This window comes from Acanthochromis polyacanthus, chromosome 2 (genome assembly GCF_021347895.1).
Source record: "Acanthochromis polyacanthus isolate Apoly-LR-REF ecotype Palm Island chromosome 2, KAUST_Apoly_ChrSc, whole genome shotgun sequence".
NCBI classification, from domain to species: domain Eukaryota; kingdom Metazoa; phylum Chordata; class Actinopteri; family Pomacentridae; genus Acanthochromis; species Acanthochromis polyacanthus.
The window spans coordinates 11,640,136-11,781,857 of NC_067114.1; the positions used below are offsets into that span (position 1 = coordinate 11,640,136).

Genomic DNA, 141,722 nt, shown 5'->3' on the forward strand with positions numbered 1-141,722 from the left:
TTGCGGGTCTCCTGCACAAGCTAGCATACAAAGTATGACCCCACAGATTGGAGACTGTTCATTGATAGCAGTAAGTGATCCCTCAAATGTCCGTCCATCCATCCATCCATTCTCTATACATCGCTTTATCCTCATTAGGGTCGCGGGGGGTGCTGGAGTCTATCCCAGCTGACTTGAGCGCAGACAGGGGACACCCTGGACAGGTCACCAGTCTGTCACAGGGCTACATATACAGACACACAATCACACTCACACCTACGGACAATTTAGAGTAACCAATTAACCTCAGCATATTTTTGGACTGTGGGAGGAAGCCGGAGTACCCGGAGAAAACCCACGCATGCACAGGGAGAACATGCAAACTCCATGCAGAAAGATCCCAGGCCGGGATTTGAACCAGGGATCTTCTCGCTGCAAGGCAAAAGTGCTAACCACTACGCCGCTGTGCAGCCCTCACTCAAATGTGTATTTTGTAATAATAAAGCATTATTAGATAAGAAGTATTGGCATAACTCAGCCGTTAATTCCACAGAGGTGTATCTGATTTGGGCAAAAAATTAGATTTTCAACCAATCTGTATAGCTTCAAAACCTGACCTGATAGAGTAAAACGGATGTCATTTTTGGATTAAGCGCTACTTAATCCTCCTAAATCAGTTAAAAAACTCTAGCCAATTTTTCAAAAAATTTTTTTTGTTACCCAGTGTAATGCATCAATGACACAAATAGTTGTGTAATCTCTCAAAATAAAGCTACTATTAGACTCGCTGAAGTCCAGCTCCCAGCTCTGGTGGTTATTTTTAGAGTCAGATGTTGCATACAGATGGGAGGGGGGAGCTAAATAAGAAACAGCCCTCAGGCATATGGGCTCAATATAGCCTTACAAAACTCAAAACCAGTTCAAGTATGTTTTCCCCTTTTAGAGTCATTAAATTAAAGATTTGTGAGCAATATTTTTCATTTCAATCTCTACAGAATTATGCATTTCCCCTCTGAGTGAAGTATTCTCTAGAATACTGTGGCTGTTAATTAAAAACTCTGCAACAGGTTTATTAGTTGCAACGCGCAATCCTCTGGACATGTGATGCTATATATTTCTGGAGCGAAAGAAATTCACACATTGAGCTAAGACCGCAACACAATGAGAGAGGACTTTGCAGATAAATTTATTCAAGTAAACAGAGCTGTACTCAAAGAAAGTATACAACCAAAACATGACAAAAAAAGATAGGACCACAGGTAAACCAAGGTTCATAAGGAAGATTGTGAACACACTACAGTGCGGAAACACATCTTGGCACACACTTTTCTTTTCTTTTTCAAGGCAATATGAATACAAGAATTCAAAATCACACATACGCTCTCACTCACACACATAAACATACCTGACAATAGGCGTTAAAATTGTAGATGCATTTCCGAACTGTCCACATGTCATCATACTTATTCAGTGCTCCACTGTTTATCACTCAACTTAAAAGCATGCAGAGGTTACCTCTGTTACCTTTGCTGTTAGTAAGATGATCCATTTTTAATTTTAAAATGGCACAATTAGAAATCATTGACTTGTTTTGTTGTTTTTATGGTTGAGAAACTACTTTTTAGAGTGCACTCTGTGACAACCATCCAATATAAAACACACTGAGTAAGCAAGGCCAGGTAAATAGTGAAGATGAAATACTATGCAGTCTGTTTTAATGCTGATCAGTCGTCTGGACAGGGGAGTATATTTGAACAAATCGCAGATGAGGAGCAAAGCAGGGCTTGTCAAGTAAAACACAGTCAGCCTGCCTTTAAACACCAGTTTGCTGTAAAAATAATTCATCTTGAAGTCTTATGGCACTTTTGTTGTGAGGCACCAGCAAGTAAACAACTTTGGTCAGACAAGCAAAGCAGAGACTCCACAAACCTTGAACTGCAGTCTGAATTTCATGCTCAAGAAAATCCAGGATTTATGACTTCCTTTTGCTTTTACATATACTCGGCAAGATTTTGATGCCTCTTGAATCTTCCATTTGTCCTGTTTTACTTAAGTGTCAGTTTCTTTGTGAACTGACAATAAATGTAAAACAGTGTCGTGTTGGGCATTACCAAATGTAATTTAGTCAAGTTTTCAGTGTACAGTGCAGTTGGAAAATTAAGTCCTCAATCCAGTAACTTACTATAAAGGAGCTCTGGTGGCACCACAGGTTCCCCTTATGATCAGGTGAGGAGGATTTTTTAACTAGGTTAAACACCAACTGTCAGATTAAAAATATAGTTTTGTTTGTTCAATGTGAACTTCGCTTGAGGAAAGTATTTCAAGTATTAAACACTCACTTGTAGCTCAAAGGCACTGGTGATCCCATATAATTACAAGTTTGGCCACTGAGAATAAAATATCATGCAAATATCTACACAAACGCTTTTCTACATCTCCTGACTTACACATTACTGGTTGTAACACTATAATTCACTTACTTGGTCAAAAGCATCAAAACACTGGGGACATTTTCTCAAACTTATTTCAGGTGCTGAACTGCAAGACGTGAGAATTAAATTATACTTTTTCTGTTCTGCAAAATGTTTAGACATGTTAGTTTGCTGCTGTATATGGCACTTATGTGTGTTACTAAAACTATTTTCAAGGTTGCTAATCATAAAGAGACAGCTGGTCAGCAGGTTTAAATGCTTAATCAGTCTGTTGCTAATTGGGTAAACTGCTGGAAAATGAAATTAACTATAAAATTAACAACCCTATTGGCTAGCATTACATTACTTCATAGTACAGCAAAGACTATAACACTATTTTGAGGATGACTCTTCTATATGTCGCCTGGGTGACGAACAGGGTGTTATTCTTCATCATATTCTTCGAAGGGTGACAGACAAGAGGCACAAACATTTACTGTACATACATACGTTTATGCATACATGCACACAGCACATGCATACATACATACATACATACATACACACTTGTGTGCGGTTGCGTTCCTCTGCGGTGAATCTGTGCAGCCTGTCCAGTCTCTATGGGTGTTGCAGTGGGTTTTCTTGGGTCTAATGGATGAAAGGCATTCGCTCCTTGCTGTCGTTGTCTCCCTCAGGCTCCTCTTCTTCTTCTCCTGCTTCACTGGTCTCTGTGCTGTCGCTGGCCATCTAGTGGAAGAATATTATTCATCTATCAATATCTGTTTACTGTGAAAATCAAATCAGGTGATGCAGTAAATGTGTAGATGAGTCCTCTGCTGATGGGCTATTCAGAGCCTATATTTTCCCTAGCAGCTTGAGTTTTACTAGGTTTGATCACATCAACTGCTACAAAGGATGAGGAAATTCTATCACCAGTAAACACACAATAAGTCCGCTAGAATATTAGCAGTGTGGTAAATTAAGCAGAGAAGAGGAAAGGAAAGCTCTGTAGAAAATGTGCTCTACACAAGTAAAATAAGGGAGATTTTCTTTTGTTTTGTTTTTGTAATAACTTGATACAACTCATAAACTCACTTAGTACTGTGTGTTCTGTGTCAGTTTATTGCCGTCTTGACCCTGGATTATCAGTGATATATGGATTTTCTTAGTAAATTAATAACTTTATGAGCTTTTTTTGATTAATATTTATGCAATTTGGTATCTTATCAAATGACTAATTAGCCAAGCCAGTCAGATGCTGTACCTGTAAATCATACTTTCAGATTGCGTTCAGCGGAACATTTAAAGTATATAAAATATCTTTGGGGTCATGTTCAATTTGAAAATTTTATTTTATGTTGATGTTTTTTTCAACATTACAAGATGCCAGACAGACAGGTAACTTAGGCTAGTTACTTTAAAACCAACCGATCAGCCACCCTTATTGTGAACATGTAAAATGCTGTTGAATTAGCTGGTGTAAAAACTGTAAATCTTTGTAGAACTGAACCCTTCAACTCTTGAGATCAAGCCATATGAAGAAATTAAACTACTTAACAGGCCTTGTTGTATGTCTTATGAAAGCTTTTAGCTATATGGCAGTTAAGAAACGCTAAGAAATACACTTTAAAAATGCTTTTGTTACCAGAGGTGTGGGAGACTTCTCGACATCCAGAATGAGTTTTCCTATGTTGCCTCTGTCATGAATTCTCTGCATGGCCTCTTTTACCTGAGAATAAAACATAACATGGAGTCCTTTTTAAAAACCTGAAGAATTCCTGCTTTCAACCTGTAAAAATGACAATTATTTCCATTCTAACTATTTCCTGTAAGATGTTTTGGTTGAACGATTTTAGTTTAGCATCAAATGAATTTGTGGCCAGTGTAGATCATTTGAACCAATGGAAGGTCAGAAATTCTTGGAAAGCTTTTGCTGTGGAACAGTTTTAGACTGATACATCTATATTTGCTCCTGACTGTTAAGTAGACAAAAAAGAGCCCAGTGAAACCAAATTTATTTTCAGTGATGTGTAAAACCGGATTTGATGTGTAAAAAATGGTTCAAAATAGTATAATAACCAAGAATGTTTTGAGACTTTTGAATAGCGTAGAGCTCTTAACAATAAAAGATTTCCAACAGAGAGGCTGCCATTACTTAGGAGGGAAAAAAGGAAACAACTGCTGATAAAAAATCTTTTGCTGACTAAATCCACACAAAGACACTGTTAGAATAATTTCCCGGTTATTACAGACGCAGGGCCACGTTTTCAGAACAGCTATAATATAAGCTTCCTCTGTGAGGAGCGTTAACATCCTTAATGTTTACTAAACGATGCTGACTCACTCTGCTGGGCGACGTTTGACATCACAATCAACAACTCAGTGGCTGCAGCAAAGATGCAAGGAGGTTTTCATTAAGCACACAAGTACACTGCTTCACTCTGCTTGTGATTGTGAGAACAATACAGTCTGTAAATCAGAGATTTGATTAACCATCTCACAGAGTGGAGTGAGTGGGCTTGAGTAGTAAATAAATGATGTCAATAATCAACATTTCTGCAGCTTCCTAGAAGATATTTTATATCCTCATATGGGGTTAAAGTGAATCACATAGTGACAAATTAGATTATTTTAATATTTACATTCTGAAAAAAAACTTAAAGCAACATAACAAAGTCATGAGCTTTGAGAATATATTACATCATCTTGATGTTTTTTATTTTATTAGTATGAATAAAGTATAAAATAACTTTATAGTAGCTGTAGTATGGATGGTGATGTAAAAATGATGAACTTACTTTTCTTTATTAATAGATTTATTTCATTAATAGGTTCCACTTTTTAAAACTGATTTAGGCAGTGAGAGCTTTCACTGTCTGTGAGGGTAGAGAAATATAAATTCTAAAGAACTTAAATGGAATTCTATACAGCAAAGCAGATATTGTGTTTCTGTCAGTGATAAATAAAAATAAAACAATGGACCTTTATTACAGATCGAACCACTGCAGACTCAACCAGTCTATTAAACTGCTGTAGAACAGTATTTCTTGACACTTAACCTGCAAAAACATTTCACCATTAAAAAGAGTACAGCCAAAGTCTGCAGACAGGGCTATTAAACAGTCTGCCCACAAAAAGACCAGGCTTCTGCCATCAAGTTGTTTGTGGAAAAAACTGTTCACAACATATTTTCATAGAATCTGACATTTAGCCAAAGTCAACAAACCTACTGCTACCTACTCCTGAGAATGACAGTATGTCTGAATATTTTGAGTCTGTGTGATTTTTTTTTTTTTGTGGCTATCACTCAGGCACAACAATCACACTAGTCCAGCAATTTGCTGCCAACTGCCATTTCAAGAAAATGTGAGATTTGGTCCATATTGGAGTTCAACTGCAGTCTGATTTCTATGAGCAAGATGGTGGACGAATACAAACATGGAAACTGTAATCACCATCATGATTTTCTCCAACTCTACACGACATTCAGCCATCAAGCTGCAGTTGTGAACAGCAAACCAGTGATTACACCATGGTAGAAGAGAAGTGGAGTCTCCATGGTTTGCACTTGTACAAAAATAATGGATTTGCATGAAAACAATGAACACTCAATCCTCCAAAACCAAATTAAGCAGCTGCTCATGTTGGCAGCTCCAAATGGCATTGAGAGATTTGTGTTTCACATACTTTAAAAGCCACAGTTCATATCATAGCAACATTATGTTCACTGGCATTAATGAATCAAGCTTCATATCTCATTATTGTTCTATTTTTGAATACGTTTTCATGTCATAAACTAATATTTAAGCTTCACAGCAATGGACCACCTGTTGTCAACTATTCCCTGCATTTCTTATTGCTCTGTGTCGCCATCTAGTTGTCATGAGAATAATAAAAGTAAAGTTTGCTGTAGCGTGCCAAAATTCTTTTGCCTGCAACTGTGCCACTATTTGGATTCTTGTTTTAATACGACATGTCCAAAAAAAATTCCTACACCCAACAACATACACAGCAGGTCAAAAATGTACACAGTCAAACACTGGTGCAACTCATTAAAGGTTTTCTGACTGATAAAGTAAAGTTTACACACCACAAAAGATTACTCAGGATGCCATACTGCTTTCTCATTACAGTCCACACAGACTCAAGTGAATGTATGCCTCTTTGTCTGAAAGTGTCACAAGCATTCAATTGTGAAAAGAAATCAAGCCAAGTGCAAAATTAGGTCAGAAACTTGTTCGGCACTTTGCTGCTAGCCGGCACCTTTTAGAAGAGACAGCATAAGTTCCACTTAGATTTTGAGTAAATTAAGTCTTTCTATACAATAACCAATAATCACTGTGATAAATTAATGAAGTTTCATTTTTATTTTCAGTATACTCAGCAGCATTTACCTAAGAACCCAAAGTGATAAAGCCTAGTCAAAACCTCAAATTATTCATTCCCAGCCACATATATTTTCCAACGTTTCATTCCAGACAGAAAGGTTGCCATGGTCAACATGTAAACTAACACCTTATAAATTCTCCTTCCAGGCAAATAGATGAGTGAGGCAAGCTGTGCCCCTGGCACTACGGCCCACGCCATCCTCCCCTCTAATGAGATTCTTCATGGGCAATGGTTCCAGTGAATGGACTGAGCAATCTGCCAAAGTTTAATGACAACAGTACATGGGAAGTTTCCCATGAGAAATGAAAATCTGAAGACAGTAATGATTTCATTATTATATTGCTCTCTCTTTCTTTCGCCCTCCATAAATATCGGCACCTCTGGTTAAGATGTATTCTTTAACTTCTAATAAATTCAGCTTTTTTTCTAAATAATATAGGACCACAATGAAAAAAAGAGGAAAATCCAACCTTTAATTCAAGTACATTCATTCAGTGGGGAAAAAATCACACATTAAGAAATAATTCTTTACAACAAATTATGTGTGCCACAATCATTTTTTTAATTTTATTTTTTGCCTTTTTATTGTGATAGTCACAGTGAAGAGTGACAGGAAATGGGGAGAAGAGTAGGGGGAAGACATGCAGCAAAGGGGCAGGAATCGAACCCGAGCGGCTGCGTTGGAGACCAGCCCCTGTACATGGGTCGCCTGCTAAACCCTATGAGCTATACAGGCGCTGTGGGCCACAATTCTTAGCACAACTGATGTTAATACTTTGTACAACCCCCGTTTGTTAACAAAACAGCACCTACTCTTCTCCTATTATACATTTTTCAACAATTTTCAGTGTGAGAGTATGCTTCTGCAATAAAACTTGAATTTATTTTAAGGCTTTCAACACATCTTAACCAGGGGTGCCAATAATAATGGAGGGCGCTGTAAGTTCGGAATGACTCGTAGTCAGCTTCTACTGATGCATTACTTGCAATGCTTCATCTTTAGCCAAAAAAATGTAAGCATTTTTTGAAGTGAAACAAAGGCCAACAATAAACTTTCAATTAGTTACTTTATGAATTTGTATTACGTCTAAGCGGCATAATTGAAAGACTCTGCACACCCACATACATTTTTCACTTATTCATTCATAAATACATGAGGTCACCAAGCTTCCTAACCAATATTAATTCTATCCAGCTGTGGTGTACTGTCTGCTGAAGGCCCTGCAGGTACATGTGGCCCACGATGTGGGCAATCAAGGGAAAGAAATCATATATATAAAAAGATGCTGCTTCATTTACGAGGCCAACATGGGTCAAGCTCACGTTGATTAGACCTGCATCATGCATGGGTCTGCTGTATGAAAGTGGTATTTGAGTTTCCATCAGACACAGATACTACCCGTAGATTGTCCCATAGGTGTCTGAACAGCAGCTTTGAAGCTCATGGCATCTGATTCTACTTAACTTCTAGGAAAAACAAAAATGAGCAAAGACGCGAGTGTGGCCCAAAACTAGACATAGAAATCAAAATCGTTTTTTGTACCAGCCTGCAAACATGGGTATTTATTTGGTATTTTAAAGTTATTTGGTGCTGTAAAGTTGGAGAATTTAACACTGGTGTCTCTGCACACTGTTTCGCCTTTAGAGGAAGCCTCAAGTGGACATTTGAGGAACATTTGAGTTGTTCTCTGTTTTTTTTTCAGCCCCAAAGGTTGAGTTTGGTATCTACTGAGATGTGAAGAGCTAAGGGCCCACAAAAGTACCTCGGTATCTATAGAAAACTGACAGCCTCAACATGTTGGGGTCTCAGAGAAAATGCAAATAATGTACCAGTTAAATTCAAACAGTGTGTTCAAACATTTCCTACCAATACCGATCAGCGATGCCCACCTGAAGACGACTATTGAGTAAAGACCGCTAGACACAGTTATTTTCTCCACAGCGTCTTATAAAGAGGTCCAAAGCAAGTAATGCAAATATCGTGATTAGACGAGGTATCTCCTTTACCAAGATTTCCCAGAACTACTGACTGAAGGGAGACTTAAAGAGTCTGTAGCAATCAAAAGTGAAGTGATTGATGTATGGCCTGCTGGGCTTTGTGTGGGTGCGCAATAATTGTGGAACAGGAAGATGCAACCTACCCACCATCTGTGGAAAAATGTCCAAGAACAGCTGACAATGTCCCACAGAAAGCAGCAGTAGCAAACAACAGATTATATGCTGCCCAGGATATTTGCATAAAATCCTCTTAAATCAATCCTGGCATCTCTGATTATGTTACTACTGTAATCAGATCATTTTTAATTTGATCAGCATTGACCTCACTGTCTTCGCTCTCTTGTGGCTCCAGGCTCTTACCTCCTCCAGCGCCCACAAGGAGTCCACTACAGGCTTGATCTTCTTTTGGTCATAGAGACACAACAGTTTGTCCATCACTGATTTCACAAGGCTACATCTCCCTTGTTTGAAGAGGAGGTTGAGGAGCGAAAACCCAGCTATGACTTTGTTCTCCTCGTATAGTTTAATGGGATTCACCTTCTCCACCTGCCACCACTGGAGCAAAGCAAACAAGAGTGACACGTTGATCCCAAATGACTCATCTGTGTATGTTTCATTTGCCATGAACTTTAATTCACTGAGTAGATACGCAGTACTGTTTCCTTCAAATATTGATGACAGACTGAATCTCTGACTCACGGATTTTGCAAAGCTGAAGAAACTCTTTGTTTCCCCAGTCACCATGTTTGATGCGCCTGAAAAAACAAAAATAAAGGGATTGCTGTATGCTGGACAGAAGTGACATGTCAATAATAGGCAGCCATGAAGCATGAATGGTGAGGTGGGGGAGGATCAGTTGGCACCTTTAGACCCTTAGATCTCTGCAAGCATGCCTTTGCACATATTCAGTATAACTACAACTAATGAATTAATCTCTCTCTATTGCTGTTACTTGATTCATGAGGTTTGACAGGAACTGCAGTAATTAACAGAGATCAGACAGAAATGCGAGTAGCGGAGGAGGAACTCCAGAGTAAATCTCATTCAAATCAGCATTACTATTGTGCAACTGGTCCTGCTGTCAAAATATTAAATGAATGCAAGACTTTTATTTAAAGGAATTGCACAACACTACGGGAAATAAGCTTTTCTGATACCACTCTCACACCCGCATTCTAAAAATGAAGCTTTAGCCAGAAGACAGTTAGCTTAGCTTAGAATACAGAGCAGAAACAACTAGTCGGACTCTGTTCAAAGATAAAAGAATCTACAAGCACCTCTAAGGCTTGTTCAATCTGCATAAAAAACCTCAAGTACACAAACATCAGATTTTGCTTTAACAAAGTGTAATGTGCCAGATTATTTTTAGGACAGGAACTGAGACTTCAGAATGATTTTGATCTTCTCATCTGATCCCCAGTAAGAAGCATGTATGAGTATCTATCAAAATATGAAAATGATTTCTTTAGCAAAATGATCCTCCAAGTAAAAGCAAATTGGCAAAAAAAAATGTAACTAATGCAATGAAATGTAGTTATTTTCACTTGGAAAGTAATAAATGCAAATGCAAAGGCACAGCAAAGGTGTAAGTGTTTTGTCCTCACCATAGAGGATGTAAGTTCCCAGTGGCTTCAGCAGGCTCAGTCCTTTCCCTGTGTTCTCCCCACACAGGCAGTCGAGCACAACGTCCACTCCTTCTGGACAGATCCTAAAACATCAAGAACAAATCAGTGAAGTCCTCTCATAAACACGCTAAAGTACTGACAAAACATTGAAGTCCATTATAATAATACTATATATATATATATCACTGGAAAGAAAAGCATTTTTCTTCAATGAAGATAACATTAATTGGAAATACAGCCTAGACATTCTTAATGTGGTAAATGGCTATTCTAGCTGATGCCTGATTTTTAATGAAATACCTACACAGGGGTACAGAGGAACATTTCCAGCAATCATAACTCCTGTGTTCCAGTGCTACATAGTGTTAGCTAATGGTGTTGAAAGGCTCATTGATGACTAGAAAACCCTTGTGCAATTATGTTAGCACATGACACAAAAAGTGTGAAGTTGTCTGGGTGACCACCAAAGTTTTGAAAGGTAGTGTATATAGAAATATATAATCCAAAAATGTCCAGGCAGTTTCACAGAATCCAAGCTGATGTCTTCAAACGTCTTGCTTTAGGTTTACAATTACATTAAACAGAGTTCTAACACTGGAGAAACTCCAAATAGAGAGGGTTAGGGAGAGAATGGTTAGAGTTTTGATTCATTAAAAAAACATTTTAGCTGAAAACATTAGTCAGTAAAGTGATGCATCCAATGACAGGAAGTTTATTTGCAACAATTTTAAGCTCAAAACACATAATCACTTTTGTTTTTTGATTTTATTTTCAGCTTTTGACTAGACATCACTCTGAGCTTTAGGAAACTATCAACAGAATTTTTCACAAATTTCTAGCATTTTGTATCTTGAAAATAGCCAGAAGATCCATAATGAAAAACAACCACAACTTAATGTACTGAATACCCAACAATCAGTTAATCTATTAAGAGTTTCAGCTGTAAATATGCTGTGACAAGTTCATCTACAAAAATATAGTGTGAAATAAAACAACATTTGCGAAATATGGCTGCATCACCTTGTTTACGGCTGTGAGCAGTAAATATAAAAAGGAAAAACATATTCTATGAGTCCATATATTCAGCCTGTGATTCATACTCTGGCGCAGCTTCAGGTTTTGTCTAATCATGGATTCATAAGATATCAGCACTGATTCTCTGGAGTCTTACTCTGAGGAAAAGTTGCAGCTTGCAGCCCACATTTTTTTAGTTTGACTCTGCCTACAGTTTTCTTATACAGAGATTATTGATGTTTTGCAGTGCCCACATTACGCCTCATGGGTAACAAATTCTATATTTTGTTAAAAAAACATTGGTGGTCTGATCGCAGACAGAATCCATGAGAGAGAAAAAAGTCTGCCATAAATGAGACTCATTAAAGGAACGGATAAAGAAGAACTAAAGGCATGTCGGTATCAATGGGACCATAATTCCTTGCTTTCTGCCTTGTGGCCCTGAACACCTGCTTGGCTGAACTGCTTGGTGGTCTTGTGATTCCCATGGATTTTGCCTTTTGTAAAAACACTAATTTAATTGTACTTTGTACTTGATCCTGGGAGGAATGTGTGGGCCAGAGAGATGAAAGGCAAAATAATCCATTACCACTGCTGATATGTAGGCAGAAAGCATGAGACATCAATTTGTAATGACGCTATTTGAATCTCTATGTATCATACTGTGACAAATAAAGTTGTACAACATCCTTTGTATATATGGTGCAGCTACACTGGGTATAGAAAAGCCACAAATGATAGTAAATAACTGCTAAAGCTCTGTGATGCAACAGGCCATGTGGTGATGGAGTCATCGAAAGCTTAGCAACATCTTTAGAATGAAATTAATCAAACTTTACAGCAAAAAATGTAAACCTGTGGCTAACTGCATTCCATCTAACACAGTGTCTGCTGCAAGTGCATTTCTTTGTAGCCTAAACTGGCTTACAGCATGCTGTGTTGCCAATGGAATGTGTAGGGTATCGCTGCACAGGCCTAATTGGCTCAGTTGTTCCACATTGCCGGTGCAGACCTCCACCCTACACAATGCTGCTGCTCTCTGAGAGGAGCTGGGAGTTGCCATGGGGACCAGTGCCACGCAAGTCCAAATGAGGCAGCCTGTAACATCTGCATCCTTGCACAGACCTCTACCCTCAGCAAAGTCCACGTTATCACATTAGGTAGCATGTAGAAGTCCAGCAAGATGATGCTCTCAGTTTCAGTTTAATCTAATAAACCGCTACAGAGATATGTCACAAGAAATTAAATACAGACTCTTCAGCTTCAAATCAAGACAAACTTTGCATGCTTACTTTTTGACTTCTTGTATGTAGTCAACATTTCTGTCAAAGAGGTGAGTCACAGAGTCTCTGATGGCTGCGTGTTTGAAACATGAGGCGATCCCAAACACAGTAACATTAGGCACAGTGGAGCACAGCTGAGCCACAGCTTGACCCTGGAAATAATAACAGTTACAATTTATCAAAGCCTGAGAGCACAAATAATAACCGTAAATGGATCACAAAAGGAAACAAAATCCGCTATGACAGTAAAGATGCATCCAGGTAGAGTAGTGCTTAAAATCTAGGTTTCACTAATTGTAATTATGCTTTTTTAAACTAGTTATAAAACCTATGAATATGTTTTTTTTTTACTTTTTAAGTATGTTTAAGTCATTCCAAAACTTTAATTACTACAAAATGTTAAAGTTCTAGACAGAAATAATTTGAAATCCAGTATATATTTTCATTTTGCACTTTCACATTAACAACAGACATCAGCTATATTAAGAGTTTGATTGAATTGTTTTGTGTAATATACATACAAAACACAGACTTACTACACCACCTCCTGCTGAGTGAACCAACACTGACATCCCCTCCCGCAGACTGGCAACCTCAAAGAGCATCATATAAGCCGCCACAAAGTTCAGGGAGAACGCCGCAGCCTCAGCAAACGTCATTTCATCTGGCATCTTGTAGACAAAATCCACCGGTGTGCAAACCACCTCTGCCCAGGCATTGTAATTTACAAAAGCCATAACTCTGTCGCCTATCTGAAAGAAACATGGTAGAGCAGCAGGATAACAAGGAGGTACTGATGTGAAACAATCATGTGGCTCCAGAGCGGGGGCGTTATTTGTACAGTAGATTATGGATTAACGCTAATGTATTTCTCTTTGTTATTCTTACAGCACTTTTCCATCTGCATCACCTCTTAGTTTGCAGATTCTGCGCTTCTGGCTGCATTTAATCATAATAAATCACCACATTAGCAACCTGTAATTTCACTAACCTCAAATCCCTTTGTGTTTTCACCCAGTGACTCTACTATTCCAGAGCATTCAAATCCAGGGACAAGGGGGGGTTTTGGAGGATTATCAACAGTCCCCTGACGTACCATCAAATCCAGGAAATTCAAGCCACTGCAACAAGGAATAAGTAGCACTTCAGTGTTTATTGATAATAAATCAATTTTAATTTCATTTAATATTTCCATCAAAACCATGGCACTGAACTGTCTCTGACCCCTGACAGCCATTTAACACCAAATGTCCAGTATGAGCTGATTAAAAGATTTAGGGAGTACCCAGTTCTATTTATTTCATTATTATCAGCAGTGACTCACAGGCTGTTCCTCTGAGGACACAAGGATGGATTCACTGAACAAAACGGAATGCACTTTTAATTTCCCTAAACTGTGAGTTTGTAAAAATTGGCTGCAATCTGGGACGTACTAACCTGAATAATATTCTGTAAACTGATGGTTAATACCATAGAAATTGTGATCTCAAATGCCTGAATCTGACTGAGTGATGCTGGCATCAGTTTTTGCTTGTTTTGAACGGGCTTCAAGCAACCAACCCTCTTGTACTAGAAAAAGACCTGTGGCTTCATGACTGCGAATTTCACAGCAACATGTGCCCGTTCTGCGTTCATACTTGAGAAAAATACAGAGCAAGTGAGAGCAAAACGCCAGATCACAGCTCAGTAGCTAAGTACACACGATAGATATTACTGATATTGCCATATTTACCATGCTTTGACGCGGATCTTCACTTCACCATCCTGAGGCTCGGGCATTGCCTTCTTGGTTACCTTGAGTTTGTTTAGACCTCCAAAACCTGCCAGTATCACCGCTCGCATTTCTTTGGCGTTGCCGGACGATTCCACGTTTTCTAATTCTTTGCCCACGTTTTTGTCTATCATGAACTCGGTCTCCTCGGTCATATCAGCTCCTTCTTTTGCCATGTCGGAGACCAGCTGCTTTCTGCCTCTCGATCCGCTGCTTCTCGGTGCTGATGTGGTGTTTGCAGCCTGAACACAGACAGGCGCTGTATGGATCAACAGTGGAGACTACAGCCTTACCAACTGCTGTTTTATTCACTCCTGCAAAAAAAAACAAAAAAACAAAAACCTCAAGTCCTTAATAGCAGCCTATACACATGTGTTTTTTGTTATTAAAGTCACAGAGATGCTGATTATTGCAACAAAAGTTCGCTATTTCTACGATCAGGTAAATATTTCATCTTTGTGCATCACCTTTTCTCTTGCAGCATAAAGTGCACCATCTGCTGGTGAACTGTGTGCAAAGCTTTATTTATGTTAACGTATCAATGAAACTCATGCATATCTGTTTTAATGCACGTATTAAATTCTGCAGTCTTGCTTCCTGCTAAAACCCTACATCAGGTGTGATGCCTTCAGGTGCTGTCAAATTTGCAGAACAACCAATTAGTTGCTTAGATTTCCAGTGAATGGAGCAAATCACATCAAGAGATAAACTGTGATAAAGCTCAACTAATACACAAAACAGAAACAGGGAAGCAGACAAGAAATATTAAGGTGGTGTATTTAGTAATATTTGCTTTGGAAATTGCACAAGTTTGCGTAAGCGGAAGTGACCATAAACAAGAAATACCAAGTTGCACTGTGGGCTACAACATAATCCTGTTTTTACAGCCTATATTTTCTTACATTTTGTAAATTTCAGTACGCCAACTTTGTTAACAGCCAATTTTTGCTTTATACTAGAAGGTGTACGGATAATTCTTACTGAATTACTTTGATAGCTGAATAAATTTTAAAAATCTGGTTACTTTCAGGCATTTCTGAAAGGCCCCACTTCCTGCATTATTGTACGTTAGCTTCTTTTGAGATAGGAGCTCAGTCATAATTTCATGGAATGTCTCAATTTTTCTTACCAGACAGCACTAAAACTTGCGAAAACCTTTCAAATTACACATTTAGACACCACCACTTCATAGTTGTATTATTTTTTGCCAACAGTGGGCAGGAGAAATCAAGCTAGCAGCAACAGAACATTAGCCTTCGCAATTCATTACGTCATTAGCGTTGCTGTGACGTAAGTGATAGTAAACAGTTTACTTACTGCACTTTAACTCGAAGCTGAAGGACTTTAATAAGATGAAAATGACAGTAAGTACAAAAACCTTTCATACCTTACTTACAGCCGTTTACTTTTTTGTTGCGACTTTGTGTCCATTACATTGTAGAGTTTAAAACATGCTAAGCTAACGTTGCTAGCTTCATAACAAACCAAAACAAGCAAATGAAAAAGGCTTAGAAAGTGTATAGAATTGCAGATTTGGGTGATTATTTGTGGTCAAATGCTTTATTGCATTATTTTTGATTAGCATGAAATATTGATTACTGAAACTTTAAAGCATAATGCAAATCTAATAATCTATCTAATCTAGTTTTGTGGCACCACAGGCTTTAGAAATCAAATAATCATCAACTAAGATCTGTGTATGTTCAGCAAAACCTTGTCCATGTACTACATAGCATTATTATTTATGGATACATTTTAACAAGTATCCTATTTAGTTAGATTTTTATAGAATGTGAATATTTCCTAAGAAGAAAAAAAGCTTGTCAGTGTGGTGTCATTTTAAACAGGGTTGGGATTTGAATATTGCAGTTTCTGATATAAGCTGATATATTAAAGATTTAATGCTTAAAACACATTTTGAGGCTTTCTATTTGGTCAGCAACTTTCAAATTGTTCAACTCTTACACCAATGTTGGAAAAGGATGCAGGAAATATAACTTTTAGCAAGTGTCCCTCTTTCCAACATCCCTTTGACAACTGCAAATTATATTTTAGGTTTATACCTAAAGTATTTAAATGTATTGTGAGTTGTTTAGTTCTGAGTTAAATGGCCATAAAAATGAGGACAATTTTTGTAAAAACTTGCAAATGATTTTTTGATGCGATTGCTCAACTAAAGCTCAACACTTATTTCCAACTTACATTATCAGTGCAATACGAACACAAGATCCATTTACAATGCAGTGATAGCGATCACTTCAAAATCAATCACCTTTCATAGGACAGTAACAAATAAATTGTAGACACAATGTCAGTGACACAACAAACTAGTGCTCCATAGAAAGACTGTTTTATTCACATTTTCTAAAAGGGTCTGTAGTTGTTCTCCACTATCCGTCCTGACTGTATTCATTATTTTCTGGACAGCTTATTATTACACCAGCATTGCTACCAACCCTGAGAAGACCCCCAAATTGGGAAGAAACCTACAGGACTTGACATTTTACCAAGTCATTGTGTGCGTATCATAGCCTTTTTATACATTACCTCAGAGTTGAAGATATCTCACTAACTTAGTGTAATCTTACCTGCATCACACATTTTACACTGTCACTGTGTAACTGCCACAGATGATGTCCCTCTGCATTTCCGCCATTGGCATATGCAAAATTCTCATGAAATCCATTCATGACACAATATCCTCTTTACAACTGTACATTCATAATAGATAGTTTGAACAAAGGAAAAGGTCGTGTGATGACATTGGACAGATTTTCTCTAGTGTTTTGGGATTTCAGTAAATATTCGTAGTCCATGCATTCCTTGAATCTCATCCTTGAGTGCCTGTGAAACATGAAACACAACAACCAATGAATTAAATTGGGGTAATATAAATGTAAACATCTACAAGTGTTCACGGAGATAATCGACACAAAAACATGCTAAATTGGTTGTATAATTAGACTAGTACAACATAACATGCAGTCTTGGATTAGCTGGCATTTTTCTACCGCCACAAGTTAAATACTGGGCTGAGGATTTACCTGATTGACTAGTTGGTGTTGCTGAACAGTCCTTTTTCCTTTGAACTCACTGGACTCTATATGGATCTCGTACATGGCCCCACAACCACCTAAACGCAGCACAGGATCACAGACAACACTGTCATTTCCCCAAGTGTATGTTGTGACCATCTGATTTCAACTAGAGCTGCAACTACCAATTAGTTTTATGTTCAGTCAACTTTTTAATTACATTCTTCAGTAAGTGAGAAGTTGTTTTTGGCTATAAAATGGCAGAAAATGGTGAAAAATGTAACTCATTGTTTCCCAAAGCCATCCAGAAATTGTCATTTCATCCACAACCCAAAGATATTCAGTTTATTGTCAAATAGGAAGAAAGAAGCAGAAAACATTCCACTTTATGCAGCTGAAATCATAGAATTGTGACTTAAAAAGAAAAAAGAAATACTCAAATAGATTATTCAACTACCAAAACAGTTTGATGAAGAATAAAGTCAAGGAAAAGCTAAGACAAGCTTATACGAAATACAGTTTTATCAGGTTCACTCAAAGTAAAGCCCTAAGTGTGCGGTTTAAATCCTAGGATATATTAATAATTGTGGTATTTGATGTTATCACAAATAACCGCGATCATTTGAATCCAACCAGTCCATGTTAAACAAGTGTTTACCTGATATATCCACAACTTTGAGCGATGAGGCTGACGGGAACTTCTCCCTCAGTATCTTCGCGATGCGGACTTCTCCGTCCGTTTGGGTGGACAGACATCTCTGCAGCTGCCCAGAAACAACAACCTGAGGAGGAGCGATAAGTTAAAGGCAAGTTTAGCAAACTGCTGTTAGCATTAAGCTACATATCGACCCTGTGAACTGCAGCGCAACGACTGTTAAAAATGTATTTACTCGGTTACTGCGAATAACCCGGAGAGCAGAGATCATAGTGCTGGTCAAGCTCCGATTACAAGGAAACATTGTGAAAAATATTGCGTCAGATTAATCACTGGACGTTTATAAAACCAACATCGGTCGCTCAACAATTCATGTCCTCAGACCACTTCGTCCCTGGAATATGACGTCACACATCCGGGTACTAGAAGGGTCGTTTTTCAAAAAAACAATATTATAATAACATAATAACAACATAATAAAATATAATTGTTATTAACAAAACATAACGCTAATGTATAAACATACACATACATTATCAAAACATAGGCCTGTCCATGTAAATTCTGACAGAATTTACATTTAGAACTACAGTATTTCAGAATTACAGTATTTTCTTACTCCCGTCTTAGCTGGAAAACCATATTTAAGATTTCAGTAGTAATTCAAAATGATTAATTTGAAATTGATTAAATTTTAATCACTGGGGAAAAAAGAGCAAGGTTTAAAACAAGGGTATGCCTACCCATAGAGTGGTGATGACTTTTGCATTGTTGTCTTTTGTTGACTTTAGTACAGCACTGCTATTCTTTTCTAACTGTCTTGGTGTCACATTTGCTATGGTGTGTTTAAATTACACTAGATTTTATTGTGATGTTTGCTAAATCGGTTTAACACACATCACAATATCATTTTTTTTGTTCAGTGTTCATTTCAGGTAGATTTCTGAGAACAGTTGCTTCCATGTTTTTTATTTAAACATGGAAACAACTTGTAACTTTCCACATATAATGCCAATTTATAAACTAAGCTCTATGCACATCAGTGATATGGAAATTGGATTTACATCACCATCTGGCATGTCAAAGTACCAAACAATTACAACCTTGGCATGCTAAACTCAAAACACATTTCGTTTTATCAATGTTGGACAGCTCAAGAGTTGGCAAAAACGTTTTCAGTAGAAAATATGGATATTCTACCAATTTTTTTTGTTTTATTTATTTTTTTGCAAAACTTAGTACTGGGTTCAAATCTGAGATGATGGAGCAACATATTTCCTGACGTCTGTTTGTACTGACATAGACTGCATATAAGAAACAAATGACAAGTATATGCATATATATGTATGGAGAAAAAACATGATTAAAGCTTTATTTATGGAAGTAACTACTATACACACAGCATTATCCATGCATTATGATGTTATCATGTTTCATATAGTGTCAGTGTATGATTTTGACCTTTAAAGCCAATAACAAGAGTCACCATGTTTAAAAAATTAAAATTTTTCTACTCCATATGATCTCTGATTGTCATTGAAGGAAATCATACAGTATTAACTGATTAATAATATAAAAGAAAATAAAGTGTGGAATCTGATTGTAACTGCACATTCGCTGCACATGATGTGAACACAATAAGTATAAAAATTGTTATGCAAAGCAAACATATTGTTTAACATATATTATTCTACAAGGCCGTTTTTCATTTATAAAAAGTCATATAAGCAGGAAAAACACAGGTTGAGCTTTTATTATGGCTCTTGTTTATTTTAAGTGAAACTCTGAAGGCCACTTGTACTGAACCAGGCTGCATTTGTTGCTGAAGTTCTTCTCATTGATGACGTTTAAATTTAACGCAGAGCTTAAGGGGTTAATGTGCGAGGGAGTCATTCCAATGAGCAAGCACAATGAACTTGCACAGCAGAGCTTTGTCACAAGGACATTTTGTCACAAGAACATTTTGACATGTCACAGCAGGTGTTAATAAGGAAATGAATGATAGCTGAATTCCATTCTGCTGCTTTAGTGTCGTACTGTGCTCACTGACACGCTGTCATTACTGAGCTTCCGTCAATGTTGTTAGTTGAAAGTCAGAATGTCTGCCATGGTAGTGCTCTATTGATCTCCATCCAGGGTCATTCATTATTAAAACATTATAATGTCATTTTTATTCACAAATTTAAAATGAAATAAAATTAAAATATTTAAAGGTTTGATAGCAATCTTCTAACTTCGAATTTTTAATAGGTCTGAACAAGATCATGCCCGTGAAAAAGCTAAAGGCTTCTTTTTAAAGCTTGTATTGACATTTTCATGGTAGGAACAAGTCTGAATGAAAAGCCTTATCTCACTCTGCAGATTGTTGAGCCCAACAGTAATGGAGACAGAGGAGCAATCAAGGGCTGTTTACAGCCGGCTGTTCGCTCTTTTCACTACACGCCTGAGCTTTGTTTGTTTACCAGAATTATGGGCAGACACAAAGCTGGATAGCCATCGAGGAAGCCGTCACTATCAGCACCACTGACGTCAGCACCCTTTAAATGCAAGATGGTACCAGAGAGTCTGAGCAGTGCACAAGTTCAGGTATGAACAGAAACACTTTAACCACGCTCACTTTGATGGTTTTCTTTCTCAGCTGGAGCTGTTACGCTGAGGAGGATGCAGATGTTCTATCCTGTCCAGAAAACCAGGAGGGTTTTGATGGTTCTTGCTATGAGTTTGTGGCCCTGCAGCAATCCTTTCTTAATGCCGAGGGATGGTGTGAGCAAGGTGGAGGACACCTGGCCTTCATCCTCAATGATGAAATGCAGCAGTTCCTTCAGAAGCACCTGCAGCCGGAGATGGACTGGTGGCTCGGTTTGGCACCTGCAGCTCCAAACCTCACGCTCGAGTCTGCTCCCACTGAGGGTAAGAGAACTTGTGCACAATGTGTGACTTGAAATGACTTCATAAACTTTTTAGCCATGCAGTTGAGTGTTATGATGTAGACCAGCTAGAATAATAACTGTTGCAAGTACTTAATATTTTTCAGAATATTCAATACCTTCCCTGAAATGTAGCCTTGCCGTGCTAACATGTTAAATGCTTTCTTGTTTATATGAACAACAAATTTGAGATTTCTGTGATCTGTGAATATTTTAAAAATAACAGCTTAAGAAATGAAGACATTATCACCTCAGCTGCTATCTCATTAGGCAGCTTGCATGTGTGTTGTAAAGAGCTGTGATGTATTTGTTTACTGACATTTACAGGGACACTGTGGCACAATTGGATCCAGCAGCAGGTGTCATGAGAGATAACTCTCAATCTATTGAATTTTCAATAGGCAGTTGTCAAGATCCCTGATTTGCAACCATGTCTTTACTTCCCTCCACAGAGAATTAGTCTTTATTGCTTGTTCACTTTGTCTACCAGCTTAATCTATTGCTGTATTGTATGATGCCCAAATTTAAAACATGGAATTAACCTACCAGAAGTAGAAGACAATGGATTGAGCATCTTCTGCTGCACTTTGCTTGATGAGAAGAATTCCAAATAAATTTTAACCCGATGAATTGGTGTCATTTTGTCGTCCTTCACCAGGTTCCCTTGCGTGGTTGGATGGCTCAGATGTCAGCTATAACAACTGGGTGAACCCACCGGATGAACAAGCAGCCTGTGGACACATCCTGAGACATTCAGGCTTCCAGTGGGAAGCCACAGGAAACTGTAGCCAGGAACTTAACTTCATTTGCCAGTTTGGTATGCGCTCCTAAATGAATCATTCTATAGCATTAAATTTGTGCTGTGTTTTCTCTGCTTGTATAACTATTGATTTTTTCCTCAGATTCTGGGAGATCTATCGCGTGTGATAGACAAAGTGCCGCACTACAGTGCAGTTCTGGTCACGTTATAGAGATTGACGACAGCTTCTATGGTCGAAAAACAATTCACTACTGCCGATCCAAACTGACAGCCTCGCCCACACCCTCCCAGGAAGAGTGCAGCTGGATAGATGTGGTAGATTCAGTAACAGGTATTATGAATCATATGAACATTTCTGACATGTAGAGAACCAATGATTTTTTTTCTATTATATGCAACCTCAATAGCAGCTTTATTTCAATAGTAAGTTAGAATAAATGTAATTATAAATGTGGTTACTCCTCATTTACTTCACTAATTGTTTACTTAGCTTGCAACTCAATACTTTGATTGATGAAACATTTAGTTTAAATACATATTTGTGCTTGCAGTAAATGGTATGGGAGCATATTTGGCCTTGTCAAAGCCACTTTATTCAAGAGACAAGATAGAACATATTTCTGTGTCATTCCAGCTCATTGCCATGGACTGCAGGCTTGCCAGGCTCCAGTGGATCTCAGCGCTTTCGGTGAACCGTGTCCTGTGCTGGGAAGTTACCTTTCCGTAGAATACCGCTGCAAACTTGGTCAGATGCACAGTTTTTACTTATTATTTATATAAATTAGTGATGAGCAGCATGACCTCAGCCACATCAACTACTATTTATTGCTTTATTGCCTTGTGTAGCTTATCTATGTTGGGTGTGAGTAGATCACAGTTGCGGTTGATGCCGTCAACCTTAGATCATGTCCTGTATGTCTTGTGTTCCACTTCTTATCCTTGATCTAGTTTGCCAGCAGACTTCAGAACATATTCACCACCCTTCACTGGCTGTGTCACACCCATCAGTCTACATTCAATAAACCATAATAAAAAAGTGAAAACATGTTTTTTTTGTCTGTGAGACCTGAAGATGATGATTTTAGTGATGTAATTCCCTTTCAGGACTCCACCTGCTTTTAAGTAAGCTGGCAGCCGTCTTTGATAATGTGACCATCACTGTGAAGTGGCTCCTTCATCCATTTCAGGGAAACTTAACATGCACTCTGAATGCTGGAGATGGCCACACTATTGATCTGTACAGCCCAGAAGAGTGAGCAACACTTTGCATTTAGCCAGATACCGTTGAAGCATCTCAAACAGTCTTTATATAACAAACTTTTACTCTGTCTTTGTCACAGGATGGAGAGCTCGATTATACACAAGTTCACCCGTCCTGGTGTTTTTATGGTTGGAGTGGAGTGCAACACCAGCGATTGGCATGTGACAGCTCAGAAAGCAATAACCATTCAGGAACCAGTTGAAGAGTTTCTTGTGATCAAATGTTATAGCAGGAATATATCAACAGAGGGCACTAAATGCAATGCGTTTTATGGCACTCCTGTTCAGATCCAGCTTACCGTAGAGGCAGGTGAGTCGGTCTGACACTTTAAGAGATTCAACCCATTTCTCAAAAAATGCAAAATAATTTCATTTCCCTTTTCTATGTCAATAGGTACAAATGTTTCCTACACAATTCATCATGAAGCCAATTTGCTTGCAAACTTATCAGTGAAGAAAGGAAACGCCCCACACAACATTACACTGAATTCAAGTGTGGTGGAGAAGCTTGGACATGGCTGCCACAATCTGACTCTGGCTGCATCTAACAGAGTCACAACCCACACAGTGTCCTCTGATCTGGAGCTGTGTCTGCTGGAGCCTATTGAAGGCCTGCGGGCCTCTGTGATAGCAGAGAACGACGTCTGTCCAGACTCCGCTGATCTCATCATCGGTGTCTTGTTGGAGCAAGGAGCCCCTGCAGAGCTGCTCTTCACTCTCACTGGAGCCAAGGACACACTGTCTGAGACCAGAGACTTGCAAAATGATAGCTTACAGGCTTATACATTCTCCAGCCCACTTGAAGGTATTTTAAGCTTAGGTCATGCTGTTATTGAAACAAAACAAGTATATATAATGTACAACACATGTCCTCTTCTTCTCTTTTATATGAACTCTTTTGATAAAGGAACCTTGAAAGTGAATGTACGCGCTATGAATGCCTTTTCGTCCTTTGACGTGGATGTGGACTTAGGCAACATCCTTGAAGCTTGTCGGAATTACTCTGACTTTTCAACAGGCAGTGATGGAAATACAGTATGCAGAATATAAGTATTACTCTGAATACATACAGCTGTCTGTTTGTTGCTATTACAACGAAATTACTTTGCTTTCATCTACAGATGGGTAGCATGAGTGACAACGACTCCGGTAACTTGAAAATAATCTCCACTCCTGACACTTTGGTTGACTACAGTCAGAGTGTCACACTGACAGCAAACGGAACTGAATCATTACCCACCAAAGGACTTGCATTTGAATGGACATGTAGTAAGTACAACAGCAGTCCCTCACTACTCCCAAGTTTAAATGATTTATTGAAGGTAAAATCAATATTTTAGCCTTGCAGAGATTAATGCATTTACAGGATTCCAGACTATTTCATTCAGAAAGTCCATAAAACAGAGAAGCATGTGATATTTAGAATTTGTTAAGGATTATCTGGTTTTGATAAAATTCATTATATCAGGGGTGTCAAACTCATTTTGGTCCAAGGCCTAATTTGGTCTCAAAGGGGCCGGACCAGTAAACTTATAGCATAATTACCGAGAAGTAACAATAAGTCTAAGTTTTTCCGACGTTTTAGTGCAAAGGAGAACAAGTATATGAGAAAAATCTTTACATGTAATGAACTGTCCTTTTAAAAATTATATTAGAAACGACCAGAGATTAAAGTATCATGGAGAAACTGGCACACACGTGTCAAACTTGTGTCGAGTGCACTTAATGGTATGCGATTGTAATTGTTGTAATTGAAGGTGGTGCACTTTGTTGTGTAATTAATGATTCATTCTTTTTGTCTCCATACTATAGTAGCAATGTAATATTACATACATTACTGTGGTGCTGTGTTTGCATTCTGTTTCTGCTTCTGTCCTTACAGTTGGAGACTGCAAGTGTGCAAACAAAACAAATGAGGAAACTCATGTTATTGAAAAAGAATGTCTTCCAAACTCATTTGAAATGTTCAAATATGCATTAACTATGAGTAAAAGAACTTGGTTTAGGAAATGGCTTAACCTTGGTCCAGCTTCCAAGTGCATCACTGTTGTGCCTTCAACAGAATTAACACACATCACTATCAGGTAGAAGGGTTACATTTTGAATAATTACTCATATATCATTTAAATAATTTCACCAATTAATTCCCAAAAGGGATATGATACGTTTACTTTTATTCTTGCAGTTGCGATAATTGTGCTTCGATAAACGTAAAGGAAGATGTAAAGTTAAAACTGAGCTGTGTGACAACTTGCCCAGATGTAGTTTGGTATATTGAAGACCCCAAACCTTTGACAGTAAGTCTGAAACAACACCTAAGTAAATTTTAAAATGTGGAATAAGAGATTCATGTGTTAAACACACATTAACCGATAATCTTTCTCCAGGGTAACCTCAGCAAATGTTTCGCTGAAGCAGGAAGGAGGCAACCAATTAAGAAGCAAAATGGAGGCACTGAATATACAGTACACAGCCAACATCTAAAAGTTTCAAGGGACACATTGCACAACATCACTGTGATTGCTTATGGTGCGTTTTCATCCCCTGATCTGACATTTATTCAGAATAAATAAAGGTTGAATCAAGAATTTGAAAATCTACATGTTACATCTTTGAGTTTTCTGGTTTGTTCTTTTTAAAACAACATATGCGGATTTTTACAAATGGATGTTTTTGTTGATACAGGCAAGGAGGTCCCTGGTTTTGCCAAATACACTCTTCCAATACCAGGACCTGAGCCAACTGAACCACCTGCAAACTCAGCAACAGCAACAACTGATGCGCCCACAGACCCCACAGTCCCCTCATGTAGCATCTCTCCACTGTCGGGAACTGTGCTTGACGCTTTTGACATTAGCTGCAAAGAACACTCTTTCTGCTCTACAGGCTGTAATTACTGCTTCAAGACCAACACAGGTGACAGTGTGTTTCAGTGTCAACAAATAATACACATATCAATCATAAAGAGAGCTTATAAGTATATAAAGTCTGACTATAATAAGAAGGATAAAACGGCAGAACCACAGTCAGCTGATGAGTTGATGGGTTTTCTGGTGTTGGAAGCAAAGGGTTTGAGGTTCACATGGCAACAGGCTGATTTAACAGCTCATGCAAAAGTTGTTTGGATCCATTTTTAGGTCAGTGGCTTGAATGTCACACAAGTTACGAAAAATAAGAAACATTTCTTTTGTGGTTTGTGCCATTTTTATTTATTTATTTTTAGCTTTTTAAGAGTGGTACAGAAAACAAGCCTTTGGCATGCTCACAAAATCTAATTAACAAGTAAATATGTTGTGATTCTGTAAAAAGTATGACTACCTGTGATTGATATTAATGCTTGGAAAGAGTGCATGTATATAGATAATTGAGAATTAAGTATGATTTCACTAAACTACATCTTTTGTCTTCCAGGCAAACATCTGCGGTGCACTAACACAAATGAAGTGAAATCTGTCTTCCTGCCTCTTGGAGATAAAAAGAATAATTACAGTTTGTCTATTGTTGTGACGGTGAAAAACGAATATAAGGAAGAAACCACAACTCTCGTCACTCAGGTTTGTCATCTGCCAGTAGTTATGTATCTTGTAGAATAAAGGAGGATTAGAGAAATCAGTTCTCCCTATTAATTATTAATTAAATAATCAGCTTCATTGTATGTCTTCCTCAAGGTCCGGGAAAGTATCTCCAGTGCCTCCGTCCAAACTCTCCAGTCTGCAGTGGAGGATAGTGTGACTCAGTTAGAGCAGCAAGGTTTGCTGTCTGGTGAAGCAATTGGACAGATATTTACTTCAGTATCTGATATGCTGAATACAGAAGCTGACAAAGATCAGAAGGATGCGAGGTCAAAGGTAACAGAATGCAGCTAATGCTCCAACTGTACAAGGTAACATATTGCAGTGATAGCTGTGAGGGTGAAAAGCACCGTGACATTAATCAGCACTTCTTTTTTTTTTCCAGCTCAGAGAGCAGATGCTGACCAAAATGACTGCAGTACTGCTGCACTCCCCCAGCAACACAACTCAGGAAGTACAAGTGACAGCCAGAGCTGTGGCCGGACTCACACTGCGATCAGATGAGCTCAGCGCTGCTGCTCAAGTACATTACATCACTTCAACGCGATTAAAAATATCACCAATACTAAGTTAGATTTAAGAAAATCAACAAATGTCCATTTATTCTCGGAAAATGTGTGAGAAAATGCAGTACAGTCAGCCTTTGTAAATAAGCCATACCCAGTTTTTACTAATTTGCGGTAATAAAAATAAACAGAGTTAAATGTCTCCTATAGTCTGTTTTTAATTTTAGGCTAGGGTAGATTTGTATCTTTATTGTTTAGAACACCAGGTTTAAATAACTCCCAAAGCAATTGTTTGATTATTTTAAGCACCATTTTAAGTGGCTTCAGACTGAATTGAAGTCACAAAACAACAAGTCAAGAAAAAGTAATGCTTTACATACCTAGTTTTTTGAGTATGGACTTTCAAGAGTCCATATCCTGTGCAGAATGTCAGTTAATTAAATGTTGAATTTGACTTTGTAATAAGCACAATCAGCAGCAGCATGCACACCAGGCCGACTTATCACCAACTACCTGTTTCAATTTGAAACATTCATTCCTAAAATATGCTTAAATTTGCCACACTTAGTGTAGTATGTGTTCATCTGCTCTTTTGAAAGTTGCACACGGATTAACTGTTGTTTCAATTGCTGTGTTTCCTCTCCAGGAAGAAGCGGGTTCATTGTTGGTTGACCTCAGCTCCTCTCTGAACACTATCAGTGTTAATCAGTACAGCAAGGAAGATGAAGAAGTTGTGCAAGCAGCTGCACCAATAGTGGAAGCAGCCAGTAATATTTTGAATATTTCATCAAATGTGAGGACAGAACTATCACAAATATTGCTAAATTCCTTTTCTCAGTTCTCTAATGTGTTTATTAAACATTATGTAATGTGTTCCCCCCAGAAAAAAGTCTCAGATTTTCTTCTGACTGGAATAAACAATGTTCAGAGTGCTTTACTGAATAATAGAAAGCTGAATGGAGAGCCTGCCATTATTGACTCTGGACAGATTAGTGTGTATGTAAACAGGTAAGATGCACTCAAAAATAAAGTAAGGTTTTCTGAAACTGATGGGATAATCCTGATGCTGTCTTTTGCAGAATATCACCAAAAACCATGCAAAAGCAGGCTATAAATGTGCAGAAGAACAGCTCCTCCAGATTTTCTTTCCCTTCACTGCCTGCTGATATTGTCTCTCCAGAGGAGCCAGTGGACATCAGAGTAAGTATGTTCACATTAGAGGGATACTATTAAATTAATGTTTGTATTTAAAGATGCCAACACAGCCAGAGGGTCATTGTCATACTATACACACGTGGACAAAACTGTTGGTACCCCTCAGTTAAAGAAGGAAAAACCCACAATTCTCACTGAAATCACTTGAAACTCACAAAAGTAACAATAAATAAAAAATTATTGAAAATTAAATAATCAAAATCAGCCATTACTTTTGAATTGTTGATTAACATAATTATTTTAAAAAACAAACTAATGAAATAGGGCTGGACAAAAATGATGGTACCCATAACTTAATATTTTGTTGCACAACCTTTTGAGGCAATCACTGCAATTAAACGATTTCTGTATTTGTCAATGAGCGTTCTGCAGCTGTCAACAGGTATTTTGGCCCACTCCTCATGAGCAAACAGCTCCAGTTGTCTCAGGTTTGATGGGTGTCTTCTCCAAATGGCATGTTTCAGCTCCTTCCACATATGTTCAATGGGATTCAGATCTGGGCTCATAGAAGGCCACTTTAGAATAGTCCAACGCTTTTCTCTCAGCCATTCTTGGGTGTTTTTGGCTGTGTGTTTTGGATCGTTGTCCTATTGGAAGACCCATGACCTGCGACTGAGACCAAGCTTTCTGACACTAGGCAGCACATTTCTCTCCAGAATGCCTTGATAGTCTTCAGATTTCATCGTACCTTGCACACTTTCAAGACACCCTGTGCCAGATGCAGCAAAGCAGCCCCAAAACATTACTGAGCCTCCTCCATGTTTCACCGTAGGGACAGTGTTCTTTTCTTCGTATGCTTGGTTTTCGAGTCTATGAACATAGAGTTGATGTGCCTTACCAAAAAGCTCCAGTTTGGTCTCATCTGTCCAAAGGACATTCTCCCAGAAGCTTTGTGGCTTGTCAACATGCATTTTTGCAAATTCCAGTCTCGCTTTTTCATGAGTTTCTTTCAGCAGTGGTGTCCTCCTTGGTCGTCTCCCATGAAGTCCACTTTGGCTCAAACAACGACGAATGGTGCGATCTGACACTGATGTACCTTGGCCTTGGAGTTCACCTTTAATTTCTTTGGAGGTTGCTCTGGGCTCTTTGGATACAATTCGAACGCTCCGTCTCTTCAATTTGTCATCAATTTTCCTCTTGCGGCCACGTCCAGGGAGGTTGGCTACTGTCCCGTGGGTCTTGAACTTCTGAATAATATGAGCCACTGTTGTCACAGGAACTTCAAGCTGTTTAGAGATGGTCTTATAGCCTTTACCTTTAAGATGTTTGTCTATCATTTTTTTTCGGATGTCCTGGGACAATTCTCTCCTTCGCTTTCTGTTGTCCATGTTCAGTGTGGTACACACCTTTTCACCAAACAGCAGGGTGACTACTTGTCTCCCTTTAAATAGGCAGACTGACTGATTATGAGTTTGGAAACACCTGTGATGTCAATTAAATGACACACCTGAGTTAATCATGTCACTCTGGTCAAATAGTTTTCAATCTTTTATAGAGGTACCATCATTTTTGTCCAGGCCTGTTTCATTAGTTTGTTTTTTTAAATAATTATGTTAATCAACAATTCAAAAGTAATGGCTGTTTTTGATTATTTAATTTTCAATAAATTTTTATTTATTGTTACTTTTGTGAGTTTCAAGTGATTTCAGTGAGAATTGTGGGTTTTTCCTTCTTTAACTGAGGGGTACCAACAATTTTGTCCACGTGTGTATATAGGGTTGTTAGTGTTATAGTGCACTGAATTGTTCCAGTCAGTGTAGGATATGGTTGTTCTTTTACGATTTTAATAATAATAAAACAACAACAAACTTTTTCCACTCTTGTACATAACCAAATAGCCACACATATACCAGTTAATTACAAATAGGCCACTTAACCTTCAGTGTTTCCTCTCTTTTGCGTTCATGCATGTAATATTATTCATTTTCAATAGAATATGAAGGGAAGAAGCAACATTTCACCACCTCTGAAATCATCTGAGTCGCTATTTTACAGGCTTTATTGTTCTTAATATGTCATTGTGTTTTTACCTCTCAGATGATGAGTTTTGAGAAGAATCCATTTTCCTGGAGCAAAGGAAACATCACAGGAACTGTAGGGTCTGTGTCTCTCACCAGAGCCAATGGCAGTGTCATTACTGTTGAGAACTTACCTGAAGAGATAGAGGTAATATCACGTAAGAGAGGCTTTGTATTACTTAACTTTGAACAACATTTGTGGAATCTGAATAATGCCCTCTCTGGGTTTTCAGATTCTCCTACCAAGGCTCGACGTTGGGCAGGAGAACAGCACAGTCCTGGACTTTGCCAATTTCAGCACATTAATAATTGACATCCCTTCGCCGGATGTAACGCTGGTGCTGAAAATGGAGCCATCTGAAGACATTTCCTTCATGCTATTCCTGGGATATAAAGATTATCCAAATGATGAGAATTATGTAGCCAAGACTCAGATTCCTCTGGAGAACACAAAAGAAGGTCAATATTGAAGCAAGCAGATTAACTTTTGCAGAATTTAGAGTAGCTTTTCTAAACATTTCCTGGCACTTCAGGTAGTGTTCAGTTTTTCACAATAACTTACACCACCATCATCACAATCAATTGAAGTTGACTGTCAGTTTCTAACGAATTTCCTTTAAATTATGTATCTTTTTTGGGTGAAATGATGTTTGTCAGTGTGCATTACCGTGTATGTGCTTTCCACAAATGCAAGAAAATGTGCTCAAAGAAACAATAACACATATAATGTCAGCTTTTCATAGCTGACACACAAATAGCTTACCACATTACTGAAGGTCCCGTGTACGTTGTGACCAGTGTGTGGTTGTTGGTATAAACTGTCAAGTGTATTGATCCGCAATCACAACACTGGACAGCTGACACTAGTATCACGATGAGAGAATTAGATATATAGGTAATGTGAACACGTTTGTCATTCTAACGCAGAGGAGAAGTTTACCTGGGTGCTGAGTCCCAAAGACAGAACAGGAGATGTTGGGGTGCACTACCTTGTTTTGAAGCCCATCGTGGAGCCGGGCGTCAAATCCATCAACGCCACTCTCAAAGTTGTTTCCATTGCTGCCCAGTGCAAATACTGGAATGAAACGGATTCTTCGTGGAGTGAAGATGGCTGCAGGGTGGGTGAGAAAGTTACACACATCCACAGTGATTGCATTCATGTATTCTTCAAACATGAGCTGTGATTTTTTGATCTTTTTTTTTTTTTTTTTCGACAGGTTGGTCCACTCACCACTCATTTGGTCACTCAGTGCCTCTGTAACCACTTAACTTTCTTTGGCAGCTCATTCTTTGTCATGCCAAACTTGGTGGACGTGTCTCGCACTGCTGAGCTTTTTGCTACATTCACCAACAATCCTGTGGTGGTGTGTTTTGTGGGAGCCATTTTTACTGCTTATCTGCTTGTGGTTGTTTGGGCGCGTAGGAAAGACATCCAGGACTCAGCCAAGGTAATTCTCTGTAAAGACTTTCCCCACATAATGCAATTGTTTTTTTGTTTTTTTTGACAGTGTCATTCAGGTTTTCCTGCTCACACAAGTAGTAGCTCCACAACAGAAAACCCCATTAAAAACACATTAAGTGCACTCACTGCTACGTCTACATAAGCTGCCCTGTATCAACCCAACTGGTGATCTTTGTTTCAATTTTTAGTTGATAATTAAATCTTAAAAACTGACTTTGTGCCACTGAATGTACCAATTTAAAAATATTTCCTAAGGGTTTCTGTCTTTGTATTCCCTTGCAGGTCAAGATAACAGTTCTTCAGGACAATGACCCATTGGCTGAGTATCGTTATATGCTGAATATTAGCACAGGGCACCGTCATGGTGCATCCACTTCTTCTCAGGTCAGTGATGTCTTTTTAAACCCAAAGAGACTCAGAGACAAATGTCATCTGGTGTTTCTGTTGCAAAACATTTATGATGCTGACTCCATTTTTGTTTTAGGTGACCATAACTCTGCTGGGTACAGAAGGAGAAAGTGAGCCCCACCACTTGACAGACTCTGAGAAGCCTGTGTTTGAGAGGGGTGGAATGGACATGTTTCTGCTGACCACACACTTTTCTCTTGGAGATCTACAGAGCATAAGAATGTGGCATGACAACACCGGAGAACATCCTGCATGGTATGAGTTAGAGGGCAAAAGACCAAAGTTTGAGCCTCAGTCTGTCTCATTATTGTGAGCACAGTGGATAACAAAACAAAAGCACTCAGAGTGACAGTACTCCGCCAAGGCTGCTCAATCATATTATTTCCGATGGATGAAATCTTTAAACAATTTGTGGTCCACAGTGGTTGATTTGTAGTAGGACTGCAATCATGTGATCATCAGCAGGCAAATGATTAGTGTTCACTTGTTGTCATAGTTACAGTGACACCGTGCCGCTCTCTCGCAATGATACATAAATCTTTAACAAATCTGTGGATCCAGACTATAAGCCGCATCACTGCCAAAATCTGATCTCCTGCTCCTTGTGTCATTTCTGACCTTCCCTGAAAATGTAATCTAAATCTGTTTGTCTGTTTTTGAGCAATGTTGCAAACGAACAGATAGATGGACAGACAAACAGACAAACAGACCAACGCTGATCGTCACATACCTCTTCTGTGCTCGTTGGTGGAGTAATTATTCTTACGTCATATGCAGGTATGTCAACAAAGTGATTGTGCAGGATCTGGAGACTGGTCAGAAATGGCACTTTCTGTGTAACTCCTGGCTAGCTGTAGATGTGGCAGAGTGCACTCTGGACAAGGTGTTTCCAGTAGCAACAGAGACAGATTTGAAGAGATTCAGGTGAGATCTGCCATGGATACACATTAAAAGGAGTTTGAGATGACAGTCATTGCTGATTACTTTTTTGACACCAACTCGCTTTAACTGCTCTACTTCAAAACTTTTTAGCAATCTGTTCTTCATGAAGACAGCCAAGGATTTTCGTGATGGCCATATCTGGTTCTCTGTCATCAGTCGGCCTCCCTGCAGCACTTTCACACGTGTGCAGCGAGTGTCCTGTTGTTTTTCCCTGCTGCTGTGCACCATGTTGACCAGCATCATGTTTTGGGGAATTCCCACAGACCCCTCTGAGCAGACCATGGACCTGGGTAGGTGTCAAAATATGAATTCAATCAAAGGTTTTCAAAAACTGAAAATTTGACAGCAAGAGTGACTGAAAAAATACATGTAAAAACAGTACATTCAAGATGGAAGTGTTACTGCATCTACCTCCAATACAGTGTATAGCAGGTAACAAAGAGTTAAAGGTCTTATGTACCAATGTAATTATTGTGATTTAATGAAAATAAGTGTAGAAAATAATCAAATGCCACTTAGAAAATAGTAACCATCTTTAAATGGCAGGTATATAATAGAATATTACAGATTGTCTGGAAATTATTATCTGAAATCTGTAATTGAATGTCTTTAGTACAGAAATGGTTGTAAAATTACAATAAAATAATTTAAATAAATGTTTATAAGTTTTTGTACGATAAACATGTAATTTTATATTTTTTTATTTTATTTCACTAGTTATTTGTCATTCAACAAAACAGGGAAAATCTGTAAAACAGCTGTAAATTGTTAAAAAATAAATTAATTAAAAACTGCTTTTTATGGTGTATAGTAGTAGTACAAGTAGTTTAGGACATTAAGATAAAAAAATAAAATATTTTACTAGACAATAGAATAACTTTATTAGAAAAATACTTCTATCAGACTTTTATATTGATTTTGCCTGTCATAACTTGTGGCAGGTAAAGTTTAATTGTGTCAGTTGAGACTTGTGCTGAGAACCTGATGTATCTGTGGATGTGCAAAATATGTAAGTCTCTCAAAAAGATAAACTACAAAGGAGCTGTCCTTTCATTGCATGCATTTAAACTCAGATTTAAATTCAGACTTTCCTTTGCAGGTCACATCGAGTTTACCTGGCAACAAGTTATGATCGGAATCCAAAGTTCAATCATCATGTTTCCCGTCAATCTCCTTATTGTGAGCATCTTCAGAAACACTCGCCCTCGAGGGAAAACCAGCAAAACAGATACGTCGAAACAGGGGAAGACCGTTCGAGTTTCTCCCTCACAGACTTCATCTCCTCAGAAAGAACAGAAAGACATCACACCAGACACTGTGATCAAGGTGAAGTCGTAGGTATTCTTATTATAGCATGAAAGTAATAACTAGCGAGTCCTCCTTGTCTGAAGACCTTGATGTGGTTTCTTCTTTAGGACATTAAGAGAATTGCTCAGTCATTGTCGAAGGCCATGAAGAGTCCACTGCCACATCTGGAGCTTCATCCTGGTCAGCAGGCTGACATCAACACTCTGCTGTCTCTGGTGGAAGACATCATCAGACAGCAGAACCGAGCAGCTGGGGATTTCTACACCAACGCCTCCAAGAAGGACCGCTCTATGATCCTCAGTTTAGGTGCAGTGGATCTACAAGGTAAACGGCACAGTAACCTTTACAACCCTCTGCCTGACATCTGTGTCATACTTTTACTGAATTTATCTTAAAATATGTACATCATTTTAGCTTATTTCTGTCTGTTTGCCTGGACAGAGGACAGCATGTGGGGGAGCCCTGAGAAGATGTCCAACGAAGTTCAGAAGAAGAGCAACAACAGCCGCTACCTATACAGGCAGCTGCGTCACGTTGAGAAGGAGCTCAGTCTGCTGGGGCCCACCCGTTTTCCAAATCCAAACAGCTACAGCCGAGCTATGCAGCAGGTTCAAAGAATGAAGGGTCTCCTGGAGTACCACCTGCCCTCATCCAGCCTGGATGGAGACAGTCGCAGCGCCAGTCCTGATGAGAGCGTCGATGAAATCACCAACAAGAAGTGCTGTCAAGGAGGGCTACCGTGGTGGTTTGTGTTTGTTGGTTGGATACTGGTGATTGCAACCAGCGCTGTGTCAGGATACTTCACTATGATGTATGGGCTGACATACGGGAAGGACCGCTCTATAAGCTGGCTTATTTCCATGGTGGTCTCCTTCTTTGAGAGTCTCTTTATTACCCAACCTCTCAAGGTGAGAAACACAACACATAGCGTAGAAAGTGAGTTATTGTTTGAAATATATAGCTGGAATGTAGAGTGTTTCTTACCAGTATCCAGCTTTTGTGTTTGCTAAAACAATCAAATGAAAATACACTGATATATAATGTACTCATACAGACATACCAATGATATCTACGCTTCAAATACAAGAGACAGCCTTAAATTAGAGATTATTTGTATGCAAATTTTAGTCACACAAAGGCCCTAAAAAGCAAATTAAATGATAATATTTCATACTAATAATAAGATAGATAGATAGATAGATAGATAGATAGATAGATAGATAGATAGATAGATAGATAGATAGATAGATAGATAGATAGATAGATAGATAGATAGAAATTCTATACTTGATTTCAATGTCATTTGATTTAGCAACAAACATACTTTCAATTTAGAATAATGGTTATATGTAAGCATATCTTTTATTAATTCTAGTATTTCAATCAAATGTATTCATCAGTGCATTTCTTAATAAATATTTGCAATGCTTTCTAGCTCCTGTACAGATTTACTTCCCAGTACTTAAGTTTTGATTTATAATACAGTGAACATTATGCAGTTCTCTGGTACTGACACCTTTAAATCTTCTGTCACAGGTTCTTGGTTTTGCTACTTTTTTTGCTCTCGTTCTGAAGAAAGTCGACCAGGAGGAGTATGGAGAGCCTCAGATAGATGAGCATCTCAGAAATCCAGGCAGATTTCTTTCTCATCTCCATTTTTTTTGCATTGCTTTATGCAATGGAAATAAAAACCTAACATTGTAATACAAAATTCCTCCCTCAGATGACCCTGATGCAATGCGGGGAGCGAGAAGAGACAGCACATGCAGTTTCTATCAACCACCACCTCCTACTGACATCGAGAGGATGCGGAGCAACGTGGTTAAAGAGCAGAAGGTCTTTGCCCTCATAAGGGAGATTCTTGGTAGGAGAAATACTTTGAAACATTGGATGAATAAAAAGAAATGTAAAACAGTTGGAGATGCTAATGTAAGATCTGTTTGCTTGTGATGCAGCCTACATGGGATTTATGTGGATGTTGCTGCTGGTGGCTTATGGTCAAAGAGATCCCAACGCTTATTTTCTGACACAACACATTCGCCAGAGTTTCAGCAAAGGGATCTCAGACACCATGAGTATTCAGGATGTGTTCAGCTGGGCAAACACAACTCTGCTGAGCAACCTGTTCGGAGAATATCCAGGTGAGGTAGCAACAGAAGCACAGTGCAGCAATGCATGAATCTCCTTTAACATTTGTAATTTTTGTCAATGACAAAATGGAAAATAGATAACTTTAGAAATATTTAGCTATCCTGATTTGAATTTTATAGTTGATTTTGTAATTAAACAGGCAGTTAAAATCAACTTATTTTGGCTCCAGTTGCCTCAGGTTCTTGTATTTTCAAGTTCAAAATATTTGTTTTTTGAAAATACCATTTATTTTCCACTGAATTTAAACTAACAACAAATTCAGTTTCAAAACAATTTGCAAATTGGATCTTACACTGAAATAATAAGTACTAAAAGGGTGATATAATAAAGGATTTCTGAGAATTTCACCTTTAATTAATTACATGACAACATACTCCTATCACTCCAGCAAGTCTCTTTGTTTTGTACTTATTATACCCTTATTATGAATATCATTTCACTTTGCAGTTCCTCAAATTTAACTGACACTTGTACTACTACCTTTATTTGTGTAGTAAAGCATAAAATGCCATGATGATTTTCCTTTGAGCATTTCCTAATATTCAGCTGTCATGATGCAAAAAAGCCTAGCATTATTCAAAATATGTGAGTCATGATCAAAGCTGAATTAATTTGGACTGACTTTGACAAATGACATGTTTTATCTGCAAAATGTGGCTTTGACAGACACAAGTAATTTCTGCTTTTGACTGACCCTTTCTTCTTGGTGCCTGTTTTTGCTATCTGAAAATCTGCCACAGGATTTATCACAGATGGAAACTCAAAGCTGGTTGGTAACGCTCGTCTCCGCCAGGTGAGGGTCCAGAAAAACTCCTGCCGCGTCGCTCGCTCCATGCAGCGATCTGTGCCGGACTGCCACGCTCCATACTCCTGGGAGTTGGAGGACATGGGGTCCTACGGTCCAGGATGGAGTCGCCCTGTGGGTGATAATGCCTCAGTCAGCCATAACAGCCCCTGGACCTACAGGTCTCAGGGTAAACTGAGGGCCTACCCCATCTGGGGCAGTGTGAGGCTCTACAGAGGAGGAGGGTTTGTGGTGGATCTGGGGCCGGATTTGCAAAACTCCAGCAGGTAAAGATTTAAATTACCACAGAAATTAACTATGGTATGGATATGTTTAGTACTGAAAGAATTTAAAAGTGGATGTCAGCTGGGCTGACATGGGCTTCGACGCTCTACAAGATGAAGTGGCTAATCGCAGTAAGTTTTTGAGAAAAGGAAGTCATTTTGGTTTCTGTACTGGATCTTTGTTAACATCCCCTAGACTGTAAGAAATACTGATGGGGGTAGTTTGCTATTTTTAAATTTTTTTTGGACTAATTGATTATTTGATATGTTATTTCACAGAATAGCAGATCAAGAAATTATTGTTAGTTGCAACCAGTGGGCTCTATAGTTATGAATGAGAGTAATTCCATCGATGTGAAATGAAATGAATCTTAAGAGCAGAATTCTTTTGTTGTTCAGTTTATATTGTTCATTTTTTTAGGACACAGTAAATAATTAAAAGCCGTTTCCTTGGTGTTCAGTAAACAATATTTATCTTTATGTTCTGACATATTGTGAGAAATCAATTTATCGTAAACAAACAGATCAAACCAATAAAAATCCTATTTGGTTGGCAGCCTTGAAGATAATTGGAAGACTACATAAATGAATGAAGAATCAAAAATTTTATCTAAAACAATATTCGCGGGGTTAGATATCCTCTGTTTAGATTTGTAAACGTTTTATTTTATGCCTCATGTATTGTATTGCTATGGAGCTTTTGAAATCAGTAATGCTGATTCCTTATTTGTGTTTTCATGACTGTACAAAAGAAACTCTTGTCTTGATTTGTAATTAAGATAATCCCCGAGTAAAACAAAATAACATAACATAAACTATAAAAATGACATTCTCAAGAAGTTAACAATAGGACATTGCAAAGTTTGATAAATAAGTTATGGGTCTACGCATAAGTGTTGCAGCAAGTAAAGGTAGATGATCTTTGACAGACGCATAATATATAAATCATACTATGTCTTCCTGTCCCTGTAGAATCCTTCAGTACCTTTATGACAACACCTGGTTTGATGTGTACACCCAAGCAATATTCGTCGAGTTCACTGTGTACAACGCTAACGTCAACCTCTTCTGCATTGTCACACTCATGCTGGAGACCACAGCTATAGGTGAGTAGTTTGAGTATGGATGGTGAGTCAAAACCAAACAAAATCATGACTGTCGTGGGAGGAACTATGTCATCTGCCACACTGTTCTTTCAGGGGCTTTCCAGTTCCGCAGTGAGCTTCAGAGTGTTCGTTTTTACCAGTCGACTGGTGGCCTTCACATCTTTGTCATGGCTTCTGAGGCCATCTACTTCCTCTTTATCATTTATTACATGGTCATTCAGGTGCATAGTCATTGTCCTAAATTTACTACCGTTACAAGTAATGATCCGTCATAAAGTTGCTCCCTTGAACACATAGCATGGGCTCCTCTCATGTCTTAACAGGGGAAGCTGATGAGGAAACAAAAATGGTCTTACTTCAAGAGCAAGTGGAACCTGCTCGAGTTGGCCATCATCATTCTCAGTTGGAGCGCCTTGTCTGTCTTCATCAAAAGGACTTTGTTGGGGAAGAGAGACATGAACTATTACCAGAACAACAAAGACCAGTAAGCAATAAGAAAACATAACCCAAACAAGTATATAGCCAAGGATATTGTCTTTAGGTTGGTATGAACAACAACTTTCACTCAGTTACTGTGTGCATTCTCTGCATCATAGCCTTGTGCTTTAATAGATGCTCTCAGATTCACCAGTATGCAGTAGATATTATTATTTATTTTGTTCTAAAAAATAAAATCACTTATTAATATAAAACCTGGCTGATTTTGGTTGATATAGATTTACACAAGAATCAATGCAATGTGACATTTTCAACCTTGGAAAATGTTACTTTTGGAAATAAATGTGTTCACAGTCCATGTGCCATTTTTCATTAAATTTCAACTCATTTAATAGGAAAATGTGACCAGAGCAATAATTAAATCCCTAATCCATTCAAAATCTGCCCTATTTCTGTTAATAGGCTTACAGAAAAAAAACAGACTTTAAGATTGAGAATCTGTTTTCTGTTGGTATATCCATTTTCTGCTCATCACATCAATATCAGTATGATGTGACATTTTACATTTTGATTTAAATTTCTGTTTGTGTGAGTAGAAAATGCTGTAATGTACATAAACACATTTTTCAGTTGGATATTAAAACTAGGGTCTCTCCTCTCATGCTCTGTGTCCAGATACGCCAGTTTCCATGAGACAGCCAAGGCCGATGCAGTGCTCGGGTATCTGATTGCCTTCCTGGTACTGCTGGCTACAGTCAAACTGTGGCACCTGCTGAGACTCAACCCCAAGCTGCACATGATCACAGCCACGCTGCAGCGAGCCTGGACTGATATTTCAGGCTTCCTGGTGGTCATGACCATCATGTTCCTGGCTTATTCCATTGCTGTGAGGAGTTTCCCACACTTCATACCAACATGCCGTCCTCTTTTATCTATACTTTGTGACATAGAACTCATGGTTATTAACACAGACGTGAACTTCCTATGTTTCAGTCCAACTTGATGTATGGCTGGAAGCTCTACTCCTATCGTACCCTACTGGATGCTGCTCAGACCATGGTCAGCTTGCAGCTTGGTATTTTTAACTACGAAGAGGTCAGTATGGGGGTATTACAACTGTACTGAAGCAGGCTCTGACCGCTGACCCTTCCTCAGTGTGTTTCTTCCTCCTGATCTCTCAGGTTCTGAATTATAATCCAGTGCTCGGTGCATTCCTCATCGGCTCCTGCATCGTGTTCATGACCTTTGTGGTGCTGAACCTCTTCATTTCTGTCATTTTGGTGGCATTCAGTCAAGAGCAGATACATCACAAGGTAACTCATCCAAGCTAAATCTGAAATGTCAGAATGTTTACTGATATCAGTGTCTACTTATTATTGCAGCCAGCTGTCACTGCTATCTGAAAATGTATTGAACATATGCTGCAGAATCTTCAGCCTTGGCTGATTTAATTATTTTTGAGTTAAATCAAATGTTCACTGTTCTTACAGCCATCAGAAGAGGACGAGATTGTGGACCTGATGTTAATGAAACTCTGTAGTCTATTCGGGCTCAAATGTAAGAAAAAGGACGGCGACGTCCTAACAGAGAGGCCAGCTGTTTCATCTGCTCCAATAAACAGATTCTCTACTGTTTCTTCTGGGAATATTCATGAGGGATGAAATGTTACACTGCAGTCACATAGAGGCTTCAACATTATTAAGATCTACAGAATGCTTTGCTGCAGTCATTGCTTCCAATAGCTAGCTTCAGTTTGTTGCCATGTTATTGCTTTGTGACTGAATATTAGCCATTGTCTCTACTGCTGCAGATTTGTCACTGTTGTAGGATAAGCTGAAACTCTGGCAGATAGAAAACAACTGAGGATATCCCTTATATTATGCACCAAGGCACTGTTTTTAGGATGCAGTGAATTTAGCTAAATAAATGTGTTTCTGTGACTAAATCGTCCATAAAATAATTAGCAATGGTTACTGGTGAAATGTTGTATTCCTATCAGTCTGGTACACCTCATAAAAATGCTTTTGATTCAGCTGTAAAACATAAAATTTTATACATGTGTGTTATGTGTAATTTCCATCAGCTGTCAGCATGAATTTATACAGTAGTAGACAGCAACGTATTCGTTAACGTGGTGAACTTGGTTATATGTTATGATTATGCAAGAATGAAGAAATGGCCAAGTACTCTTCAGTTACAGTGATTATAGCATATGATTTATTACAGTTATTACATATTAAGGCCAAGGTTCCTCTAAGGGAATGATAATAAAATCTGAGAAAACAAACACAAGATCATTAAAGATTAAATACGACTGATAAAATCATGATGCTACTACGTGTCCGTGTTATAATTTTCAACAAGGTATCTTTTCACTGTATGTATACGGTCCAAATACATTGAAGAATGTTGCTCAATCTCACCTAAAACACTTCTCGGTTTGTCCAGACATTGCCACAACATGCTTCCTACGTAAGTCTTACGTGTTGCGTCACCGGAGGGGGGGCGTGGCTCCCCGAGTGAGCCGCTCGGGTCGTATGCTGACAACAAACATGCGCTGTAGGCGGACCGAGGGGCACCGAGCGGCGGCGGAGTGACAGCAGACAGTCCAGCAGCTCCATCGATAACGCTGAAGTTACTCTCCAGACGAGAGAAGAGAAGTTTTGGGGGTTTCCGTCCGTCACAGAGACAATCGAAAAGAGTTGAGCGACGCGCCGCTGTGTGACTGAGGGTGTCCGGTTTCCTCGGTCTGAGGGATTGCGATGCCCTCTGACTTTATCTCCCTTTTCAGCGGGGACCTCGACCTGAATTCTCCCAGATCCCTGTACTCTAAAGGTAACGACATTTCTCTTATTTAAATGTTGTTATTTTGTTTACAACTTTTGTTATCTGGTTTTGGCTTGTGTGTGTAACTTACCTGCTACCTTTTCTTGCGTATGTGGAGGCGTTCAGCCCCCTTAAGGTATCAGTCATACATGAACGTGGATAGTTAGAGTTTTAAACGTCACTCAGATGCTCTCTGTGTCCTTCAGTCTTGTCTCCTGAAACTGAAGGTGAAGTGTCCCCCCCCCCCCCCCCCCCTTTCTTCTTTTAACACTCTGGAGCCCTCGGCAGCTGCATGCACACCGGTCAGACCAGTTTACTATTTCCCTGGAAGCTGAAAAACACTGCTATCTATTTTCTGTGGGCTGTTTGAATAGGCCATGAATGCCCCCCGCCCCCCTGAGGCACCACACAGAAACTGCACTGCTGCCCCAAGAGAGGCGCTAGTGGACCCATTAACATAAACTGTGTGATTGTCATCAATCAGAGAGCCTCAGGCAACCTGTGGATAGGAGAACTGAACTGAACTCATAACACCAAGTAGAAGTGTGGAGAAAATGTATTCTCTTCTACTCTGGGTTTGCATACTTTCGTCATAGGGGATAGTGAGGAAATGTGTCCAGAATTATCTTCTTACTCAAATACAGTTTTTTTTTTAGCAGCAGTCTCTACCTTGGGTGCCAATTCATGCATCATGGCACTGTGCAAAGCCAATATCAATGTTTAAAATATTGTATATCAGCTGATTCCCTCCTTTAAAAAAACACTATAACTTGCATTGGTATAACTTCAGCTGTGTGATTAGGATGGGTTACATGACACTGTGATGTTTAAAAAAATAGGTTTTATTCACTAGATGACTTGAAAGCTTTATCTGGAAAGTGCGAGTAATTTTCACATAACTAACTACATCTGCATCCAGAAAAACCTGAAAAAGGCCTTCGGACTTTCTCATATGGTGCAACACCGTCGAAGGCATCCAAAATAGTTATATGCTTGGCTGCAGATGGCATTCGGATGTGACTTTGTGGTGCTGATTTAAAATGTAAAAAAAAAAATAAAACAATGAGTTGAGGTTCTCCGTGTAGTGGCAACTCCTCCAAGACTCTGCCGACAGAGCACCTGTTTTCGGTAAACATCATCCTTTTTAGTGCGAAAATAGTTAAAGAAGTCTGTATAATTTTTCAGCGTGTCTCACCTATTCCTTGCTCATGTTGTTGTGCACATGCGACGCTTGCAACTCGACATACTCTTACTCCCTTTAATTGGAGTAAAGTTTATTCTATCAGACGAAAATTAGGAAAAAATGAAGACTGTGCAAGTTTTCTTTTTGCATTAGGCAGATAAAAAAAGTTGTAACATGAGTATTTGAGTTCATTTGCCTTGCTTACTTCATGTTGCACTTCCTGTGATGAGCCCATTGATCATGTGCATTGCAGTGAAACACTATATTGTGCAGCTCCACTGAGAAACTGCATGATTTTTTAACCTTGACATTTATTGCGATTCCGCAGCTGTGGTCATACTCGTGGATCTATACTAAGCTGATTCCAATTTGTCCGTCAAGCTCTATGTCACACTGCGGTCAAGACTTTGGAAATTTTGTGTGTAACCACTGCTCTCAGCGGTTGTTCAGGAAAAGCACAGTCGGCCGTGTCCAGACAACTGATTCGTCTCAGTGCCTTGGCAGCCAGACTTTGTTGGAGCAAAGAGTGCAGAGAACCAGCTGAACCTACCTTAGTTTTTCTCCATCTGCCTGTAAAGTCAGGCCACTAAATGCAAGCTCCCAATAGATCACTTTTTATCATAAACACTGTAGTTTCAACTTAGAAGCATCGGTTTCCCTGCAGCCTTTAAAATGTGAATCAACTGAACTGAGGTTGAACAATTAGCTCAAATTGTTTTATGAGTTTTGGTCAAGATAAGCTCTCAATTGGACTCGACAACTGCTCAGTCACACTGACAAATGATACACACAGATTTGCGTTATCATTTTCTCAGTGTTCTTTCGACATGAAGAACTTATCCCTGCACTGGTACAGGTATCGTGTGACTTTAGCTGTGATTTTGTTAATTTATCAGTGTATAGAGGCAGGGATTTAATTCAATACTAACCTTTATTTTCACAGTTATGAACAGAAATAAATATTACTTCATTTAGCATGTAGTAAAGACACATTATTGCCAGCAAATGTGTTTGTTATCTTAAGTTAGTGAGTTGATTGAACTCAAGCTCATCACCTGATGTCTGGTGAACTCATTTTATTAGTTCTGAAGTTCCCTGACCATAAAACTAGAAATTATATGTTTAATTAACCTGAAATTTAAAAAAAAGACAAATGTTTCGACATTAAATCACTGAGAAATGATTTGTTGATTCCTCTACTTTACAGCATAATATGTGAGTTGCAATGATCAAAATGTCTTCCTGCCTTTACAGTATTAAATACTTTCAATCAGATTTGAATTTAGTCAAAAATTAAGAGACTCTTTATGTTATTCTTATACTAGTTAGTGATTGTTTTCAATCACTTATTCTTCTAAATTAATCCTGCTAACAGTAAAAACATCACATTTTCACGTTTCCTAAATAAAAAATACTGTTTCGGTCACCAACGATCTGAAATAAGAAGGGCAAAGTAAAGCTATTTGTTTTTATGAGGTTATCATTCATTTATGTATTCAGTTTTACTTTTGACTCTTAATAAAACCCTCTGATAATGTAGGCTGTCAATATTTGTGCACCAAATAATTCAGCCCCAACTCCTTTTAGATGTAGACCAGTGGTAACTCGCTCTTGAGGCTACATTGTTTGATTACTAATCACACTATTGTGTATTTGTGTCAGCAGAGTTGACTCGCCTGCGTGCGAGAGGAGAAGTTTGTTTTGCATCTTTCAGATAAGGCCAACTGTCTTCAGATTTACTCTTTTGTTTGACAGGAAAACTCCATTTGTCGCTTAATTCCTTAAATCCTCAGCGATACGATCAGTCATACCCCAAACCTGAATAAAAAGGAGCAGTTGTGGAAATAAATAACAGCAGATTGCAGCGGCTTTGTTGTATTTTGTTATTTCTAACTTCTTTGGATGGTGAATCATGATGAGGATGACATATTTTTAGCATGAAGACAGTCGAGGGAATACAAAGGAAAAACAGCCCACATTGTAACAATAGCACTCAGGACAGGAATGCTAGTCATACAACCTTTTCTGGTCAGTAAATGGCTGCAGGTTAATGGATGCAATAAAATGTCTTCCCAGCAGTTTCACATTAAAGTGAAGAATGTTATGGCTTTCAAGCATGTTCTATCAAACCTGGTTAACAATTGTAAGATCCTCAGATCTTGACATAGTTTTGTTTTTTTTATTGACACCCACCATAGCCTGGTCAATCATTGACCCTCTGGCTGCTCCGTGTATAAACCTGGGCTTAAATAGCACTCTATTAATATTGACTCTGCTGCGTTAAGCAAACTTCGCGCCATGCGCTTAAAAATACTTGACTGCCTTGAAAGCTTGTTGATATCTGACGATGAGAGAAAAACACCATGCAGGGAATACATCTGAGAAATAGGAAACATATGTAGATTTAGCATATCATCAGCTCTGAATGCCGCTATGCAAACTCAGATATGCATTTGGAATAGAAAGTCTAAAAATACATTTTCTTTCCATGATTTGAATCTTGTCATAGTAGACTCAACACTCTAACCTGTTCTATGCTTTAGGTTCTATGTCAATAAGCTGGTATAGTTTTGTTCTGTATGTTGTCAGGTGTTACATAAGGAGCAGCCTGTACTGATGCATGAAAAATGTTCCCTTCAGTGCATAATTTGCATAATGCACATTCGGTCATCTAATCCAGGATGAGACACCACTATGAGCAGTATAAGAAGTACCTGGTGAAGGATCTCACTTCTTGGAGAGTCCTTGATATTCACCATTTGCCTTTGGTTTCTGCCTGCTTCAAGCTTCTGTGTCATTTGCAAGTGCTTTATCTGGGTTTTGTTGAGCACTTTTTCAGCATTCTGTGTACACAGTGCCCCAGTATGGTGTGAGTCCCACTGTAAATTGTGTAGCTGAACTTTCTCTTCAAATTTAGGGCTCTAACCTTTATTTTAACTGAAGAAGTTCCAGTTTGGACTCCTGTGCCCACAAAGTTACTCGCAGGACTTTCTCATGGCCTGACAGCTAAAACTGTCTCATATTGATATTAGCATTTACTCAAAACGACATCTAACTTCTTCACAAATCTGAAGACGATCTAGATTAAAGAGCAGACTGATGATGGCTCCATTTAAATATCACATAATTATGGAACGTTTACCTCCTGATTAACTTACCAGAATAATGATAGCATTATCTTCAAAAGTAGAAGAAGCTTTCAATGCATAATTATGTTCCAGGTTTGTAATTCTTTCAAAACTATAGTGACAGAGCATATGTTAAAATTAAGGAGAAATCTAACTTATTAGGTTTAATAATGACTGATATATAAAGCATGAATGCTAGTAATTTCTGGTATGCTCATGATTAGGTTTAGCTGTTGAGGCGCTCATTCAGTGTTCAGGTGATGCAGTGATGCAAATCAGTCACATGTCTAAATGTGTTATGCATTTACTCACTTAGCTTCTTTTAAATCTCCTTGTTTAATCATTAACACTAACCAAACTTCAGTAAGAAGTCTAATCAGGGTCGGGTCAAAATATCACCTCTGGTATTTACTACACACTTATGTCTTTGTTTTGGCCACGGCAAATCAATGTATGAGTGGTTCAACCTGCTAAAGCACTTGAATCTAATACCGAAGTGTTCTTTTGGTGTCACTGTTGAAGTCTTGAGCAGTTACATACATTTTAAATTGGCCATACCTAGAGCAATCCTCACATTTGTTGTTGTGTTGTGCTCATCAGTTAGTATTTTGCTTTTGCACACAACAATTTTGGGATAAGTGGCACAAATGTGAAATAGCTCACAAAAATTATCAAAACAAATGAATATATATAAAACCATCAGCAACATGTCTGAACAAAAAATGTAAAAAAAATATTTTGAGATTTTTTTACAAAAAATAAAAAATATTAGTAGTAAAATATGAGGAAAAATATTGCATAACACTATAATGGCTTTTATCTCAAGAGATATTTGTACTGCTTGTTTGATAATAATAATATTACAGCATTTATTGCTGTCATACACTTTGTGTAGTGAAAAATCTCATTTAATGATACACATTTTGTTTTTAACCTGCATTGTTGTAATTTTGTACTTTATTTTGGGCACTTTTATAGTTTTATGATCTGCAGTAAAGTTGTCCAACTTGCACAACCTCCAAAGTATTAAAAGCATGTTGCCGTAGCGGTTTTTCCATTCTCACATTCTTTTTGAAACAAGAGAAGGAGACCTTTGTGTCTGGCCTGTTTTAGGTTAGCAGGTTAACTGTGTCAATGAAATAGAAGCAGATTTTTGCTTACAGCACATCAGCTTTTGAATGGAGATTGTTTTCTTGACAGATGCTCCTGTGGAGTAGGTCATTGCTTAGAAAAATGGAACAACATGGTGTATATCATCAGTTAATGCTTCAGTTTCAGTTCTGTGTCAGACAGGATTTTTCTTTTTCTCATCAAAGTCTTTCAGTGAGCCACTGTAATGGCCCTACCATGATGGCTTATTTACAGTCCAGCATCTGATTTCTAATAATTAATCGGTCAGTTAGATTCTCTTTAAAGGGCCAAATGCAAAAGAAGAGATGCATTTTCAGGCTTCGCTGGTCAAATGTTGACTGCCTCCTGTAAAGGAAGAGTCCCAGAGAGCTTCATGCTCAGTGCTTTTGCTTGCTCTCATCTTGTGCAGGATTTCTTACACTCTTTTGTGAAAAGCCCAAAGCACCTGTGAGATCTAACAGCCACCCCTCGTGTTTCTCTCCAGAGAAAGATGATTCTGAACTAAGACATTAAATATTAAGAGTGGCGAATCTTGGCTGGCTACAGTCTTTCCATTGGCAGATGAGATGCAGCAGTTAAGGTGTCGGAATCTCATAAATAGGCCGTACAGAGTGTGCTGGACACTGCCAAGATATTTGCTGGCTCCGAATAAGAGAAAGACAGCTCCTTAACCGTCTATTGAACTTTAATTTAGTCAAATGCTTTAGTAATTCTTTGTGAATTAAATGAAAGTGTAGGTCATGTCTAGTCAATCTGTCTTTGTTATCTATGTTTGAATAACAGTAAGCTAAACAATACTGTTAACCAACAAATAGTACAAAGAAGGTTTGTAGGCCAATTCATAGACCAATACCAGCCTGAAACCAATGTTTGTTTTACAGCACAGTGTTTATAATGTACACTGGAACACTAGAAACCAGAATACCTACTTCATGTAATCCAATACACCAGCCGTACAATAAACTCCCCATTGTGAAGTTTATCATATTCAGTTTTTGTTGAAATGGTGCCAGAGAACAGCTCATTCAACAGCTTTCAGAAGTTGTGTTGTCTTTTTGAAGGCTGATTGTTGTGATCTTTAACACCAGTACAGTAGATCTCTTCAATTTAATGATGTCTGTCCTTCTGCTGCACCTCATTGGCAATGTGTATTATGCTGTTAATGGGCGCCTCTAATTAGCTCATCAGTCATGATGCCATGTGGTCTTTTTATCTTGTGCAGCCCTGGAGTGTTTTTGCTGTTACAGTTGGTGGTGATCCGTTAATTGTGGTGTTCTTGAAATATGATTAATAGTTGCCAGTATGATCAGGATTTGGCACTGGCAGCACAAAACTTTTGTAAAGTGGGACACAAATTATCCAAAAATGGATGAGGACGGCAGATGAGCAAGTGGTTAGTTGACGAATGTGGCAGCACATACAGTTAGCATTCACTACTGTCCTATTTTACATGCATCGTACAGGCAGGTGATGAAGGAAAAACGAATGAGATCAAGTGTTTTAGGAAGGTCTTGGGGTCACCACGTGCTTCCAGAACAGCTTCAGCACACCTTGGCCTTGATTCTCCAAGTCTCTGGAGCTCTGTTGCACTGATGTAGCACCATCTTTCCAAACAGTAATCCCTCATTTGGTGTTGTGATGAGTGGTAATCTTACATCTAAGTCCAAAATCTGTCTTTGCTTTTTCATTGGGTTGACATGAAGTGACCAGGAAGGCCAAAGGATATGATTCGCCACATTTCTATTAAACCATTCATTGACCCTTCCTGTCCTATAAATGGAGGCATTATCATTGAGAAGAGACCATTCCCATCGAGACAGAAATGCCTCTTTATATGATAGATGTGATCACTTAGAACAACGACTTTGTACAACACGTGGACCAAACTATATCAGTGTAGTGCCCCATGCAGCATCACAGGATTGTAGAGGTCAAGTATTCAGGTTTTTCCTTAAATTTGTCACCTGTCTATAGGTCCCCAGCCAGGATTAAATTGTGTATATATTAGTTTTCTAAGCAGTCTCTTGCCTCCATGTGTTTTTGCTTTTTCACCAAGAATGCTTGTTAGTAGGTGGTGCGTTATGTTTTGCGCATTTCCCATCAGCCGTCTCTTCTTGTCAGTTTAAAATTGTTTCTGAGGGCTCTATTTTCCTGCTGGCAGAACACCAACGCTAAGGCAATTTTCCTCCAGCACCAGTCTGTTTATGTGCTTCTGTGCATGTTTGGTAATTTTCTGGCACCGAATGAACGTACTTTGTGCCAAGGTGGGAGGAGATGTGCAGTTGAGGTTGCATTTAAGCTAATTGGGTAATAGAGGGCAGTTTGGGTGCTCATTTAGGTCTACATGCCCGTTGAGCTTTGTTGAATTCCTTTGTATCTCACTACACCTCCAAGAGTAGGAAAAATGTTGCCAGGTCATGACCATTAAGATATTTGCACTTGGGTTTTTTCCCATTACTGTTTTGAGACAAGGTATGGCTGCCATCCCCTAATGGTTTCGAAAACATGGTCCAGGTTTGTGGTGCCTTCAAGGGATGAATCCGTCCTCAGTTACTTTGTTTGTGCCTTTTACACAGTTTGCCACATGACAAAGCTCCCTCGTGGAAGCTCATAGAGAAAACTATTTCATGACCTTCAGAAATGCTGAATGCCTTTGGCATAATGTAGTCAAGTAATCCATCCCATAGTTGTAGTATCTCAGTGTGGCATCCTGTGTTTTCATTTCTTTTTTCTGAGTCATCTGCTCCTTCCTCGGCAGACTGGCAGGGCTGTAATGAATTGTAGCATTGGTCCATCCGATTTCCTCCTGTATCCTGTCATTGTTTGTATTCTTTTTTCCTCTATAAACCTGGGCACCTCCAATGGTTACTAAGAAAAAGATACTGTCATAGAGAGCAGATAAGGCCCGAAACAACATGTTTTACATACTTCTCCGAGTGCCTTGAGGATGATGTCACGTCATAAATACTCTGCATTTCTCTGTACTATGAGCTTTTTGTTTGTTTGTTTATTTATTTTAAATCTACAAGGTACAAAGATGGCACTACTTTTTTATCTGTTGGTAATAAGTTGTTGAAAAGTTGGAACAGTCAGAGCGATCTGGATGTGTAAATCCTTTTTGTACTTTTTGGGCTCTGACTTTGTTTGCACTGTCCCAGCTCTCTTTCTTTGTCTGCAGCTGAGCACTATGTGTTTTTTTTCTTCAACTGTATTAATGCTCCCTATTGTTCCATCTAATTCCCAGAATCAAAGACAGATTTTATGCTTATCAAATTTTGAAACTATGTTTTAGTAATTTGGATAAAGGAATTTAATAAATGACTAATGTCAGTATCATAAGAATATCATGCTCTTAAACCATTAAATATACCGTTCTTTGTATATTTCAGAAGGATTGCTTATGAAAGTTGATTAAAAGTAGTTGTTTATGTTAATATCTAATCTAAAACATCTAGAGCATGACAGCGGTCACAAGATAGCTGACTGCATGATTTTTTTTAAAACATTCAGTAGCTGCTGAAAGTCAGCTTAGCCCCTGACAGCATTACAGTCTTTTTAACCTTGAGTGTAAAGTCACCCTGCTGTAGTTTAATTTATAATCAAAGGTCACGTTTGCCTTCAGCCTCCCCACACAGTGGAAGCGCTTGATTCAGTGCAAGTCAAGACAAGACAAGGCGAATTTGGACTCAACTGAATAGTTTTTGTTATCATTTCTTCAATCAAATCTCTGAATTCTGAGGCTGAGGTAAGCTTTCAGCATGGCTTGTTTGTTTGCCTGTCTGTCTGTCTGTCTGTCTGTCTGTCTGTCTGTCAGCAGTATTACGCAAAAACCACACGGCGAAATTTCATGAAACTTCACGAAGAGGTGGAGCATGGCCAAAGCAAGAACAACAACAACTCAGTTCTCTTGTGGATCTGTATAATTTCATTTTGAAATGTGTGGTTATTTAAAAGAGTCACAGTACACATCGAGACACCATATTAAAGTGATCCTCCCTTTACATTTTAAAATCCGTAGTCATTGTGTCGGTGATGATGACATTGTATTATGTCAGTATTATTGTGTCATGGTGGGTCTTCCTCCTGACACTCCTTTATGTATCAGCCTTTCAAGGGGATAATTTTTTGATGAGTTAAATGAGACTTACTCGGCAGAAATGACGATGTTCAGCTCTCACTGTCTCAACAAGCTGCAGCCTGTTCAAATAATGAGCAACAGTTCTACAGCTCTTTTTTTCTATTCATGCTTCTTCTAGATTTTATTGACTTAGTGGGTACTCCAGGTATATCCATAAACTGGTGTTCTAGATCAAAGCTGATGTATGGTTCACATTTTCAGACCATAGACTGGAACCTAAATTTAGAATCTCAGTCATATCTACTTGCGGTGACACAGAAAAATAACATCTTCCTGATTTTTCTTTGTTAGTAAAACAGTCTAACCAAGGCCAGAACAACTGTACGTGTTGATTTGTGATAGTGGTGTTTGCTGATTCTTGTAAACCCCTCCTTGTTCCCAGTCGTCTGTGGTTTTGCCTGACTAATCAGGAGACATTCCAATTCCTTAATTAGATCTTGCAATAAGTCTTCTTATGTAATTAATAGCTGAAGGTGTAGGCTTTGTCTAAACTCTAGAATCTGTTGGAACAAATTGTCAGAAGTCTGGAAAATGGAAAGTCTTAAAGAAACAAAGCCAGAATGCAAGAGCAGATCTGCTGGTCACTTATGTCTGAAACAGTGACTGTTTCGAAATGACAAGACATATTCCATACTTCTGACTTTCAGTTTCTAGTTTTCAGTTTTCTTGTGAATTTCCAGATGTTTCAACAGATATTTCCCGTGTGTGCTGCCCGTTGTTACTATGGAAAAGATTTTTATCTGTTTATTCCCTGTTTCTTATGAATAGTGTCGACAGCTTTTATCAGAAATCAGTTCACAAGGGTTCCAATAGTAGACCTATGTGACACTGCAGGCTAGTTTTAAATCATGTTTTACTGAGATTGTAGACTGCAGTGTGTAGTTTTACTGTGTGACAAAGATTGAGTCTATGAGTCTTTACCTACATCATCTTCTCAAAGATTTTAATTGTATTTAGTATTCATGTGCATTAGATGTTGGATGAGCAGCCACAGAGGAGTCTATTAATGGAGGGTGATGCATATCCAACAGTGGACCTCTCTCCTATAGTAAGTTTTTTTTACCCTTATTATATTATCTCGAGAAGACTGGTAAGCTACTGTTGCGAATTGTCTTCAGCTTTGTAAAAATTAACAAGCTAAAACACGCTAATTAGCAAGGATTAGGGGTGTTGGTATGTGGATTTTATTACCTTCACAGCCAGCAGTTTCACAGTGTGCTGCTGCTGCTGGGTGTGGCATCATATTTACTGTAAAGACATAAAAGTGTTGTTGATCTTTCCGTCAAACTGTGAAAAAGCACATTTCCCAAAATGTTGCGCAATTTCTCTACAAGTATTTTGATTTTTTTTTTCTCTCTCTTTGCTTTTCAGTGCACAGTGTATTGGAAATTTAGGATTGTTGTGGACATTAACATGGAAATAAAAGCTATTCTTGTGAATACAGTTTTTGCTGTGATTCTTAAATACGGTAGCACAACTGATTGAGCAGGCGACCCATATAAAAGAGGCTATAGTCCTCGATGCAGTGGTCATGGGTTCGAGTCCAGCCGATGGCCCTCTGCTGCAGGTCTTCTCCCTGCTTTCCTGTTTCTCTGCACTGTCCTATATATGAAAGGCCAAAAAATAGTGGTACAAAGAAATGTGGTTATGATAGCAGCTCGGTGACGCCCCTGTGAGTACGCATGCAGTGTTGCTAAACGCTCTTCCTGTTGCCTCAACACAGTTTGTCCTGTGAGATGGACAAAAATGCCTACATTGGCAAACACTTCCAACGTAGTGCTTGTGGTTAATATTTTTTGTGAATATGTGCGTGGCGTCCTCTGACTCCGATGCAGTCACTTGAAGAACTTCTCATCACCAGTTAGGTCTGATTTCACTTGAAGTGCTGTGTACACGTTTAGCACATTCCAGTATTTGTGTGTAAACATAGCATTTTTGGGTGGGTGTGCATGTATGTGAGCCTGTGTCTGTGCCGTCCTCTGTAAATAGTCCGTATTCCGCGGCTCTCTGAAGTCACGCTTTCATGTTAAGTGTCTGTTGCAATTTTTTCGTCCCGTAAAGGCACAGCACAGAGTTTAACTATAATTTTCCCATTAGTGTCCACTCCCACATAACATACAGTAACACTGACTCCATTGCACTGCTCTGAGGAGAATAAATACAACAACTGACCCGCTTTGTTTTCAAACATGACTTATAGCTGGGTGGTTTGGCCCTCACGGGAGTCGCAGTGGGCTATTTTGTAAAGTCAGGATGGTGGTAGGTGTTTGTTGAAAGCAAGTCGTGTAAACTGACGCCTGGAGGTCGTTCCTGGTTGCTTCAGGATTAGCTGTGCTGAGCGCTACATGCCACAAACTGAGCCTGGTGTGACTCGGCCTGTTTTAGAGCTTGAATGACTTTCACTTGTTCAGATGAGTGATTGGAAAGAATACAGCATAAGATTCTTTCATGTGTTTATGGTTATATGATTGATTGTAGGGATTGAGAGGCCGATTGCCAAAATAGAAGAAAAAACAAAGCATTTCTTTTTTCCATTATTATTCCTTTTTATTTGAGAGTAACCTGATTAAAAGTTGTAACTTTGCTGCGCTATCAGCATATGTTATGTCATCTACCGAATTCTTTGATTGTTTTTGGCCGCTTTTGGCTTCTGTGTTTCTCCACAGTGGATTGTAGGTTGACGTGTAACTTGGACCAGATCCATTATAAAGTGCAAGGATTTGACCTTTAACACAGCTAAGATCCCTGTGAAATGAAAATGCAAGTCAGGGAGTCTCAATTGATCTTGTCAGCAGTGGATTGTTTGTATGCTTTTGTTTGCGGCGATTCAGTGGATTCATTTATTTGAGGTATTCTTGTAAGATTCCAACCAGACTAAGCAGCTTTTAATGTTTGAATATTAAGATGAACACGAGGCGGTCATAGCTCAAGGTAGAAATGTTGGTTTATGGTCATTGTGATCTCTTGGTTACCTGCTTGTGCAGTTAACTGATTGAAAATGTGCAGTAATGTAGTTACTACTAAGATTTAGTGGATACAGGTGACAATAACCAGAAGGGGAAACATTAAAAAGATTGTATTCGACATTAAAAAAAAAGTCTTTGTGCAGATAATTCGATGTAAAATGCATCTTAAAAGAGCAACTCCTATTTCAGTGTCAGAAGTATTGCACAAATATTGATCAAACTGCCAAAAATGAACACTGTTTAAGGAGGTTATCTTTCACATTGTGGTTTCATTGACACCCCCAATTCCTCCTCATCTGACCCACAGCAAACCTACCCAGGAATTAGTCTGATGCATTTCCAACCCCATCTTCATTCCAAATCTGCACAGAAAGTGTAATTTCACTTATAATCTCTGATATGGTGTTGTAATTTGTGTGTCTTTTGTCATTCATCAGCGACATTTGGTCAGACACCGTGATGGTGCCATAGTCCTTCCTGAGCGCAATAACTGGTTGCATGCCTCCATGTATAAAGGCAGATGTTGTGCAGGCTGTCAAGTAACCACCATAGGCCTTTTTTTTTTTCCAAGATTTTTGAGTCATCACGTTTCATGCAATCCTTCAGCATATTAGTACCAGACTCTGCTGTCACAACGAAAGTTATGTGACCTGAATTTAATAAGCAGCGTTCTTACATTACTAGGTTATTTGTTTATTACTTTATGTGAAGCAAAAATGTAGATCACTGCTATCTGTGGAAGCATGCAGTGTGCTGTGAAGAGATTCCTGCTTACTACTTGTCTGCCACCTGCCTTTGTTATCTGTGTTTACCTAGAGTAAAATGATGAAAAGCCCGCTGCATTCACGTCTGATAATCGGATTTGAAAATGTGTCATAACTTCCGACAATGGCAGTAAATACATTTTACAGCACAAACAGCAATTAGTGACTCATCGTATTGACATGCATGAATCCATGTATGATGTGTCAAGAGCTGCTGAGGCTGTATATTAACACCTGATAAAGGTATGTTTGAGTGAATGCATTTTTAATTTATGGCCACTAAGTCAAGTCCAAATTTATTTGTTTAGCATGCTTAACACAAACATAGTTGGTCAAAGTGCTGCACAGCCTTCAAATACCAGGATCAACCAATGTAAAGCTAAATAAACAGATGCGAATAAAAGGAAACAATAAGAAAAATGGTTATAGCATATAAAAGATGGTGTCAAGCTGTACTTGAATCAAATGCCATTAGGAACAGGTGGGTCTTCAGCAGTGAGTTTGCAAAATTTGAACGATACTCATAAGAAAAGTCAAGCAGTTCCAGAAATTATGGGGCATCAACTTTGTTTTTGTACTTGGATCTTAGAACATTGAAGAGCGTCTGGTCAATCGACCTCAGTTCTGGGGTTTGACGATGCAGGAGATCTGCTACAAAAGGTGGCACAAACCCAATTTAAACCTTGAAAACAAGCATTAAAATCATAAAAATCAATCCTACAGCAGAAGAGAAAGCTGCTTGACGCAAAAGAGCGACTATAGTCAAAAGTAAAGATGCTCTCTCTAGATTCGTAAAGCGTCCAGTTATAGTGTCTCCAGTTTTAAATGTGTCCTCCACGTTCATCATTAGAATCACAGTTGAGTTGCAAACCAGGAAGAAAATTTGGGCGTTTTGGTTTGTGTTTTAACAAAATGCTGTTGCTGTAAGTAGTTTCTGAGTGCAGAACTCATACTGGCTGTTTTTAGTTACACATATGTTTGCCTGTCCATTCACACTTATACTGCATTAACATGTCAATTTTAGACTTCTTATATAAACTATATATATATATATATATATATATATATATATATATATATATATATATATATTTATATAAACTTCTTTGACAAGTTTATACAGCTTGTAAAAATAATCCAACAGTCAGACTGTTGGTTCAACTTTTTTAGTCATTTCTGAGCCTATAGTTTCTGCTTACGTTAATTTTTTATTGTATTATGCTGAAAAATGCTTCTAATTTTTACCCACCTGCCTTCACTTTTAGCGTAAATGTATACAAATGTTGATCTAATGGGATGACATTTTTAAGATGAGTGTACCTGATTTCAAGAAATATGCACACACATCTTCTTAATAAAAGTCAGTAGAAGGGCAGTTATGATGATTATCTCAAGGATGTTTTGCAGTTGACAAATAGACTAAAGATATTTCAATTATGTACAAATATTCGCCAGTTCCCAGCCAGCTACGTTAATGAATATGTGAACTCATTTACAACTTCATTATCCAACAAGTGTTAAGCAATTAATCTGTTGCACTCAGTAAAAAAAAACTAATTCTGAATTGATTATTTATTAATATTATGCTGTAGTTGTGATTTATCACCTAATCCTTAAGGAGCCGTGCTTTAGCTTTGCATTAACCTCACATGGACAGTATAATTTAGGGTATTGCTGCTGCTATTATCCAGTAAAAGCAAAACTTTGTGGGGACATTGTACAGAGGTGATTCACATCATTCCCACAATATAATGGTTTTCTTGTAATATCCTACATTCTTACCCAGTTCTTCATGTGAGTTTGGATAATACTGTTCTATTTTCACTTTGCTCACAAGGGACTCAAACGCTCAGAAGACTTGTCCCCTGATCTGTGTTGCTATGGAGTCCCTGGCAGCCTTCATGTAGGCTTGGCTGTAAACATTTCAGGGTTGTTGTACATGGTTTGCTGCAGGTGCCAGCCCCTCTGCTGTTTCTTTTATCTTCCCTGCTTGGAATAATCTCCAAAATGTGCCGACGAGGTGAGCTTAAGCCTGTCTTCCCCATCACGTTCTGTTAAGTCGTCACACACTGAGTTCAGTAATTTCACCTTGGGTGAATTGCAGCTTAAATTTTTCAGCACATGGGTTATACTACTGCTTTGTTTCTGCTTGACAGGATTCCACATGACAATACCACTAACCTGTTGAGCAAGATGCAGTACAGAAAAGGGTCCCGAGCACAGTAAACAAGACAGGGAGAGAGGTAGGTGGAGTGGAGGAGGGGGAGAGAATGGAGTTAAATCAGTCACTCAGCCAAAAACCAGTGCCACGCCCCAGGTGCCAGGGCTAGTAAGAGCAAGCAGCAGGAATGTGAGGGAAATGAATGGGAGTGTAAGTCCTGCCATTCACATGGTGAGTGCTTTCTTTTTTCACCTTTAGCCTGCGCTACTTACCATATAAACATATCACAAGGCATGGTGAGGGTATAAAGAGCAAAAATATTTGTGTTAGCTCCACAAAAGTCTAACTTTGTGAAGGATTTCTAATATGAAACTTAAACGTGTGTGTGGTTTGGTGTTTATCTGTAAGTGAGGGGAAAGTAATTTAGTTAAACAGCTCATAAAGGGGATCATTTTCTCTTCAACTGAACTGTAATCATGTCTTATTAGCACGAGCAGACCTGATCAAAACTAACCCCATGTTGTGTTCATGTGAGTGTTGTTGGTTAGGTTTTAATCTGTAATTATGATCATCATAGGCAGAAAGAAAATGAAAAGTTTTCTGTGTTGCCAGTGGTCTGCACAACATGTCGATAGTCTGAAGGTAAAATCAAAACATCACGTGGTGTGTGAGAGTCAGTACGGTTTATTTCCCAGCTAACGAGGCTGACCATTTTTATTTTTTAGTCTTTTCCCGTGTGAAAGGTACAGTGTTTTGTCACGTGTAAATAAAGAATTGCACTCTGTCTGCTGACAAAAAAACAAGTATGCAGCAAAATAAGATTTCTTTTTTCAGTCTTAAAAAACGTCAAAGGGACTGTGGAAACACTTTGAACAGGCCAGCCAGTGATTCGAGACCAGTGCTCTGAGAGAAGAGTACATATTTTCTGTCTGTGCGGTTGGCAATGTGTTTACTGGAAGGGCTGCTCACTCAGAGCACATGTTGCTGCATGTGCACTCAGTCAGTGAGCCCCAAGAAGACTGTGGAGTTAAAGCATAAATGCAGGGGCAGAAAAAGTGTTTTTGTGGCCGTAGTAGGGGGTGCTTGTGTGCATGTGCATGCATGTGTGTCTGTGATTTTGTTTGGAGAACTTAGCAAATAACCAGCAAAACCACACTAGAATCCTGTGTGTATGTGTGGTTCACTGTGGGTTATATGAGTTTGCCGAGTCCAGTTTTTAAGCTCCCTTTCTGGGAACCAGCATTCCCTGCTCGTCTAAAGCGAGCAGTAAGAGACTGGAGGGCTTTGGGAATGAAGAGGCATGGGCTGGTTTCAGTATGTCCCAGGTTTGTCTATTGTACACAGCGAGTGGTAACAATGGGAGGGTTAAGTATCTGATATACACACCGAACCCTGGGACTCAGCTGCAAGTAATTAAAGCTGGCAGTTGGCAGAGAAGAGAGTCAGGCGACTGTAATGGCCGCTCTAAGTTCATACCATAATATTTGGATGATGAATCAGCCTGCTAGTAAAAGTGTTGTCATGCTGTTGACCCAAGGCTTTCTCCCCTCTCCGTGTCCTGTTGGTGTTGAGGGAGGCACAGAGGGGGGAGAAAAAGTCTTTGTACGACTCTGTTTGTAATGAGATCTGCTGTTTGTTTGGTGTGCTACGGATTTCGCTTTGACCTCAATTGTCTCATCAATTTGTGCTTTTTACCATCTGGTTTGATCCCCTTCAAGATGTTTTTACAGCCCTGAGTAACTATTGCAGGTCATGGACAGTGATGTGAGGTGACCGCAACAGACCAAGGAGTTTATATATAATTTTACTGGGGTCCATGAAAACAAAATGTGTTTGAAGTTAACTTTTAACCTCCATGTTTAAAGAATATTTACTAAGATGAAAAAAAATGGTGCAACTGAGAATTTTCATCAGCAATTAATCTGTGGATTATTTTTTTTTCCAAGTCTTAAAAGACCTCATCAATTGTCTTTTCCTGCCCCCTCAAAATAGGAAAAACTAGCTCAAGCAATTACTCTATAGTCAAAATAGTTGAGAATTAATTAAAACGTTTTATTTGTTGCACCACTAATCCCAAGCGTCCTCCAGTTTTACACGAGTTTGACTGCGGTTCTCATTATACAGACCTTTGAGCATACTACTGCTTTTCTAAAGAAAAAAAATGTGTGTTAAGCCTTTGGTGACGCATAGGAAGCCGTGTGAAGTTTGCTGAATTGCCTCAAGTGATGTCATTTGCGGACTAGAAATTTCAATGTGAAAAAAAAAATCTAGGCGTGTGGAGTTAGAAGACCGTGAGCTTGCCAGACCTTTGTGGCCTACCTCTCATCTCTGATTAAGGCCAGCAGCTCGAGGCTACATTAGTCCTTAGTAGCACAACACGCCCAGATGTCTGGCTGGACTGCTGGTGGTGTGTTGTGTTATGGGTAGTGTAGGCAACAGGCTTCGGCAAACGAGATATCTCTGGTTCTGCTGCATTGATCTTCATACCATTTTTTTTGGCCGTTTATTGATAATTCAATCGTGATATCAGAGAGCAATGTACAACTGGTGAAGAACTCTGCGAAATGGCTATTATTGTTTCCACTAGTAAAGGTAGCTGTTTTGAATGAAGTTATATCATCATCAAGGTCACTTCACATTCATTTTGCTCTAATGTCAAGCCCCTTTCATTCATGCACTCATTTCCGTTAATCTCATGTAATCTGAGCGTGTCAACTGTATGTCTCAAAGAGCACTTTGGTCATTTTTCCTCAAAAGGCACAACAGCAATCTGACAAGGTCAAACCAGGCACCATTTAAGTATCAGTTTCAACACACGTCTGAAATCTCGTGCATACTGTGTTGTAAGATGGGACTCACTCCATCACTGTCATGTATGAATGAAGCCTTGAGGAACATTAACCTAAAAACAACCTATGTCTGAATGACACAGTGCCTTCATTTAACAGATTGAAGAAGTCAGCAATGTTCCTCATATCTGGAAAGGGCTTCAGTTTGAACAAGAGTTTTGGATTGTGCGCTTAATTTATTGCACATTTATAGAATTAGAGTTTCTTTAATCAGTCTTTCCCATAAAGGAGAGGACAGGTCAAGACAGGTCACATCGTCGGTATATTCTTACAGTTGTGTGGAAGTGGTCATATGCAATTCCTGCTAACTGTACTGTTACAAGAAAAGCCTAAAATTGTGTTTATGAGGAAAACAGGATTCTAACGAACAGTGTCATACAATTTTATTGTTCCCTGTCAGCAAATTGGTCATCAACTTGACAGATTTTAATCATAGTTTGTGTTTTTACCAGCAAAAGCTGTTGAGTCACTGTTAGTATGTCACCTTACCGTTGCTTTTGTTGGTTCCCCCTTCTTCTCACAACAGAGTCGGTATATGACCTTCTTCCCCAAGAGCTACAGTTGCCTTCCTCCACTCAACAGAACCCAAAAGTCATGAGTCAAACGAGCGGCGGAGAGGCAGGGCCTCTCCCTTCAGCTTCTCTAGCATCAGGTAGGATCTGGCTTCTCTCATCTCCGTTTCTCCTCTGCAGGCAAGACTGATCATGCCCCACTCCACAAAAACCCAACTGATGTGACAGTCTTTAGACAAACAGACGCCTGCATATGACAGGAAAGCCAGTTGGACAAACAGCCTGCTTCTCTGTGATTCTCACATGAGAAAAAATCAACTTGAGAAGGCAGCTAATGTCATTACAGTCCAATCAGCTGAACATGTCTGCTGCCTGAACCTGCTTATTGTGATCTGCTGTGTGTTGTCGTCCCTTGCAGCAACAACGTTTTTGATTGAAGATCATGTAGTGCAGGTTCAGATCATATTTAGACCCTCTAAGCCCTATTAAATATTAAAATTAGTGTGTGTAGTTCAACATGAACCAATAGTTGGACTCTACAGAGCAATAATAAGAGATCTAGGCAAAGATGGTATTACATACTCAGCACAACAGCCTAACCCTGCTTTCTCATTTTGGGGGAAATAAGAAGCTTTGAGTGGCTGTAATCACCTTATTGACCATTTTGTAGCTCCAAGATGGAGCTATTGTTCACAGAAGAAAATCATATTAGCAGATAAACATACAAGCCTGAAAACTAGATATAGTGCCAGATGTTTAATACTACACAATTCAAGCCGGGCTAGTTTTTTGGTTGCTAAACTCATTGACCTCTTCACATTTGAAAAAGGAATTCTTTTTTTTACATTTTACTTCTGGATCATCATGTTTGCAGTAAAAATGATTTGTTACATGTACAATTAACCACACTGTCTGGTTTAATGATGACATTGAACATGGGGAAAAAGATGAGTCCACTGTCACATATGTTTAAAGCTCATTTAAAGAATCTTTAAGTTTTAGAAATCTGAGTGTGCTTCTGTCAGAGAAATGTCAACCCTGCATCCCATTTCTTGCTGTTGCTGTTGTGCACTGGCACAGTCTCCTGACTGCTTAGCCGCTGTCCAGGTTGGTAAATAATTAAAGAAAAAATTTGAACAATAAGGCAATTGAAGTAAGGTGGCAAACTAAGGAAAGCAGGCAACTGACTACGGACTCAGAGTTAGTTACTTTGGTAATGTGCAACAATAAAGTACAGTAGTAGACGGCATGATGAAGACCTTATAGTAGCTCCAAATTCACTGCTGAATTTTAATTCATGTAGACCAAACACATCAACCGTGGACTGATTTCACTCAGAGCACTAATATATGTAATCATTGATTTTGTTGCAGCAAAGACAGGCAAGCTAGAGTCAGAGAGACATGATGGACGTCTTTCAGTATTTGTTCACAGCTGTGGGTTTCAATGATGTGTTTTTGGTTGTGCTCATATACAGTATGTCTTTGTGTTGTGATATTTTCTCGAAATGACACTACCTCCATGCGTTTTATGTGCCTCTTTTTTCTTTCCAACTGTGTGTTTTGCAAACTAATGAGTCACCGAGCAATCCAGAATGTCAACAGCAGTCTAACTCCTTCTTTACAAGCTGCAGCTTAACCACACTTTTCCCCACTCTTCATCTAGTTCCTTGTAACTATTTGAATGCTTTTGAAGTTACAGTGAATGTCAGCATGCTGGAGCAACATTTTTTGGCAAACAAAATGCCTAATGTTCTAATGATTTTTTTCAAAAAAATCTGAATATTTTTTTGCTGTTCAGCTTTTATTGCTCATTCGCTGTCTCATTTTTATATTCCAGGAAGTTCCCTCTGAAGCAGGGAGTGTCTGCATATAAAATGGTCTGCAGTTCTCTGCTTCATAGGTCAGAAGCTTGTTTATTTTGTCTCTGTGGCTACGTTCAGTCCCAAAAATGAACTTTTGTAGCAAAAAAATAAAAATGAAAACAAGGAAAAGCTCCAATAATTGGCATGCCTCATATTGTACATATTACTGTTTTGAACTTCCCTCTCCATTTCATCATTTTGGCATTCTTAGTCACTCAAACATGAACAAAATGCTAGAAATAATGATAAATCCATTGAGTCATTAGATTATTTTTTTTTGCAAATTATTTTAAATACAAATGAGGTGGACTGCTCACCTTTCATTTCATCTTTAGTCTCTTTGTAGCCACACCTTTACTGCGCTTCACATACTCTACATTCACAAATTCTCAAATGTCATCAGCACCACAGACACACACATTTAAGATCCAGTGAAAAGGGGGAAATTTTATTTGGATGAATACAAACGAAAAAAACCTAAAGCAAAAAAAAAAAGAAAAAAATCACGAACAAATTTTGCTGCTTAAAAGGGACTGCTAGCCAACGCTGTTTGAGATGCCTTTATTGACTGTCAAATTATTTGCACTGTAGATGCCATGTCCTCTTCTATGACCATGGAAGGCCCCCGCAGTGCTTTTTCCACCTCTTCCAGCTCCACCATGCATTCCAGTGCTTTAGTCGGTGACCAGAATCCAGCTCACGGCAGCAATGTCGATTCAGAGGACCCCAGGAGTAGCCGAGTGGTGCCAGAGGTCGTCGCAGCAGAAAGTGGGAACGGTAGCAGTGGCGGCGGCGGGAGCGGCAGGGGCAGCAGTGAGCATGGAGGAGGACGAGGTGCAACATCCCAGGAAGCCCAGCAGCATCACCAGATGACCCCATCGAAGCGCCGTACCATACTGAACATCTCTCCACCTCCGCAAGACCTGTTGGACGATAGTCGCATGTCCTGCCAGGATGAGGCATCCCTGGACTCGGAGCAGAGCAACAGCATCTGGATGGACGACTCTCTGTCCAACTTCAGTGTCATGAGCAGTGTCTCTTACAATGACAACACAGAGGTGCCACGAAAGTCCCGCAAGCGAACCCCTCGCCAAAGGCCCGGTCCAAAGACTGCCCCTGCACAGGAAGCCAGCATGGATGTGTTTGATGCAGACAGTGCCAAAGGTCCGCATTTTGTCCTCTCACAGCTTGGCCCTGACAGCAAGACAGGAGCTAAAGGAAGGTTTGTAGTTAGTCCAAATACTTAAACTGAAACCTGTTAGACTGTGATGACCAGAACTGATCTACATCTTGCCCATTTATGATTTCCGAATTTGTCAAAAGCACAGTAATGATGCACAAATGGATCTACAGAAAGTTTCTCATTGTGCTTCTCTTATTTCATTGGGTTTTTCCTGTAATTTATCACCAAAGAGTAAGCATTGCCAACTCAATAATTGATATTTCAGTTATTTAATATTCCATTGTTGGTAGTTACATCACTACATTCTTAAGTAGATGCTCAGTCTTTGTTTTATCTTACCATTGTTTTAAACACCCTCCTGGATAATCTCATTCAGCACTCATCCTGATTGTCAGAGTAGATATTATCAGGAAACGACACGCTGACACACACCACCAGATGGAAATCTTTAACAAACTACTCCGACTCTAAATTTCCCACCACACTTTGACTGAAGGAGAGCGGTTAGATCAGAGGGGAGGGAGGGGCAGGATACTGAAGTACAAACAATGGTCAGCCACAGTGAATCACAGAGCCTCTCTCAAAGACCTAGGATAAGCAGAGCAGATTAAATAAACAGATAACTCTGAACGTTTTAAGAGCTGGGGATAGAATATGCTTGGTTGATGGAGGGCCTCTTAACTCTGCATTGCTCAGAGCACCATGGCAACTTCAGAGCGTTTGCACTGTTGTGGCTATGAGAGCGATTTACTGCAGCAAGCCCCAGCCAGAGATATATACACCGATATTTATTATTGACGGGGGTTGTGCTGTGACTTGTCTTTCACTGAGCCTAAAGATGGTGCAATGAGTAGCAGTGATGATGTCTCTGTATAACAGAATAAGGGTAGGGTAATGTTTAGTCAAAGTACGTTGAGACATGCTTTTTAATGCATTTACAACAGTAGAAGTGTTTGAAAACGTTAGCGGTGATCATCTGGTGTCTTTGTCAAATTGGTTGTTCTGCAGCTCTGATGATCCTCAGACAACGAATCAGAAAGGAGGAACTCTTTCCATGCAATTCCCACAAAAAAGCGAGGGGAAGGAACTGAAGATCGTTGTCCAGCCGGAGACTCAGCATCGAGCTCGCTATCTGACTGAAGGCAGCAGAGGGTCAGTGAAGGACCGGACTCAGCAGAGCTTCCCTACTATTAAGGTAACTGTACAACCTCTGACAGAGTTTCTATGATGAACTCCCTACTCAGTGTTTTGACTTTACTCCTATAGTTTGCCTTTATTTAAGGTTAAGTTAATGATTGAATTCTTGCCAGAGGCTTTGAAATGCATATTAGGTGTCTAAGATTTGCTATTCTTAGAGTCATAACAGCAGCAGGGCAAAAAAATGTCAATATTGAAGTGGAAGAGTAGAGGTCATTGCGTGTCAAAAAGTGCAAAGAGTTTGCGCACAGAGGCTTCTATGCTTTCTTTGGATGTCCAAACGGAGTCTGTTGAAGCTGATTGCCTACCTTTGCCAGGTGTAATCCAGTGTTTGTTTTTGTATCTGCTCTGTACTGTCACTGTGGAACTGTTGAGGCAGCAAAGTTTGAACAGCCTTCAAACAGTCGCTCTCCTTTGCCAACATAAATACAAGGCTTCATATTTGGTGATGTGACTTGATTCGTCCTCTGTGGATCCTGAGTATCCACAGCAAAACTGATTAAAATCAGGCTACTGCATTCGAGTTATTTCGTACAAAGAAAGATTTACTTTAAGGCAACACTAAAGAAAAACTTATGACAACCGGCCCATTAGATTTATTTTAGATCTTGTGTTTAAGTGGATATCTACATGGTGGTGTGAGATAAAAGTCCAGAGATCAGCTTCTCCTTGCTATTTGAGGAGATAGTCAGCCACTCCAGACCATTACAAGGGAGCCCAACACTGATTTGAGATAAATTGTAAAAATATGGGTGCAAAATTATCTATGGTGCTGAAACTGTAAAGCAATCAAGGAGAGACATGGTATGGCGTTTGATTTTTAATTTGGCCAGTTTGTTTTTTCATTTCTGCCTTGGTTATATGAACATGGGAACAAAGCAGTCTGGATTTTGCTGGCTTACTCACTTTACTGGCACTCTTGTACTGTCAGAGGAGCAGGTGAATCCAGATACTGAAACCTGGCATGTTAACAGCAGAAGATAATAAACACAGACAGGCTTTTAAAGAATGATTACACATGAAGACAGGATGAAATGTGACTGGTTAACACGCAAAGACTAATCAAGGGAACCATTCTCAACAAGCAGAAAACATTAAGTTTAATAAAACAAGAGGCGAGAGAGATGAATAGACAAAATTCAGCTGTCTCACAGCTGTGACAGGATGTCATGAGATACAGCAGAAAATCACCTCATCATTCTTGTACGTTTGGAAAAATTAGTGATACATGAATTTCTCAGCTCAGTCTGTGTTTTCCTACCATGTATTCTTACTCACACAAAAATATTTACTGTCATCTGACTCCTCGCCTTTTTTCCTTTGTACAGCTGGAGGGTGTGAATGAGCCAGTGGTTTTGCAGGTGTTTGTAGGAAATGACGCTGGCCGTGTGAAGCCTCATGGATTCTACCAGGCTTGCAGGGTCACCGGTCGGAACACCACGGCCTGCAAGGAGGTCGACATCGACGGCACAACTGTCATCGAGGTGGCCCTTGACCCAAGCAGCAACATGACACTAGCGTACGTAGTTTTTTTAAAATTGAAATTGGATTGTTTCAGTGATAAATGAAGGATTTCACATAAATATGTTAAACAAAGTCCCTATTTTAGTCCAAGTGATGCCTTTATGTATGTGCTTTAAGTTGTTCTTCAAATAACTCAGATCAATTCATTACCAAAGCATTTGCATAATAGATACACGTGAGCTATAAGGTAGATAAATGCAGTACATAAATACTTCACTAAGCCCCTTATGGGGAATCACTCATTTCAGTGACGTGCTGACGTATTTAGCTTTATAAAGAGCTGCTAGTTTACTAAACACTGGGAAGTTTGTTGTTCAAACTGCAACTTGAAACAAGTCCAAGCTTGTCCAAGCTAACCTCGTCTCTCTCTCTCTGCAGGGTGGACTGCGTTGGGATCTTGAAGCTCCGTAACGCTGATGTCGAGGCTCGTATTGGTGTCGCTGGTTCCAAGAAGAAGAGCACTCGAGCTCGGCTGGTGTTTCGGGTTAACATCCCCCGTCCAGATGGATCAGTGCTCACACTACAGACTCCCTCATCTCCAATCCTGTGCAGTAAGTCAGTCTCCATATGTTTGTCTCTGTGGAAATGCTTATTTTGAACCTCTAATATTATAATGTGTTACTGTATAATTAGACTGTTGCATAGTTTACTGCTTAATATTGATGCCATTAAACCAACTATGCTAGAATTCAGCAGGCTAAATGGGGGAAACCTGATAGTTGACCTGCAACATACTTAGTTAATAATTGCCTTTATACTGTAAGCTGAGATATTTCTTACTTCCTCTTCAACAAGAGAGGTCCGGTTTCTAAACTTTAAGAAAGCCTGAGGTCAGGAGGCTGCTGTCTTTTGATGTCAGCATTTGGAGACAATGTGTAAAGATACCCCGTCCGATTCAGTTATTGAATAATGCGCACAGTGTGAGGGTGTGGTTGGTTTCATAAACAGGAAAGACGCTTAAGGCCATATGAAAATATCTGTGTAAGTGGATTTGGGAGAACTGCTTTGAGAGGGACAGGGGAGAAGGAGAGGGAAAGGACGAAACAATGGAGGTGTGTGGACTTCTATTGTTTACACAGCGCCAGCATGCAATCCAGGGAAATATCTTTCCACAAAATAAGAAAAAACAGTAATCCCTCTTGGCATCTGTGTGTGTGGTGCCCAGTAATGAAAAAGGTTTGAGAAGTCTGTTAGAGGGAAGCAGGCGTGGTCTTGTGCTTCAGCTTGTGCTTCAGGCCTTTTAGCATTTTAACAGCCTGTGAGAATAATACAAGTAATTGTTAAAACCCAAACTGAGCAATATTTAAGAGATCATTGAGTTTAAATATGATTGATTTAGCATTCATCCCAATGCAAGTGGCAGAAATATCCTTGTACAGGGTCCAAGAACATCTCTTGAGCATGTCAAAAGGTCTCATAACTGCTAGTAAAAGATAGCTGAGGTCATCTATTTATATTTAATACAGCAATTAGATTTGACCTTGTAGCTGAATGTTTCCAGCAAAGTTACTGAAGTTAGAAGACGTTTTTGAGACACACTGTGCTTTTGGCTTTAATAAAGTGCTGAAGATGTTAATTTTTACATATTATTAAAAACATATCTATTGAAATAAAAAAAACAACAGTACACTAGTCCAGTTGAATAAGCAATTGCTTATTGTGAGGTTTAATCAGTGACATGTACATTGTAGTCTGACTTTTCTAAATCACTGGGAGCTTTTTTTGTAGTCATTCCAAGAGGACCCAATTTATTGGTAAAACGTAATGAATTCCGTCTTCAAAAGGCAGCAAGCGGAAACTTTTGGACACACATCCAGATAAAATTGTGTGGGAAACAGTTGCCTCTATGCTGTCGGAGTCGTAAATGTCAAAAACTTAAATAAATGAAATCACTCATCACTACTCTGTGTATACCTACGCTCTGTTTTTAGCCCAGCCTGCAGGGGTGCCTGAAATCCTGAAGAAGTCACTGCACAGCTGTTCAGTGAGGGGAGGCGAGGAGGTCTTCATCATTGGCAAAAACTTCCTCAAAGACACCAAAGTCGTATTTCATGAAAATGTTTCTGGTGAGAAATCCACCCTTACAAATAAGTCTGGATATGGGCATTTTGGTCTCATATGTTTCTAATGAGGTATATTTCTAACGAAACATACAACTTCTTCTCTCCGGTCCAGATGAGAAATCGTGGAAGGCAGAGGCTGAAATTGATATGGAGCTGTTCCACCAGGTGAAATGTCTTTCTTTTTGTGTTGTTTCTGTACCCAAATGATTAATAGAAATTGCTAATGAGCTGAGTAGATAGACACAGCCATTTCAGATTTGTACGGGGCTTTAGATGTAATCATCTTAAATGGCTGCTGGTTCAAAGGTTTGAGTAGTCTCATTGTGTTCTGACCTAATTACACTCAGACTCAGAGGCCAACCTGAGTGTGTCTCAACAGTCGAGTTTGAACCTTTGCCCTTGTAAATTAAATGGCCATAAGTAGATGAACTGATGAGTCTGCAGTGTCTGGTATCTTGCAGTGTTTTAATTAGACTCTGGAGATTTCTTTTCGTTCTTCTGCTTGAAATGTATGATTGTGTCTTCAAGGCCTAACAAACATAATGACTGAAGTAACTCAGCTATTCTGCCTTTCTTAAAATGCTGTATGTTTTCAGAGAGTGTTTTTTGAAACCTGCGTTCTTGAAGCTGTAGCTAGTAGTCTCAATATTGAGGTTACACTATATTTCTCCAAAGATTTACCGCCACCAGCTGTTGGTCGGTGGAACTGTGTGAAACTGAGGGATAAAAACTATTGCCCCTCTCATTTAATAGATAAGATATTCCTTATCACTGAGTCACAATGTTTGACAGATATGAGTACCCTTATTACTATTATTATTACTGATAAAAAGTTTGAAAAGAATGATGCAACAGATAACAGCAGGACTCAAAGTTGTAATTTTAATGTTATAATGCAAGTCCTTGCACTATAAATGCATAATATTCATCTTGTAAATATAGTAGACTCATTCTATTGCAGATTGTAATTCAATGCACATTTGATTTACCTCCATGTGCAGTCAAGGAAAGGGAATCTGTAACTGTTCTCTATCTTTTTGCTAATATCTCATCAACTTACCCTGTTGAATTAAAAATTTCCTCACATTCATATGCTCAGATAGACTCACTATTGTATTCACCGTGTTTTTTGACTTTATTTTTTTATTTACAATCATTCCCAAGAATCACTTGATAGTGAAGGTTCCTCCGTACCAGAACCCAGCCGTCACGTCTTCAGTGTGTGTGGGAATCTACGTGGTGACAAACGCTGGGAGATCTCATGATGTTCAGCCGTTCACCTACACTCCAGATCCAGGTTTGTTGAAGTTAAATTTGCCTGTTTACACAAGTTCCTTTTGATTTGCCTATTTTTACAATCAGCTGATAAGAAGGTGACCATGAAAAGGTAATCAAGGCTCATGTTAGTTAACATCCGGATAACTAGGCCTTTATTTGCGGAGGGCTTATTAGATTTGCACGTAGGTACCACAACTGGGTCATTCTGTTGAAAAACAAGGTGTATGGTAGGTCAGTGTGATAGAGGAAAAGTTTATTTTTCTACTACAGAAACAGGGGCTGCTTCATTGCTTTCTTGAGTTTTAACCCATAAGGCCTTGTTCAGATCTGTTGTCATTGTCATTCAACACCTCCACCTACAGCTCAGTTAATTCACAGCAAGTATTAGCTTTCAAATGTACAGCACACAGCAAGGTTTTTAGCATGGCAGACTCCTTTCAGAGTTTTCATTCATTAGCACTTTTCTTAATTTCAAGGTTCTTTTGATACTTTGGGTAAAACCTTGAAAGATGTTTGTGTGTCCTTAGTGCCACATTTACCTTCTTTTCTACTAACAAATATATTTTATTTCTATGTGGACAACCTTGCAGCAAAAAATGAAGTTCCTGTGAAGAAAGAGGCACCTTCTCCGGTGAAGACTTGCTCTTTTGATGAGCAAATTAAAGGTTATTTTCTTTATTTTTTTTTACTATTACACACAAATCTTAATGTTTATGCTATGACTTCTCTGTTTCAGATGGAGAAATATTTGTAGAAGTAGACTGAGTATAGGAGTCACCCATTAGGCTCTGTTTGTCTCCCATTCAAAAGCTGCTAATTTCTTTATATCCATTACAATAAACTCAACTGCCTGCATATTTCACTGTCTGAAGAACTAAAAAGAATCATATAACCCTTACTTGTGTTCTACAGTTCTAGATGGTGCCTTGATGTCTTCAATGTTGCCTTTGGTGAAGAGAGAAGATGTCACTCCAATGGAGGTGACAAGCAACCTCCAATCTTCTGGAGTATTTAAGGTAAAGTGTTGATCTATGTGCTCATTAAATGCCTCATTAATAATTTTTGCATCATTAAAATACTCAGAGGTTTTGTGATATTGCAAATTAGGCTTTCAGTAAAATTCAGTCTATATCATACTTAATTTTCCTTAGGAGCTGCTTTCTTTGTGGATAGAAGTTTAATATTTAATAAAATAGCACAGTAATGATACAAAATACAAAACATCATTTTGTTTTCTGCTTTGTATGTTGCCAGCAGACTGGTGACTTGTGTCCAGCCCAGCAGAACTCGGACATGACGGCAGGACATCTAAATAAAAGCAGAGCATTCCCCAGCAACCTGGCTCAACCTGCAGCCGATCCTGATAAAGTCCAGAGTCCCGTTTTTACCAACACTGAGCCCTTAAGCACCATCCAGAAGCAGGACATTGCTACCAGCAGCTCGTTCTCTGTGCCTGCAGACTCTCTGCTTCAGCAAAGCTCACAGCAGTTTCTTCTGGAGCCCAGAGATGGCCTGAGGCAGGAGAGGCCAGGCAACACTTCTGGAGCTGTGTCGAGGTTGTGCGGGGAACCTGCATCTCAACAGCAGCAGCTCCCGATGTTCCCTCCAGACGAAGTAGCCCAGCTGGAGGAAGCTGTGAGACAACTTAAAGCCAAAGGGTTCTGTAACCTACCGCTTCAGTCTGACAACTCTATTACCAAACAGCAGCAGCAGCATATCCAGCACCAGCAACAGATCCAAAAACAGCAAATCCAACAGCAACAACAGCAACAAATCCAGCAACAGCAGTTTCAACAGCAGCAACAGCAGCAGGTTTTGGAGAATTTACAGCAGCAGCTGTTTCAGTCACAGATTCAGATGCAGTGCAGCATGTTTCAAGATGCTTCCCAGGGCAAGAATGCTGAACATCAGGGCTCATCACAAGGGGTGGTGCCAAATCAGGGGTCTCTTTTCCAGCCGACCCAACAGCGACAGCAGCAGCAGCAACAAGCAGCGCTTTTTCAACAGGCTAATGACCTTCTTTCTATTCAGACCAACTTCCTCCAGCAGCCAGCCTCTCACCCTTCACCACCCATGTTCCATAATCCCAGCTCGTTGGCTGAAACACAAGATCCACAGGGAGCTCTCTTTCAGAAACCCTCCCAAGAGCAGGTCCAGGCTGGGCTCTTCCAAAACACCATGACAGTGCTTCAGTCTCCAGAGCAACAGCCTTCAACCCCTGGACTTTTCCTCCCCCAGACCCCACTGCCCTCTCAGCTTTCAACCAGTGGCTCTCAACAGCAGCAGCAGCAGCAACAGCAGCTGGCCTTCCTCGGTGCTCTGCAATCTTCTTCCCCTGAACCACAATCAGTATTTCAGACCCAGACCCAGATCTCCCCCATCCAGCAGAGAAGCCCTCTGGAACAGCAGCAGCCCTCCCAGCCTCAGCCCCACCCACAGCCAGCCCAGCCGGCTTCCATGTTTCAGACCATCTCCCCACATCCATCTGCAAACACACTCTCTCCAGGCCAGCAGCAGCAACAGCAGGCCGGCCTCCTCTTTTGCAGCAATGCCATGTCCACACCAGAGCAGGCCTCCAGCCTCCTGTTCAACAGCCAGGGCCAGATGCCTCCCCTGACCAGCAGCAGTTTAGTTTCTCAAGAGCCCCAAAACCCCTCTATGCTCTTTTCCCAAGCCAGCATGGTGACAGTGGACCAGCAGGATCGCTCTGAGCCCATGGCCTTAGGAAACCCCACTGATCCACGACAACAAGTCTTGTTTCAGGAGCAACAGCCGATGCAGCTCGGTAACAGCAGCAGCACCCGGCAGGAACAGCCTGTGGGCCTGTTCATGCCTCAGTCCAATATGGCCTCTCTGCAAGGGGGACTGGCTGCTCAGGAGCTCGCACAGTCAGCCATGTTTGCCTCTCAAAATGGTGTGGCAAACCTCCAGACAACCACCTCCTCCCCTGTTCAACAGCCGGGAACTCTGTTTCAAACCGCTGTGAGTGGGAGCATCAATCAGCCCAGCCGGCCTCAAGAACCAGGCCTGTTCCTCTTCACTATTCAGAACGGTGAGACATGTATGACATGTATTGAGACAACAGAATCGACAACAAGAAAGATAAACGAGTTAAAATTACTATTTTTAGTTAACAAAAGAAGAAACACACACCCACAATTATCACACAACCATTTAATCCCTGCTGCTCTTGATTGTAGTAGCTCTTTGTTGTGATTTTGTCCAAAAGCAGCAGGCAGCTGTTTTCAGGCCCACAAAAAAATAAACAGCCAGAAAGTAGCTGGTGAACATAATAGAATGTTTATCAGCTGTAGAGCCAGGTATTTCCCTGAAGAGCTCGTGGAAAGTTTGTCATATGACCAAAATCATGACTTCAGTCTCTGTGTAAAGAGACAGCATCGGCTAGGATGTGTTCTGATACTCATACTGTACTATTTAGCATCAAAGAAAGTGATTTAGTATCTCTCAGTAGACAGACAGCATGTCAAGTGTAGTATGACAAAAACACCAGGATGTCCTATTACCTTTTCATTTTGCAGTTTGCAAGCCAGCTTGCTTTTTTTTAGTCTTAGTCTGAGTCCAAACTGACAGACGCATCTCATATGTCACAATGTCTTGTGCAAGTTTAAGCAAGCTTCAGCCACAGACAGAGAACACAGACAGATGACAGCTCTTTTGACAGATTACAGAAGCCACAATGGCAGATGGCATCAAGTGTACCCCTTTCTTACCTAAATCACATATTTTTTTCTATTTTCTTTAAATGTCACAATGCAGGTCTGATGGAGCAAAGTTAAATTCACAATGTAGTAACAAAATAGTTTGTCTTAATTGTATTCATACTGCATGCAGCAGTGTGTTCACAGCTTGTTTCTTCTGCCCTCTATTGGCCAAAATCAGTTAATATGTAGGTAGTTTTCACATGAAGGAGAAGTGTTAGCAAATGGGAAGTAAAAGGAGAACCCTTACGTTTTATTTCAAAAGTGAATGGTCATGCTACTTTGCTACTTTCACTTTTCATTTGTAGTTTGATGTTATTGATTTATTTAAATTTAAAGACATATTTAAATTTATGAATATATTTATTTTTATTCATCATTTTTTTGTTATTTGTGTCAGCACTATATGTTTTCTATTTATTCCTGTTTTTCTCCAGTTAAATATAGAGCAGAATTTCTGTATGGCTTTGGAAAGGCTCCCTAGATCTAACTGAATTTAATTCAATCAATAATTATCCTACAGAGGAATCATCATCCGTTTTGATATCTTTATTATTATACAACATGATGACCAAAACATATTTAATACATATTTTGTGATTAGTTATCATGATTAGGATAACTAAGCTTTAGGTTTTTTGTTTCTTTCACCATCACAAACACAGTTGAACTTTGCTTAAGTGCTTAAGCACATATACAAAATCCATCCATTATCTATACACTGCTTAATTAGCGTAACAGAGGGCTGGATCCTATCTCGGCTGACTTAAGGTGAAGACAGGGGACACCCTGGACAGGTCAGCAGTCTGTCACAGGGCTGCACATAGAGACAAACAATCACACTCACATTGACACCTGTGGACAGTTTAGAGTTACCAATTAACCCCAGCATATTTTGGGATGAAGGCTACACAGTGCATCAGTGGTTAGTGCTGTTGCCTTGCAGCAAGAAGGTCCCCGGTACACGTCCCGGCCTTCCCAGTTTGCATGTTCTCCCTGTGCATGTGTGGGTTTTCCTTGGGTGCTCTGGCGTCCTCCCACAGTCCCAAAACATGCTGAGGTTAATTGGTGATTCTAAGTTGTTCATTGGTGTGAATGCTAACAATGCTAACCACCAATCCATTGTGCAGCTTTATACAGTATATAAAATAAATGTATCTCATGATTCTTGTTTATAAACTCACTTTGCTTTTTTCTTTTTTGTCTGTTCCTCCTTTGCAGAATGCGGCCAGTTGATGAACACTCCTGGAAACACGCTGTCAGATCAGATTATAGCAATCAGCCAGTCTGGTCAGAACCAAAGAGAGAGTGACGCACACATCCAGTCCCTGCTCAGCCAGTCGCTGTCTCAGTCTGGATCTGTGCAGAGCAGCATGTCGGCCTCTCAGAACATGGAGAAGATTGATGACCTGCTGGTCAGCCTGCAGGAGTCGGGCAGCAATTTAACTCGCTCATACTAACCTTCTTACGGCGCAGTGTATGTTTTTCACTGCTAAAATCTGGAATAGTTGTACAATGTAGACAAAAATGGTCCAAATATTATCTGTTAAAAATGACATGCAGGTAAACATTTGTGAATAAGCCCTGCATTATGTGCTCATATCTGGTCACTCAATGTTTTTGGCCTTGTTGAGCGAGTCTCATTATAAAAAAGAAATGGCAAAATAGATGACCTAAATAGCTGTGAACATGAAGACAAACTAGGATAACTTCATACCCAGATAATTTCAGCATGACTTTGTTTTGGAATTTCTTGACTAGCCAGTTGGGCAAGAAAAGTGACCTACTTACATAATGACTGACTGATTCCCTGTTGGTAAAGCTTATGTGAAAACAGAGGTAAAACAGATTCCAGGCGAGAGCAATGTGAGAAACGTCGTCTTTACTCTCTAATGGGAGAAGTGTAATTTGGCTCTTGTCTTCAGCTTTCTGTCTGGAGAGAAAATGACTAATCAGGCTCGGAATTCATTGAACTGTTGTTTTTATCTGTTAGTAGGTTATCAGCAGCACCTTCCGGTTCTTGTGTTGTTTTCTAAAATGTTCTCCAAAGTGTTTAGTGGTTTCCATGAATAGTGTTCCCTTTAATACTTTATTTTGTTCTTTTGTTCCATTGAGGGTGGAGTGTATGCGATGGCAAGAAGGTTTTTGACAAAGTGTGGCATGTATGGATGAATACATAGAAGATTTTGAATCAGAATCAGAATCACTTTATTGAATTGAATATTGAATTGAAGGTAGCCGCTGTAGACGTGGTGTGAAATTATTTTCACCAGGCAGTGCAGAAAGGGTTAGAGAAGTAGAGAGGAAGCAGAGAAGTGAGAAGTGGAAGGAGTATAGAAATGAATAGAAGAGTGAAGGTCGATCATGTGTATGGGTGCTCATAATTTCAGTGTTGTAGCAGCTAGCTTGGACCTGACAATATGAATAATTTCACTCTAGGTGCCTCTGATGGACCTTGAAGTGACTTTGGTGTCATTGATGACATGATATAAAAGCTCAGATGCTCATTAGGCATACTATACATTATTTACATATCTAAAGTAACATTTTCCTAAAGCCTGGATAAATTAGTCTCATTTAAGTCGCTTTATCACAATCATACCTATAAAATAAAAATCATATTTTGGTCAGTGCAGTGAAGAGACTCACCTTCAGCTGGGAAAGTAATCTTTCATTATTCAGTACATTTACTGTTTCCACCACAGTCTACTGACAAGACTCTGTAGTGTGGGTAATCAAATGTGTTCAGACTAACATATTTTATTACATTGCAAACTGTGGTGGTAGAGATAAAAACGAACCCTGACAGACAGACAGACTTACTTCCATGTACAATCAGCACTTTAAGATGCTGTTCTTTGTGACCACTTTTCTCATCGAGGGTACAACAGTCCCACAAGAGGCCGTTCTTTTTTCTGCCGCCTCTCCCTCATTGTTTACAGTGAAGATATTGCGGTGCATCCTAATGCCAGTCATGTTACAACTTTCACTACTCATTCCCAAAAACCAAATGAGGAAGAATGCGGATCAAGACATTTTCATTCAATCAGTGTAATTTCAGTTGACGTGTAACTCTTATTTAAATACATGCATCTAGAGTAGAGAGAGTAGAATGTAATATATTGTTATTTTCGTCATGAGAGTTAGATCATTATGTGTTTTTAGTGTCATTTTTATGGCCTCTTTCTGCGTCAGGCACGCATGAACTGGAATAGTATTCTTAAACCAGCTAGAAAAGAGCCTTTTCACCAGTTTTATAAATGTGATGGATTTAGTGAATGTCAAGAAGAAGCAACAGTTCAGCGGCTGTAGCTGCACATCTCATCCAGGTTATGGTATTAACAGGCAGGAGTAGAGCCCATTCTACGTGTTTTCTTGTAAATGCAAACTGTACAATTTTTTTACAGACTTATTGTCCTCGTCTGTAGATGGCCAGTGGCCTCAGGACCAAAGTTTGACTCGAATCTTGCTTTGCATAAATCCTGATGACAGGCCAGTTTTATGGCTCGTGAACTTTTCTTTCTTTTTAGTGACGTGCAGCTTTAGGATGAGTATAGACAGAGATTATTTTTTGTCTCCTCAATATGCAGATTTCATTGTTAGGCATCCTGCTGCCTCGTTTTCCTTTGTGTTTTGTGTTGTATTGGGAAAAAAAAAAACAAGAAAAAAACACGTTTGTGTCATATCTAGGTTCACTGTAAGTGTCTGCACGAACAAGGGGCTGGTCTCTGACGGTGACAAAATTAGCTCTGTTTTATGCCTCGTTGTTGTCTTGTTTTTCTGTGTACAGTTTGTTATAAATACATTAACACCGTTACATTTTATACACATCAAAATCTGAATTAGCTGTTGTTTTATGATGGAGATTATGTAAACTTGACTAATGTGATTTGTGGAACTACGGTGTGCCGGTTTGAGCAGTCTGAGTGGTTTTAAAGGGACCCTACTCCTGAAGGAAACCTGACTTTGGAGAAAGGAGCTATCTGAAATTGGCTTTCTTCAACTTGTGAAATAGAAGAACTAATATTTCCATTGTTGAGTATTTTTGATTTTATTTGCTTTTGTTTGTAGAAAGACGCTTACCTTTTTTTATGTAGTACCTGTGCCTCTTTTCGGAGAAGCGAACCTAATTTATTTGTGTGTTGGTTGTTTTCAAAATTATTTCCCGTAATCATGGTTTTGTTTCTAACTGTACTGATGGCAGCAATGTGATTTGGCCCTCACACCTTCTGATACTTTAACTGGCACCTTGTGATGTTGGTGGTGGTGCCTTTAAATTTATAGCGTGCTTCAGACACGATAAATGAAATACAAATTCTTGTGCACAGTTTCCCCTTTTGACGTAATAGACCGTGTAGATATAAACGTTAATGTGTATATCACATGCTTTTTTGTGGCTTGTATTTGGACTACCGGCCCTGTACTTCTTTTTGACCAAATAGGTAACAGCAGCGCAACTGTTGGACCAACAAATTTAAGTATGTAGTACTCAATGTGCTTATATGGTGGCTGGAAAAGTTTTGCTTTTTCATAAAGAATGTTTTAATACACAAAGTGGGGAGGTAATTACTTTTTTGAAATTACAGTTACCTCATTCATGTATTTTTAACATCCCTGGAGATCATAAATATATGAATTTGATTAAATATATAATCATCACTAAGTGTATGGAAAATAGGAAGATTGTTTTGAGATTTTCTAATTTTTCTCAAGATGCCACGAGCTCTTTCTCTATTTATGTTAAAACAAGATGTGGTTTTCCTGTACCATCACTAGTTAATTTATTATCAGCAAAATAAGTCACAGGTGTTCAGACAGTTATGTTTTTTCCTAAATGTCATTTAAGACACTAATAGAGATTGTACATGTGCCTTGAGGAGATGCTGTCGTAGCAATCAGATGGATGTTTTACCGTTGTTGCCTGTTAAACATCTGGCTGGCCCGCCCAGTGATGATTAGCCCTCGTTAACTAGAATATTTTAAGCCATAACACTTTAAGTGTGCTTTAAATGCTCGACAACAGTGACCAGATTAATGTGGTTGTGGTGGATAAATATGTTGTGCAATTTCTGTCATGCATCTAACTTGTTTGTACTGAAGTATCCATTGCATTTATGTTATTCAACGTAGATGCAGTCATTTTTCTCTGAAACTGCTATGCAGCTAATATACTTTAAATGTAGATCTATTAGTTTTTGAATATATATTTTTCTATATAGCGTCTCCTGTTTTCAACATAAAGGAGAAACCAAAATAGATGTTCTTTCTATTATTTATGTTGCTTGTTAAAATTTTCTGATGCTTTGAGTGCTGCCTGAAACTGATTTTAATTCTTTTACTCAGTGAAAATGCAAATTTTTCCTCTCAACAACCATCTGAGACAAGGGGTCATTGAATGTTTGTTCACTTCTAACAAAGTGAATCATTCCTCTAGTGGACAGCCGAAGAGGGAAAATTTGCCTTTTTATTTCTAACCATGTGAACAATCTCAAATAATCACCATAAAAAAAACCAACTGTCTATGTATTTGACTTTTGTTGGGATATTTTTATTCTCTTGCAATTAAATTTCTGTAAACTTGCTGCTGTCTATATTAAACATACATACTTTGAATGATAGTTGAGTTTTTATTTCATGTTTATGGTTCGAGAACACAATCTACACATTGTTTCTGTCTTACTTTCACTTGTAACCGTGCTAAGACCACTCCCCTCACACACTGAAGTCTCTGCCTCATATCGGAAAAAACATTTCTCCAAACTCATTTCACTTTCACTCAGTTTAGAGATATGCGAGTGTGACTAAATACATAGTCATTTTTAACAGAATGGAAAAGAGGGAGATTGTTGAGAAATGTTCACATTTTATCAAGATACCACAACTCTTTCTCTGTTCATGACATTGAACAAGATGTGGTTTTCCTGTAGCATCACCACTTCATTTATTATCAATAAATTGTGTCACAGGTGTCCAGAAGGTTAAACTTTTCCTAGAATGACCTTTAAGACACTCATAGAGATTGTTTGAGAGATTGTTGAGTTTTTATTTCACATTTATGGTTCGAGAACACAATCTACACATTGTTTCTGTCTTACTTTCACTTGTAACCGTGCCAAGACCACTCCCCTCACACACTGAAGTCTCTGCCTCATATCGGAAAAAACATTTCTCCAAACTCATTTCACTTTCACTTTAGTGTACATGAAGAATTCGTATTTTATCTTCTGAAAATATGTAAAAGGTGCATTAATTCACCCACATTATCCCAGCTTGTCTGCAGCTCTTTATTTTTTAAGAAACACTCTTAAAGCAAATAGTGTTTATCCTTTGCTTTTGGAGCAAAACGAGTCAATGGATTGAAAGCCCTGGATATCTGTTAAGGCTTCTGCAAAATCTTTAGAGAACCAATTCTAGCTTTGAGTTTCTTGAAAAAGAGTTTGAAATCCAAAGACATTTATGGAAACATCTGCATTTAGGGTTACACAGAAGGCCTCAGTATATCTCTAACTGAACATTATTTGCACATATTCATTTCATTCCCTGTGCTAAATTAATGAGCAGCATTACATTTTAAAGAGGTATTTTAAAAATGTGATGCAGCCTTCAGGTATTGCACCATAAAATTTGACTAAATTCCAGTAGGTTTCAGGGTTATGGTGTTAAATGTAACATAAAAGCAAAGATACTTCACTGCTTATGTGGGATTTGGGGAAACGTGGGCTCAATTTAGAGATATGCGAGTGTGACTAAATACATAGTCATTTTTAACAGAATGGAAAAGAGGGAGATTGTTGAGAAACGTTCACATTTTATCAAGATACCACAACTCTTTCTCTGTTCATGACATTGAACAAGATGTGGTTTTCCTGTAGCATCACCACTTCATTTATTATCAATAAATTGTGTCACAGGTATCCAGAAGGTTAAACTTTTCCTAGAATGGCCTTGAAGACACTAATAAAGATTGTTTGAGAGATTGTTGAGTTTTTATTTCACGTTTATGGTTCGAGAACACAATCTACACATTGTTTCTGTCTTACTTTCACTTGTAATCGTGCCAAGATCACTCCCCTCACACAACTGAACTCTTATCCCCTTAGCTAAACACGTTTTCTCCAAACTCCTTTCACTTTCACTCCAGTGCACATGAATAATTCATATTTTATTTGTTATAAGCTTTAGGGTTATTGTGAGAGATATAACATGAAAGCAAAGAGACTTTACTGCTTCTGTGAGATTTGAGAAAACATGCTTGTTCAATTTCACATTCAGCTGCAGAGAATCATTTATTAATATCGATGCCAGCCCATCTACCCATCGAATTGCCCCTTAATTAATTAGCATAAATGCGAAGATAAAGTCTTCCGTTGACCAATGCCAGCGAAGTATTCTTGTCTCTAATTCTCATTGGCTTGTTTCCGACAGCCCCCAAACGCAGCACTTAGTTCTCGCGTTTTGCCGCTGCGCCGTCAGTTGGTCTTTCGGGGAGCAACATCGACAATATGGCTGACGTGACAGACGTGGACGCAGAGCAACTCAGCAAAAAGTGAGCTTATTCATTTCTTCCACTTTATTTTGAACACTCTGGGCCTCTTATGCGGTGTTTTTTCTGCAAATTTGTTGTGCTTTCGAGAGTTGTGACCGTTTCAGCTTGGCAACGCAAAGCATCAGGTCAAGATGATGAAAGCGAACTGAAAGTCCCATATGGTGGCTCCTTACAAGACTACCCTTCCCAGGATTCAACTCGTTTTTTTGTCGCCGGTAGTCGTAGTCCTAAACATGAGCTGAAACCAGCCGCGATAGCGCGTTTTTCCTACTGGTAAAACTACAATATCCAAAATGCATTCGACGTAATGTCCTCCTCACATTGATCTCGTAGTCGTGTGGTTTCTTTTTAGTGCCAATTATTATTAGTTTTTAATGGATAATATATGTAATTGCGGTATTTTATAAGCGGACAATTTTGTTAATATATATTTAATGTGTGTGAAACTGTCAAAACGCCTCCTAAATTATGATAACTTCGTTTTAAGTCGTTCGTCCTGACTTCCTGTACAAGCTAGCTGAGTAACTCTGCCACACTCGCCTGTCTAACCACAAGAAACGTAAACGTAATTTGGTTATAAATTAACTACCAGCTTACTATTACTTAGGTCAGTTTATTTTTGTTTTTATCTCACTGACTGGATAAGTGCCCCAACCGTGTTGCGTTTTCCCCGGTGGACAGCCTCTGATGTCTATGCTGTGCACTGTCTTTGTGTATACTATATGTCTATTTTCTCAGGTTTGTCTGCTGATTGTGGCAGTCAGTATGCTGTGTCTGGTCAGGGCAGCGAGGCAGCAGCTGTGCCAAGCCTTTGGGGTCAGGGGACAGTGGTTAAAATATGCTCCCCCATGTACAGCTGCAGCCCCAGCTAAAATTTACGGGATCCGTTGGAGAGGTGACAAAAGGTTGGTGGCTTTTCCATTCCTGTGAGAAAAACAACCAACCTTTTGTCATCGTGTGGTCCTCCCTCCCCCTTCCCGCATGGCTGTTTGTTGTGATTTTAATTTCATACCCCAGAACAGAGTAAACTGTACGTTGTGATTCTATCAGAAGCCGTGCATCAGTGTGTGATTGCCGAACGTACGTTGTCGTTGCATCATTAACAGAAATCTATAATATCTAACTTATGATTCATCTTTGACTCATCCTTTGTTTCTTATCAGTGAGCTGAAGAGGCGAATGAAAGCGGAGAAGAAGGCAGCAGAGAAGGACGCCAAGGTCAAAGACCAGTCCAATGACCAGGGAGAGCCCAATGCCGCCGCGTTGGATGAGGAGACGCTTGACCCAAATGTGAGGTTTTTGTATGGACATTATACCTCATCTTTGCTTATGAAGCTCTTTATGTGTCCGTCTTTTCATAATAAAACAAACGTTTCTTTCCTTGTAATATAGCAATACTTCAAGATCCGCACTCAGGCAATCCAGGAACTCAAGGGCACAGCAGAGGACCCATACCCACACAAGTATCATGTCGACTTGTCACTTACGGAGTTCATCGAGAAATACAACCATCTACAGCCTGGAGACCAGCTGACAGATGTTCTCAGTGTGTCAGGTAACAGCAATCATTTATAATTCCTATCTTGTGTGTTCTGCAGCGGTAGATCTCCTCTTAAACTCAGTATGTTTGACAGGTCGCATCCATGCCAAGAGGGCTTCTGGTGCCAAGCTGATTTTCTATGACTTGCGAGGTGAAGGTGTTAAGTTGCAGGTTATGGCAAACTCAAGGTAATGAATCATTACTATGAACAAAAAATCTAACTTGTCACCGTTTGCTTTACCCTTTACTGTGAGCTTTATTTTACAGTACAGTCACCATCTGAAAACGGATGCAAATGTGTTCTGGGCAGCACGCATTGAGCCACAAATATGTCATGTTTACACAGTAGAATACTTTCTGTTTAGTTTTTCTGATGTTACAGAGTCAGTCAGCTGTTTGCAACGACTTCAGAGTCAATATGAGCTGATAATTCACCCGTCACCAAAGTTACATTATGTGATGGTGAAATCTTGAAATAAAAATCCTTATTACAATTGAATTGATTTCTCTGTTTCTTCTTTTTCTCTGTTAGGAGCTACAAATCTGAGCCGGACTTTGAGGCCATCAACAACAAGCTGCGCCGTGGTGACATCATTGGTGTCCGTGGTAACCCAGGAAAGACCAAGAAAGGAGAGTTGAGCATCGTTCCCAGTGAGATGTTCCTGCTGTCACCCTGTCTGCACATGCTGCCCCACCTCCACTTTGGCCTCAAAGACAAGGTAATGCCCACCATTATACTGCAGTCAGCGTAAACGTAAAGGGATGAGTGTCAGTGTTGGACAGTGACACCTCAAACAAAGCGTCTCAGCTCATTATGTACAAACTCACACCATCTTTGTACTGCCAAACACAGTCCAGTGTTTGAGGAGCTAAGCAGTCTGCCTCTCTATCTACCTTTCTCCCTCCTGAGCATGTGCAGGGCTGTCACAATTACAAGATTTAAGCTACATAGTTATTTTAGTTTCACTTACCTGGTTTTATACGAGTGAATGGAAGTCATTCTCACAATTATGCAAAATTATTGCAGAAATTTCAAAGTTAGTAGGTCAGTTTCTACGTGTGAGACATAGTTCATCATCAGACGATCCCTGCTTTGCTCTGTTAAGCTGGTTTCTTAGAACAGTACCAACAGTCCCCCGGCACAGTGTAAGTGAAAGTGCAACTAAAGAATACATAAAAATTTCCATTATGTTACACGGGACATTAGAGGTTGCCGCCTATTGTCTTCTCATACTGAAAGTAATTTAATCCTCCTTGTCTGCAAGTAAGATGTTCACAAAGTTCAAGGTCACTTATCATTAATACTTTCATTTTCATATTTTCCAGCCCCGACTTTAAAAAAAAAAAAAAAAAAAAACAGAACCTCTCAGAGTTTCTCACTGTTAAAAAGATAGTCATATTACATGTGAAAAACAATAAAACTATTTTGGATTTTTAAAAAAACGACAGTCATATTACTCTGAATGGTTGTGGCAGTAACCAGTGTTGTAGCAGCATTCTTCACTGTAACCCACTTCTTCTTCTTTTTTCTTTTTTTTTTTTAAAGGAAACGCGATACCGCCAGCGCTACTTGGATTTGATTCTCAATGACTACGTGAGACAGAAGTTTATAACTCGGGCCAAAATCATCACATACCTGCGTAACTTCCTGGACCAGATGGGATTTTTGGAGGTAAGAGTTAGCGTTTGTAATGTATGAAGACACTGATGTCAGCCACATCACACAACTATTCAATAAAACAATGTATTTAGGTGTAATGTAAATTTCTGTTTGAATTTACCATAAATAGACATTTTATAAAATAATGTTCTTGCAGTTTGTTCCGTCATTTCAGGCAGTTAAAGCCTGCTTTGATGATTCATATTTGCCGCTGCTTCTTTAGATTGAGACCCCAATGATGAACATCATTCCTGGTGGAGCTGTGGCCCGTCCTTTTATCACTCACCACAATGAGCTGGATATGAAACTGTACATGAGGATCGCCCCTGAGCTCTACCACAAGGTAATTTCCTTTTTAAAAGTCATCCTTCCCTGTCAGTGTTTAGTTGAGTCAGCCTCTATTTGAATTCCTGACTGTGAATACGTTTTTTACAGAAAAGTATCCAAATATTTATGCTGTCCTTCATATCTTTTCCACAGATGCTTGTGGTTGGTGGGTTAGACAGAGTGTATGAAGTCGGCCGTCAGTTCAGAAATGAAGGCATTGATCTTACTCACAATCCAGAGTTCACCACCTGTGAATTCTATATGGCATATGCTGATTACAATGACCTGATGGAAATCACAGAGAAACTGCTCTCAGGTAAGTTAAAACACACAGTCAACCCGGTTTATTGCCTCTTGGTTTGTAGTAATTTGCTTTAAATGTCAAGGACTTCCATGTTCAAGTGTAAAATGTCAGGAGTCAGTAATGAGCTGGTTGGAGGACAATTGCAGTTCTTAATTTATGTGTCCTTGACTGTGACTCTGACAGCAGGAAACCTCAATGTCTTCACAGTTCTGTCGTTTGTCAGATACTGAGACAAATGAAAGGTGTCCTATGAACAAATGGAAGTTGTAGAATAAACCTGCTTTGTGGTTCTGTGTTTGCTTTAGGGATGGTGAAGCACATCACTGGAGGATACAAGGTGACGTATCACCCTGATGGTCCGGAGGGAGAGGCCCGTGAGATTGACTTCACTCCACCGTTCAGAAGAGTGAGCATGACACAGGAGCTGGAGAAAATTATGGGAGTGAAATTCCCTCCTACTGACAGCTACGACAGTGATGGTAAGAATCAGTACAAATCTCGAGAAACCATTTTAGCATTTGTTTTTTTCTTCTTTTTTTCCCTTTTATTTTGCTTTGAGCACAGCAGCAGTTGATCAGACCTGTCAGATTCCATTATGCACAAGTATTCAGCTCTTTCACTTATATTTCATGTTGTGTGCTTCTCTGTCCTCAGAAACTCGTAAATTCTTTGATGACCTGTGTGCACAGAAAGGAGTTGAATGTCCTCCACCCAGGACCACTGCTCGTCTCCTTGACAAGGTGCTCTATTGGTGAACAGCGCTATCTGTAGTACAGTCTACTGCAGTCTGTCATTTTTCTTTACTTTGCTGTACTGATGACTTTTTTCCTTGCAGCTGGTTGGAGATTTCCTAGAGGTCGAATGTATCAACCCGACATTCATCTGTGATCACCCTCAAATCATGAGTCCTTTGGCAAAATGGTGAGTAAAATCTTGTTTGGCCTTCCTGTTTATTTATAAATGCGGATACTAACGCTGCCTTTATTGTTCCAGGCACAGATCACAGAAAGGCCTGACGGAGCGTTTTGAGCTCTTTGTGATGAAGAAGGAGATCTGCAATGCTTACACCGAGTTGAACGACCCGATTAGACAGAGAGAGCTTTTTGAGCAGCAGGCCAAGGTGTGTAGAAAGCCGAAACTGACCTACATTTTCCCTTCTACCTTACTGCATTGTCATTATATCTAAAGGTTTAGACTCCGTACTATTACAGTGAATATATTACAGCGTGTAAATCTGTGCATGTTCAAAATGTTATCTTTTTTCAGGCCAAGGCTGAAGGCGACGACGAGGCCATGTTCATCGACGAGGGCTTCTGCACAGCACTGGAATATGGTCTGCCTCCAACTGCCGGCTGGGGGATGGGCATCGACCGTCTTGCCATGTTCCTCACCGACTCCAACAACATCAAGGTAAAGGTCTTACAGATGCACAATGGTTCAGTGACCAATGTAATTCTGATCTACACATAAAAAAAAGAAAATATATCTTTGCTAGTGTCTACCAGCCTCCATTTATGTCCATGTATGATTGGGGAAAAAAGTATCCACTGACAGTTTTGTTCTTTCGTAGGAGGTGCTGCTGTTTCCAGCCATGAAGCCTGATGACAAGAAGACAGCAGGGCCCACAGACGGCACCTCCGTCTAAAGGTCTGACCTCTCCTGCTGTCACATCTCTGCAGGAGTCGGCACGAAGCGGGATCCTTTACCTCAGTGTGCTCATCAGTCGAGTGTGCGGGTTTTGTGTTTTATCAATGTTAGTGTGTCACATGTTGGATCATTACAGTCATTAAGGGAAAACATCTTGTCTCAGTGGCATGATTGACAGGTAAACAGCAATGAATGCTTTGCCGTTTCTTTTGCATTTCTTACACTTTTGCGATCATATTTGCTGCATCCTCCTCGTTTGACTGTAAGGAGACATTTTAATCCGCTTTGCTATCCACGCAGTAAATGGATGGTATTTGATCAGGACGTCTTTTGTTCCGCTTTTGAATGCAGACTGGATGAAGTACTTGTGAATACGCTGAAGGAGGTGCTTGATTCTGGCAACCAAATATGCACCATAGAATGAAAAAGCTCAAGCCCTCCTAATATGTGAAATGTTCTCAGTGTGCTCATCTGTTTTTACCATGTCTGCAAGTATTTCTTCTAAGATTTTACAAGGTGGACTCCACCAGTTCAACAGTTCTCTGCCAAGAAGTTTAAAACGGAGTATGTTTCAATAAAGTACATTGAATCTACCTTGCTCATTGTCTTGTGATGTTTGTGGGGAAAAAGTTTTTTTTAAGATGTCGAAAGTAACATTTTGATTCTGGGTTCCCTCTGCTGTCAACTTAGTCATCACCAGATGCCTGCAGTGTGTGGTTGGTTTTGGTAGTTCGGATGAGTTTCAAAATCTACAATACTGATCCTTGTCCGGTGTATCATGTCTAGTTTGAGCCATCCCTGGGATCCTGGAACCAGTGTTTTGGCTAAGTTCATAGGTCATATGTGGAGATACAGCTTGTTAGCAAGGTGAATTTAAGCCTATGCAATGCTCTCTTTATGCTGTGAAGAAATTCTCCTTGACTCTTGCTGTTAAAGGAATATTTTAGCTGAATTGATGGCTTGATGTTGCATTGATTTATGCAAGAAAAATAAGCAGAAAATTATTAATATTTGCACTGTTTTTCATTTGTCAAAATTACAAAAATAAAAGGCTTTGTGAGATAGTTCATCATAAGACGAATCTCTGCTTTGCTCTGATCAGTTGGTTTCTGAGAACAGTGCCGACAATTCCACAGCATAAGTGCAACTAAAGAATGCATCGAAATACCCATTACAGTAAACAGGAGATTAGAGGTTGCCACTCCTTTATCCTCTCATAATGAAAGTAAATTCTTATCTGCAACTACCATGTTTAGTTTGTCTTATTTCAGTAACCAAACAAGAATGAAAAGGAGCAGAAAGAAGACAAGTCTTAGTATGTCTGCCCCTTTATCCCCAGAAATCAATTACAAAAAAGTGAACTTAAAAACAACAAAAAACATGAATATACATATAGATATATATAGATAGATATGCACACATATACATACATGTACACACACATACCTATAATACAATAAAATAAAAGCTGCTGGCCAACACAGACAGTGACATACCATTTTGGTTCTCCAGTTACAGTTAAGTTAGTACTTTTCACAACAAAAAAATGACAATCAAATGTAACTAATATATTTCATTATATTTCATTAACAAACTGGCTTTAATTAATCATTTAAATGTGGTGCTTGACTTAGATTCTTTGACTTCTTTCTTCAGATTGTTCCATAAACTGACTCCTTTTACAGATGCACAACGTTCCATCAATTTAGTCCTAAACCTTTTTTTTTTTTTTTTAAAGATCTCTGTTCCTTTTAAGTTATACTTGCTTTCTCTTTTTCCAAATCTTTTCTGGATGTTAGCTGGCAGTGTATTTGTGTGGGCTTTCAGCATAATTTGCAGAATACTGTTATCTACTAATTCTTGAAATTTCAGCAATTTTAATTGAAGGAATAATGGATTTGTAGGATCTCTATATCGTTTTCTACTGATTATTCTTATGGCTCTTTTCTGCAAAATAAAAATTGACTGAGTATATATTTTTTTGCAGGCATTTCCCCATACTTCATTTTGGAAGTTAAAATAAACACTTAAAAACACTTTCATTTTCACATTTAACAGCCCTGACTGCAAGGCCATAAAAGCAGAACCCCTCAGAGTTTCTGTGTTGTAAAAGAGACTGTAGTTTCACTGTGAATTTGGTCACAGTAGCTTGTGTCAATAGGAAGGAGGTAAACTGTCTTGTTGATGCAACAGCAGTAACCACCGCAGAAGCATTTTCTTCACCACTGTCCACCACTTTCTATTTTCAAAGGGAACAGGATGTTGCTAGTGCTACTATATCCTGTTTTCCCAGGACTGTTTCACATCCTGTCCTGGCTGTTTTTTATAAAGTGATGAAAATATCCTGATTTTCATTATGGTAGTGTCTGCAGATACGGACCCGTACCTGTAGCCTGTGGTCTACGGATACGGCACTTTCCCTTCACATAAATATTAATGAGCCGGCTGATGAACGCGCTTCGTGATTGGCTGATAATCCGACGGACATAAATATTAATGAGCCGGCGACGCTGATGAAGGCGCTTCCGTGATTCGAGGTGAATCTGCGGAATGAATGGGGGAACTAACAGCCAGCAAACTACTAAAGTATTTTTTACCTTCAAAAGTAGCGACAGACTATTACATATTAACAACCTAAACAAAACCCTGACGTATTTTCTGCGTCTGTCAACACAGACCCTGTCACAGTCACTTTAATGTTAGCGGACTCTGTTGAATGGCTAATTTACATCACCACAAACAAATCTCACAATATCACAGTAAATTGAGTTTGTGGTTTTTTTTAATTCATGCCGAATTAAAGAGCTGCTCCTCACCATTCACGAGTGTTTGTTTCATATTCGACATCCGTAATTTTATCTTGTAAATTAGCGTCCGAAATTAAATGGGAACATTTGCAATGGAGTTCGTCAGCCGCTTCCACCACTGAACGCGGTAAACTAATTAATAGGAACTGGACTTCAAACAATTTAGACACGGCGTCTAAAAGCGTAAAAACTACATTGTCTACGTAAAGTGTGAGAGGAGACGGTGTATTTTTAGTTAAATTATACAATGTTCGCCGTCAAAGTCATTCATATAAACTGCCTGTAATGTGCAGCAAATAGTAGTTAACCATCGCCAGCTCTTCAGTGACCTTAACACGTCCGTACCTCTAGTACAGATGCTACGGGTACGTACCTCTAGCATCAACCTTTCATTATTCTTCGTTGGGTTACTAAATTGAACTGAAACTAACATATTTTTTGTTAGTTTTTTGTACATTTGTGAGAGCTATTTTCATTAAAGTTGGATTGGTAATATAGCAAAGGTATTTTTTAGTAGTTTTTTTTCTCTAATACAGAAGAGACATTTCTATCATTATTTCATTTGTTATTTTTTAAACTTGTCATAAAACATTGAGTAACCTCTGAGAAGCCTATATAAATTTGTGTCTTTGGTTATAGATAGTATTTAGCAATATAGCAATTTTCTATCGATACAGAGGAGGCACACTTTAAATGTATCAAAATTATAAGGCATCTTTGAGTAAACTTCGAGTATCATTTGAGTATCTTATGGCCAGGCTGACTGCCCTGGTTTTCAGTATTCAAAATATGGGCTGCCTAGGTTTCTTCACACATTGCTTGACATTTTCACAGCACAACCTAAATGAAAGTGCAAGTAAGAATACATAAGATTTTCCCATCACATCAGACCGTGAGAGGTTCCTGTACTTGTTTTCTCTGAAAGTACCTAAAAGGCTCAGCTACAGAAAGGTGTTATTTGTGACTGCAGCCTTGACAAAATGCTCAGTGATGCTTTCACTTCAAGCGAGAGGTTTGAGGTTTTTCAGCTTCCTCTTCTTATAATAAATCTGATGGTGTCGATGAGTGCCATGTAAATAATCACCAACTGTTGCTTAATGCTTATCTGTATGTATTTCTTGAGAGCAGCAGAAAGAAGCAGGTGGATTTCAGTGCTATTCTTTTTTCAGCGTCTCAGACATTTGAGAGTGTGACTTTCATCAAACAAAAACGCTGTCAGCACTGTAATTTTGACATTACATAGAATAGAATGAATAGAATAGAATGCCATTTATTGTCACTATACACAAGTACAATGAGATTTAGAGCATCTCCATCAGTGCAAGATACATGTAATAAAAATCACAAAAAAGGATAAGTTAAAACAGTTAAAAAGAATAAAAGTGCATGGTCAGTGTGATATTGCACATTAGAATAGTCCGTATTGCACAGTAGACGGTGTTGAGGTAGTCTGGGGGGGGGTTTGGAATGTCAGTGCATGTTTGAATTCAGAGTGGTGATGGCTTTTGGAAAGAAACTGTTTTTGAGTCCGTTTGTACATGTACATGGGGCATTAGAGGTTGCCGCCCATTTGTCTTCTCATACTGAAAGTAATTTAATCCTCCTTATCTGCAAGTAAGATGCTTACAAAGTTCAAGATCATTTAACATTAATACTTTCATTTTCATATTTACCAGACCTGACTGCAGTGTTATAAAAGTAAAAGCTCTCAGAGTTTCTCATTGTTAAAAATACACTATTGTTTTGAATTGTTGATTAGAAGAAGACAAATGACCTTGTTGTTGTAACAGTAGTAACTAATGTAACAACATTCTTCACTGTTTGAGCTCTGTGTGGGGCTTGTCAATCCCAGAGAGATCACAAGTTCTGGCTGTAGAGAAAGGCAGATTAAAACCTGAGGTTTAACAAGTAGTGGGCGGTAATTCATTGTACTAGTTTAGTACAGTATCTAACCATCTTTCAGGGTTGAGCCTGCTAGCATGCTTTAGCTGATGAACAACAGCTGATGCACTGCCAACAAATTCCAGGTGAAGGTTTATGTCTACTTTTTTTTTTTTTTTTTAAACCAAGGAGTATGTGGGCATAAATAGAATGCAGACGGTTACTGTTTGTGTCAGGGGTGTGGGATGTAGTGAACCCAGGTGCAGACATAGTTGACAAAACACCGGGCATAATGGTAAAAAGGGTTTATTTTAACAAAACTACAGCTTTACTAAAACAAGACTGAGGTGGCAAGACTACAGGTCAGTAACAAACAAACAGGGCTAAGGACAAAATACTCACACATGAGGAAACTACGTAGAAGGTGAAAACAAACTGAAATCCAGGTCCAAAACAACTGAGTCCAAAAGGAATAATCCAAAAACAGAGAAGCAGTGTAATCCAGTGAGAGGGCACAGTCCAGAGGCAAGGAGGGAACAGAGAATGAAACTGAATGAGTCTGAGATGACGAGCCAGCAATGACAGAAGGAAAAGACAGGGATTAAATACTAGCAGGGGGAACCAGGTGGAATGAATTGGCTTGATTGCATCAGCTGAAAACAATCAGAGGCCAGGTGCAGAATGGGTAGGGAGCAGCAGACAGAGGGAGACAGAGAGACCAGACAATACAATAGGAAAACAGAAACAGGAACAAAAGGCAGAATCCTGACAGTTTGGCTCACATGGCATAATAAACCAAGGAAATTTCAGACTAAACCAAACATTGCAATTGAAATAGTACGGGGCGAATACACTGTGTGGAACTCAAATAAATTAGGTTAGACTAGGGATTAGGAGAAGACTCCATATAAAGTGTTAAGTACTTCATTTAAAGCCAGAGATGAGTCAGTAATGCGCTGGGTGGCTCTTTGTGGACGACTGAAGTTCTTAATTCATGTGTCCTTGACAATGACTCTATGACAGCAGGAAACCTCTGTGTCTTCACAGTTTTGTCATTTGTCAGATACTGAAACAAATGGAAAGTGTGCAATAAATAGACTTTGTGGTTCTGTGTTTGCTTTAGGAATGGTGGAGCACAACAATGGTGTATAGAAAGTGAAGTCAGTCTCATAGACCTGTTCCTCTGGACTGTCAGGGTGATAAGTCACTCCACCATTCAGAAGAGTGAGCATGACCCAGAACCTGGAGAAAATTATGGGAGTGAAATTCCCTCCTACTGACAGCTACGACAGTGATGGTAAGAATCTGTAGAAACGGAGAGATAGACTTCACATTGGAAGACCATTTTAACACTTGTCAGGTGCTAAATTGGTGAACAGCGCCATCTGTTGTACAGTCTGCTGCTGTCTGTCCTTTTTTCTTTACTTTGCTGTACTGACATAGTTCTTCCTTGCAGTTGGTTGGAGATTTCCTAGAGGTTACATGTCAGATGAATCTGACATTCATCTGTGATCACCTTCAAAGCATAAGTCCTTAGTTGAATGACCCGATTAGACAGAGAAGCTTTTTGAGCAGCAGGCCAAGTTGTGTAGAAAGCCGAAACTGACTTGTATTTTCCTTTCTACCTTACTGCATGGTCACAAAATCTAAAGGCTTAGGCTCTGTACTGTTACAGTGAATATATTACAGCATCTAAATCTGTGCATGTTCAAAATTTGAGATATTTTTTGCACTGGAAGGGACAGTTTAGCTGAATAAATAGCTTAATATTTGCATTAATTTATCCAAGAAAATCTAAGCAGAAAATTATAAATATATGTGCCAAATAGCTTTTTTCCTTTGTCAAAATCACAAAAAAGTCTTTACAATTTAGTAAATATTTATTTTTAAGTGATTATTGAAAGGTGAAATAAAGATCAATCAAGACTGAAATAACAAAACGTGTTTTCCTAAAAATAGCAGATCCTACCAATGAAATGGGGACACCAGAAAACAACTATGAATTCACTCAAAGATTTTTATGCTACAATAAAATTACTCCACACAAAACTGGACCAAATTGAACAAATAATAACAACTCAGCCAAGGGCATTACAGCATGTACTGGTGCAAATTTTCTCATGTCTGTGAGTATTCATTATCCTAATATAAAAGCAAGTATGTAACACATTATGTGCAGAAATATAGTTTTTGCAGCGTAGGTATGCTCCTTATTTTCAAAGGGCCTGGTTCCTCTGGTGTTGTGTTATGTACAAGTTCTTGTCTTTACCATTAAATTGTCTTTAACAAGCTCTGATGTACACTGACAGTCATTAAAAACTTTGAGACCATATTTTTCAACATAATTTTTATTTTGAAGTCCGAAACTGGATTTTCTTCATATGAATCATTTGTTTAGCATATTGGCATACAGAAACAAAAATCTAAAGTTTCAAGAATGATTTCAAAATAAAGAATTTCACAAAAGAAAACGGCACCTGCCAAACACAAAGTCACAACAGTCAATACCGAGTATGGCCTCCATTTGCTTCGATGCAGGCAGCAATCCGTCGGCGCATGCTTTGGACCAGGCTTCTGATTGTGGGTTGGGAACAGCCCATACGCCTGGCTACATCACTGTAGCTCAAACCAGACTCCACCATACCCAGTGCCCGGAGACGTTGTTCATGTGATAGACGCGGCATGATGCTGTTCACTGTACTAACAATGGTGGCCTTTTTTGGGCCTTTATATAGGCCTTCAAAACCCATTCTCAAACTGTGCAGATCCTCACTGAGTATTGCTTGGTGTGTATTTGGTTCACTTTTGCAAAGTGACCAACCCATGTGCAACGAATCATGACAAAATGACAACTCATCATTATCTCAACTACCAGGGCACTAGATCATCAGTAAATCCACAATGAATAATTACAACCCCCTATAAGTAGAATTCTGCGTACATTTCTACCTCAAAGTTTCTATTGACTGTCAGTATATGATTGTTTCACCAGAGCTCTGGCTTCTGGTTGCCAGTCATTAACTGGAGATGACAAAGCTGTTCTAGTTTGCGACTTTGGCTGCTGCCTTTAACATTTTTCTGGTACTTTAGGACATCCTTGTATTTTGTATCCTTCTGGAAGGCCAGAGCAGCACAGTGGCTTTAAAGAGAGAGAAGGTATTAATGTACTGAGACACCTCAGATCTTCTCGAGGTCCTGAACCCTCCAAGATGCTCTGCTGTCCTGGAGGGTTCAGGTCTCTTGCTTTTTTTTCTTCTTGATGACAAATTCCATGATAGTTGTATTGATTCTTATTACGGTAATCAGATAATGCAATAAAAGTATATATTTCAGTATTTTCTACAAGGGGAAACTGACAGCCCTGAGAATAGTTCTCTGTGGTTGTGTCACTAGCAGTCACTCCTTACATTATCTCTGTTGTTAAAAATATGGATTTGCTCATCTTTAACTAAATAAATGGAATAATTAAATAAGATGATAATCTAAGTTTTGACCTGTTTTTAAAAATGTTCTGAAGTGATCATCCATCCATCCATTCTCTATACACCGCTTTATCCTCACTAGGGTCGCGGGGGGTGCTGGAGTCTATCCCAGCTGACTCGGGCGAAGGCAGGGGACACCCTGGACAGGTCGCCAGTCTGTCGCAGGGCTCTGAAGTGATCAGCACCATGTAAATAAACCTGTAGTCAGCTTGGTGACCACCTTTTTAAACAGCTGGATTTCAGACAGGACACAGATGTGTGGCTGCCATAAGGTGTACAATATCCTTGAAAATCTGTTTAAGCTAACAGAGACACAGTAACCTGTCTATGACGTTAATGTAATAAACAGATATCACCTCAAACAATCCATCAGTCAGAAACCAATTAGTCCTTGAATGCAAGAAGATGATGAAAGCAACAGCACATTATTCCTGCTTAAAAGCTTGTGTTAAATCTGAGAAAGTGACTCTTTTTATGGAAAATATTTAGGTCTGTTGATGGATTGATCACTGTTAATGAGCACAAAGTAAATGCAGTTTACTTAATTTTAATATTCCCCCAAAACCTTACATAGACTCATTCCTATAGTTGTGAGTTAGATTATACTTCTACTGTACACAGGTTTTCAGCTGAAGATTTGAGTAAATACATGCATCTACTCAAGTCTTAGATAAAGTAATTTTCAGCAGCTGCTACTTATTTGTATGTTTAACCACTACACTACATTTAGAAAAAAAAACTTTGCACTCTCCTCAGTTCAGTCTGTTAAACTCTAAGCTTAAGACATGTTTTGTTTGGCACAACCTTTGATTTTGTGTGGCTGTAGTTGTGATGGGTTATGCCATTACACATTTTTTGTATTATTTATCTCTAATTGTGTTTTTATGTTATTTTGTTGCCGCCTATGGATTTTGGCATCTGTCATTTTAATATGGATTGTTTAGTACTTTAATACTTACTGTTCTGCTCTATATGATGGTTGCTTACATGAAGCCCTTTGTAACTTTACTTAAATGGGTACTATCCAAAGAAACACATTTTTATATTACTCCCTTCTGCTTTCTCAGAGCACTCTTTCTGGCCTGTCATAGCAGGAAAAGCATAAATGTAATAAATTATTCATAAAGCATAAAAACAACTCCATTCCACCGAGGTGAGGTTGTTGAAGGATATTAGTGTTGTGTAATCTTACTCTCACATGATTTACTATAATGGAACTGAGCCATCATCAACAAAACTGGCTTCACCTTTGGTTTTCCTGCTATGACAAGCAGCAATGTTTTTAAAAAAAAAAAAAAAAAAGCTTTTGCATGACAGATGTAGAATTTACATGCAAAACAAACCTGCAACGTACTGATGTAGTTTTAACTATCAAAGCTATCAAACTACCCACTAATAGAGGGGACTATTGTAGGACTTGTACTCTCCTCTCTTTCATATATTTACATAAATATCTCCATTGCATGTTATTGCCTTTGTGTCTTCTCTCTCTTGTTGTGCTTTGTCCTCTGCAGGTTTCTCTGTATGTGAAATATGTAAAATGAACACTTTTCATGTTATATGAAAATAGCCTCTCCATTTTTTCAACTCGTCTTATGACCCACTTCTTCACCCTGACCTTTGGCTATGCATAGTCACCTTTAATGGATCTTTTATCTGTTTTATTTTACTGCTTTATTGGGCTGCACAGTGGGGAAGTGGTTCGCACTTTTGCCTTGCAGCAAGAAGATCCTCGGTTCAAATCCCAGGGTGGGCCTGGGATCTTTCTGCACGGAGTTTGCATGTTCTCCCTGTGCATGCGTGGGTTTTCTCCGGGCACTCCGGCTTCCTCCCACAGTCCAAAAATATGCTGAGGTTAATTGGTTACTCTAAATTGCCCGTAGGTGTGATTGTTCGTCTGTATATGTAGCCCTGCGACAGACTGGCGACCTGTCCTGGGTGTCCCCTGCCTTGGCCCGAGTCAGCTGGGACAGGCTCCAGCACCCCCCTGCGACCCTAGTGAGGATAAAGTGGTATATAGAGAATGGATGGATTTTACTGCTTTATTGCATTGCTTTTATTGTTGTGATTTATTTTACTGTAAAGCACTTAGGCCTTTAAAAGTGCTATATAAATAAATCTGACATTGACATATGAAGAGTTTATTTGCAAAAACAGATAACTCCATTTTTATACATTTTCAGAAAACTTATTTTTTATTGTTTACTTGAGATAATAATAATAATAATAGTTTATTTTTTTCTATTTTGTCATATATTTTCTACTGAGTCTACTGAAATCCACTCAACTTCAGTTTGATTTATGTTGTTATATATCAAGTAAACATTTTTTTTTTGAAAATTAATAAAAATTGAGTTATGAGCTGTTGTTAAAAATGTTTTCACTATAGGCTGGACAAACTAATACTTTTGGACTCGTCAGACTGTCTTGTGAACCCTAGTCACCTCTTCTACCTCCTCTTCCTCCCCCCCACACGCTCCCGTCGGCAGCTCCCAGCCAGTGGGATGGTGCGCGCTCCCGCGGTCCAGTGTGTGGTGTGTGCACTGTCTTAGCCAGCGGGTCCACAGTGAGTGAAGATGGCGATGAGAGCGGCAGTGCGGTGCCTCTCTGCAAACTTTTCATCCAGGCTGCCGCAGCTCCCGTCGGCAGCGCAGCTCTCTGCGATTCGGCTGCTGTGGAGGAGCGGCTCTCCGCGGACACTGAGCTCGACCTCGGTCCTGTCCACAGGTAAATAAAATAATAAAAATAATGATAATATTAATAATGACACTGCTGGCCAAAGGAGCTGCACTTGGTACATTGTGCATGCGGTTCTGGTCTCACATTCCTGTGTGACTGTAATGGACGAGAAAAACAAAACAAAACACAGTGTCACTTTCCCACAGCCGAGCAGAGGAATGCAAACAGGGAGGACAACGAAAAGTTTGTTTTTGAGTTGGAGGTGGCTGTCAAAGTACAAAAACTTGTAGCTGCCGCATGTTGGTTTGGCTAAAGTACACAACAAGGCTGAGGTGGAGGACGGTTCAGCCACGAGCTCCAAATTGAGACGACTAATTATCTCAGTCTCGTGCAGCAAGAAGTAGCTCATTAATCTGAATTTACCCATGATCCTGTGTGATGGAATCATGTGATCAAAAATTCAATTCCATTCTGCCACTTTCCTTTCATTTCTTTTTATTACTCTGAAATATCACAGCTTTAAAGAGTGGTCAAAAAATGTGTATTTTTAGACTGTGTAATAGTTACAAAAACACTTAAAGCCTTTTTACAGCTGCAATATTCAGCTCCCAGGACTGACTCTGAGCCCTGGTCATGCATCAGCATCTCATACAGTCCACAATCTGGTTCAAACCTGTATTTCTCTGCATGGTCTAATGCCCACACTGGAAATTGTTGAGGCATTACAGTTCCCCCCTCGGGCTGCTGTAGTGATGACAGCATGAGCTTGGACTCAAAAGGCTTCAATTCTTGCTTTTGTAATTGCAGATTTTTGTCGACGATCTTTTTGTTTTACCTTTTTATGTCAGCAATAGTGATCTAGATCCAGAAATGCACCTGCAGAAAAATCAGAGATACTAAGTTTGAAAATTAAAAGCACACGGTGTTGCACAAGTAGTGGTCCATAGTACAGCTCTTTGTTCTTTGGCCATACAAATGTTGGACTTTGAGGCTGGTGTTTTAACAGATTGCCAAGTCTGTGCAGCTCGTAAGATTCATCATAGCACCACAGATGTTTGTTTACAATCATGGTCTATTTTATGGTCTATTAATGGTCATGGTCTATTAATATTTTCACAATGTTGTCACATTTTAATTAGATGGCCTGTTCCACACTAACTCGTTCCCTTGTTCTCTCTGTAGCCCTAAAGTTCACAGATAAGCATGAATGGGTGCAAGTGGACGGTGGAATCGGCACCGTTGGTATCAGCAATTATGCTCAGGTAGGTGTCGGGTCAGTTTGTCTTGAAATCCTTGAATTATCGCACACTTTGTTCAGAGGTTTACTGGTGATCATCTAAAAATAGGGATATGCTAATGCCAATGCCTGTACTGTGCCCTTCAGCCCTGTACTTTGTCCACAGCCGCAGCACTAAAGCAGGAAGATTTACTGTTTTATGACTATTGTTTGAAACAATTGATTACTGTCTTTCTGCAGATATGTGCTGGAAAATGTCAAGTGTGGGCTTGCTTAGCTATAAATCCTTCAATGAAAGGAGGACTATTTTATCTCCAACCACAAGGCAGCTTTCAGAAGAATGATTACTACTGCTGTATCTTTTATATTTGAGTAGTGAAGGCAAATTCTGAAAGTGGGCACCACTCGGGTTTGCCAAATCCACTGTACAAATGATTTTAACTTTGCTGCCATCCTTTCAAAAGTGCTAGAAGTAAGTTTGATCATTTCATATTTTGCAAGATAATGACAGTGCAGACAAAATAATTTGAATTGTCAAACATTTGTTGTCTGTCTTCATTCAAGACCTCTAAATCACCTCAGACTTACAGTATTCTCAGCAATTTCCAATGTTTCCCACACATGTGCTTCTATTCATTAACCCCCATATAACTGCTTCAAAAAGAAAAGCTCATAAACTGCGGATGTGATTATTAGCATTACTGACCAAAGTGTGAACTTTATCTACCTGTACTGTACTTTGTGTGGACTTTGAGCAAACCTCTGATCTTCAGCATCTTGAAAAGGTGAACTTTAAGTAGAAGCCGAGTTTCCCCAGGGTCTTAGAAATACATACACATTCATTTAGGAAAGCCATCAGTGTTCCTGTGTTTTTCTAGTCCAAAATGGTTTTAATTTCCCATTACTTCAAATGATTTTTATACTTAGGCAGGTTTATACTTTATATATTTAGTGGACTAAAGTGCAACTTAAGTGGCGGTGTTTTATGTATTACCCCAGAAGAAGGCCTAATTTAAGGACAGAAGCAGTGATGACAACACCTTGACGTTTAAATGTACAAATATCCTCCAAATTACAGTTAATATGAAGGTTCCAGTTGTTTTAGGCACCAGATTAAATCTGTAAAAGATCTCACTTTAATGTTGCTGCCTGTGTGCTGGTCAACCATTACCTTTTTAAGTTTATATTATCAGAAGCATTTTTTAGGTTTATATTTTTATACATATATGCCAGTTTAAATGGTTGCTGACCTCTCATGTTACAACAATTCAGGGTCTAAAAATCATTAGAAATGAGTGAAGTTTTCTGCAGTAAAGGAAGCATTTTGTCTGTCCTTGTTTTTTTTAGGGGCACTGAATGAGATTGGCACTGAGACCTGCTGCACCCCTTGTGGTTTAGTCATGTATAGGTGTAATCAAAGCACAGGTGTAGCTCATACATGCACACACTTGATGTGTCTCTTACAGAGAATCATTTTTTTTATTTTCATCAGTGTGAGTTTTTGGTTTTGAGCCAGAACAGCATTTAAAGTGTAAATGAGATCCCCACCAGCAAACACAGTTGAGCCTCAAGTTTGCACATTCAAATTCAAAATTTTTTTTCCTCTTCCACTCTGGTTCTGTTGTATAGCAGACAACTCGAGTGTGACTCCAGTTTCTTCGATGCTGTGTCACTGCAAACATAAATGTTCTTTGTTTTAAGATAAAGAAAATCACTGATTGTGTTTTTTAAGTAACTTCCAGTTTATGTTTGAATGAGCAGGAGATGGTTTTACATCTGCGATGAGTCTTGGGTCTCTGCTTAAAAAATTATCCATGAGGCCGGCTGCAGTAGGCGTTCTGGTGTATGAATGAGCAGCACAGTGGACATTTCCTCAGGGCCGTCTTCTCATTGGACTAGCAGCATGAGACAAGAAACATTACCCATTGGCTGCTCTGTTGCATTTTAGACATTTTAAAGTGTGAGTTTTTGTGCTGATTCTGTCATCACTGATGGGCATACAAACTGGGAATAACATGTCCTTCTTGAATGTGATGTTGGATGAATCTGGTCAATGTCTACAGGCACAGGAAAACTGCAAAATTTAAAGCATAAATAAATGCTAAAACAGATACAAACAGGACATGTCAAGGGTCGACATGTCCTGAGCAGCGAGTCCCTGGTTCGACTCCCGGCAGAGGAACATTCACTGCTTGTCATTCCCTTATTGTCTTTCCCCATATTTACTTTATTTCCATTGCCACTATCAATAAATACATAAAAAATCCCTCAAAAAATCTAAAAAAAACCCCATAAAAAGACATGTTCCCTCATCGGCATGACGGCATTTTTATTGGATGTTGATTCTGCAGATCATTAATTGGCTTTACTTGGGTTTAAATATGACTTCGCGCTTCACACAGTCTGTTGTATCATTTCAGGAAGCATTAGGTGATGTGGTGTACTGTGGACTCCCCGAAGTTGGCCAAAGTCTTGAACAGATGGGTAAGAGCCCTGAACAGACTGCACATTTAGTAAATAATTGTTTTGAGCAGTGCTATAAGAAGTATCTGTTGTGTGTGTCTGTTGTAGAGGAGTTTGGTGCCTTGGAAAGCGTAAAGGCTGCCAGTGAGCTATACTCACCATTGACAGGAGAAGTGACTGAAATCAACACAGAGCTGGCAGAAAACCCTGGACTTGTGAATAAAGATTGCTATGCACAGGGTAAGTGTCTCATACTTGCTTTTGTTTGTCCTTTCCAAGAATCTCTCCCAGTGGATTTGTTGCCAGGGCAGACGACAACTTGCCAAACCAGAATAATGTCACAGCTTGTTTATAAAACCGGTACATGTTTAATTTTTAAAAATTCTTACCTTTCAGGGTGGCTAATCAAGATGACCATTGAAAAGCCTGAAGAACTCGATAGCCTCATGGACCAAGCTGGCTATGATAAATTTATTAAGTCACTTGAAGAATAAATCCATAACCTCACTGTGCTGCTTTGTAATGTAATTACAATGAAAAACTAGTAGGCAGGCTTACTAACATCTTGTGTGATAGCTTCGTCATATGTGGTATTTATTTTGATACTGTGGTTTTGCTATCAAAATAACTGAAACATTCTGTAACCACTTCCACTGAGAAGGTTAGGATTTGTTTAGGCACTAGCACATCTAAAGGGCTCTTATTATGAAGATCTGTCGGTGTCATTGATGCTTTGCTGCATTTTTAAATGCGAACAGATGTGGTGAAAGACTGGAAAGAGCCATGTCAGATTAATTTAATAAAACTTGGTGTTCAAGTTTGAGTTGATACGTTTCCTATTATTTCAATTTTTCTAAGTGTTACAATCCAAAATTTCATTTGTGGCAACTAGTATAAATATGCAGGAATGTATTGTGTTAAGGTGGAACCAAGTTACACACCAACAATAACTTTACCGCTTGTAAAAATATAGGTTTATTCATTTTATAATGTGCTTCAGGCAGATGTGTTCAGATAATGTTGCTGTGTGGGTGCTGACAGGGCACACAGCTTTTTTTTTGTTTTGTTTTTTTGCTTGTTATAGTTCAGCACACCTTGACCTTTGCCCTCAGGTGAAGACAGACCCAGATTGCAGAGGCTACCTGATCAATCATTAATATGTTAGTGGTTTGAAAATCAGCAACTGAACAAAAAACACTGCGCTCTCAGGCCGATAATGGGAAAAAATGAAAGCTGTGATTCATATTCCTGAATAAAACGCACCTCTAGTTCTTTAAATCGTGCCAGCTATTTTAAATGAATTTATATTTAAATGCCCTCACATAACTTCCTCTCAAAAGGCATTTTGTTCACCTTACAAATCTCTGCAATGAGAACTATATGAGAGCAATTTTAATTCTTCTAAGCATATAGTTTTGTTGCAATAAATTTTTCCAGTCTCTTCATTATTCTAGTAGGAGACACACCTACAAAGGAATCGGACAAGTTCAAGCAGGGCCAAAAGAGGCAACGGTGCCCACAAAAAGCTTCTCAAAGTTGTTTGTGTGATGAGATTAAATTAGGAAGAAATACGTCATTCTAGTCATCAAGACATCTGTAGTTGCTGCTTCACTGCTTGTGTAGGCCCTTTGCAGTCTTCATGAATGGCATGTGACCAGTTCTGCACAATCATTTTCATCAGTCTCAACACCTGAATCACAACACAATCTGATTTTAATACATTTTTCAATACATAGCGCTGTTATCAGGAAACACCTTTCTGAATATAAACCTGGTACATTTACACTGGAATCCTGCACAGCAACACTTTGTGATTACTGCATAGTTGCTTCCACAGAGGTGTGTTCACAGCACACCCAGGCGCAGGCCTTGTTTCCTGTGTGAATGCTAGCGGTAATGAGTTCTTTATGCTGCACCTGCCAGTGCACCCCAAGGCTCAATAATATTAAAAGACTACCAAGAAAGTAGCAGAAATGGCATTTTCATGTGGAAGATTCAAAAGTAATAGCAAGAAATATAAAAGTGTCACTCCTCTTGTCTGCAACCTTTGACTATCTAAGAAGAAATATTAATAACATTCACTTCAAACAAAGGCCCTTGCTTAGGGGCCTGCTGACCAGATACACACGTGGACAAAATTGTTGGTACCCCTCAGTTAAAGAAGGAAAAACCCACAATTCTCACTGAAATCACTTGAAACTCACAAAAGTAACAATAAATAAAAATTTATTGAAAATTAAATAATCAAAAACAGCCATCACTTTTGAATTGTTGATTAACATAATTATTTAAAAAAACAAACTAATAAAACAGGCCTGGACAAAAATGATGGTACCTCTATAAAAGATTGAAAACTATTTGACCAGAGTGACATGATTAACTCAGGTGTGTCATTTAATTGACATCACAGGTGTTTCCAAACTCATAATCAGTCAGTCTGCCTATTTAAAGGGAGACAAGTAGTCACCCTGCTGTTTGGTGAAAAGGTGTGTACCACACTGAACATGGACAACAGAAAGCGAAGGAGAGAATTGTCCCAGGACATCCGAAAAAAAATTATAGACAAACATCTTAAAGGTAAAGGCTATAAGACCATCTCTAAACAGCTTGAAGTTCCTGTGACAACAGTGGCTCATATTATTCAGAAGTTCAAGACCCACGGGACAGTAGCCAACCTCCCTGGACGTGGCCGCAAGAGGAAAATTGATGACAAATTGAAGAGACGGATCGTTGGAATTGTATCCAAAGAGCCCAGAGCAACCTCCAAAGAAATTAAAGGTGAACTCCAAGGCCAAGGTACATCAGTGTCAGATCGCACCATTCGTCGTTGTTTGAGCCAAAGTGGACTTCATGGGAGACGACCAAGGAGGACACCACTGCTGAAAAAACTCATAAAAAAGCCAGACTGGAATTTGCAAAAATGCATGTTGACAAGCCACAAAGCTTCTGGGAGAATGTCCTTTGGACAGATGAGACCAAACTGGAGCTTTTTGGTAAGGCACATCAACTCTGTGTTCATAGACTCAAAACCAAGCATACGAAGAAAAGAACACTGTCCCTACGGTGAAACATGGAGGAGGCTCAGTAATGTTTTGGGGCTGCTTTGCTGCATCTGGCACAGGGTGTCTTGAAAGTGTGCAAGGTACGATGAAATCTGAAGACTATCAAGGCATTCTGGAGAGAAATGTGCTGCCTAGTGTCAGAAAGCTTGGTCTCAGTCGCAGGTCATGGGTCTTCCAACAGGACAACGATCCAAAACACACAGCCAAAAACACCCAAGAATGGCTGAGAGAAAAGCGTTGGACTATTCTAAAGTGGCCTTCTATGAGCCCAGATCTGAATCCCATTGAACATATGTGGAAGGAGCTGAAACATGCCATTTGGAGAAGACACCCATCAAACCTGAGACAACTGGAGCTGTTTGCTCATGAGGAGTGGGCCAAAATACCTGTTGACAGCTGCAGAACGCTCATTGACAAATACAGAAATCATTTAATTGCAGTGATTGCCTCAAAAGGTTGTGCAACAAAATATTAAGTTATGGGTACCATCATTTTTGTCCAGCCCTATTTCATTAGTTTGTTTTTTTAAATAATTATGTTAATCAACAATTCAAAAGTGATGGCTGATTTTGATTATTTAATTTTCAATAAATTTTTATTTATTGTTACTTTTGTGAGTTTCAAGTGATTTCAGTGAGAATTGTGGGTTTTTCCTTCTTTAACTGAGGGGTACCAACAATTTTGTCCACGTGTGTAAGTATTATATTAGGTGACAGGCCTTCTTAACGTTTTTCTTGATTTTCACGGCTATTTACATTGTAGATTCTCACTGAAGACATCAAGACTATGAATGAACACATATGGAATTTAGTAAACAAAAAAATGAAATAAGTCAAAAATGTGTTTTTGCAGCAGGACTTACCACCTGTCGAGAGGGCCAAAACTACTACCAGATGGTTTGCTGACCATGGTATTACTGTGCTTGATTGGCCTGCCAACTCACCTGACATGAATCCCATAGAACGGGGTTAGATACAGGGTTTTGTCAAGAGGAACATGAGAAACACTTGACCCAAATATACAGACAAGCTGATGATCACTATCAAAGCAACTTGGGCTTCATCACCTCAGCAGTGCTACAGGCTGATCACCTCCAGGTTGCACTGCATCAACGCAGTAAGGAATATCTAAACGAGTATTGAGTGTATAAATAACATACTTTTCAGAATTTGGACATTTCTGTACTGTAAATCCTTTTTATTTTGAAATACTGGAATTCTGATTTTCATGAGCTACAAGCCAAAATCATGAAAATTAAAACAAAGAAAAGGCTTGAAATATCTATTCTTTACGTGTAATGAATATAGAATAAATAAAATTTTACTTTTTTGAATTTAATTGCAAAACCCCCAACAGTTATTCACTACATTTTAATTTTTTGAGTTGCACCTGGACCTATAGTAAATGTGGTAGGCCTCCATCTAGTGGGCAGTGCAAAAACTTCAATTCTATTTTTAAAACTTGTGAAAATAATCCTCATTAACATCAGCTTGCAAAATAAATTTCATAAATAGCAACATAAGCTCAGACTGAAACTAAATTATAATTTAAAAAAAAAATCACATCAGATTAACAATATTTAATAATCAGATATCAATATAGGCTTTAAAGTTTGAATACCTGGCAGATGTTTAAGTCCAATTTTTGATGACAAAATTCAGCATTCACGGATTTTGGAATAATTTATATATATATATATATATATGTTTACACTGATCTTAATCCTACAACTATACCCAACCCAAGCGTAGTATTAATAGTCTTATTTTCAATATCAAGCCAAGTTTATATAGTCAAACAGTCAAACAACAGCAAAAAAAAGAGAATGTTTAAAAACCAAGACAGGATAGAGACTTGTAAAATCAATTTAGACACACAAAAGAATAATCATATTAACTAAAAAACCTGGGCAAGACAGCCTAACAAGTCTTAAGATCTCTGCCTAAAATAATATTAAGTCGCTAAAAAATATACTTTTTAAACTAATAGAAAATAATTATAAACAATATTATAATAACGATAGAACAAACTAAAGAAAGTTCGGTGTGCGTCCGCAAATCTACACAAAGATGAAAAATAAGATTACCACTACTTCTTGTCCGCTTGCTCAAATAACCCATTTTCATAGTGTGCTCGGTTTTTGTGATTTCATTATTAAGTGCATATGTCGGTGCCGACAAATAAAGATTTATGTATTGCTAATACTGATGTAATCAAAGGAAAGAAACCAGGCCTCAACATTAAAGCAAATATTTAATAATTAAAATAGTTTTTGACGTTGACCTGTTTCTGTAGGGGGGATGCTCCTGTGTATACTCTTTGATAACACATCTGTTCGCCCATTGGCTGGTTGTTTCATATCCCACAATCCACCGCTCTTCAACTTCCTTTTTCCTTTCGGCCATTTTCCTCCCTCGTAGGTATGAGAAATTTTCCTCCAAAGATTTCATAACAATCTGTTCTAATCCATCGTATTTTATAAACCTCCGTCAACTTCAGTTACAACTATTAATAGTGTGTTTTGTCGTCCTTAAGATACGGCCACTATTGTCATAGATTTCCTTCTTTAATTGCTTATTATCTCATGGTTTAGTGGTGCTATCCAGTCAAGTGCTAACTGCTAGCACTGCCGCTACAGTCCAGCCTTAGCAGCTCCTTATTTTAACAGTGTCCGTGAAAATAGAAGTGAACGTAAACACTGAATTCTGAAATGGTGAAAATGAGTACTTATGGGGTGTTTCAGCCGTGTATGAACAATTGCGCATGCAGTTAGCCAGTGGCCTTGTTAACGTGTTAGCTTAGCATCTTCAACGTAGCGGTGTGTGTACTGACTGTGCCGGCATGACATCCACTCATGTCTGTGTGCCACGCTGTGTTCGCAGGGAAGTAGGCAGCCATGGCCCCCAGCCGGAATGGAATGATCCTGAACCCTCACTTCCACAAAGACTGGCAGAAAAGAGTGCGCACCTGGTTCAACCAGCCAGCCAGGAAGATCCGCAGGTGAGAACTGTTTGGTGATTGATGCTAACTAGAGCTAACGCTAACCCTCTACTGCACCGTTCCATCAACGAGCAACAGGATTTGACTTTGTTAGCTTTGTAGTTACAGCTACCTACACAAGTAATTCTGCATATAAAAGTGTTACTCAAAAATATACAGCACATTTTGTGTTTCTTGATGAAATGTCATGTATTCTAAGGAAGTACAGATGCTATAAGAAACCAATGAGACCTCATGTTTTCCTGCTTGTCAATGTTATCTGACTCACTATTTTGTTTGCATGGATAAAATAGTCTTTGTAGTGGAGTATAAACATGTAGTGGTGGTATTAGGAGTTTAGCCAGTCAGACAGGGTTTCTTATGTTTATATATTTATTTGATGACGTGGATTCGTGGTGTAGCCTTCTTGAAGGCAGTGCCATTTGTGTATGTACTTGGGGCACGCATGAGGCTGCCAGCTGCTATTGTACACCTACAAAGATGCTCTGTTTTAGAAATCACTTGTAATTTTGAAAACATTAAATGTGTAGATAGCTAAATGTAGTATTGTAGGTGGATGATGTTTGACATAGTTACGTAGCAATTCCTTAAAGACTAATGGGGGTACATAGAAATACCAGACATTTGTTTTACTTCTTTGACACTCCAAATATACATGACCATAAAAGATTATTTGGCTCTTGGTGCATGGAATGAAAGAGATCCCTGGTTACTCTTGTTTGACAAAATACTTCTTTCTTTAGGCGAAAGGCTCGTCAGGCTAAGGCGCGTCGTATCGCTCCTCGTCCTGTTGCTGGACCGCTGAGGCCACAGGTCAGATGTCCCACTGTCAGGTACCACACCAAGGTTCGTGCCGGACGTGGTTTCACCCTGGAAGAACTCAAGGTAATACTTTATGCCTGTTTGTCAATATATTTAAAAGGAAAAATTAATGGATTTGTGATGTCTTGTGTTGTTAAAACTGGGCATTGTTTCAACAGTGTCTTTAGGAAATCTCTATTAATCAAACTATGAATTGATACAGATTGGAGGAAGAAGTAGCAGCTTAACTGATTAATGGTGCTTGTCGATTATTTTGTCTAGTAGAAACTTACTTGTATGTCGGTTTGACCAAGACTCTAATAGTCTTGAGTTTGTCAGGATTATCTCCAAATCAGAAATGCTGTTGACAGTTACTAAGGTTGGAAAGTAGAACAGGCGCAACATTTCTGTGATGACTCATGCATCCCACCATACTGAAAAACTCAATATCTGTAGAGGAACATGAAGTGCTGCTCAAAGATGTGATGTTCTTTGCCAAAGTGTACCTTGACTTCCCTCCCTTGTATGTTCCTGATGTAGGATGAAGGCTAAATGGTAGTCTTCATGTGGCGTTTTTAGATATGTTTATTCATGAAATGTAGGGTCAAACAGAAGTTGCTGTTTTCAGCGATGCACATCGTCATCAGTATATGTCGATAAAGACCTCAAAATAAATGAGTGTTGGCGTTGGCCCAAAATGAACATGGAGAAGCAGCTCCTGCCTCTCAGGTTTAGGATGTACAGTTTGATTTGAAACATCACATAAATGTTTTAGATGTAAATTTAGAGAAATTGCTTATTCTTCCCTTTGAATATGGTTATTTAAAGCAATATCTTATGTCTTTATCTGTCAGTAGACCATCACAATAAGAGTAAGGATGACATGTCAGTACGACTGCAGGAGAGAACAGATGCTCTTTGCACTTAGCTACAAAAAATATTTGCGAATATTAGCAACTGCTTACGTAAGCTCAGGCTATCATCAAAAATTCAGTACAATCTTTAATACAAGTCATTTAGTTGTACTCCCATTCCCATTTTTTAAAACTTTGTTAATTCCCGATACCAAATTAAATAGTTATACAATTTATGGAGTAAAGTAGCAAATATGTCACATATTTAAATTCAGTTCTCAGCATCAGGCAAACTTTTGAGCTAAAATTACTGCAAATTTATTGTTGGAAGCTGTCGACTATGCGTCCCTCAATGCTGTTAAACCTAGTGCACACAAGATTGTTGGCTACTACAAGAGACAATGATAATGTACACTATCAGGATATGTAAATTTTACTCTTGCCAAAACCATGTTAAAATAAATAATAAACATCTTTAGACTAAAGCTGTTCAGCAGTTGGGATGGATTTTGAATGTGAGTGTTCATGTAGGAACACTCTTTGCTGACCGCTATGGTCAAGTACTAGCCTAGCCGCGCTAGACCCAGGTCTGAAGACGCAAGGGTCTAGGAACTCTCGACAGGGAGGGAGGTGGGCTAAAAGGTTGTCTTTCAAATCACTCTGCAGCAATTGGGTAGGTATACAACCAATCAGCGCAACGAATAGGCTGATGTAGTTCATGGAGCACCGGAAATCAGAGGATGCGGGAGTTTGGTGAAGCCTTATTTATACAGTCAATGGGTGAAGCTCAAGTATATTACAGACATGTTAACAGAAAGATTATTCATAGTCGGTGGAAATGGAGCTCAACGACTGTTGTCGTTTTTGTTGTCGACCCTGACAGAGAATTAAATTCGTTGCCGTGGGTTGTCTAGCACGGCTGGGCTAGTTGTTTCCGGTTGTTTCTGTCAGAATCATCGCGCCTCTGTCGCCACTTAGTTACGCCCGCCTTCTGCCTCTACACTTCATGGTGATTCGTCGGCCAGTTTTAGGAGCATCCAACCTCGAGCCTTATGGAGGGTAACTAGACCCACCCTGGCAGAGAATTAAATTCGTTGCCGTGGGTTGTCTAGTGCGGCTAGGCTAGTCAAGTACCTTAGATAGTTGGTAGACATGTACAGGGTTTTAACTATTTGGTATTTTTCAATGTTTTTTCTACTCATGAAAGGAACTGTGCAATAGCCCAGTGTTTCTGTATATACAATAACCCTCTGCAGTATTTTCACATTCAGAGCAATCTGCACCATTGAATTTCTGCTTAATACAAGAATTTGTACAATTTCTGCAGTATTTAGGTACATCACGTTTTTTTTTTCTTTCTTTGCTGGTGTCCCTACATATTTGCACTATTGTGTGCTGCTGTAACACCACAAAATTCCGTCCTGTGGAATTAATGATCTTAGGAACCATTGTATGTATTTGCATTGCAGCAGTCATGTGATGACAAATCTCCGGAATCTCTGTATTTTCTTGATGAATACTTTGAACCCTTTATCTGATGACTGCTATTTGTTATTTAAAGTGAAAATTAAATTTTGACTGTAACGATTTGGACATCAGTATTTTAAAAATATAGAGTTCTGCCATCCAGATCGCAGGTTTTGATAAACTCTTAATTTGCTGTGCTCCTTGCAGGCCGCTGGCATCCACAAAAAGACGGCCCGCACCATCGGCATCTCAGTTGACCCTCGTCGTCGCAACAGATCCACAGAATCTCTTCAGGCCAACGTGCAGCGTCTGAAGGAGTACCGCTCTAAACTCATCCTGTTCCCCAGGAAGGCTTCAGCCCCCAAGAAAGGAGACAGCACTGTAAGTACCACTGTCGTGTCTTCACATGGAACACTAGGATCTACCAGATACTTAAATGTTGTACTTTTAATTGACTTGAGTTTTGTTTGTTTGGCTCATTTTCCTGAGAAGACAAATGTTAAAACAATACACAAAGGAATGTGGTCAGATGTGAGTTTTACATCAAATTTTAATAATTTTCCAAGCTCTCTTAAGTGTTTGTTTCTCTACCTTTTCTTCAACTTTAATGAAGTCTTTTATATTTTTAAATATTAACAGTGTAGAGATTAGACTGGATTGAAAGTCTTGCTTGTTACAGCTACATACATTCAGGGAATTTGCATTCTGACTACCCTTCTATAGATTTTTTTAGATTGGTTGTGTTTGGGGTGTTTTATATCGGTCTGCACAGTGTTTTGCCCACCAAATGAACTTGGGGACATGCCAGTGAACTTTTCAAAACCCACTGAAGTTGAGAAATAATCCACTCTAGTAATTTGAGAGTTTTCTGTGAGGAGATCATTGTGGAAACTCACACAGTCTGTTGTGCCATCAGTAATACAGATTGACAGTAACATCTGTTCTCACAGTCTGACCAATTTAAAAATACAGACATTTGCATTACTTTGATGAACTTTTAAGTTTATTGCTACGGGTGAACATTAAATAAATACGCTAGAATCCCCTATCGGCATCAGCTATTTGTGTGCTTTCACCCAAATGCTGGTGCTGGCCAGATGTTTGTCATTCTTGTTTCATGTCTCACTGCCAAATATGGTGTTTTGTTTTTGTTCTCAAACTAATTAACTGTGATCACTTCAGGAGGAGGAACTGAAGATGGCCACTCAGCTCTCTGGTCCAGTCATGCCCATCAAAACTGTAAGTTGCAATTCCTGCAAGATTCCACGTTGTATTGCATTCAACAGTATTTCGACAGATCAGATGAACAGGTTCACACCAGCTGAAAGAATGTAGCCAGTTTATTGTTGTCTGTCATTCAGTGTCTGTGCCGTCAGTGGTGGCTGTTGATGAACTGAAATGTATTAACAGTAAGATAATTTTACATTGAAGCAGTCAGGTGATGACAAAACTCCGGAATCTCTGTATTCCTTTGATGAAACCTTGAACCCTTTTTCTGATGACTGCTCTTCAAAAACATTGGTTGTTGCACCAGGTTAAATCGTAAATTCCCAAAATTGATCCTGAATTTTAAACGGTTCAGACAAAACTGGCAGAATTTAGTCGTTTGCCAGATATAGAATTATTAAAGACTCTGTGAGAAATTGCAAATGAAATCACTGTTTGTTTTTTTTCTACTTTTCAGGTACACAAGAAGGAGAAGGCCCGGGTTATCTCTGAGGATGAGAAGAACTTCAAGGCTTTCGCCAGCCTGCGTATGGCACGCGCCAACGCTCGTCTTTTCGGCATCCGTGCCAAGAGAGCCAAAGAGGCTGCTGAGCAGGACGTGGAGAAGAAGAAGTGAAAATAGTCACTATGGAACTTTGCAAAATAAAGTGTCTGAAAAGAGCAATGTGAGAATGTCGTGATTACAGTCGGGTTTAGATTGACAGGTGGTGGTTTTCATGGTCTAATCGTAGATGCAGCCAAGACGTGACTTACAGATACAATGTGTTAAATGCTGATGGCTTCAGAGTGCTGCTTCTGGCATATGACTGGAGAGAACAAAACCTTTAGAAGACAGCCGTTTGGTGTCTCAACCAGAAAATATAGCTGCAATTAGAATTATTTTTTCAAGATCATCGTACAAAAATTAACATCAAGTGTTTGGCTACGTCCAACACCGGATTGTAGGAACTAAATCAGTCAGTCGTTGGTTAGAACCGTTGCCTCACAGCTAGAAGGTCACTGGTTCGCTTCCCGCCTGTGTGATGACACACAACACCAGGACCCTGCAACTGTTGTGGCTAAGTAAAAGATTTTTTTTAATTCAAAAGATGTGTACAACATGATCTACAGAGGCTTTTCTCTGAGAAAATTAGTCCATTTTTAATACCACGGAATTCACTTCTATTGTTTATTTCAGTCTCATTTACAGCAGTAGGGGGCACTAGAGGCACATAATGTAACTTAATGGAAAAGAAAAAGGAATTTTCAAATAGACTTTTTAATGCATGCTTTTAACTTTACATGTCAATATATTTGTCATACAATTCAACCACATGAATTAACTCAGAGTTAACAGCAGAGGGAAAATAAGTTATCCAGTTGATTTGTTTTAGTCTGATAAATGAAAAGAAAGTACTAAGGAGAATCTAAATAATGAAAATCGTTTGATGAACCTGACCAAATATCATCAGACTTGTACATTATATACAGCATAATAATACACAGGTGGTAGAAGCAGTAACCTCTGAGACAGAGGAAGGTCAGGAGAGGTGGACAGTAAGAAGAAGAAAAAAAAAACTCATCCAAGTGGGACAGTTTTAGATTCAGCACCTGCAGAGGAGCAAAGTTGAATTTCAATGTTCATAAAAAGGTTATATGCCGCAAGACATGAACCGAAGCAGACTGTTAATATGAAGCAGTGCAGTTACGACAGAGTTCTAACAATGTGGGGGCACTGTGATGTTCCGATGAGGTGAAATGAGTAAATCAAAGGTAAACAAAACAATACAGGCACACAGGAGCTGCTCCTCTATGGAGTGAGATTGACTGACTTTAATGCATTACTAACTAAAATGTCCAAAAGTTCACCATGTCAATGAATACAGGCTGGAAAGGAAGAATGTGTCCTTGTGTGTGTGTGTCCTTGAGTGTCTCTGTGTCCCGGCAGTCTGAAGGTCCATAAATAATTCAGTTAATGAAGGTGAGTGGACAGTTAAGTTGATTTGGACAAGGGGACCTGAAACAGCAGCTCAAATGGAGAGTTCCATGTTTCCTTTAAGATCAGGAATTCCAAAAAAACAACAACAATTTGGAGAACCAGATGTAACAGGATGTTGTATCTTTAATAAACATTAGCACCTTTCCTAAATAATTCTTAAACCCCCTGTAGGTAACTAAGTACAGAGCTGTTTAGTCAAGATTTGGACACGTTTAATAACTATTGATGTTGATTTTCTGTCTTACAATACTGCATGAAGCACTTTTACAATGATGCAAATGTATTGCTTTCTTGAGGGAGGATGAGAAGAAGATTGTAAAGTCAATATAAAAAAGTCAATTGTTTGGCTGGATAGAAAATGATTCAGCAACAACTTTGAAGATAAATTGAATTACTTAATTGAACAAAAGCAATTCTGTGGCTCCAGCTTAATTTGCCAACATGGGAATTTGCTACCTTTGTTTTAGGATTGTAATGGTAAAATTGTTTGGTTTTGAGATAGATAAATAGATACTTATTAATCATGAGGGAAGTTCAAGAGGAGATAAATATACATCTTTGCACAGTGTTACTAAATATTATCTTATAATATGGAGAGCTGAACGTGAACATTTTGCATGATCTATTTTCTTCCTATTTATTTTTTTTACCCATGCTGACTTTCTCCTTTGCTCCTCTTGCAGATATTAACTAAATATCTTCTACGTCATTCTATTCTACTATCCAGATCAGTAATCGGATCAGACTGGGCATCCTGCACTGTCATCCCTGTGATGTATGGGGTGCATTATATTTACCTTGTAAAAAAAAAAAGAAAACTGAGACGTTTTTGACCGCAGGATTTGTAGGTCAGTAAGCCAAATATAATGATGATGACCGAGGAGGCTGTTGGAGATACTTACAGTGCTGAAACACAAGCTCTGTGATTGATTATCATTAGCAGGGATCCTGCAGCTACCACTGTCAAGAAGAAAGACTTTGGAATCAATAGTGTGTTTGAAAATTTCCAAGAACCTACCAATGGACAAAAATACCTCCACTCGAGGGAGCTGCTGGTGGAAAACTGTCGATGATGACGCTAAACCGATGCGCCAGAGTTAGACAGACTGATGAAGAGACCCTCCTATTTGGGTGATTGTACATGCAGTGTGATCAGTAGCACCAAGGTGAGCACCGTGAGTGTGACTGGAGACTTTGACTGGATAATCCATGTGTAAACGCATGGAACGTCCTGTGAGGTGCTGAAAAGACACAGCAGCAGATGGCCGTTGTTTGGAGCTGTGGCGTAACAGGGCTCAGGTGTGTGCCCCACAGCAGACGCTTCCTACCAACCCTGAATACCCATGAAAGAAGAAGGGAGGCAGTGAGGGTGAAAACAGCAAGAGATAAGGGACTTTAGGTGATGTGAGAAAGCAGCGAGCCAGCTTGTTAAACAGTGTGCACAGGTCAAGATATGGATTTGCTTCTTTTTGCCTTAAGGCACACGAATAACATCAACCTTTTTGTGTGACATTTCTGTGTTTTGGTGTGTTTGTCAGTTCAGCAGAGCAGATAATTAAAAAGCAAGCAGACAAATGTTTTATTTTTCATGCTGTTGGAATAATTTCATTGACCTACCCGCCTGTTTTGTTTTTTTTTTCCTTTTGAAAGCCTCTCAGAATCAGTCACGTCCTCTTGATGCCAAAGTTGTAACGCTGCAAAACTCGAATGAAAAAGAAAGGAAGGAAAAAAAAACTTTCTTTTTGTCTGAAGGACATTTCTGATTTATGAGACTGAAAAACCTTCAGGAATAAAAATGCGTGCCTACACATTTCTATTAACGATAAAGAGCACTGTAGCTAACAGCCAAGCCCACAAGGCACTTTGAAGCAGTCAAAACTCAGCTTTGATTTTCTGTTTTACATTGTGTTTTGATGAAACCAAATTTCCCCGGTAATTTTGTCTGTTTTCTGTTTTGTCTTTTACGGCCTTCAATTCAGTTTTTGCCGAAACTCAAAAGCTGCTGTTTTGTCAGTGCAATCTATAAATGTTATGCAATGTCTGGAAATACATTCATGAAAATAATACATTTGTGGGTGGACTGCAAAAGGGTTCAAGCGTGAACGCTGTGTAGAAACAATACATTATGTAACATACATCGCTGTCAAGTAATTGAAAATCTACACTGTGAGCCAGGTCAGTGACATGAAGCAAGGCTAAAGTATGTGCATGTATATGTGCCCACATGCAGTACAACACATGGGAGCATGCGTGAATTTAATAAAGATGCTCAGCTGTCTGGAGCTTGAAGAGTCGATTGTGATGTGCCCTGTGATGTGCCAGAAGAGCCGTCTTTTTAGCTTCTTGTCCTGCTGTGAAGCGTGTCACATGCTTCATTGGCATCAAGGTCAGAGAAAACCTACATGTGTGCAAACTGACGATATGGATCTGACTGTGAGGATTACTATGCAGGCATCTGATTTCACTTTTTATGTGTATCTCATTTTACACTGGGAGCTTCATGTTGAGAGAAGGTCCAGTAAATGACAAAAGAGTTGTCCTCAGTGTGAGCAGAGGATGCAACTGACTGCTAAAACTACTCCATACGTTCACACATTGTCCTCTAATGCTTGTCTACCAGCCACTGAATGCAGCTTTATGTTTTCTGTGCCTTGTACACTGTGATGTGGACCTGAATCTGATGCAGATTTTTATTTATTTAGTGGCTTTCATCGTTCAGATTTGATATAAATGTGCATTTCATCCTGCTCCTTCACATTCTGACTTTTTATGGTAAACACTTCACTGATGAGCTGGTAGGCTGCCACACCACAGAGTGGGCATAAGCAGTGTGACATATTATTACAGTATGCTTACGCTGGAGAAGAATCTGAATGACATATCCGTCTAAATCTATTTTTATAAGCTTGAAAGCCATTCATTTGCTGAAAATGGACTCTATTTATGGCATGGACTCCCATTAAGTTCAATGCATTTTGTTGATTTATGCATAGATCACAGTTTCAATGCTCTTTTGTGAACATTCTTTACATCTATGTCAGATTGTGTGTGGGGTTTTTTCTTCCTAAGCTGTCAGGTGGCAGCTCCTGCAGCCTCTCTGGACCCTCGTTTCCCCCCCTCTACTCCAACTCCAAACAACCGTCCCTATGTAAAGCCAATCCTTCCCTCAGCAGCTGGACTCTTCTCCACTCCCACCTCCCCAACATCTCTGCAAGCCGAGCCGACTCCCTCCTCACCAGCCTGAACCAATGAGTTTAGACGGAGGAGAGAGAGAGAGAGAAGAGAGAAGAAAAAAAATCAAGCATTGTGTTATGGGGAGCGGATTAAACAAGTGTGCTCAAGAGTGAAGAACAACGACAGGTAGGAAGGTTTTTGAACTTGATTGTGCGTACAGTTTCTTGGTGTCTTTCGGGTGGATAAAATGCGGTTGCTTGTGCGTTTGATGCTGCAGATTCTCTTACTGGAAGTGATCCGTCAGTGACAAATGTTGTTATCAAAGTGTTCGTTTTAAGTGCGATTATTTCTCTGGAGAAATGGAGGTGGTCGCTCCGGCCACCTCGAACCTTTACTGATGTGTCCAAGATGACAGATTTGAGTTAATTCTCGGTGATAAATTATTAACTAAGCGTTTAGGAGCGCCTCTTGTATCGTTTTCATAAAGTTGAATCGGCAGCCAGTTTCGCTCAAACGTGTTGCTTTACCAGCAGAAGTTTGGCTTCATCTGATGCACATTTTACACCTTTCCGTTGTATTTCCAGCTTTCTTTAAGTGAAGTTTGACACGAACGCTGTTGGGAAACATGTGGCTTCACATCTGGAGCGCAGAACCACGGGCGCTGTCCCTGGTGCTGACAGACAAACGTGCTCCACACTTGTTTATTTGCCTCCTCACAGTAAAAAAACACACACAATGCTGGCGGAGAAATCCAACCTCCGCCCTCATTCTTCATTTTAAAGGCAGTGTTCTTGCTCAAGGACACTTCAGCAGGGTGGGTGTTGCCCACAATGGAGCTGGAACACCATCACTTCTTGGTTTTTGTATTATTTGAGCTCTAAACACCACTTTCACTTGTTTTCTCATTGTTGATTGAGAGAATGAGATAGGAAAAAATGCCCCTTTGTTCCACTTAATGTGTTTTCCATCTCACATTTAGTCCTGGAAACAATATTTAAACAATAGTTAGGCAGCAAAGAGAAAATGCCTGTGATTTTGCATGCATTTTTGCAGACAGCATTGTTGAATTGAGAGGTAGCACCAGTTTGATGGTTCTTAAATGAATCTTTGCAGATTCAGAAGCACCTTGATGTCCTGTCTGCCGTCATTATCGAGGTGAGATGATAGTCCTCACAGGGGAGTAGCTCTGACAGTCAGTGATAACAGCTTGGGTTTGGTTGTGTCTCCTGGGACTCAACAAAAATCTCTGTTCTTATGACATCTGTACCAAATCAAAAGGGCCTTTCTCCTGTGAGCGTGCCACATCTTTACTGAGATCCCCCGACCGACCAAGTGGATTTTTCCATCCCTCGGAGCAGCACCAACGGCCTCACATCGCACTGCTCTTGCTGGTTGGCAGCTCTTCTTTGCCCTGAGCCAGGATGAATGACGTTCTGGAGGCCACCTCCCCTGCGACCAGCCTCAGCGGTCCGGCTGCCTGCGTCTGCAAAGTAGAGCTGCGTGTGTCCTGCAAATCTCTGCTGGACCGAGACACGCTGAATAAGTCGGACCCCTGCGTCATTCTCATGGTACAGACCAATGGACAGTGGACAGAGGTGAGGCCCCCATTCTTTTCTTCATCTCACTAATGTACAGTTGAGCCTTTTGAGGTGGGAAGTGTGTCTGATATCTCCTAAGTCAGCAATCTTATATGCAGCCTTTAAAAATCAATCCGACATCTTTTATTCATCTCCCCACGTGAATGATTAACCACAATATTTTATGTGCTTTGACTCAAACATGAATAGAGCTCGAATTATTCAAGTATGGCACCTCTGGGTGATCAGAGCAACATGTTTTCTTAATGGTTAAATAATTGCACCGAAAGACACTGAAGACAGCTGCTCAACCCTTTCTTTCTTTTATTACAAATCTGGCAAAAAATATTAGCATTAAATCTGGCTGATGTGTGAATTCTTACAGATTGGAGTGATATTTCTTTTTCATTCAAATTGTTCAAAAAATCTGTGTAGTCACAGAAGATCAAGCAGGGTGATAAATCTGTTAATGGTTAGGTGAATTTGCAACTGTTTTTGCTCTTTTGGAAACGATCCCGGCTTACACAACGGCTGTCTGGCTCAGAATTATAAAATGTCAAATGGAGAATGCATTTGCAGTCAACATTTGTCTGTCTACGCAGTTCACTGATTTACTAACAGATTGCGTTTCCTGCCCTGTAGGATTCACATTACGTGTATTTCACTTGTCTACATGAGCAAACAGTAGCATGACGGGTTGTGTTTCAGCTGAAAATGTGTACTTCCTTGGATCGGTCCCAATCTGATTCGGAGTGTAGACAGCAGGTCTCTCATTTCCCTGTTAATTAAGTCATTTAGTTCACGAGGGAAAGCCAAAACACAGGTCTCTGTTAAGTAGAAGATGTGTTAAAGTGTGGCAGAGGACATCTAATTATATCGATTTTTTTCCCTTCTCCCTCCCAACCCTTCATCGAACAAAAAAGCTCCCTTTTCAGAGAAATGGGAGATAATAATTAACTGTAACTCTGCCAGTTTTCTGCCACATGGGAGCCATTTGTTGAAGATGCTCACTGTAATGTTTGGGCGAACGTGGAGCCCTGAGATGCTATATTTAGGCGGGGATGATTAAAAAAACACTTTGCTGATGGTGCTGTGGAGGTTTTCTTGGTTTTAATCTGATAGGACGTTGTTAACATGAGATGACTGACCTGGGTTCGGCGTTGCATGATGAATGTATAAGTGCCTATTTTTAGCTCCACTCACTGAAGCAAACTCATATAATACCAAGTAACTCAGATTCAGACACATGGTACTATGTAACATCTCTCTATCTATCCATTCATCCAATCTTGACAGAACTGACAGTCAAATCCTTCACTGCTGGGAAGAACCACTCCTCATACAATTAGTCTACTTACGTCAACAGCTGAGTAAGAAGCAGAGCCCACTCATATCCCAACCATGTCTTTCTCTTTTCTGAGCTCTTTCTGAATGGCCTGAGTGACTTGCCAGTGCTAATTGAACTCATTTCTTTATTCCCCTTTTTCATCACCTGTTCACTCCTAAAGACAAATTTAGCATCAGGGTGGAGACGGCAAGATATTCTCCACTATTTGCCTTCTTTTTGAGTAGACTGGACCTTGCCTGCTCCTTTGGTAATGAGTTAATTCCCAACCTGATCTTTTCTTTTGATATCTAACCTAAGCTCACGTGGGCTCGTTATGATAAAGCTATAATGCTCAGCCCCACCTGGAGGAACTGATTCCACAAATTAATCTCCCATGTCAACGATCCTCTTTATAGTTCTGGCCCCACACCAACAATAAACAGGCATCACAGACTTCAGCAAAACCTTTCCTACGTCGCTCTGATTAGCTTTCATCAACAAACAGACTCATCCCAAATCTGTCCATCCAGATGGCACAACGAGAGAGGCAAAGAGAAACCGGGGTAAATGAGGCTGATGAGGCCAAGTCTTAGCGGGTAGTTTTCTTTTTTATACTGTTTGCCTGTGTGTAATAGAAATACTAGAACAACCTCTGCTCCCTGTATTTTGATTGTGATTGTTAACCAGAAACTAGTTTGATTATCTATTTAGAACTGTGAAAAAAGGCCAAAGTCTACTTATTTTCAATCATGTGTTTTTATTACAAATAAGTAATGAGGAACTAAGAACAACAATTGAAGGAAACAAGAATAAAACCGATGATTGCTGAATGATGCCTTTCGTCAGCAAGTAAATCAAGAATAATCCATATAAATGCCGTAAACAAGCATTGAGGAATTTGTCATTTTAGGCTTTACAGTGCAGCTACAGTTGTGAACAGAGCAAATGCAGATGCTTCCATATAGGTGGGAGTCATCTTGTTGTTTTGTTCCTTCAGAGGGAAGGGCTCACTGCAAAGTTTCTCTGACTCATCACCATTTTCCTACAATGAAACTATTCTGCTGCAGTGTGAATGGTTTCTTCTAGAAAGGCAACACCCCCATCCGCTGAATGGTCGGGAAATAATATCAGTCGTGTTGTGTAACTTTCACAGTCACCGGTGTGTCAGACGTTTGAGACGCGGTGCTAAGAATGGCCAGAAACTTTGACTTATGAGTCTAAATTTGTCTGTAAAAAGCAGGATTTGTTGCAAAATCGAAGTATCATTTCTTTAGCGCTGACTGAAACGTTGTAGAATAATGCTTTGATTCAAGGAGAGCGCCACAGCTTTATGTGAACCTTGAAGTGACAAAGAAAAGCCATCATTCATTATGTTCGACATTATGATTTAATATACGGTGCTGCAGCGTGAAAAAGAAAAGCTTATGTAACATACTACTCCTACATGCAGCATTCAATTTAAGATGTTATTCATAAAAAAAAATCATAAAAGTCTTCAAGAGGTTCAGGTAATTGTTTCCATTGGTACCATTTTTAAAAGAAAAGTGCACTTTCACTGCTGACATTCTCATAATATTCTGGAAGGAACCATCCTCAAAACACAAAATGTTGCACTATCTTTTGGTAAAATAGCTTTCATCAAACCAACACAATGGAAAAGACTTGATAATATATTACAAGGAGCTACTGAGCTTTTGGCTCATGGTGCAATAACATCTGCTAAGATACATGTTTGATGCTTGTTCTTTAATTTATAGATTAGTAGCTTAATATTTCTGTGCACAGTGCAGCAGAAATTGTGCTTCTTGTTTGAAACACGCTGTTGTTTTAGCATAATGGGAAGCCCAGCTCAGGCCTTTATCTGATCCAGACTGCATCTCTACCAAAGCGAGAAATGAGAGACAAGAAAGCGCTGTCGCCCGTTTCTAAAGTCATCATGACACAAGATCTGGTCCTGCTCCACCGACAGTGAAGAAATGACTTTGGACTCTGGACAAAAGGGTACTGAAGTGTATGGCTGTGTTTTGGATGACCACTCAAAGCCCTCTCAGGCTCTCATTTTCTGGCAGTAGATCAGCTCCAGATGATGCCCCCTCGATGGGCCTAGTCTTCTCTCTCCAGTTTTAGTAGATTAAATCCCACATATGTATTAAACATCAACAAAAATAAGGCAATTTTTTAAAAATACTGTAGTCTGGATTTTTCTTTGGCTGCATCTGTTTCATTTTTTGTCATAATTTATTGATATAAAGTTTTGTAGACTTAAACATCATGCTCAATGATGATTTGTCCTTGTGACAAATTGGGCAGCACAGAAATGTTGGTGGAGCTGTGTCAGAGCTAAATCCTACATCGTGAGCAGATGGGGCCTTAGAGAGCTCAGCTTTTCCTTGTCAGGCAGTCAAAGACAAGCGTGGATGTTTTCTTTACGCTGAGATTAAATGTCAGAGTCCTCCAATCGTCTCTCATATCATCCCCTTGACGGAACATAATAACATTTGCTTCCACATACGCTGGTGTTCCTCAGAATAAGTGGGAAGTCAAATATGGTGCAAGTTAAATATTCCTGACTTACCCTGTAAAATGATAGGGTTTGCAAAATTGCTTTTTTTTTTCAAAGAACAACTTAATTTCCCTGCAGTCAGCTATTGCTTTAATGACACATCATGATAAAGGATGTTGGAACATTTAAATACATTAGGAGTGTGTGAAGGTTCAAAGTCTTATTGAGCTTGTTCCCTCACAGCTGGACAGGACAGAAGTGATCAAGAGCAACTTGCACCCAGTCTTTGGAAAGGTTTTCTTATTGGATTACTACTTTGAGGAGGTCCAGAAGCTGCGGTTTGAAGTCTACGACATCCACGGCACTCACAGCATTGGCACCCGTGACGATGACTTTCTGGGAGGAGTGGAGTGCACTCTTGGCCAGGTAACCCATTTAGATGATCTACAGTGACAGCGTTTCTGAAATACAGAGATGCATAACAGGCTGAGTTTAAGTCTGATTCATCTAGTGCATTAAAAGCACATAAAAACTGTGATTTGCCTGCTTAAATCGTGCAGAATCATCATCTTTCTTTGTGTAGTAAATAAACCCGATGCTGTACATTTGCCACGTATAGTAGCAGAGTAAATGGATGCTGATTGATGACTCAGGTCCCTGCGTGGTGCTCTTTACAGCTGAGGTCTCAAGGGCGGCGTCAAGTTTTTATTTTTCTCTTTGCAGATTGTGGCCCAGAAGAAGATGGTGAAGCCTTTGTTGCTGAAGTATGGGAAATATGCCGGCAAATCCACCATCACAGTAGGTTTTCTTGCATTGCGCCTATGACCTCATTGCTCTGGTGAATGAAATTGTCTGGACATGGAGAAAGTGGAGGAGCTGAGGGAAATAATGGATGGCAGATCGATGGGGGGAAAAGCATTAAGATTTCTGCATTCTTCTCTCCCCAGTCCCACGGCAGTTCACACTTAGGCACCATAATGGACTGACGTTCTGTTTGTGGAATTCTGTGTCTATCTGAATATTTTGAGCAGACTGAATTGAGGAAAAGAAACAAGATAAAGTTGACAACACCACTTATAGAACGGCTTCTTGTTCCTGCCTTTACGTTGCTGTGTGTTTGTAGTCCTCGCTGAACACTTTCTCCATTTTAGCACCCCTCTTTAGATTAATGGTACGACATTTGTGGTAAACATGTAGATGCACGCACAGGGAAGCAAGAAAATCCATAAGAAATGATGCATGTGTAAGAAATCCTGTGTCAAGACGTGGAAGAGAGGAGCTGTTGGTTCATTAACTGCCATCTTAGAGTTAACAAGCCAGTGGTGGTTGCATATTAAAAACATGACAAGCTTAATCATGCAGCGCTCCACTCAGGTCTGTAACCGCTCCGCCTTGTTTGAAATACACAAGAGAGCCTCCTCTTCTTCTAATGAATTTATGGCAGACAAGATGCTGCAGGGCCTGTGGATGTCTAACAGCCCTATTATCAATAACGCTGGATTTTCTCATGCAGGGCAGATGTTCCTGTGTTTGGGCCCATCCTCTGCGTATTTGGCTTGCATAAAGTTGTACTTGAACTCATCCAAATTTCTCACACAGGAGCAGAAAACTTCTCATATATTCTCCTCACTCTCTGCATACAGACATGACTTGAGGTGAAATCTAAACTGAGGATCTCTGTACTTGGATAGAGAAAGTTGAAGACAAATTCATCCATTTTAAATCTTTATTAGTTAATCTTTTTACAGCGTTAGACCTTATTTAAGAAAGAGCCAACAGCAAGGACCTATTGAAGGTCTGCAGGATAACAGTAAAGGGGGATATTCTGACCATTTCATCCACACAAATCTAAATAATTCAGCGCACCAGTGTAATGTGTAATCCTTACCCAACGTGCTGCGGCTGCCCACACAGCATGACATTAAAATCTCCCTTTGTTCATCTTTAATTGCATTTGTAATAGTGTACCCTTTGATTCGGATTTGCTTGCTTTATCTTTGTTTTACCTAGAATGTAGGAGTTGTTTTTCTGTGAGGCTCCTAAATTTTGAAGACACATACTTGTACACCCCCATGATGCATTACCTAATTCACAGGATGTGGATTAGGTAATGCATCAGGTATCAGGCACTGGGTAATTATTCAGTAATTCTCTCCATGTGGATCCTTCCCCAGACAAAATTGAGACGAGTTAGTAATGCTGTGGGCTATAATTTGAGCTCATTAAGTGCATGCAAATACAACTACTAGCAGTTCCTGTTTGCGGTGTACCCATAAATGTGTCACTGAATGACTTCCATACTAAAGAAAACTTACAAAGTGATGATTCTGAAATTGCGAAGTTAGGAGGAGGGACGTATTCTAAGATTTTTAAGAGCATTTGTGAACTTTTGTGATGGAGATCAGGGATAATTACACCCTTAAAAAAGTGTTAGTCATTCTGAATTTTTAATATTATACCTGTGCGTTCGGATTTAAATGAGACATACCTCAAAACGGGAGACGCATTTTGAGCAGAAGCAATGCAAAATTATAGTATGTCTCAGCGAACTGTGTCACAGCCGGCGCTGCTGACTGTGTCAGTGAGCATTGCGGGTAAACAGGAATAACAAATGTCTGGTTGCTTTTAGGCCACCAGCGTGCACCTGTCCCATTCAGCCAACCCTGCCTCATGTCAGGGGAGGTGTGACTCTCAGTGAAACCATGCAATTAACCATGACAAGCAGATGCCTAATCCCTGACCTTGTTATAAACATGAGCTTCTTTGTAACCTTCATCCTAAATCTCAACACCTACGAGGACAGAATTTTAAGACCACAGACTCCTTCTGTCTGTACGTGTTACAAAAACTTTCACCTGCTCCGGGTGCTTGTCAGGACAAGCTGTCAGATAAAACACACAAGTTTCCTACTTTGCCAGTCATCACTGTCAGGCTTTGTCTCGCCCCGGCCACGCTCGCTGTACCGCCACAGTTCTGGCAGTTTGATGAGAGGTTCCTGTCAGTTTCCTACAGAGGAGCAGAGAACAAAACGTCTGTGTTGTGTGAGTGGGCCAGACAGCGCGGAGGGAGCAGCAGAGGGTGCGGAGTGATTCTTAAAAAATGACGATCCTGACTGTTTTGTCTTTCTAACTAACACACAGGTCCAAAGAAACAAAACAGCAGCTATTCTGAGAAGCAACGCTTACACAACTTCACTGATGCGCTGCTATGTAACTTTTTCCATCATTCCTTAAAAGTTTAATTCACAAGTTGAAACGATCACCTGTGGCAATGGGGGCACTGAGTTTGCAGCTAATGAGTTGTTCCATTTGTATGTGTCCAGCAATCCTGTGCCACGTAAAAGCCACTTTAGAGATTATCTGTTCACAACGGAGCAGAAGGGAAAGTTACTTTTTAACATTAGAAAAGGTCAGATTATGTCTTATTTTGGTAGGCAGTTGTGTAGAAAATGAGATATTACAACAAAAGGGGTCCCTGCACACTGTAAGAAAAGCAAAGAAAAGTAAAACACACTACCTTTAAAAGGATAATGATGACAACAATATTGATTTATAATTGTATGTATTTATCATTATTCATCATAGTAATACAGAATGATTGTTGATATAAATATTTCCAAAAGCAAAGATATTAGATTGCAGACAGCTCTGTAATTTCCAGGATTTTTAATTCTGGGTGTAAATATATCCTTTATAAGCCATTAGAGACTGTATTTACACAGCTTTTAGCAGCTTTTATCTAAAAAGCCCCACAATGTCTCTGTTGATGCATCCATTCACACGCACTAATGGAGGGGAGCTGCCATGCCAGGTAGTGGTACCACTGAACAATTTAGGAATCGGTATTCTAGCTCCAGGGCACTTTTAAATGGCAACATGGTCATTTTCAAAATCACTAATTGCTCTAATTTGTTCGGAGTACTGGCAAATAATGTCCACCTTCAGAATTCACCGTGGCACCCATACTGCCCATGAAAAGGTTGGATTTTTAGTGTGGAGTTTCAGTCACAACATTGTTTTCTGTGAGCTTTAAGATCACATTTTAGAAATATGTGTAACATGGTTGAGTCAAAATTTGTAGTGAAGATCCGAACACCAAAATATTACTGACAAACCCTGCTTTCCTTCCAGGTGCACGCCGAGGAAATTTCTGGCAACAACGGATACGTGGAGCTCTCCTTCCGAGCCAAGAAGCTGGATGATAAGGTGAGAGGAGGAAACACATTTTTGATGGAAATGCCAACATATTTGCTTTACTAGACATTTTGAAGCACTAGAAAGTTATGAGAGTAGTAATATGATCCTCCTGATGTCATGATGCTAGTCGAGCCTCAGAATGCATCTACAATACTTCACTGGCTCTTAAAAGAGATCCTTATTCAGTTTCCTTACAAATCAATAGACATCATTTTAATAGAGAGAGAAAATGTAATGCACAGTGCTCATTAGTTCACATTATGGCTGGAGGTGTAAATTACATTGCAATGTGTCATATATGAAATGTGTGTTATTAATTTTTTTTAATTCTTCTGGCACCACTTTAAGGCTGCATATTACTGACCTTAGCTGCTCCTGGTCTCACACGGCATGTCAAACTTTGCTGAAGGCATATTTCAATCAAAAAGACAGCGGGAGCTTACATCTAGTTACAGCTCTGATGATCTCAAGTCACACCATGTTCCCTGGAACAAGCCTTAGGATTCCAAACTCACAGATTGCCCTTGATTCCCAGCGGTGTCGGGGGAGAAAAAAACTTGCATTTTCGGCAGCATTTATTTTTGAAATTGCAATTTGAAAATTGACAGCTGCGCAGACAGTAAAAATGAACCGGGCACCTACTAGATGGTAATAAAAACAAAGCTTGTTATAAGTCCATCTTCCCCTGGTTGTGATGGTTCCTTCGTATATGTGGTTTGCTGCTGGAAATGTTGAGTTTCTGTACCGGGGGAAGCCACCCACTTGCCTTCTTTAAAGTGAACTGATTGGCACTGAGATTTCTGCGCGTTCAAATAAATCACTGTTACTTGTGAAGCACTGGCGTGTAATCATGTGCCACTGAGACCCAGGAGTGTTCATCTCTTTACTCTGAACAAACACTGCAGCAGCTTATTTGCTACAGCAACCTCCTGGCATGAAAGCCCGATGCAGAAGATGACAGACACTGACGGTGTTTGGACAGTTTCACTCTGGTTAGAGGAATGACTCCTCCTGTGCTATGTTATGCACATATCTATCTCAGAATAAATTAGGAAAGCTTGTGAGAAGTTGAGCCTGGTGTTATCGTTGAAGTCTGGTTCATTTTCGGACCATCTGTGCAAACAAGTCAACAACAAACATGGGTGTGAGCAGTGTTTGCTATCACTAATGAAGGGTTAGAAACAACATTTCCTCTGCTGCCTCTGCTCTGTCTGAGTGGGATGGGAGTGCAGAGATTCACTGTTAAACCAGCAATCATTTAAATGTTTGTTTTTCATTTTTGACTTTATATTAGAGAGGAAGCCAGGGATGAGAGCAGAATGAGTGGGAAATGAGAGTCATCTTTTTCTCATGTCATGTATTTTTATATAAATTATATAGACTGTGTATATTGTGTCTTATCTGCTATCTTGATAACATCAGTGGCTACGAGGTTGCAGTCAGAAATCAAGTCGTTTTGCACAGAGTTGGAGAGTTGGTCAGTTCAACACCTCCACTGTGAGGATGGAACTTAATTCACTTTCTGTGGTAACTAGTCTATAAATACCTCCCCAAAAAAAAACTTTCTAAATCTACATCTGCTTTTCTTCATCTACGCCTGTTAAACACACAGCATATAAGGCATGTGTGGAGATTTTGAGGTAACTTAAGAGGCACCAGTGGAGTTTTTCAAAACTGGTTAGCAAACACAAGTCTATTTTGCAGCAGGTCATCACAGTTACATTCATTTGGACTCAAGTCTCTGATCATCTGATGCATTCATTCCTCATTTTCTACATTTTTGTCACCACCGGTTACCTCCACCACTTCTGGTCGCACACCAAAACCCAAACACTATGGTCTGTAAGATCAATGGTGGTTTTCAACAGGTGAGACAAATCAACCTCTGACTCTAAATAAAACCAGGAGATAAGATTTGATCAGTTATTGGTTGCTTGTTCGAGTTGTAAACATTTCTTTAAACAATGCAAATTAGCTGTGACAGACCATTTGCATGCAGCAATACATCTGCCAAAGATAATAGATGACGAGCCAAGCAGCAAAATGTTTCTAATTAGCTGCTTGTCAGCCTCATCACCTCGACCCGCTGCAAATACTCACAGGTCACAATACAGATGCTGGTAAACAGAAGGATTAATTATGTGATGCCATAGATTGCTGTGACTGGTAATGATTAGCATTAATGTTATTGTTAGCCCGAGATTAAATTTTGACATGTGTGTCTCGTCAGTCAATGCTGCTGATGCCACTGGCTAGCGGTTGCCATGGCAACAAAGAGAGGATGCTACAGCTCTTTTTTTCCTTCTGTATTTTTTTTTCTCCCTCCCATCCCCGAGGAGATGTATCTGGCTAATGTGGCGGGAAATGCATCCTTAACTGTCTCATTCGGTGTACACAAACCCCCCCCCCTCACCACCCAACCACCACAGTCCCACACACACACACACACACACACACACACACACACACACATGCACACACACAGTAATTATTTGTTTTTCTCCCTGAAGAATCAATTGACCTAAATCATCAGTGTTGCCGCTGCTCTCAGACGCCTGTACTTGAGGCTCAGGGGAAGATTTAAGGCCACCACAAATAACCATAAATGATGTTTCACGTGTTTTCAGTTCGGAAAGGGATTTTTTAACACTGATAATGTAAATGGACATAACCACCCTTGAGTGAATTTGAATGCATGATGTTAATAACAAGCCAATGTTGGACCCATTTTAAATGCACTTTGTAGGTGGAAAGTAATGAAGTGTAATCTAAAATTTAAATTCACTCCTAGTGGACTTCCAATATTGGTTGACAGAACCAATAAACATATTTCCAAAATACAAAAAAGGTTATATGGGAGGATATATAAAGTCAGTAAGACTATTTACACAGGAAAAATGTCACTGATTGAGTAAAAAAAATGCAATAACTAATGAATGGCATAATTTTATAAGCTTGCAAAATATCCCAATTCCGAATTGATAACCTCTTGTCCCAAAATATCACTGTGCTGTGATTTTATGCCTCCCTGACCTTTAATCACAGAGATAATTACTTCTCTCTCAGCAATCAGCAGTAATAAATCGGTGTCAACAGCCATTTGTGTAAATTTCAGTTTCCTCCCGTGGTCGACGGATCATCTCGTCAAGCCCTGGTCACATAATAAGCCAAGCACTGCAGGAAGCGTGAAGTTTGTCATAGAGAAATGTTAAATAATGCCAAACACAATTTTTTTTTTTACTTTAAGAATCATAAATCTACTGGAATAAAAACCCGCAGTTTTAAATGTATTGTTGTTTATCAGTCTCTCGTTAAATACATTTTGATCTCACTGAGACTTCTTGAATAAATGCAGCTAAAGAAAACTGGAGCAAATCCTATTTTTACATAGTTTGTAAGATTCGATTTGGTGCAATTTTACTAAGAAAACTCATATAATGTTACCATGAGAAACACTTAATTCAATAGACTTCTTATCTTTCCGATGCATCATTCATTTCAGGGACTTCTCACATACAGATAGTGAGCTAGTAATTTAGTTTGATCCATTTTTGCAGGATCTCTTCAGCAAGTCAGACCCCTTTATGGAAATATATCGAATCAATGACGATGAAACGGAACAGCTTGTGCACAGAACTGAGGTAAGCTCACCGCAGTTCCTCTCCTCTTTCATCACCACCTGTTAATGCATTTTTAGCCACTGTGCTTCCGCTAACATCTCCCTGCTCCGACAGGTGATTAAAAACAACCTGAATCCAGTGTGGGAGCCCTTCAAAGTGTCCCTCATATCCTTGTGCAGCTGTGACGAAGACCGGAAGCTCAAGGTGAGGGATCTTTAAGAACTGTGGGGGAAATACTACAGGTGTCAATGACTCAGAAACCGCATGACCACTTTGATTCAGCTGCAATGAGAAAACAGGGCAGAGCAGGGAAAATGTCACACTGTGATCTACATATGGACTAAAATGTGTTCAGCTGATATCGTGGTAAAAGATGTTCTGTAGATACTGAATGCACAGCCATACTAACAATAGTAAACTGTGCTTTCTGTGTGTGCCACAGTGCCTCGTGTGGGATCATGACTCCAGGGGGAAGCACGACTTCATCGGCGAGTTCTATGCCACATTCAGGGAAATGCAGAAAATTTCCAGTGGAAATAAGGTCAGTGAATGGAAAGGAGGAGCAGAGCGGAGGAGATACAGCCGTGTAACTGTTTCATCCATCTCCAATATGCCTCGCTTTTTGCTCTGCCGAAATCCATCACAGTTGAAACAAATGTCATGCCTGCTTTCATATCGTCTGAATGCCACAAGTTGCTGTTTCAGTTCTTTGTCCTTAACTTGCTTTGTTTTAGGTGTCGTGGGACTGTGTGAATCCCAAGTACAAACAGAAGAAGAGAAACTATAAGAATTCAGGGGTTGTCATTCTCACTGACCTTAAGGTAGGAATCTGGAGAAACGTATCATTCTTTATGATTTCAGGAACAAAATGAATTAATTGTTATAATATCTGCTTGTTTGTGTCTTTGTGTGTAGAAACAATCTTGGTCACTGTCCATCTGAATAAGAAAATTTCCCCATTTTTAGTCTCCACTGCTTTGACAAGATGCATTGCAGTAATTTTTACCCTTTACAGTCAACAGATTGGTTGAGTTAATTCTGTTTTAATGGCCAGATGTCTCTGGCACAGCTGAACATTTGCCCTTCCACCCAAGCATCACTTCTTAGGTTGTACCTGAAAGAAATCTTCTTTTCTTTCTTTCTTTCTTTCTTTGCAGCTCCACAGAGTGTACTCCTTCTTAGATTACATCATGGGAGGATGCCAAATTCACTTTACGGTAAATTGAGCAGTCCGTGTTTAGTGACGCTTCACTGTCATCGAGCCGTAGTTGCTGCACTAGCTGTAGCTGCATGAAACCGTCTAACAAAGCCCAAACAACACGTTGATCATACTGATGACACATGAACAGTTTGGTGTTTGCGTCTTTGCGTACAGTCAGTTTTCTTTTTGTAGACAGCCTCATGGAATAAGTTGAAACTTTCTCAACTCTTGCCCTTTGGTCTGCCCTCTGTAAATCTTGCTCTTGATCTTTAGCTGGATGGCTGAAGCGATGAATATTAATTGTGAGGACTGCTGTAGATGCAGCTCCTCCTGGTTCAAATAGCTGCTTGGATCTACAGTATATGGGAACTGCAGCTGCTTTAGTCTACGTGGGTGTGAAAAAAAATACAAGTTCTTACCTCCGATCAGCACTTTATGCTGCTATTAGTCATATTTCAGGCTCCCTTGCTCATAATAGCTTGGAACATCAGAAGCAAGCAAGAAAAAATATTTGCAGAAAGTGGCAAAAGAAGAATTTAGCTGATTCTATTGCGCACTTTATAATTTCTTTCTGCCAGGTTGCCATTGACTTCACAGCCTCCAACGGAGACCCGAGAAACAGCTGCTCATTGCACTACATCAACCCATACCAGCCCAACGAGTACCTGAAGGCTCTGATAGCAGTCGGGGAGATCTGTCAAGACTATGACAGGTTTGTCAATCTTCTGGTTCCTCAGAAAAAGGCTCTTTGGTGCCTACAGGGGCTGTAAGTATCATAAAGCTGTGGTGTGCTCTTTGCATGCCATCGCAGCAGAATCTCACACATTGAAATGAGCTGCTCCATGTGAAACAGCAAAAAGACTGTAATGGAAATGATGGTGAAACCGAATGGAAGAGAGTCCTGCTGGCTTTTTATATTTCTGCTCACCAGTTTTGTTATGAAGCTGATGGAACTGAACTGTTGACCAGCAGCTTTTTGCGCTGAAATGCATTTTGCATTTTGAATTTTCTGTAATAGTTGAGCATCACGTTGTAAAATAAATAAATAAGTTATAAAAGCAGCTGTTACTCGCAGCTTAAATATAGTTTATATTCATCATCATGCTCGTGTTGGTGAGTCACTTTTAATCGTGTCTTGTTAAGTAATGAGTGAGAAAACTGTACCTGGGAAAATTAGAGCAAGCAAATTTGGCTTCTACTGGCATTATTAATGCATGAGACTAATCTGGGGCTAAAGATGGGGCTTGGAAGCAGCAGTCAAGGACACTGACACAATATCCTGGATACGCTCCTTTATGGTCCATTTTGATTAGCCATCTTTTTAGTATTAACTTCCATCCATCTGTCTATCTGTCAGATTGATGACATTTTGACCTTTAGACTTTGTCAGCTGCAGGCATTTAAATCACTCACTGACAGCTTTTTTGGCAGAGATTTCCAAGCAAATTGGCAATTTATTTCTAACTCATTCTAGCGTAATAAATTGAAAAATAAACACTCTGATGAACACCACGTCTCTCACATATTGATTATTATTTTAGAAAATAACACAGTGAGCAAGTGCCCCTATATATCTCTGTACTTTTATGTTGCTTTGTGGCGCTTACCTTGTTATGATCAGATTGTAGGAATACTCATTTAACTTCAGTGTCTTGCCACACAGTCCATACGTGTAGCTCTTTATTAATCTTGTGTGACTTACTTGCACAAGTTTCCGATTCCATGATTCACATAAACATTACAAACTGGTACAATATGGCTGCTAAGTCACTGGATATTTAACCCTACTGTTGCCCTCATTTACGGGCACCAAAAAATATTGTTTCTTTGTCTGAAAAAAATCCAAAAATTCAGCAAAAAAATCCCCAAATTTCTGAAAATTTGCAAAACCTTCAGGAAGAAAAATTCCAATAATTCCTTACAAATTTCCCTTAAAAGTTTTATTTTAAAAAAATCCCCATATTGGGCAAAAAAAATTCTTGTAAATATTTTGAAAGAAATTAGTAAAAATCCAAACAAATCCTAAAAACATTTGAAGTGATTAATCATTTCCAATATTTTGATATATTTTTGATACATATTTTAGGATTTCACAAAAAAAATCAACCAAAATCCAGCAAAATTTGCAGGATTTTGGTTGATTTTTTTGTGAATTTTCTTAAGAAACATTTTTAACATATTTTTTTTTCCACCAAAAATGTTCAAAAATTTCTCAAAAAAGTTGAAAATGCAGACATCAGAAGTTTTACTGTGAAAAATATATTTATTTCCCACATTTTCAAACTTTGAAACGGGTCAATTTGACCCGCATGACGACACGAGGGTTAAACAAACCTTGGACAAATTTCAAAGACACACTCCGAGTGTTCCCTAAAACTACTGGAGAGGAAAAGAAACAAAAAGTTTAAAGAAGAAAAATGCGTACTCATTCATGGGTGTTGGCAGAAAGGAGTAAAAAGTACCTGATCATGAATTTCTATGACATACCACATCCAAGCATAATGGGATTTGTTTTCCTTTTAAAGCAACTTCAAATAAATTTGGTGGATATTTAGGAATTTAGCCAACAGATTAAGGATCCAGTCATCTGTTTACGGTGGGACTCCAGCCCAAGGTATGCGGCGCTGATCATAGTAGTGCAGCTCAGCTTGCACATCATAGTTGCTTGACTCACTGTGGTAGCTGCGAGTGCTTTCTCCTGTGGATAACTCAATGATACAGCTTCCTCTCAGCATCTGTTGCAGTGACTGGTCCTCCTTCTTAGCTTGCATAGGCTCATTACCCTGAACTAGAGACGAACGGATGCAGAGATAGGGGCTGACACCAGGGTAGCAGGCACTTCAGGAAGAAGTGGGAGGCATTATTACTGGAGAAATAACAGCGTGGTGCAGAATCAGATGTAAAGACAGAGGAGGTGTGGCATCCAACCTGTGATATTTCTATGTGAGAATTCCTGTTTCTGCAAATATAAATGCTGCTTGCTGCAGTTTATTCTAATGTAGAACAATTATTTAACAATGTACAAATGTGTCAAACAAACGTGTAGACGTGCAGGTACTTGCTAATTAATGGAAAATGATTTATAATGTGATCTGTTTGGGAGAAAGACCCTCTCATCTGTCGAAACTAAGCCAGATGAGGATTAATACTCTGACTCCTGATTTATGCAGATCCTCCTATTGAATATCAGGGGAGCACTGTCTGGCTAATTATAGAATCCAAGAGATAGCGCTGGAGACATTAAAAAGTAGCCCAAAAAGTAGCAACGCCTCCTCATAGTTTTAGCATTTTTTTTTTAAAGTTGACATAGATGCACAACAGTATCATGCATGGAAACATGCCTCTGGGCAAACAGTGACTACAAGTGTAGGCAGCCCTTTCCTCTTAAGTTGGAATTGTTATTGAGGTGTGAAAAACGTGGGCAAGCAAACCTTTTAGCCTTTAGTGAACATAGGTGATGTGGGATTTTCGAGTCCTTGCAGAGGAGTGCATTATGGAGTTGGAGTGACGAGCTTTTGTCTGTGTGGGTAGAGGCTCGTTTACCTTGCTGAGAGGACTATTACACCGGGCATATCTCCCCGTGGCTCCTCACGTGTGCTGACAAAGTGAGAAAATAAGAGACCACCAGCAAAATTCACACAGTGAAACAGATTTGCCAGTAGTCTCTTGTCTGGGCTGCTGCTCTGTCATATCTCACACATCTACCGAGTTTGGTGATCTCTTAAGACAAGAATGAACCACGCTATAGAAATCTATTCATGAAAGCTCCAAGGGAAAATTTATTGCAAGAGAGTATGGGTTGTGGTAATGAGTTCTCTGTATTTGCCTTGTTAACAATAACAACAATACATGTCAGGGTAAAATTGGCTAAGCTTGAGTAACTCCAACCGCATTAAAATATTTTCATTAAAGATCTTTCTCTGCATTGATGAAGCCTGTGAAACCAATATAATACTGAAAACACAATTTGTTTTTTCCTATTATTTTGCATTGATGCAACATGCATCGGTCTGTTTGAAAGGTCACAATCGTGGGAGCACGGCCCGTATTCAGGGGATTAGAGTTATTTTCATGAAAATGTATGAAAACTTCGGTTGAAAAACATATAAATGTTAAAGGTGAGTTTGGAGGCCTTTTTATGTTGTTGTATCTGTAGCAGAAACTATTGAACAGCAAATCTATTAGTTTCAGTGGAACATTTCTGCTGGAGTGTTTTTATGTCTGGATGCCATACAGCACATTAGCCAGAGCATTTGGAGAGGTTGCACAATGGAGAACAAAAACTGCACTCATATGTTTCTGTTTTTTTCCTTTCTTGGAAGTGAGAACAATGGCGGTATCCAAATATGCGTTCAAAATGCTCCATGAAGCATATTTAGTGGCGTCTTTCTAACTCAATTCTCCAGAAACTAAAGGATGCTGCCGTGCTTTGTCCTTTTTTCTCCTGCAAGGTCCTTGAGGAGGAGCAGTAATAATAATAATAACAACAAAATTAGCGTCTCTGCTTTGGTTTTACTGTAATATAAATGCTGCAATAACAAAAACAGGTATAGAAGAGCATCCAAAATGTATCAAAATGAAGCTGCTTCTGTGGGGAGTCATCAGCCCTCAGTTACTGCTCTCTCTAAAAGTGTAAAAATCATCCCTCTGCCAGTGTTTATGTGAGTCCACACCCATCCCTGTTAATCAAACACTTCTGATAGCTCTGAAGAAGCTGCCCAAAAGCCAAATTAGCCGCTATGACTGGACAAACAGCTATCAACACTTGTCAACTTACCAAATAGCTCAACACTCCCTGACACTGTCGATTTTTGCTGTGTAGCCTCTTAGGCAGTCGCACCGTGTCCAGAGCAAATTAATTAAAGACACCATCTCAAACGTTTTGTGCCCTAAACTAAGATTCTTTTGAACTGGCGATGTTATTTGTGATTGCACTGAGCTGGAGAATTTGGGGCTGTTTTGTCAGTCGCAAAGACATGAAATACAGTAAATGTTCCGATAACAGAAGCAGCCATTAGAGGAAAGCTGTCTGTGGGCAAACAATCACTGCTGTGACTGAAAACAAGTTGTGACAGCTCTGCAGCTTATCCAAATGCCTCAAATTTTAATGTATTACAGTAAAAGCGGGAATGTCGAATGGACAGATGAATGGACAAAGCGGTATCTGTTTATACATAGAGTAAGTCCTTTAACTACTGTGTGCTGTGTAGTAATAAAGAGGTGCTCAAGGAAAAGCTTTCGACACAGTTTGCTTGCAAGAAAAGGGTAAATAAAGAATGATCAAACATTACACTCTTTATTTTCCACAATGCAATCCAGTTGTATCTTTTGTTTTTATCCTGCATAGTACAGTCAATGTCTTTCAATAAAGAAAAGATAAAGTGTAGAAAAAGTACAACTAAACAAAATAAGCTAGTAACAATATGTGTCACTGAACAACAATGAAGTGGGCAGCTTTTCATCATTGTTGTAGTTCTTTCATATACCGCAGACATTTGTTGTCAGCAGCTGAAAAGGTGTAAAGTACACTGTTAGGTCTTACATAGTTTGCTACACACTTCTGACAGATGAAAAACAAGTGGCACCTTCTCATAAGAGGGAAAAAGACTGCACGAGTTGCTGTTTTGATAGACATGACATTTCATAAAGTGTTTAACACTCCACTGTGGTACTATTAGCAGAAAGTAGTGTGCGTGCCACAGACTCTCCATTTTTAGCTCCATGTTTAAGAGTACTATATACTGGATGCATTTCATGCTCAGACTTCAGACACAAAATTGGGTATAGGGCACTATGTGGCACATAGGGGGCGGTTTCAGTCACCGCTTTTGCCTTGTTATTTTTGCAAAAGTGTGCACCCTGGCCTTTGACTAGGAGCAGCACAATTCAGCCAAGCAGAGCCTCTTACAACCATATCCACTCATATAAACGGTACACTGAAAAACTGAGAGATTAAAGACTGCGAGGAGCTCTTTGAACAGGTGCAAAGCTGGAACCGTGGGACGGATTTCAAACTGTAATTCAAGCTTTTAACACATTATGAAATGCAAACAGGCAGGGTGTATCCCCTCAGAAACGTGAACAGATGGATGAGCCATCAATATTTTTCAGGCTGCTGTTAAAATGTAAACCAAATGAAACTGCAGTTACTCTAGTTTACGGCTGATTAATTTGCTTATCGTTTCAGTGACAAACGGTTTTCAGCTTTGGGGTTTGGTGCCAGAATCCCTCCAAATTATGAGGTGAGTGTGTCTGTTTGTGCTGTCAGTGTTGTTGGTGTTTTTTTTCCCTTCTTCAACCTCAATCTTTCTTTTTACTATTCTGTTCAAGACACTGACCTTCCCATCACACAAGCAGCATAATGTATGCTGTATATTCATGTGCTTATTGAAACCCGGTATTTTCCACTACCCTGGGATTTTACGTTAAGCAAGCTGATTTTCATGACCTATTTTATGACACAATTTGTCATTCTGTCAAAATTTCGTATTTAAAACTAATTACAGAGTGTATTTTTATTCATAAGCCCGTTGTCTTAAAATATCAGCTTGTCTTGAGAAAATATCATGTTCCGATGAAATAAAAGCCCCGGAGTGTTGATGCTCAATTTACATAAGAATTCACGAGTGTGAGAGCATTTGTTTAAGCAAATTGGACTTTGAGAACCAAAAGTGTTCCGTGATTCTGAATAGAGCCCTGGGGAGACGCCTGACGTGTGAAGAGTGAGTGTGTGATTGCGACACACAGTGTTGAATAGATAATAATCAGATAATCTATCAGTCCAGAATTGCCTATGCTTAATATAAGATTTTAATGTGGAATGTGTCAGTGTGAAACTGCAATAATTATCATTTCAATCATGCAAAGATCTTTGGCTCACTAAATACAAACTATTAATTTCTGAATTTGCCATGGCAGTGGCTGCATTGCAGGATTCACGTTTGTTTTACTGTAGGATGTTGCTGCATTGTAGCCGGTGGTGCAGGTGAATGTTCATGGAATCATTAGACCAGTCATGAAATGCATCTATGCACTAGAACTTTGATGGACCTGGGATTTTCTCCCTCTTGCATTATAAATTTGTACCATGCATACTAAGTGTGATCAGAAAATAGTATAAACAAAGACTGAAAACGTTCATGTTCTGGTCTAGAATGCATCACATAGTGACTTGTGTCTTCACATTTCATTGCAATAAATATAATTTTGTGCTTTCAATTAAAGCTCCTGTACTCTTTAGCCCTAGATATTCATGACTAAACATGTACAAATCAAAGCTAAAATCCAGAAAAGATCATCTATATCTAATTAATATAAATCTGCACTGATGCATTTCCTCATTTTATGCGTTTTGTTTTGTTGCACCATTTTCAAATGTTCTCGAGCTGATTGTTTGCGCCTTGGTGGTTTGAAAGCAGCTCATATGTGATTCTAGCATGATTTTAATCGATATTACATCCAAGCTGTTCAGGAAGCGATGTATATATTTATACAACTCATTGGGTAACCATGGTAACACACATGATGTAGGTGGGTGCCGTGGTTTTGCTGATCAAATGGACCGACAACAGCGGTTTAAACTGCTCTGTGTTGTGCTTGTATTCCACTCGGCTTACTTTGACACACTGACTAAATTAGGTTGTAACGTTGAATGAATGACTGTCATGCAGCAGCAGTAAATGCCCAGGTGAAGCTAAGAACATTATCAATGGTTGCAGATGCTCCATTCCTTTAAGTATCTCTGTAAGTCAAGACAGTGAGCCAGCGTGCGCAACACCGTCCATACAACTAGATCATCTAAATAGAAGACAGCCATTGTTGTTGTAATTGGTTATGCTGATCAAAGTCTGCTGTTAAACACGCTTGCCAAAAGAGATATAAAACAAGACTTTTTTTTTTTTTTTTTGCTGTGGCTCCATACAACACGTTTATCCACTTAAGTAATTTCTTTTAGAGCTTCTCATATCTACATATAAATTGACTAAATGCAGGCTGTTAATAATATTAAAGAAAAGTATGACTTTTAAAAAAATAGCCAGCTGGAGAGGAGTCAGTTGTCACTGATCTGGATGACAGTTGGTGCTTGTGGAAAAAAACAGTTTCTTGTGACAGCAGGAATCAAGAAGGGAATTTTATTATTGCCAATTAAACAGCTTTGAGATGAACAAAATCTATCTGATGTTTGGATGACAAGACTGAACCGGATAAAAGATGAGGGGTTGCAATCGCTTTGCAGAAACCAGACACTAAGCTGATAGTACTGGCTATATGCTAATTACTGCATAGTGTGATTAACAGATGATTCTGGATATTAATACAAGCAGACCCACTGAGATGGAGTGTGCACAAGCCAGTCATGCTCCACTGTAAAACATGCACCCATGAAAAAAAAAAAAATTAGGACTTTTTTTTTTTATTTGAAGGCTGAAACAGAATGTTTTCACTGCTGCTGCCAAAATGATATACATTACTCTTAATACAGCTAACATGTCAATTTGCTGTTAGTTCCTGATGCTAATTAATGCCTGTGAAGTCACTACAGATATACATTTTATTAATATAAAACAAGTTGGCTTTAAAATTTTGTTTAGTTTCACTTTTGTTCCATTTTTTGGGTCATTTAACAGGGGTAATTCACAACACAACTGTTGGGACAGAGACAGAGTTAGCTAAATAGTGAATTTTCATCTGCAATCCCTTTAAAGAGACATGCTAAAACAATACTATACAGGCATGGTGACTATAAGTAAATGCAAAATAAGCATTTATTGTGTTTGTATGTAACATTTGTCATATTATATTTACAGCTGTTACCTAATTAATCACTCCTGATAGCGACCTGACTCCCATTTTAATTCAATTTCAAATTTTGTTTCCCAGTCTTTGTCACAATTGCTTTCAAAGTGACACATCATGATTAAAGTAACTTGTTTTTAACCCGTTAAACTTCAGTGTACCGCCGGCGGTACACCTACTAATTTGCATAGGAATTTCAAGAATGTCCAACGGCTGCAAACACATTATACAAACACTATACGCCGATGGAAAGCTTAGATTCTCATGAATCCGCCGGTATAAACCACTTTCAGATGTGATTACCACAGCGAGTGAGAAAAACACATTTGTAAGACAAAAAGAATATCCATCCATCCGTTCTCTATACACGGCTTCAACGCACACAGCGCGACTCACATTTCCGGGTTCATTATTACACACAGAAAAAAATATTCCACAAAAAACGGCCATAATCCAACCTTTTACATCCAGACGACACAAGCCAGTAAACTATTTTGTCCAAAATATGTCCTGAAGTCGGTATAAAATCCACGAATCGGTCGTTTTCAAGGAAATGCACCTCGTGATGCGCGTCCAATATTCCCTGTATTTTTCGTCATTTTTTTAAATTTAAAAATAGAATATTAGCGATTTTTTTGTACTGAAAACGGCTGGAATTGAATGCAGCTTAAAGGGTTAAAGTCAAAATTGTAGTTAGCAATACTAGAAATATAGACAGAAAAAGCCTCACATATTCTAAACATTTCTGATACAACAGTCAATAAATAAAAAAGGATGACTGAGCATGAAGCCTTGTTAGTGGGGAAGGGTTGGCATTTTTCATCAAATTAGCAGTGTTTCACAGTTTTCTTTGTCTCCATTCACAGGTGTCTCATGACTTTGCCATTAATTTCAACCCAGAGGATGATGAATGTGAAGGTAAAGAAGGGTTTTGTACACCATTTTCTCAGAAAAGTATGTCTTTATGCAGATGATACCAGACTATATATATATATGTGTATGATAACACAGCTTCTAGAAATGTCAGCACTGCTCAACAGGTCCTTATGTATTCATTTGATTACAAGTAGATACAGAACCAATCATAGCATCCAGCACTAACAATGAAACCAGATGTGTGATCATTTCATTTCTGTGTATATCTTTCTCTAGTCTTTAATTACTCCAGAGTTGGCCATTGTACCCAAAAGTTTAATGCTATTTTTGGATTTCACAGTTGATTGATTGTTAAAATACACATGAACAAACTGAAAGCTTCTTTAAATTGTAAGAAAAACGAAACATTTTAGGCCACATATTCAGCAACTGTTTGCTACACTGCAGTAAATGAGTCATCCAAATGTACCTAAAGTCCACAGTCACTTGTTTGTTGACAAGTGTAGAGAGAACTGTACTGAATTTTCCTTCATTTTGCTCTGCGCTCTCTTTGATTAGGTATCCAAGGAGTGGTTGAGGCATACCAGAACTGCCTTCCTAAGATCCAGTTGTATGGCCCAACCAATGTCTCTCCAATCATTAACAGGATAGCCAAGCTGGCAGCAGGCGACGGCAACATTAAAGATGCTTCTGTGAGTGCCCC

General features: G+C 39.2%; 8 protein-coding genes, 2 long non-coding RNA genes and 2 other non-coding genes across 16 annotated transcripts in view; 8 read left to right on the forward strand and 4 right to left on the reverse strand.

The window, feature by feature from the left end:
- Nucleotides 1–1,149: 1,149 nt before the first annotated feature.
- vat1l (vesicle amine transport 1-like) lies at nucleotides 1,150–15,128 on the reverse strand. Its single transcript, XM_022203339.2, has 9 exons — nucleotides 14,432–15,128; nucleotides 13,691–13,820; nucleotides 13,236–13,451; nucleotides 12,709–12,851; nucleotides 10,382–10,485; nucleotides 9,477–9,532; nucleotides 9,138–9,332; nucleotides 4,036–4,119; nucleotides 1,150–3,137 (listed from the first exon to the last, which is right to left on the reverse strand). Exons 1-9 carry the CDS (start codon nucleotides 14,644–14,646, stop codon nucleotides 3,039–3,041), a joined length of 1,242 nt encoding a protein of 413 aa, XP_022059031.1. The 5' UTR covers nucleotides 14,647–15,128; the 3' UTR covers nucleotides 1,150–3,038.
- Nucleotides 15,129–16,804: 1,676 nt separating this feature from the next.
- bola3 (bolA family member 3) lies at nucleotides 16,805–18,575 on the reverse strand. The gene is made up of 4 exons (XM_022203341.2): nucleotides 18,396–18,575; nucleotides 18,164–18,287; nucleotides 17,515–17,603; nucleotides 16,805–17,314 (listed from the first exon to the last, which is right to left on the reverse strand). The coding sequence occupies exons 1-4, from the start codon at nucleotides 18,462–18,464 to the stop codon at nucleotides 17,249–17,251; spliced, it is 348 nt and encodes a 115-aa protein (XP_022059033.1). The 5' UTR covers nucleotides 18,465–18,575; the 3' UTR covers nucleotides 16,805–17,248.
- Nucleotides 18,576–20,622: 2,047 nt separating this feature from the next.
- Nucleotides 20,623–41,627, forward strand: LOC110957376 (polycystic kidney disease protein 1-like 2). Its single transcript, XM_051941164.1, has 41 exons — nucleotides 20,623–21,070; nucleotides 21,746–21,904; nucleotides 21,990–22,178; nucleotides 22,482–22,592; nucleotides 22,952–23,099; nucleotides 23,188–23,417; nucleotides 23,502–23,912; nucleotides 24,015–24,142; nucleotides 24,229–24,376; nucleotides 24,990–25,191; nucleotides 25,293–25,404; nucleotides 25,495–25,636; nucleotides 25,793–26,023; nucleotides 26,519–26,661; nucleotides 26,776–26,955; nucleotides 27,065–27,202; nucleotides 27,832–27,980; nucleotides 28,059–28,193; nucleotides 28,265–28,385; nucleotides 30,438–30,566; nucleotides 30,652–30,877; nucleotides 31,346–31,536; nucleotides 31,636–31,866; nucleotides 32,163–32,264; nucleotides 32,365–32,543; nucleotides 33,066–33,212; nucleotides 33,321–33,520; nucleotides 34,330–34,556; nucleotides 34,646–34,862; nucleotides 34,980–35,446; nucleotides 36,075–36,171; nucleotides 36,262–36,402; nucleotides 36,494–36,679; nucleotides 37,430–37,760; nucleotides 38,730–38,863; nucleotides 38,957–39,084; nucleotides 39,187–39,347; nucleotides 39,977–40,187; nucleotides 40,295–40,396; nucleotides 40,483–40,614; nucleotides 40,792–41,627. The coding sequence occupies exons 1-41, from the start codon at nucleotides 20,704–20,706 to the stop codon at nucleotides 40,960–40,962; spliced, it is 7,554 nt and encodes a 2,517-aa protein (XP_051797124.1). The 5' UTR covers nucleotides 20,623–20,703; the 3' UTR covers nucleotides 40,963–41,627.
- LOC127531558 (uncharacterized) lies at nucleotides 26,695–30,785 on the reverse strand. The gene is made up of 3 exons (XR_007938691.1): nucleotides 30,662–30,785; nucleotides 30,431–30,552; nucleotides 26,695–26,818 (listed from the first exon to the last, which is right to left on the reverse strand). It is a non-coding gene; the product is annotated as an uncharacterized LOC127531558 (long non-coding RNA).
- Nucleotides 37,489–42,376, reverse strand: LOC127531557 (uncharacterized). Its single transcript, XR_007938690.1, has 4 exons — nucleotides 42,219–42,376; nucleotides 41,725–42,130; nucleotides 39,220–39,298; nucleotides 37,489–37,606 (listed from the first exon to the last, which is right to left on the reverse strand). It is a non-coding gene; the product is annotated as an uncharacterized LOC127531557 (long non-coding RNA).
- On the forward strand, nucleotides 41,997–79,400 carry nfat5b (nuclear factor of activated T cells 5b). Of its 3 annotated transcripts, none has more exons than XM_051941152.1 (13): nucleotides 41,997–42,136; nucleotides 60,974–61,099; nucleotides 63,415–64,045; nucleotides 65,015–65,201; nucleotides 66,532–66,722; nucleotides 67,106–67,278; nucleotides 68,659–68,793; nucleotides 68,903–68,955; nucleotides 69,955–70,087; nucleotides 70,659–70,733; nucleotides 70,981–71,084; nucleotides 71,326–73,120; nucleotides 75,009–79,400. In XM_051941152.1, exons 1-13 carry the CDS (start codon nucleotides 42,064–42,066, stop codon nucleotides 75,245–75,247), a joined length of 3,915 nt encoding a protein of 1,304 aa, XP_051797112.1. In that variant the 5' UTR covers nucleotides 41,997–42,063; the 3' UTR covers nucleotides 75,248–79,400. The 3 variants fall into 3 exon arrangements, with proteins under 3 accessions (XP_051797112.1, XP_051797117.1, XP_051797121.1); XM_051941157.1 differs by lacking the exon at nucleotides 41,997–42,136 and adding an exon at nucleotides 57,584–57,680; XM_051941161.1 differs by lacking the exon at nucleotides 41,997–42,136 and adding an exon at nucleotides 62,799–62,861 and having other exon boundaries at nucleotides 60,975–61,099.
- Nucleotides 79,401–81,214: 1,814 nt separating this feature from the next.
- Nucleotides 81,215–87,404, forward strand: kars1 (lysyl-tRNA synthetase 1). Of its 2 annotated transcripts, XM_022203344.2 has the most exons (15): nucleotides 81,237–81,333; nucleotides 82,072–82,238; nucleotides 82,497–82,623; nucleotides 82,726–82,888; nucleotides 82,968–83,061; nucleotides 83,406–83,592; nucleotides 84,420–84,545; nucleotides 84,757–84,876; nucleotides 85,014–85,176; nucleotides 85,470–85,643; nucleotides 85,819–85,904; nucleotides 86,000–86,085; nucleotides 86,158–86,284; nucleotides 86,431–86,574; nucleotides 86,735–87,404. In XM_022203344.2, exons 2-15 carry the CDS (start codon nucleotides 82,099–82,101, stop codon nucleotides 86,807–86,809), a joined length of 1,812 nt encoding a protein of 603 aa, XP_022059036.1. In that variant the 5' UTR covers nucleotides 81,237–81,333; nucleotides 82,072–82,098; the 3' UTR covers nucleotides 86,810–87,404. The 2 variants fall into 2 exon arrangements, with proteins under 2 accessions (XP_022059037.1, XP_022059036.1); XM_022203345.2 differs by lacking the exon at nucleotides 82,072–82,238 and having other exon boundaries at nucleotides 81,215–81,333.
- A 10,116-nt stretch (nucleotides 87,405–97,520) lies between these two features.
- On the forward strand, nucleotides 97,521–102,183 carry gcshb (glycine cleavage system protein H (aminomethyl carrier), b). The gene is made up of 5 exons (XM_022203346.2): nucleotides 97,521–97,708; nucleotides 98,843–98,922; nucleotides 101,318–101,381; nucleotides 101,469–101,600; nucleotides 101,757–102,183. Exons 1-5 carry the CDS (start codon nucleotides 97,558–97,560, stop codon nucleotides 101,852–101,854), a joined length of 525 nt encoding a protein of 174 aa, XP_022059038.1. The 5' UTR covers nucleotides 97,521–97,557; the 3' UTR covers nucleotides 101,855–102,183.
- A 4,577-nt stretch (nucleotides 102,184–106,760) lies between these two features.
- rpl13 (ribosomal protein L13) lies at nucleotides 106,761–112,431 on the forward strand. Its single transcript, XM_022203347.2, has 6 exons — nucleotides 106,761–106,842; nucleotides 107,305–107,422; nucleotides 108,166–108,307; nucleotides 110,752–110,925; nucleotides 111,727–111,783; nucleotides 112,229–112,431. Exons 2-6 carry the CDS (start codon nucleotides 107,319–107,321, stop codon nucleotides 112,385–112,387), a joined length of 636 nt encoding a protein of 211 aa, XP_022059039.1. The 5' UTR covers nucleotides 106,761–106,842; nucleotides 107,305–107,318; the 3' UTR covers nucleotides 112,388–112,431.
- Nucleotides 110,555–110,633, forward strand: LOC127533010 (small nucleolar RNA MBII-202). Its single transcript, XR_007940616.1, has one exon. It is a non-coding gene; the product is annotated as a small nucleolar RNA MBII-202 (small nucleolar RNA).
- LOC127533011 (small nucleolar RNA MBII-202) lies at nucleotides 111,984–112,064 on the forward strand. Its single transcript, XR_007940617.1, has one exon. It is a non-coding gene; the product is annotated as a small nucleolar RNA MBII-202 (small nucleolar RNA).
- A 4,397-nt stretch (nucleotides 112,432–116,828) lies between the features above and the next one.
- Nucleotides 116,829–141,722, forward strand: part of cpne7 (copine VII) — a 31,368-nt gene continuing 6,474 nt past the window's right edge. Inside the window, exons 1-15 of one of the 2 annotated variants that reach the window (XM_022203348.2) lie at nucleotides 116,829–117,109; nucleotides 118,037–118,078; nucleotides 118,202–118,518; nucleotides 122,574–122,756; nucleotides 123,054–123,128; nucleotides 126,461–126,535; nucleotides 130,084–130,167; nucleotides 130,261–130,350; nucleotides 130,589–130,687; nucleotides 130,881–130,967; nucleotides 131,304–131,363; nucleotides 131,926–132,059; nucleotides 137,535–137,589; nucleotides 141,010–141,061; nucleotides 141,578–141,711. In XM_022203348.2, the coding sequence (XP_022059040.1) occupies nucleotides 118,345–118,518; nucleotides 122,574–122,756; nucleotides 123,054–123,128; nucleotides 126,461–126,535; nucleotides 130,084–130,167; nucleotides 130,261–130,350; nucleotides 130,589–130,687; nucleotides 130,881–130,967; nucleotides 131,304–131,363; nucleotides 131,926–132,059; nucleotides 137,535–137,589; nucleotides 141,010–141,061; nucleotides 141,578–141,711 (1,302 nt within the window). In that variant the 5' untranslated portion in view covers nucleotides 116,829–117,109; nucleotides 118,037–118,078; nucleotides 118,202–118,344. The remainder of the gene's footprint in view (nucleotides 117,110–118,036; nucleotides 118,079–118,201; nucleotides 118,519–122,573; nucleotides 122,757–123,053; nucleotides 123,129–126,460; nucleotides 126,536–130,083; nucleotides 130,168–130,260; nucleotides 130,351–130,588; nucleotides 130,688–130,880; nucleotides 130,968–131,303; nucleotides 131,364–131,925; nucleotides 132,060–137,534; nucleotides 137,590–141,009; nucleotides 141,062–141,577; nucleotides 141,712–141,722) is intronic. The other variant, XM_051939859.1, reaches the window with a different exon arrangement.

Excerpts from the sequence above, each read along its gene's own strand:
- vat1l (XM_022203339.2), bottom strand. The coding sequence starts at position 14,646 with ATGGCAAAAGAAGGAGCTGATATGACCGAGGAGACCGAGTTCATGATA. Across the intron at positions 9,333-9,476 it reads TCTTCAGCTTTGCAAAATCC|TGGTGGCAGGTGGAGAAGGT; the intron begins GTGAGTCAGAGA and ends GCTTTGCTCCAG. Across the intron at positions 4,120-9,137 it reads CCTTGTGGGCGCTGGAGGAG|GTAAAAGAGGCCATGCAGAG; the intron begins GTAAGAGCCTGG and ends TTTTATTCTCAG.
- bola3 (XM_022203341.2), bottom strand. The coding sequence starts at position 18,464 with ATGTTTCCTTGTAATCGGAGCTTGACCAGCACTATGATCTCTGCTCTC. Across the intron at positions 17,604-18,163 it reads CAAAGTTGTGGATATATCAG|GTGGTTGTGGGGCCATGTAC; the intron begins GTAAACACTTGT and ends TGCTGCGTTTAG. Across the intron at positions 17,315-17,514 it reads AACACCAACTAGTCAATCAG|GCACTCAAGGATGAGATTCA; the intron begins GTAAATCCTCAG and ends CATGTTTCACAG.
- LOC110957376 (XM_051941164.1), top strand. The coding sequence starts at position 20,704 with ATGCAAGATGGTACCAGAGAGTCTGAGCAGTGCACAAGTTCAGGTATG. Across the intron at positions 21,905-21,989 it reads TAACTTCATTTGCCAGTTTG|ATTCTGGGAGATCTATCGCG; the intron begins GTATGCGCTCCT and ends TTTTTTCCTCAG. Across the intron at positions 28,386-30,437 it reads AGGAGCCAGTGGACATCAGA|ATGATGAGTTTTGAGAAGAA; the intron begins GTAAGTATGTTC and ends TTTACCTCTCAG.
- nfat5b (XM_051941152.1), top strand. The coding sequence starts at position 42,064 with ATGCCCTCTGACTTTATCTCCCTTTTCAGCGGGGACCTCGACCTGAAT. Across the intron at positions 42,137-60,973 it reads CAGATCCCTGTACTCTAAAG|AGTCGGTATATGACCTTCTT; the intron begins GTAACGACATTT and ends TTCTCACAACAG. Across the intron at positions 71,085-71,325 it reads AATCTTCTGGAGTATTTAAG|ACTGGTGACTTGTGTCCAGC; the intron begins GTAAAGTGTTGA and ends TGTTGCCAGCAG.
- kars1 (XM_022203344.2), top strand. The coding sequence starts at position 82,099 with ATGCTGTGTCTGGTCAGGGCAGCGAGGCAGCAGCTGTGCCAAGCCTTT. Across the intron at positions 84,546-84,756 it reads ACCAGATGGGATTTTTGGAG|ATTGAGACCCCAATGATGAA; the intron begins GTAAGAGTTAGC and ends CTGCTTCTTTAG. Across the intron at positions 86,575-86,734 it reads CCGACTCCAACAACATCAAG|GAGGTGCTGCTGTTTCCAGC; the intron begins GTAAAGGTCTTA and ends GTTCTTTCGTAG.
- gcshb (XM_022203346.2), top strand. The coding sequence starts at position 97,558 with ATGGCGATGAGAGCGGCAGTGCGGTGCCTCTCTGCAAACTTTTCATCC. Across the intron at positions 97,709-98,842 it reads GACCTCGGTCCTGTCCACAG|CCCTAAAGTTCACAGATAAG; the intron begins GTAAATAAAATA and ends TTCTCTCTGTAG. Across the intron at positions 101,382-101,468 it reads CCAAAGTCTTGAACAGATGG|AGGAGTTTGGTGCCTTGGAA; the intron begins GTAAGAGCCCTG and ends TGTCTGTTGTAG.
- rpl13 (XM_022203347.2), top strand. The coding sequence starts at position 107,319 with ATGGCCCCCAGCCGGAATGGAATGATCCTGAACCCTCACTTCCACAAA. Across the intron at positions 108,308-110,751 it reads TCACCCTGGAAGAACTCAAG|GCCGCTGGCATCCACAAAAA; the intron begins GTAATACTTTAT and ends TGCTCCTTGCAG. Across the intron at positions 111,784-112,228 it reads CAGTCATGCCCATCAAAACT|GTACACAAGAAGGAGAAGGC; the intron begins GTAAGTTGCAAT and ends TCTACTTTTCAG.